The following is a 133,747-nucleotide window of genomic DNA, read 5'->3' on the forward strand; positions in this document are numbered from 1 at the left end:
GTTGTTGTTGTTGATTTCATTTCTATGCTGCTTTGCATTTAAAAGAACAAATCTCAAACCGGTTTACATAAAATATTGAATAAAACAATCCAGAATAAAACAAATTCAAGCTTCAAGGAAAATATTTCAGATCCTTCTCTGACATTCTGCTTTCCTCCGTCACCAACTGCTTTCAGGACTTATTGTAGTGGGAAGGTGGGACTGAAAATTTTTAAACAAATAAGAACAATGGTATCTTCCACTGGTTTGCAAATATTTGAACTTTTCAAGGCAAGGACTCTAGAATCAAGTGTCCAATCTGTGGCAAAATTCATACAATGCTTCAACCTCACAGAATACTGTTACTCACCTTAAGGTGGTCATGCTTGAATAAAGGAACTTCAGAGAAAGATTGTAGGGTGAATTTGGTGAATTACAATTTATCAAGATTTTAATTCTATCATCCCAGTGGCCTAAGGAAATGGTCTTTAATCCTCAAAAGGTGTTAATTAGCTAACCAATGGTAGGGTGTTTGTGTTAATGTTGCTTTGTGAATTGTGAATAATATTTTTTAACAAAATTAAACTTTAACGTAATTATTACCACCTTTATTCTTTGCATTTCTTTCCTCTCTGATGTTACTGCTTACTTTTCTTCTTCATTCTCTTGAGACAGACAGATGCCAGCCAGTCAAACAACCAGAAACACCCACACCCACACCCAACTTAGGATATTATTTCATGCAGCTGGTGGATTCTAATGCACTGAGGTTTATGCCTTTTTTATTGTGGCGTAAGACATTACCTTATGATTCATAAATAGACCCTCTATAATAGCTACAGTTTCTCCTGCAAATAAATTTATAACTAAAATAAAAATCTGCTGTTCTGTAACCTTCATTTATTAGCCAGACACTGAACGAGTTATTCCACCTGCACAGTTTAATGATTCCTCTGGCATAAAAACCCAAATGCAAATTCTGGAGAAAGTAACACGTAAAAACATGGGTCTGTGGAAGAACAATTGAGTTAGTAAGCCAGGTGTTCAACCTAAGTTGAGAGTAGCGCAAGACTGACTTTTGAAAGCGTCTCTATGACTGTGGGGGCTAGAAATAATAATACAGTGGTGCCCCGCAAGACGAATGCCTCGCAAGACAGAAAACCCGTTAGACGAAAGGGTTTTCCGTTTTTGAGCTGCTTCGCAAGACGATTTTCCCTATGGGCTTGCTTTGCAAGAAGAAAACGTCTTGCAAGTGTTCCAATTTTTTTTCGCTCCCCCCCTTTTTCTAAGCCGCTAAGCCGCTAATAGCCTTTTAGCCGCTAATCCACTAAGCCTTCAATAGCCGCTAAGCCTTTAATAGCCGCTAAACCGCTAATAGCGCTAATCCACTAATAGGGTTGCTTCGCAAGACGAAAAAACCGCTAGACGAAGAGACTCGTGGAATGGATTAATTTCGTCTTGCGAGGCACCACTGTAATAATAATAATAATAATAATAATAATAATAATAATAATAATTTTGTTTATTCCCCGCCCATGCAGCTTTTCCTGTCTGCTAGATTCCCGTTTGCAAGGAGTGTGACATGCAAGAGCATTTGAGCACCTGTTTCTGACCTGCAATCCAAGTGATCTCAGGAGGGCTGCGCCGGGTCAGGCTACTGGTCCATCCAACCCAGAAGTATGTACTCTGTCTGGCAATGACTGCCCAGTGTGTATCAGACTGAAAGGTCTTTCCTAGCACCTGCCACCTGAGACTTTTTAACCTGGAGATGCCAAGAATTTGACTAGGGACCTTCTCTGCATGCAAAGCATGCCTGCTTCCACTACGCAACGGTCCTTCCTCTCCCCTCAAGACTTATTGCCCCAAGCAGCCATGACCTTTCGGTATTGCCTGTATTCAGTACTGCACATGGCTCAAGCTGAATTGTCTCTTTTAATTTGTAAGCGTGGGTAAGGATCACGTTCGCTGAAGTTTGAAAAGCAGATGAAGACACACAAGAAGGTAATCAGGAAGGCTGGACATGGCATGTCAGGTTTTATTAGTCGGAAGTGTAGTCAAACCCCAGATCAGATTGCCACCAGCATCTCATATGGCGGGTGTACTCTCCCCCACCTTGGGCAATACTATAGTGCAAGAACTGATCCCTCTGCAAATCTGCCCACACTTTTTGAAAACAAAACAAGGACAAAAAAAATAATCAAATATTAGCTGTAAAAATGAGTTAAAACAGGCCCCTCCCCAACAGATTTAAAAAACCCAAGAGAACATCCCACATACTTAATGCAACAGAACTCATCATAACCAGTTTGTGGAATTCTCACAGGCAAGACACATTTACAGCACTTGGAGCCTTGAGGTAGCATTTTTAAGCAAAATTGAAATTACCTTTGTGACCGGAGAAAAGCATTCATAGCACATGGTTTAAGATTTAGATAGGCTCAGAAAATTTGTGCCACGTGCCTAAGAGATTTGGGACCGTTTTCTGCTTCCTGGGTGATCAAGGCGCAACATAGTCCTACAGCCTGTACAGGGAGAAACCACACAGAGAGAAGGCCTCTTCAAATGAATCATGTGGTTGAGCAACTGGAACACACCGACTTCACCAGCAGTACTCACAACAAAATATAACGGGGGGGCCAGACCCAGAAAAGTTGTATTTTTGGCAAGACTAGTATACAAATACGTGTCAATAACAACTGAAAAGAAAATGGCATTTAAAGGGGGTTACCTTTTCTCCTCTGCAAACCTGCACTTCACATATCAACATTTCATTTCTTACATACATTTAGTGAAATTTGTGCTGTGACATTAACAGAAGTATAACACAGGGACACTGTAAGCTCTTCCTACCAGCCTCAAAAATGACAAGCAGAAAGCTGTGTTGTTGGTGTTGTTGTTTTAAAAAAGGACCATATGAAGAGATATCACTCTCATTAGTCACTTTGCTGCTGAGTTCTCTTATTAAAGCTAGACATCACCAGTGATCATACGCAAACTATTCGCAGATTTCTTTCCCCCCTTGATAAAGAGCAATACCAGAAGCAGAAACAAAATTCTTAAAATACGTTCCAATGTCATAAGGAGTTAATGCAGCTATGGTAAAGCAGTGATCAAAAAATGGGAGCTGAACCACTCTCGGTCAATATTGCTAGACTCCAGGGAGACTGGGGACGGAGGCATGAAGGGGAAATAGTAGATGTCAACATGATTCGTCCAAGTATCTTTCACTCTAAGTATTTCACAATACATCATTTTACAAATAGCCAAATCATTACCACTCAGACATATAAAAAATGGCTCATTTTAAAAGTAATGTTGATGTCTTCAGTGCGAGGAGCAATCCACACGGCTACAAACTGGACTTGCGTTTAAATCCAGCCAAAGAAAGAAGACTGTCCTCCTTGAATGTTCAGCTGGAATTCCCACACAACTTATCACAGGAACACCAGAAAACTGTGGCTCTTGATAGTGAGTCATATGACCAGTCCACCATCCATAAACACACGGAGATAAATCAGTTTTGCACAAAAAGGAACGTCCAATTTTGGGATTGTGCATTTGAGCCCTTCAACTTGCCTGCTTTCAGTAAAGTATAGAAAATAATTTTCAGCAGGTAGTCTATAGATCAGTATAGCTAGTCTGGCCCTCACCCACTCTACTTCCTGTAAAGCCATTTCCCTTCCCTGTCTTTTCTTTCTAATGCAGCAGAATCCTCTACAAAACTCTAACAAACAGAACCCCAGAACTTCAGCTTGGCCAGGTTGAGAAGGTGCCATTTTGAGTAACGTGTTAAGAACTATAAAGCAATGTTATATAGGACAAAGACAAACGCCAGCAGGGTTCCAGTGAATAAGTGCTCAGCATAAGAAGGGAAGGCCTCTACTGGCTGGAACTGTGGGTCTAGAAGGAATTTGGCTCACCTGAAATTTGACAAAATCTTAAGGAAAACTTGAGAATGGCTTGAATGCATACCTGCTCAACTCAGCTTACAAAGGCTCCACAGTGACCTTTTTCAACCAATCCCCTTAATTAGATCCACAACCTAAAAGAAGTTTACACACTGAAAATCCTACAATGAAAAACAATATCTTTGGTGTAAAATCTTAAGATGAATGAAGCATGTTTTTCTTCTGGGCTTTTGTAGCAAACCTGTCTCCTACAAGCAGAGAACGCACAGCTGAAATGGAGGTGTTGGGGGAAGAAACGCAGGATACAATCACCAGAGCTTGGACGTCTTTTCCATTGGCTTTCATTACATTAAAAAAGTCCTTTTGCCTTCAAGCTAGTACAGTATCATTCCCTGATTCAACAACGTATTAAAAATTATGTCTTAAATTGCTAATGTAAAAACATAAAAATGAGACAAATTGGGAAATGGCTACTATGAGCTAATTTGTGGTTTGGATCTGCGGCATTGCCAAGAAGGAGGAATTATGAATGGTGGAATTATTTCAGGTTTAAATGGCTGAGCCACAATGAGTAAAAGGTTTTAATCTATCATTGCAAATCCATAATTAGTGAAAATCTCTCTCCAAAATAGTCATGTTTATAACACACTGAGAAACACTGATAATGAAATAGTCAAAGCAAAATGACTACTTCCTGGTTCCAAAACTTTTTCCTTAAGAATGTTCTTTCTAATGCAATAAAGAGAATTGTTTTAAAATCTAATGGCTGTAGATATAATACTTGGATAACACTTAATCCAAATTTTTGGCCAAGATCAAATATAGTGAGAGCAGGAGGCCCCACAAGAAACAGGGCTTTTCCTTCCTCTCTCCCAAAATCTGCTCCGGAGGGTTGGGGGAATTGCCAGAGCAGATTTTGAGGGGGAGTGCACAAGGGATAAAAAGAGGGAGAAGAGAAAATCCCAAGTTCTAGTGTGCAAGCAGATTTTCATCGCACAGGTGGTGAACATCACTGGATGTTGCTAATTATTTTAAGTAAGCAGTAAGATAGAAAGAAGATACTTTTTTTAAAAAAATGCTGCTGACTTAGGAAGTGTTTTGGAGAAATGTAGTTAACTGAATCTGAGCTCAAAAGATCCCTCCAGCCACAACATCAATTGTTCAGGGAATGAGATTTTTTTCATTTTAGGTTTCTTTTTTTTTTTTTTTTAAAGAAATCATTCTCGTTTGAAGTAAGTTTCCAAAAATGATTTTGCAAACAGACTTGGCAACTGGAAAGTATATACCTAATTTTGTTAAAGAATGCTGTAAAATATTACAGTAGAAGGGAGCCCCTTAAGTACATAAATATAAGTTACAAAAAAAACCAACCCTCCTTTAAAAAAGAGCATTAAAACTGATTCTGCGCAGGGCAGTGCCATGCAAAATTGAAGTGTGTAAAGAATCCCCACAAACAGGAACTTGGGTTACGCACTTCTGTTTCCCATCAGACCACAGATTAAGTCTTAATCAAGAAAACAGGTCAACTTTTGGAGGACAATATTGTTGCAACACTTCTGGCCACTGGATCCCTTGACCTAATATTCAAATTCACTGTAGCCTAAAAATATAAAAAAAAACCTAATTCCATTTTCTGCTAGATACTGCTCAGAATTCAGTATTTTGCTTCATTATTCATCGGCTGGAGTAGGTCCACCCTTGGACCCAGAAGCCTTAGAAGCTGCAGTACCTGCTATTTGCAGCAGATGGCAGGGAAACCTCAGAACTCGCTAGCTCCGAAATCTTCCCATGCCCTTGACATTATCAACTATTTCAAATCCAAGTACAACATCTGTATTAAAAGCAGATTGATACTCTGTCGGGGGGAGGAAACGTCAAAAGGAAGATACTGTAAGGAGGTAGCTGTCCCTGAAAGAAGGAAGAGCCACCTGCTATTCCAAATCACAATTACAAAGTTTTCTCTCGCAATGATTTTTTTTAAAACAAGAACAAATAAGAGAGCTCCACATCTTTCGTATCAGGCACTTGAATTGTTGGAGAGACATGCCATTCTGAATCAAGCAAAGTGAAAGGAGGATTAAGAGACTCAGCAGTAAGCTAGGTCTAATAATGAAATTTCAGCAGCAGCAAAGCAGAGGCCTGGAGCAAACCTTGACCTGTCCAGCTGTGCTGAGACCTATGTAGGTTTCTAAAAAAATGCCCAAGAAGACACCAACAGCCACTGTCCCATAGTGTCCTTCTTTCATTTGTGTGGTGCTGCGCTGTTGCTAATAGGAGACTTTTCTGTGTCTTGAACTGAGAAGGCACTAAGGTACTCTGTGCCTAGTTGCCTGGATGGGTCAGGTCCAAGCTAGAACCAAACAACGCTACCAGCTGCTCTTCGTAATGGGTTATATTCCTCTTCATAATGTCCATGCAGGGCCCAAGTAACCTTTCGAATGCTTGCACATCCATAACTGCACAGAAACACAGGGAGACATGGAAAGAATGCATCAAAATAGACTTCAAGGGAAATCCCCGGCCCCACCTGCACCTCCAAAGAAAACTGGAAGTAGAACAAGTCAACCAGGAAAACAGGGAGATATTGTTCCTTGAGGTTTTTATGGTTGCTCCAAGAGCAGTCACCTGTTTTTAGGGAAGTTTTTAATGTTTGATCGTGTTTTTAATTTCTGTTGGGAGCCGCCCAGAGTAGCTGAGCCCAGTCAGATGGGCGGGGTATAAATAATAAATTTGTTGTTGTTGTTTGTATTGTTATTTTAACAAAGCTGCATTGCTGTTCATCAATGTTAACTTAATTCTTTGCTTTTTATGGTTGTAAACCTGAATTTTATTGTTTTAACTGATTTACTATAAACTGCCCTGGGATTTTAAATTGGTGGCTGGTTTAAAATAATAAATAATATAATATTGGAAAGGAATTACAGAGTGTTCATTCCATCTACGACTGACTTGGTTCACTCACAAGTCAGCATATTTGTCCATAAAACTGAAGTCCATTCACTGCCTCCTATTATGGAAACGAATGTAGTCATTCACCCAAGAGTGACGAATCAGGAAACTTTTAATTTTACTAGGCATCACTGACTGAACTTCCAAGTTACCGTCTTGGATGAAGAAATCAAGGCCTCAAATTCACTTCGGATTCAAATTATGTAAACAGGCCTAAACACAGGTACTTGCCAAGGAAAGAAAACAAGTCCTTGGAAACAAATCATTGCATAGCACATCTCCTTTTGCTAGCAATCTAACCAGCTGGGATCACCAAATGCTATGCAGTGGGTCAACTCAAACATCACAATTGTAACATATTGGACCCTTTAAGAAAGATGCTGACATTTTTTCAAGATTTTCTTCACAGGGAAAAGAGCTAGAAACTCAATGGAACTGATTTTCTCACTGGTGGTGCTGTGGTATTTTATTCTTTGAACCGCCCTGGAATCTCTTGATGAAGGGTGGTATATAAATTTAATAAATAGTAAGTGGGTGCCGCTGTGGGTTAAACCACAGAGTCTAGGGCTTGCCGATCAGAAGGTGGGCAGTTCGAATCCCCGCGATGGAGTGAGCTCCCGTTGCTTGGTTCCTGCTCCTGCCAACATAGCAGTTCGAAAGCATGAAGCGCAAGTAGATAAATAGGTACCACTCCAGCGGGAAGGTAAACGGCACCTCCGTGCGCTGCTCTGGTTCGCCAGAAGCAGCTTAGTCATGCTGCCACATGTCCCGGAAGCTGTACGCTGGCTCCCTTGGCCAATAAAACAAGATGAGTGCCGCAACCCCAGAGTCATCCATGACGGGGCCTAATGATCAGGGGTCTCTTTACCTTTAAATAATAATAATAATAATAATAATAATAATAATAATAATAATAATGAGGTACCTGAACAAAAAGATTATGGATCCAAACAGAAGTGTAGAGGAAATGGAGCTGCTGGTGGTACTTGATCAGGAAGAACACATACAAGGAGAGAGAAAGAGTTCTTACCTAAACATTTGACCTCCCCAACTGCATAGGCAGAGGCTGCTCTGGGTTTGTTGGTAACAAGTGCAAGTTCTCCAAAATACTGTCCTTTTTCACATCGAGCAATCTCCACCTCTTGGTTTGCGTCCTTGCCTGTGACGGTCTGCATTAGAAACATTAACACTTAGAAGTGATTCTTGTTCCCCTTCAAACCCTTCTATGCAGCGACACTACTTGAGTGCCCTGCTGTCAATTCCATGGCTATCAGACTGAAGTAGCACAAGCTACAGAGTCTTTTCTGTGGTGGTGCCCTCACTGTAAAACTCTGCTCTCAAAGAAGGCTGGAAGGCAGCATGGTCTACATCAGTGTTTCCCAACCTTTTTTGGGCAAAGGCACACTTGTTTCATGAAAAAAAATCTCGAGGCACACCACCATGCCAGATGGGGAAAGGTCACTTTTTACCTATGTAAAAAAAAAATAAAAAAATAGTAACAGCATAGAAGGTAATGGTTGCTATAGCTTGTTTAGCTTATACCTAAATCTGACACTGATTGGTCTCCCTTCCAAGGCACTCGAGGTCCCACATGAAAGCGAGCCCCCAGCAAGGCCTCGACGGCCTGCAAGGCGCTTCCCCTTGCGAGTGGGAAATGGACGGGCGGCGGCCCGAGCACGACCTGGCGCCCTCTCAGCTCAGCGAGCACAACCTGAAAGCTCTGGCCGCCTCCCTGCACGCCCTCCCGGACCTGGAGTACGGCGGCAGCAGCGCGCCTCCTTCGACGGGCCCCGACGGCAACCGCAAGCGGCCCCGTCGACGGGCCTCGGCGGCGGACCTCCTGCAGGACAGCTCCGGCTTCGTGCCGGACTACGAGGGCTTCGAGTACCGGGGCGACCCTTACGAGGAGGTGGAGCCGCTGCGGAACCTGCCCGCCTTCGAAGCGTGCTCGCCGGCCTCGTCCGAGTCCAGCATCGACATCTGCTTCCTGAGGCCCGTCCACTTCACCAACGAGCCCGGCAGGACGGAGCGCACGCTGCAGCCGCTGCCCAAGAGCGCGGCGCCGACGCCGCAAGCCAGCGGCACCTACAAGCACGAGGTTTTCCGCAGCAAAGGCAAGCAGCTGAGCCGCTCGCTCAAGGAGTTCCCGCGCAGCCGCGGAGGCGGCTCCGAAGGCATCGCCAGCACCAGGCTGTACAGCACCAGCAGCGGCAGCCGCCTGCCGGCCCCGACGGAGAGGGGCTTCCCGGCCCACGGCGCCGCTCCGCCGCCTCCCGGAGCTCCCAGCGGCACCACTTCCCGCCGCCGAGAGGAGCGGGCGACCAGCCCAGCTTTCTGGAAGTAAGGAGAGCAAAAGGCAAGGGCAAAGGCGCTTCCTAGCCAGGGTCTAAGCGTGCCTATGTGGGGCACGTTACAGCCCCGTGACGTCAGCGCCACGCAGGCAGCCAGGCAGGAAGACGGCGAGAGCCCCGCGCTGGGTGGTGTAGTGGTTAAGAGCGGTAGTCACGTAATCTGGGAAACTGGGTTCGCGTCTCTGCTCCTCCACACGCAGCTGCTGGGTGACCTTGGGCCAGTCACGCTTCTGTGAAGTCTCTCAGCCCCACTCACCTCACAGAGTGTTTGTTGTGGGGGAGGAAGGGAAAGGAGAATGTTAGCCGCTTTGAGACTCCTGAAGGGGAGTGAAAGGCGGGATATCAAATCCAAACTCTTCTTCTTCTTCCTCGCCGCCGCCGCCCCGCCTCTCGCCGCCCGACTCGCCCGCCTCCCTCCCACGGCACACCAGGCAACGTCTCGCGGCACACTAGTGTGCCGCGGAACACCGGTTGGGAAACACTGGTCTACATACATTTAAAGTTGGCACACACAGTATTTATTTCAACAGGACTCTGAGGAATGAGGTCGGTCCAGCTAGGACCCATACAATGACAACCGTTTTCTAAAAAATATTATTAAATTGATATTGAAACTATTGATAGATTTCACTGTTAGCTAGAGGATTCTGTACAGTTATGTTTGGAGGAATTAAAGTACAACAGGTTCTCTAAGGGAAAGTGCCACTGTAAGAGGCAGGTTCTGGGTGTTCTAGCATACTATTTGCACAGTCGTTCTCTCAGCTATCGCCTATCTACTTAAATCAAGGCTGACTTAACAAGAGGCTTTGACCCCTCAAAAGATCTCTGCAGCTGCATAATGTGAACATGGATTTCACTCAAAAGCAATAAGTGCACTGCTGAGAAGGCAAAGCACTAAGGTATTGAAAATTGCATTTTTGTTGACTGCATTCTAATACTGCTCCATTAGGAAACATAATATATTTTGTTGATAGCCAAGGTACATTGTGACTGTCAGCATACGGTATAATTTATATGAAAAACTTTTGGCATGGTGGCCCAAAGCAGATTTAACAGTAGGAGTGGGAGATGGGTTCATGCACACCCTCTCTCCTCCTCTCTGCTGTACAAACACTTCCTCCTTTCTCTTGTCTGTAGATTACAATGCAACAATCTAAGAACACTGAGCTTTTAACAAGAGGTGTGCACAAGCCATAAGCTTTGGTCTGGACCCTGTTTCAGTGCTTCAGAAAACAGCCCAATTTAACTCAAGACCTATTTAGCGTCTGTGTGATTCAGATCTGAATTTCAAACCAGATTCAGGAAAATCATAGCTAATCACTATTTTGAGAAATTAAAAAATGTGATAAACTACTTTTTAAAACAGAATTGGATAAAAGTTGCAGGCATATTAGCTGCGCCTGGCAAGATAAAACATCGGTTAATTTCATTGTACGCAGGTTGTACACTGACAACAAAAGTATTATTAATATGCTAATTTCCACACAAATTGATCCAGGAGTTTTTGTGCTGGGTATACATAAGTTGAACACACACACACACCATTAAAAAAAATACTAAATGAGATTACATTTGCAGGCTTGGTAGCCCCTTCTGAAGGGATAAATACTGCCAAATTTCAGAAGGGTAGCTGTATGTGAACCAGCCCCATGGTTTTCTGTCACTTATAGTATATTATTTCCTTTACAATGCATCTAAATGACCAATTCACATAGGACAATTCCTATGTATTTTTAATACCATTTCAAACATAACTTTCCTTCTTATACTAAAAGTATTTCTGTAAGGTGAAACTAATTAAGAAAGCTATGTGTAGAAAATGTGCATATAAAAATGTATGTCTAGAATATGTTTTGTGACAAGAGACACATGCATGGATTGTTCACACGTAAGTGTGTATGTCTCATTCCTACACAGAGAATATTGCTGCACAAAAATGACATTCTCTGTAGATTAGCCCTGAACTCTCTCCCTGGTACTGTACATTAACCTTTTCCCATTCAAATGCATATTAACTGCTTTATTTTAAACACATTTTCACAAATCCATTTGTGTGCAAGGTAACACGGAAGCAACAGCAATCTCTCAGTACGTTTCCCCCTATAATATTAAGTCTTGAGAATTCACTAGCAAAGGCTTAATTGTTTGTTTGTTTGTTTAAAAAACAACAACAATCTAGTCTGTACTTTCTTTAAAGATACATATATAATGTCAAAGGGATTCCTTTTCACAACAGGATAACTTAGATTTTCTTACCAATGTATGTTTCTAACTATGGCAATTCACAGCTTTAAGGCTTTGCAGTGGTCTTGCTCACAGCCTACATGAACTTTCAGCATTCTAAGAAACTGTTAATACCTTCACACAATTGCTTCCCTGCTCCACCCTCCCACCCCAATAGTAACTTTAGAGTAAAATAAGGAGCAGTTCTTATAGCAAGATTCTTGAAAATGATTGCTTTTTACTGGTCATTTTTCTTGATATTTGAATTTACTAAATTTTAACCAATCAGCACCACAGCGTATTTGGACTCACCTTGCTTTTAATCAAGATCTTTACTTCACCAGATTCCACAATGTAAAAGCTGTCTGCCTTATCACCCTGTGGAGACAAGAAGTTGTTTTCAGATTTGTTTGCGTTTTCTGAAACCCTGTTCAGCCCACTGACTTGGGTGGTGGTGTTGCAACTGCTTTATTTTTTCACTGAATAATTTCGGTTTCATAAGTTCATTAGTAACAACAAGTGGATGCCATGTGCAAATCAAATATTAGACAAGCTTAACGGTTTTGAAGTTGTTAGCTATAATAATAATAATAATTTATTATTTATACCCTGCCCATCTGGCTGGGTTTCCCCAGCCACTCTTTGTTTACTAAATACACATAAACATACTAAATTATCTCTCTCTGGGGCATTTTCTGATATAAATTTCCCTAAGTTGCATGGGGGGGAGGGAATTCCAATTCAAAGTATCACTGGTACAAATACTGGCATCAAACCACAATTGTGCTAAGTTCCGGAGTAAGGTAAAGGTAAAGGGACCCCTGACCATTAGGTCCAGTTGTGGCCGACTCTGGGGTTGCAGCGCGCATCTCGCTTTATTGGCTGAGGGAGCCGGCGTACAACTTCCGGATCATGTGGCCAGCATGACTAAGCCACTTCTGGCGAACCAGAGCAGCGCACGGAAACGCCGTTTAACTTCCCGCCGGAGCGGTACCTATTTATCTACTTGCACTTTGACGTGCTTTCGAACTGCTAGGCTGGCAGGAGCAGGGACTGAGCAACGGGAGCTCACCCTGTCGCGGGGATTCGAACCGCCGACCTTCTGATCGGCAAATCCTAGGCTCTGTGGTTTAATCCACAGCGCCACCCGCGTCCCTAAGTTCCGGATTTATAAAATGCAAACAACAGCATAGAGGGAAAATAAAAGATCCAGGTTGAATGACAAATAAGTACATCAGCAGAACCATGAAGTGCCACAGCAATACCACAGCACTTTGTTCAAGGAAAGAAGAAAGGTGCACATAAATGGCCACATTGCTTAAAACCCGAACACCAGTCACCTTAAAGGCTTATATTCATTTTACTTTCTGTATGCTGGTTTGGGTAACATAAGTAGGTATGATCAGCTAAAACAGGGAAGAACAGTTCATGCTGATAATGAAGTCAAGCTAAACCTGACATTATGAGACGAGTGTGTTGTGGAAGAACGGTGTCCACATACCTGAGCTATAATACGTTCCCCATCTTGAAATGTTTTCTCCCCTATTACATCAACAATTTTCATTCGCTCTGAAGGCTGGAACAGAAAGAGAAAATGAATTCCACCTCCCATAATCCTTCCTCCGGCATAACCTAACCAAATGCTGTAACAAGGTGACCAAAGTGTCCATAAGTGGATATGTTAAACCCTTCCCACAGTATTATTTGCATAGCTTTGTCCAAAACAGCATTGCAGTTTATAGCCAATAGGCTGTTCACCCATTCACTGTTTTTGTCACCCATGCTTGCTCTCGACCCTACTTCTTCCACTGCTTCCCTTAGTTCTGACAGCTCAAAGGAAATCTGCTTCTCCATCCCTCCCCACATCATGAAACTGGACACAGCAATTGATGCCTGTTGTTGCTTCTACTATACCTGGAAGCCAAAGCGAAACAGCAGTGTCAACCACAAAAGCGCTATGTAGAGCTCTTTTGCCTTCATTTTAAATTAGTAACTAGAAAGGCAATAGGGAGAACCACGCATACAGCTCTTGGTGACAGCATTTCGCAAGCTGCCAGTTAGCTCGTCATCATTCTGAAGGTTCCATTAGCATTTCCCCATTAGAAACCCTTTAATATTGGGAAGAGAGCCACACAAAGCCTCCATAGCTCGGCAGAGTTTGTCCTGCATAATTTGTCCTTTCCTCACCTTGGGAGAATTTGCCAGACAAGTAGCAAGGCTGGCTGAAATAGTTAATGTAGAAATACAGCGCGGTTCTAAAGGAGTTGCTGTTACAAGTCCTATCCAAGTCTGGCAGGCTCAGCCACCCACCGAATATTTACAACACTGAAAAGTTAAGTATAGCAGTGCCCCTAAATCAATTTTAATCATTCTTTATGGGTCACCTCCAACAAAATACTTTACCTCCAGTGACTTAAGGATGGGCACTGACTCAATGAATAGTTCATACGTCTTCCTTTTCCTTGCATTGTTTTTCACGATAATTCTTCTGAATGTCACTCGATCCTTTAAGAAGCAGCATTAAAGTGTAGGTTATTTACCCTGACAACTTCTATCTGAATTAGTCAAACAAGGACCTATATCAATTGAAACAAGGAACTCATTCCTGTAAAGTTATAATTACGTTTCAATTCTTTGTAAGAAGGGTCACATTTTTTTGCTAGTCAGGGCTCTGGTACTAGCTTTTGAAATGTCCACACAGTAATGTTAATACTGGAGAGGAAACAGGAAGAGAGAAGAGAGGGGGAAATGGCTCTTTCCTAACCTGGTTTCTCTACATGCACTTTGACTGATGCAGAGAGGATACATTCAAAAACTGCTTGCTGAAAATGAGCAAACATTTATTTAGCTCAGCTCACAAGGACCCATTAACTGCATACCAAATATGGAATTAAAATGTCCACATGAAACTTGCCAACCTTTCTGCAAATCCACATAAGGCAGTTCACAGTTTAAGATGGCAGCTTGTCATTTGATAAAAGCAATACATTAAGGAAAAGGGGTAGAAAAGGAAGAGGAAATTAAATTCAGGCCCAATGTCCACTGCACAGGAGTATGCTGGGAGGAGAAAAGCCAAATGGCAAGTTATCTCAGCCACAATAATGGAGGGAGCATCACCATCTCAGATGCAGCTAGATGGGATGGATGATGGAGACAATTTGGGGTGGGCGGGGTAAATATACATTAAGCATAAAAATCAAACAAATGAGAAACCTGCACCACGTTTATTATCTCTGCCTTAACGCCATACTGTTATTCCTTTAACATTTTTTAACGTTTTATGTACACCACTTAGAAATTCTCAATATTAAGCAATATATAAAACCCAGAAATACATAAACTCCTGAAAAGACCAGCTCAAACTTGCTTTCCTAGTTACTGATAATTACATTAAGAAAATGCACTCAAATATCATGGAACTGCAGCCCTGGAAATAAAACATAAAGGGAAATTATTCTGAAAACAGCCAGTCTCTGAAACAAAAACAACTGCTTGGATAAAGAAAAGAGTGTCTTAATATGTTTGGAAAGGAAGAATTCGTTTGCAGCTGGATATATAGCTATGTTATCTTTCCAGAAACAGTAAACTGTACACTGGGGCAAGAGAAGACAGAATCTGTAATGGCTGTGCAATAACTACAGAAAACAGTAATTCAGTTTCCCATTTTTGTCAGCTCAGGCTTGCAATGCCGCTCATGTTTAATTTCTCTAGTGTATGGCAGTGGTGGGGAGAGCCTGTCATTCAAGAATGCCCCCAGGGCCTAATAAGCAGCTGTGAGACAAAGTAAGGTAATTGAGAAAGCTGCTCCAACATGATGGCAGCATTTCGAGAAAGGAAAGAGGCATGGGAGAGAGAATCTCTGGGAAGCGGAAAGCAATGCAGATAATCAAGGAGAAACCTAGTTTATGTCCAAGAAACAAACATGTCGAGGGCATGGGCAGTGAAGCTGTTTTCATTTCTCTTCAACATTTTGGACACTCGTTTTTAAAATGGATTCACAAGTAACATCATGCATCTGATAAGGTATCTGGAATAAAATGCTACCTTTCGTTTTGCCCTCCTCTAATCCATAAACTCACATAGTATAACATATTTGGTATCAAATACTTAGATCGTCATTTCCAACTAACAGAAGGGAAAGTGGCAGCAAATGACCAAGCCCACAATGGAGGATGCACCTGCTTAGTGGTGTACAGAGTTTGATCAAAGCCATCCCTATCAGATGGACTTAATACTGGTTGCCATGAACCTTGGTAGATACAGCATACATACACATAATCCATGACACTTCAAAGGGTTCTATGACGTCAGAGCAACCAAGGCAAATTATTGCAGGCAACTATGAAGTGATCCCAGATTAGCAAGCTGCAGATTAGTGCTAGAAGGGAAGTTCCTCATTTTGTAAGTGTATCCCCAAAAAAGCAGCAATGCTCTCAGTCAGCTTTGGGAACCGCACTTCAGGAGCTCTTTGCACTCCCCTCTTGGGGAGAAGAGAATCTATGAAGGCATTTTCCAACTCCATATGTAGGTATACCAAAGCCGATGTGCAAGAGAGGCAGTTGTTCACTGGAACCAAATAACTGCTATATTTAATACTAGCAGGGATCTAAATAATTGCATTTCTAGTTTGACATGCCAAGGGAACTCTGGCTTTCGTTTCTTGAACAGCAGTCCCTGGTGCTGCGTGGCAAATAACTTTGGGAAATGAGGCTTTCAAAAGCGGTTTGCAATATGACATGGGTAAGTGTGAGCAGAAAAAACAAAAATAAAAACATTTTCCACTAGGCATGGAACCAAGACTACCAAATACTCCCTTAAGCAATATCAGCCATCTTGTTTTTTACATGCTGCCTTAGGTAATTTTCGTTGGAAAGGCAAATGAGCTCAGTGAGATGAAATTAAATGAATTAGCCAGCAGTCAGTACTGTCAGTTCCCAGTCCACACTGGTGTTTAGAAAACAGTCCACCAAGAACGTAAAAGCTCTTACAAGGAAGTGACTATCTGGTACAGTGAGCCTTTCGTACAGAAAGCGAGTTATCATAAATGAATTCTGTGATGCGACAGCTTAACTGCTAAATGGCAAAGGCTACAATAGATCTAATATACACAATTTTGAAAATAATAGCAAGCCCTGCCAAAACCAGGAATAGCATATAACCATTGGAGGGGGACAACATCTGATAAACATAATTCCTATAATAGTACAACAAACCAAATGTGAATATTTTCCCACCCCGCCCCAAATAAACTTACCAATCCCCAAAGGGATCCTTCTGTTGTGGCAACAATTGTCGCTGCTCTAGGAGTGTTGTACATCAACGCCAGTTCCCCAAAACTGCCATGATTATCGTAGCGGCCAACACAGCGAGTTTGGCCATCTCGTGTTACAAAAATATCATACAATCCCCTAGAATGATGGGAAAACAAACACCATGGGCATTAGACCAAATATAACACTGCTAAAAAAACTCAACTTTGGCAAGAACACAAGGAATAAAATAAGATGATTTCCGAATCTCTCCTCTGTGGTTTGGAGAGAATATACCCTGCCAACATGTATCCTGATCTGCCCTCAAAATAACTTGGCTATTTCCTTTTCACTGTGTTAGGTCTTTATTTGGAATTCCTTTTCTCTTGCAAGTGCTATATATATATTTATAATTTGCAAAATATTGTATATTTTTTATTTACTGCTCTCAGAATAATATTTTGAAGTAGGTCATTATTATTTCTGTTTTACAGATGAGGAAATTTAAGCAAATAAAAAAATTACTTGCTCAGAAGGCACACACTAAGTGAACAGTTGAGATGGGATAGTGATATATGCCTTAGAAGGAATATGTTAACATATCGCAGTGTCTATCAGTGATGTAGAGACTTTATTTTTTCATGAAAAAACCTCTAAGTATGATTCATAAACTGTTTCATAAACTCTAAGTATGAATGCCAACTGCAAATGGCAGTTTCAAAGCTTTTAGTTTTTTGAAATAAAATAGATATGCAAAATTAGATCACAATCTATGCTACTAGAGAAATTTCTGATGCAAACTGAAAACTACCCTAAGCAAATTACCCTGTACTCAAATGACTGCAGTCGTCCATGAGACTTAATTTTGACCCCTAATGGTTAATTTTTCCAGTTACTTAATCATTCAAAATACTACTAATTATGATAAGGTGTTCTCTTTATCTCAAGTGCCAGTCTAGTCAACCTCTATATGTCGCATTTGAAAAAACCTGCACTGGGAGCCAATTATTTATATCCCACTATCACTCCAACTGCCAGGTTTACACACACACACACACACACACACACACACACACACACAGTTACAATGTCTTGAGATATACTGAAGAACATTTTGTAATCTGACAACCTTAAATCTGACCTGTTCCCCAAGGTACCATGCTATCCTAATAAAATACACTAGCACAGAAAGGATTATTATCTATCGCTACAAAAAGAGCAATGTTACTACTGAGCCCCAGAGGATTTTGTGTCTTCAAAGGGTTTGGGGCTTGAATGAGCATGAAGTTGTCAGAGTTTATTTATTAACTAAAACTTTATTTTAGAACAGCAGTGTTCTAAACTTGAGTTGAAGCCATGTTGCAACTTCCAAGACACCTACAACAGTTTTATAGCTGGTCTAGTTCAGTGCGGCTGCTACTGGATAATACAGAGCTTAGCGTGCAACTCTCACAACTCCAAGTTAGGATTGTTGATTTCTATGTATAGAATAGAGGGAAGAAAGCATGCTATCCAACTAAGTTCAACTTGGAGTAGACACACTGAAATTAATATCTGTGCATGACTAATGTTGGATACAACCTTGATACTACAATATTGCCTTATGCTAATTGCTGAAGCTTTAATGCTAAAGACACTGATATTTTGGGAGAGCTCTACTTTAAAAGGCACTCACCCTATTGTATAAGTGACAAGCTAAACAATACCAACTAGTAACATTTTGCACACAATTTTTATTCCATGAGAGTATGACAATGCAACGTTTTCCCTTCATAACAAAGTTAAATTTTCACACATTTTCAGCAAAATGCAAGAAAAGGAAACACGTGAAAGTTGTCATCACTGGAGAACAATACATAAATTGGCTCGACCAATCACTGATTACATTTGTACATCATGCTCAACCATAATTTAGCAAGACATGCAAACCTAGAGGTTACCAGAGCAGAGACAATAGTAGTTAGGCTATCCCTGTCCAGATAGGAGTGCAGCTAGGCCACCATCTGAAGTTGATGGAAGGCGCTCCAAGCCACTGGGGCCACCTGAGCCTCAAGCAACAGCTTATTTAATTAAAACTAACCATAGTTAATTAAGGTTAGCCACAGTTTCAGTTCCAGATGACTGGCAAGCTCTGAATAATCAAACATCGAAGCAAAAGCTTCTGAGCTCCTCCTTCTGGTCATGCAAGGGGAAGAAACCCAAGGCTCACTGTGACTTCTTTCCACTTGTGCATGTTGCACTGAACTATGGCATAGTGTGGCATGCATAGACACTGTGTACTTATGATACAAAAAGCGAATCTCTATGTGGAACAAATTCTAAAACCCAGTGGCATGTGAACTAGCCAAGCAGTATTTGAGATTGATGGGACATACTAAAGTACAAGTTAATATCATTCCAGTTTATTCAATCCAGTTACAGTCATACCTCGGGTTAAAGTTGCTTCAGGTTGAGCATTTTTGGGTTGCGCTCCATGGCGACCCAGAAGTAATGGAATGCGTTACTTCTGGGTTTCGCCGCTCACGCATGCGCAGACGCTCAAAATGACATCACGCATGTGCACAGAAGCGGCGACCCGCGCAGACGCGGGTTGCGGCAAACAGGGCTCCGAAATGGATCCCGTTTGCATCCAGAGGTACCAGTGTACTAGAACTCATTTTTTCAAAACTACCATAATTTTCTGTGTATGACTATGTTTTTTTGCTTTAAAAAAATTAGTCAAAAATTGGAGATCGTTTTATACACTGATGAAGAAAGGACAGGGGTTCAGGCTCTGGCATGGGCGGCCTGGGCTTGCGTTCAGGCTCTGCCCCGATTTCCTAATCTGGGCTTCAAAAAAATAGGGGTCATCTTATACATGGGGGAATCTTATACACAGAAAAATACGGTACATTTTTATCTGCAAAACTCTAAAGAGGTACATCTTCAAAGTTGTTTCAAATATCTTATTCAATCTTTCAAATATCTTATTAAATAGTTGTTCTATCTATGTGAGATTCTTATGTGCTCTTTTTAGATTTCAGATCCTCCCTTTTAACATTTTAAACTTTAAACTTTTAGCTTTTAAACATTTTATTGTATCTTTGATTTGTGCTGTAATACACTTGGAGATTCATTTGAAGAGTTATATATATATTCCTATAGAAATGAATAGATAATGCATATACAAGTCCCTGTTAAAAATCTTGTGCCATCTTAAGACTGTAGCTGAGCTGAGCTCTTAAGAGACTTTATTCCCACAGCCATTTATCCACTGGTTCATCAGTCTTATTATCATCCTCGTTCCACAGGAAACCATAAATGTTCATATTTCACTATTATCTGTAGAAGAATTAAGTAGGTGTTCATCAGTAAAACTGTCAGGATAATAATATTTAAGAGGGAACATTACATGACAGTTTTAGACACTTCAAAAATGATATAAACATATTTCATGACTAACGCACAAGCTTCACAAAAAGACCATTCTTCTTACTTGGAGATAATGTCAACATAGTTAAAGAGATAATGTATAAAATCAACTTAAGAGTTACTATAACTCTGACAAGACAACTGCCCCAAAGCTTCAATGAAGAATCAGGCTATGCACAATTAAAGTTGCTGGTGTTTTACAGTAGAAGCATTATAAATCCTATGAGTATTGTTGATGGTTAGCTAATGTAATGCGCATTTTGTACACCTACACTCAAAGGGATCTTTTGACTGCATCTGCCATTGACAATTAATGAATGAGCCATAAAATGAAGGGGAAAGTATCATCTAGGTATCATGTGTGCTTTCAACCATATCATGTTTGTAGAACCCTCTTCGCCAGTATGCACCCTGCTTAGAAAATTCCATTTCCTAGCAAGGCACTCCTAGGTACTAAATTACATTTCAGAATACCATTTTCTACTCAGATAAAAAACCAAGTCCTAAACCCATGATAAAGCAATGCTTTAGCATCTTACCGTTCAATTACATAAAAGTTGTCTCCATCATCTCCTTGGTCGATTACATGATCCTGAGGTTGAACTTTCATTTCAAACATGGCATCAAGAACCTGTGATAGTTGCTCCTGAAAGGACAATAACGCTTGGGTGAATACATTGGCTTATTTTTATGCCCCAAATCGTCCTGTTTGTGCCTACAGTCCCCAGTTCCATGTGAGGAGAAAGGTCAAGTAGCCATTGTAAATAATGGCTTCTTGGAAAAAATTCAAGCTTACCGTATTTTTCGCCCTATAAGACACACTTTTTCCCCTCCAAAAATGAAGGGGAAATGTGGGTGCGTCTTATGGGGCGAATGCAGGCTTTCGCTGAAGCCTGGAGAGCGAGGGGGGTCGGTACCCCTCTCGCTCTCCAGGCTTCAGGAAGATATCTGCTAGCTGTGGGAGACCCAGCTCTCCCAGGGCTAGCGGAGAGCTTGCCTGCACCCAGAAGCTTGGGGCGCGCTGAGCTCGGCACACCCCAAGCTTCTGGTGTAGCGCAGCGATCTGCTAGCCCTGGGAGAGCCCCGCGGCTCTCCCAAGGCTAGCGGACTGCTTGCGCGCACCCAGAAGCTTGGGGCGCGCTGAGCTCCGCACGCCCCAAGCTTCTGGTGTAGCGCAGCGATCCGCTAGCCCTGGGAGAGCCGCGGGACTCTCCCAGGGCTAGCGGACTGCTTGCCAGCACCCAGAAGCTTGGGGCGCGCTGAGCTCCACACGCCCCAAGCTTCAGGATTAGTGCAACTGTCCGCTAGCCCTGGGAGAGGCGCCCGGCTCTCCCATGCTAGCGGAGACCTTGCCGGCACCCAGAAGCTTGGGGCGTGCTGAGCTCCGCACGCCCCAAGCTTCGGGATTAGCGCAGCGCACCTGGGGGGGGGGAAATAAAAAAATTTTCCCTTTATTTCCCCCCAAAAAAACTAGGTGCGTCTTATGGGCTGGTGCGTCTTATGGGGCGAAAAATACGGTATTTGCACTTTCCAACATGGCAACTATCTCCATGAAGGGAAAATCTATCTCATGAAGCAATCCAACTATTTAACTCTGAAAGCAGACATTTATCTTAAACATTTGCTGTGGGGATCAAGCAAGCAATCAACTCAAGGCACTTGTACTAATGCAGTTCTTATATATAAGTACATGTGGTGATCATTTTGCATGTGACCACCAACACACAGGTCCCTTTGGACCCAGAAGAGGGCAGCACAGGGGCAGATGGGGCAGAACAGGCTTATGCATGCTCAGCTGACTTGTGTGAGGGACTAGAAACAGAGCCTGTTGCTGCCTGTATTTTCACTCAATTTGCAACACACGTGGGGATAAGAAGTGAAGTAATCAAAGCACCTGCACACTAAATACTTAATTATTAAATAAATGGGAGTAAGTCTTAACAGACAAAGCCAGAAAATGCTTTGTTACAAAAACCGGCTTCAAACATTATACAGTGGTACCTCAGGTTACATACGCTTCAGGTTACAGACTCCACTAACCCAGAAATAGTGCTTCAGGTTAAGAACTTTGCTTCAGGATGAGAACAGAAATTGTGCTCTGGTGGTGCGGCAGCAGGAGGCCCCATTAGCTAAAGTGGTGCTTCAGGTTAAGTATCGACCTCCGTAACAAATTAAGTACTTAACCTGAGGTACCACTGTAGTGTAAATAGCACACAGAAAAGAATGAGTGTCTAGATGGTGGGCTTCATTAACACAGAGTACTTTTTATCACAGCTTGTATCTGTATTGATTCTGAAATTGTTTTAACTGGGTTGTATTCCAACTAAATCATTGTACATGCAGGACTATTTTTGTGAGTGCAATGAAACTCCCCCCCCCAAAAAAAAAGAACTGCTTTGGGAGCTCCTGAAGCCAATTTGCAGGTGGCTTGGGGGTTGCACAGGGAGCAGAGAGGGAGGAGAAATTCTAGTGCACTCATGGTAGACATTTAGTTGGCTAGAACCCATTGTTTTTATATATTGTTTTAATTGTTGATGTTTTTACAGTTGAATCACTTTAAGATAGGAAGCAATTCATAAATTGAAATAAATAATTTCTACACATTTTAATCAGCTCTGAGTAGCAAGATAGAAGTGGGATTGAGGACATTACTGAAAGGATTTTTGATTCAGAGAACGGGATTCCCTTAACTGAAAAAAGGCCCCAGAGCAATATAACTTTCATTTAGTAGCTGTTATCTGGAAGTACAATATTGTGCATTACAAAATGAAATGGCACTTGCCAAACAATTACAAAAATAGTTAAGTAAAAAAAAAAATCTCTATGAAAAATCAGGTTAAAATCAATGCAATTACCATATTATTTCTATCAAACATGAAACAGTTGTAAGAAACTATATTTTCAACCCATAATTTTATTTAATTCATGTAAGAAACATAATCATCCATTCGCAACTTGCAAAAGTGTTTAACTGTACAGAATTAAAATACTGTGATGACACTGAGACCAATTTTATATTACATTTTATGTTCTCGAAGTTGTCATCTTAATCATCAAATAGGACACAAATATTTCTTATCATTAACATGCAGAAGCAAATCTGTTTATGTCCTAATGCAACCTTCAACTTTGAATGATGCTTGCTAGGCAGTGAGCCTGCAAATACATCCTTTATTATCTTAGTGTTGACCAGCCTACTTAATAACACATATTTTCCTTTCTTCTATAGCAAGTGCTGTTTAGTGACTAAGAACCACTTTTCAGCCTGAAGGCCGCACAAGCATTTCACTGTTACACATACACCCAAGTCTATACTATCAGTTACTAAACTTTTGTTTGATACTGACACATATGAACTCAGTTCTCAGTTGTAGCTTGTTTGCAGTATTACTGCTTTTTGAATGATTAAAGCTGAAAGTGCTACAGTAAACATTTTGAAAGCACAAGGGGTTATCTCAAAGCTGCCGAAGAACCGCAAAACAAACTCTGGACCACCTTCAGTGCAAAGAGGGGGTGGGATTTGAAAGGTTTCAAACTACAGCAGTTTGGGGAGCTGACATTCAGACAAAAGGTTGTTCCTCCCTGTTCAAATCCTATCAAAGGACGTTCTAGGGCTTTCATCATACCAGGATTCCCGGTGCATGCAGCGTTTCTGAATTATCATTAAAAGGATGCAGATAGTAGCTAAGCAACCTATTAACAAAGCAAAGAAAACCTAGAGAAATAAAGGTTTCAAAAGGTTTTACAGCGCCTCTATAATCATACTTTCTAATAGCTGGCAAACAGATGGGGCAAATCAAGCTGAGTCACAGGATGGAATGAATATCTCAAGGGCTTCCATAGGTTTGCAAAAGAGAATAAACCCCTCTACTTCTGATTCACCACTCCATTCATCACCATCACCACCATCATCCTCTGGCAGATGATCAGAGTCAAGGTCTTCAGGGGAAGCAAAGTGTCTGGGCAGGCACTGTGTTCCCCTATCCTGAAGTGCAGGGGCAGCAGAAACCCTGGGTTGGGAGTGAGGAGCCCTGTGTGAAGGTCACGCTCTAGGCCAGGGGGAGGCAACCTAAGGCCCAGGGGCCGGATGTAGCCCAATCGCCTTCTCAATCCGGCCCGCGGATGGTCTGGGAATCCACGTGTTTTTACATGAGTAGAATGTATGCTTTTATTTAAAATGCATCTCTGGGTTATTTGTGGGGCATAGGAATTCATTCATTCCCCCCCCCCAAAAAAAACCACCTTGACTCAGAGAGGTTTCCAGGGAATAAGGAAATTCCTCTAAGTTCAGCTGAGGACGAGCTTCCCTGTTAAGTGAACTGCATGCTCTCCTTCAACAGGAATAAATTGTGTTGCCCTCCTCTCTTTGCCTTGTGAGTGCTCCTAAACCAAAGCAGAGGTACAGTCACGCCCCTAATAATTGCAGAAGGACCTGATCTGCGCCCCCCCCCCCAAGAGGGAGAAGGAGAGGCTGGCAAACCAGGAAGACCTGCCATAACTGAGCTGAAAGTGGTAAATACTGCTACTGGGTGGCAGCTAGAGCTAAAACTCGAGTAGAAGCAGAGTTAGCTGTAATCATGTCTGGTTCCTTTACAGGCTGCAATTTTGCTGCCGCAATTTGCTCCTCGCAGGAACGTGCGGATTTCTTCTGTGTCTTGATCACCGTTAGCAAAAATTGCAAAGAAACTGGCTAGCCCCCCACTGAGCTAAGGTCTAGTGGTTTGAAAAGCCTTAACTGTACTGAGCAAAAGGCTGGAAGCAGGAAGGAGGTTAACTAAAAGCAGCAAAATGCAATAAAGAGTCTGAAGAGATTGTAGATAAGGAAACTAACAACTGAATTGGCCTTAAAAAATGAGTGGGAAAACAACAGAGCGCTGGATGGAGCGCTGAGAAGAACCAACAATGAGGCTAAACAGAGAAATTCAACAAGAGGTAGAAGAAACAAGGAAAGAGCCAGCCTGAAAGAAGTTTCAGGAAGAAAGAACCGCTTTCTACGACGCAAAATAAAAAACCAAAGGAGGAAGTTGCGGGGAGGAGCTAAGACAGCAACTTCCTGTTTGAATTCTTTATTTTTATAAGCTTGCACTGTTACTTATTGACCACCAGGCAGTTCCTAACCTAAATCTCAATCTAGCCACAGCTTTTGTGGGATTCTCCAGAGTACACATCCATACTCTCAGCTAACTAGTGGAACTGCTCAATTATGTAGGGTTGACATACGTCTGGAATTTCCCGGACATACCTGGAATACTGCAGTCGAAAGCAGTGTCTGGGCGGAAATCAGCTAAATGTCTGGACATATGGTAATCGCTGTCAGCAGTGTCGTTTTTTCCCAATATTCCTCAAAACATCCAATTTCTTAGCGGTTTTGCAAAAAAAGCTCAATAATATGGCACTCCTAAATTATGGAACAGCTTGGGTAGGTGCTACCAGGTTTGTTCCAACCACCAGTACACTTGGTTTGGTTTCTGACTTCCATGATTAAGACTTGCAAAAACACATCAGCCTGAACATTTTCAACAGGTGAAGGAGTGTGCCCCAGGCAGTACTATTTCTTGTTCCTTCTCCCAGCAAAACTACCACTCAGGCATTCTGCTGCTCAGGAAGGGAGAGGAAATCTGACAGCACCATAAATGCAGCCTCTGGTGAGAGCTAACTTGTCTCCCTTCGCTCAGCCTCACTTCTGCAAACACCTGACTATGAATTCCCCTTGCCGGAATTTAATGAATAAAGAGCAGTCACATGTAATTTATGAATTACCTTGAAATTATGGCTACACTTATAAGAAGTTCAGGACAATTAAGGCGACTGAATTAAAAGACAGCTTGTTCCAGTTAGCTTAAAAAGCGGTTTCACAAAGTTGAAGCTAGAATGACAATCATTCTTCTTGGGTGCATCATAGAACAGAGTGGCAAGAAATGGTGAAGAACACTATAGACCAAGACTGAATTGCTGTATAAACAGTAATGCCAGGGCAATATATTATCCAAACATAAATGGCAATTAAGAGCGGATTGAACTCTGTGTTTGCACAAAATGACGGAGAGATAAACAAATGCCGCCTGGATTCTTCATTTTAGAATGGTGAAACAGAAAAAAAAAAAAAGCTGTCATGGCATGCTAACCTTGAAACAGGAAACTATGTTTTCACCTTTTATCACTGCATCATTCCAAAGAATACCTACAGAAGGGTTTGCTACCTTATTGAATTCTAACCTTTCACTGCTCACTGACACTTGCTGATCCTGGACTGCCTCTATAAGTAGCACAGGCCAGACTTTCATAACCTGCCCAAGTATCAGGTTTTATACTGATTGCACTCATAGCTTCCTTGCACTCTCTTCAAGGACTGTCAGGATGTTACGAAAAATCTGAAGTGCCCAAAGTGGGTCCCCATGTAACAGAGCAAAGCAAACGTTGGGTTTTATATATATTTTAGTGTTATGGCATTGATGGAAAATCACTAGTGTTATAGAACAGCCTTTTTTTGTAGCCTGTGGTGCATCACTGAGAGCACAGGGGGAGAATCTCTTCATCTCTCTATCATTCTCAGGCTGAAGAAAGAGGGATATGTCAAAATCCCTCTCCCAGGCAGAGAAAACAGGAAGAGAATACTAGGGAAGAACAGATCATAAATTTTTAAAAAACTTTCAAAGCAGCTCTTTCCTTTTCTTATTTACAGTATGTCACTTAAGACACCAGTACAAATGACAACTTAAATACTACCATAAATATCACTTTCCTGATGCCTTATAAGGTTATTTGTTAGTAGATGCACTGGATGAGCATCAACGCTTTGAGAGAGCTTCAGCTTTGTTCACTGTTTATCCTAGGCATAAATATCCTTCTTTGGTTGCCTGATGTGTGCAGAGTAGCAAATATTTTCTCCAAAAAGCCAACCGAAAAAATGCTTTGTGACAGAATAATGCATCAGTAATTGACTAGCAAAAATTAGCTGGTTTGCATAGTAATTTGGTCATTTGATTGGAGTGCTTTAACCTAAGGATTGATTTGCTTTTTTATTCTTTTCAATTAGTGTCCCATTATCCTATCCATTAAAAACTCTGGGAGTTCCTTAGTTAATTTATATTCAATATTTGTAAATTCCCTTAGATGACAGTGTTCAGAAAGTAGAACGATATAATATTTCTCCCTCTGCCATAAACTAGAACTTCCAGTGGAATCAAATAGCAGTAGGCTCAAGACATAAAACAAAGGACTTCGTAAGACAGTGCATAATTTAAGAAATTCACTTTCACAAAATGTCCCCAAAGACTGAACCAGCTGCTATTAGCCATGGAAGCACTATGCTGTGAGGCACCATGGCACCTACAAGCCCACAGTGGGCAAGAGTAAGATGGACTAAATAGACCTTTGGTCTGCCGTGGCATAAAATTATAGAGTTGTAGAGTTGGAAGGGACCACAAGGGTCATGTTCTCATATACTTGGTCTAAGGCTGAAGTTCTATGTACAATTTACTAGTACAGTGGTGCCTCGCAAGACGAAATTAATTCGTTCCGCAATTCTCTTCGTCTTGCGGTTTTTTCGTCTTGCGATGCACGGTTTCCCATAGGAATGCATTGAAAATCAATTAATGCGTTCCTAGGGAAACCACCTTCAGACCAGGTCCGGGGACAGTCTGTCCCCGGACCTCTTCTGAAGGCTGGGGGGGGGGGACAAGGGCTTTTCTTCCCACCCCCAGCATTTTAAAAAACCCTGGGACAGCGGAGGACTTCTCTGCTGTGCGGGGCTATCTTAAAATGCTGGCGGGCGGCATTTTAAAATCGCTCCGGACAGCGGAGGACTTCTCCGCTGTCCGGGGCGATTTAAAAGCCCCTGGGAAGGCAGGCAGGGGGGACAAAGACTTTCGCCCCCCGCCCGCCTTCAGAAGGTGTTCCCGACCCCGCCCCACTTCGGAACAGCTTTCCGAAGTGGGGCGGCGGGGCCAGGTGTTCCCGACCCCCCTCCCCACTTCGGAAGAGCTTTCCGAAGTGAGGCGGTGGGGCCAGGTGTTCCCGACCCCCCTCCCCACTTCGGAAGAGCTTTCCGAAGTGGGGCGGCGGGGCCAGGTGTTCCCGACCCCCCTCCCCACTTCGGAAGAGCTTTCCGAAGTGGGGCGGCGGGGCCAGGTGTTCCCGACCCCCCTCCCCACTTCGGAAGAGCTTTCCGAAGTGGGGCGGCGGGGCCAGGTGTCCCCGCCCCCCCGCCCCACTTCGGAACAGCTTTCCGAAGTGGGGCGGCGGGGCCAGGTGTTCCCGACCCCCCTCCCCACTTCGGAAGAGCTTTCCGAAGTGGGGCGGTGGGGCCAGGTGTCCCCGCCCCCCCTCCCCACTTCGGAAGAGCTTTCCGAAGTGGGGCGGCGGGGCCAGGTGTCCCCGCCCCCCCTCCCCACTTCGGAAGAGCTTTCCGAAGTGGGGCGGCGGGGCCAGGTGTCCCCGCCCCCCTCCCCACTTCGGAAGAGCTTTCCGAAGTGGGGCGGCGGGGCCAGGTGTCCCCGACCCCCCTCCCCACTTCGGAAGAGCTTTCCGAAGTGGGGCGGCGGGGCCAGGTGTTCCCGCCCCCCCTCCCCACTTCGGAAGAGCTTTCCGAAGTGGGGCGGTGGGGCCAGGTGTCCCCGCCCCCCCTCCCCACTTCGGAAGAGCTTTCCGAAGTGGGGCGGCGGGGCCAGGTGTTCCCGCCCCCCCCCCACTTCGGAACAGCGTTTTAAAATGCTGGGGGTGGGGAGCGAAGCGCTGCCGACCCCCAGCATTTTAAAATCTTCCCAGGACACGGGGAGATTTTAAAATGCTGGGGGTCTTCAGCGCTTCGCTCCCAACCCCCAGCATTTTAAAATCTTCCCAGGACACGGGGAGATTTTAAAATGCTGGGGGTCGGCAGCGAACGCTTCGCTCCCGCCCGCCAGCATTTTAAGATCGCCCGGGGCAGGCGGGGGGAGGCAGGCGGGGGGGGGCAAAGACTTTTGCCCCCCGCCGGCCTTCAGAAGAGGTCCTCTTCTGAAGGCCGGCTGTGGGCGAATGTCTTTGCTCCTGACCGCCAGCATTTCCCTATGGGCTTTCGTCTTGCGATGCAAGCCCATAGGGAAATTCGTCTTGCGAAGCGCCTCCAAAACAGGAAACCCTTTCGTCTTGCGGGTTTTCCGTCTTGCGAGGCATTCGTCTTGCGGGGTACCACTGTACTTAAGTCTACTGGACTCAAGGGGCTTACTTCTGAGTAAACAGGCGCAGGGACTGGGCTGTGGCATTCTATTTTTTTCTTTCTTTCTAACTAATCTATAAGCAGGTGTGGGGGATCTTTCATTTTCCAGATGTTGCTGAACTGTAATGCCCATTATCCCTGACCATTGACCATGCCTGCAAGGACTGATGGGAGTTGTAGTTCAGCAAATATCTAGAGGGCCTAAGTTTCCCACTTCTGCTCTATGTGGAAAAGCACGGACAGTCATATGCTAACTGATTACTTAAAAAAAATACTGCATTTGATGGGTAAGAGAAGAGCAGTTAACATTAGCTGATTTCAGGCTGATTCTCTGCATTGTGAGGTTAAAGCCAGAGGATCGTTTTCGAATGTTTTCTTACAGATTCATGGAGAATACCTCTTAAGACTGCAGCACCAGAGTGGTTACTTCCTGCTAGCAGACCAGCTATTTAAAAATGTCAAAAAGAATAACAGCGTTTTGGTCTTTAACAGCTTTTGAGCAGTTTGCTAAACCTTAGAGTTGAATTTTTAGGGCAGCTGGCAGTACAGTGGTACCTCGGGTTACAAACACTTTGGGTTACAGACTCCGCTAACCCGGAAGTAGTACCTCAGGTTAAGAACCTTGCCCCAGGATGAGAACAGAAATCACGCGGCAGCAGCACAGCGCCCCATTAGCTAAAGTGGTATCTCAAGTTAAGAATAGTTTCAGGTTAAGAACGGACCTCCGGAACAAATTAAGCTCATAACCAGAGGTACCACTGTAGCTTGAACTTACAGCAAAAAAGACCATTGGCAATGCTGCTGATAGATGTGCTGAAATGGCTCCACTGTGCCACGTTTTGTGGAATAAGTAATAAACCAATTTTATAGTACACCTACTTATACCAGATGAAAGTACAAGTTTCTAGCAGCAACAATAGAATGAACGATGCCTGAAAAGTGATTTTTCCTCTTCCCAATCTCACTTGCCAAGGAAGGACTGATACTGACCTTCAGTGAGAGTTCAAGCTGGGCCCAGGGGTAGCAACTCATACCAAAGTAAGTGAGCAGAGGCATTTAGAGTTACTGTAGAAAGGTCCAGCTTTCCAGAACACCAGCTATGCTGGTGTCAAATACTGACAATAGACAAGGCAACAGAATGCACAAGGCCTTAATACAGCAAGGGGGGGAAAGGCAGTGAGGTGGCTGAGGCAGGTACTTCCCCAAGTGGTACCAACGTGAAGCGCTAGGCTATCGCTATTGCCAAGGTCATTCACCTAACGACAAAGGCGCAAGAATTCTTGTGAATATGCTGCTCGTGGATGAAGAACAAGGTGAAGCTCTGAGTCAACAATGATTATGTTGCAAAGAACTAACAAGATAAGACATCAGATAAAAGTAGTAAACACAACAAAAGCAATGCTACCTGATCTAGATTTTTGAAGAGGAGGATATCTTTGCATGCTTCTTGCAATCTGCATCTCTGCTCATCTGTTTTGGGATTTACTACCTGCAAAACATAACAAAGGGAAAGAATTATAGGGGAATAACCCAGCTTAAACTTAGAATATACCATCTTACTTTAAATCATAGAATCATAGAATCATAGAATCATAGAGTTGGAAGAGACCACAAGGGCCATCGAGTCCAACCCCCTGCCAAGCAGGAAACACCATCAGAGCACTCCTGACATATGGTTGTCAAGCCTCTGCTTAAAGACCTCCAAAGTAGGAGACTCCACCACACTCCTTGGCAGCAAATTCCACTGTCGAACAGCTCTTACTGTCAGGAAGTTCTTCCTAATGTTTAGGTGGAATCTTCTTTCTTGTACAGTGAAAATTCAAACATGTGTACAGAAATAGGTACCAAATTTGATCGATAGATGGGTGTGTGGAAATTCCACTTGTGGAACAGGTCTTCCCAAAACAAACATGTGGACCACCACCCCCGCCAAAAAACCCCAAACTCATCCAAGTGTCAAAGGACCTTCTGGAATGAGTAAAATGGGAGAAATTGGCAGGGTTCCCTTGCACAAGTGGAACTGTATTTCTGTTCACACAAAACATCTCTGTTTGGTATTCAATGATTAAATGGATACCATTAAGTGCACCTCAGTAAATTTCGTGCTCTTTCTTTGTTGGAGAGTACTCTGAAAATACCGGTGGTAAGGAGCAAGTTTTCCCATTGCTATCTAGTTTGTTATTCATTTTTAAAAACTTTAAATAACTTGAGAAAACGAATGAAAGAGCATGCTTGTTTACAAGTGTAACTATATTTGCTCTAGAGATGTTTTCCCTATTTGAAAGTATGGACTTATCCCATGAAAGATATGAACATGTGAGAGTATGAACAGTTTGTTAAGTAATATTGAGCATTCTCTAAAAACAACTGCATCTGAAATCCCAAACAAGCCTATCCATACTTTTAAAAATTGTATAAAACAAATGTTTCTGCTTTTTACAGCATGTGGAATAATGCTGGGAGTTTTTAGGGGGGATGATAGGTATCTCCTACTATTAGTCAAATTCTTGAAAAAGTAATGCATCCCATTTCTACAAAGAGGCATTAAGAGACGTGAGGAAATCTGGGTATCAATTTTACTAATTTTTACATGCCACCACAAGTAGTATGATCAAAGTCTCACAGATAAAAGGCCTTCAAGTATAATTGTGAAAACTCTTTGCTGTTCAGTCAGTAACAGCTGCAATGCCCTACAGAACAAAGTGTTGCTGCATCACTTATGACTTCACTTTGTAAACACACAGATCCATGTTATAAGGAAGGCAGATAGCACACGCAGAACTGCTTATTGCAGAACTAACAGTATCTGTCCCATTAATCTGTGCAAAAATCAGATACGATTTGTTCTTTCTCCCTTACCCTTGGTTCTGTGTCTTCCTCTTCTTCATCTGGGTTGAATGCTTCTGCACAGACTTGAAAGAGAAGAAAATATATTTTAAAAATTGTAAAAATTATAAGCATGCATAGAGAACAATGAATTCTGTGTGCGTGCGCACATGCGTGTGCACGCGCACGCGCGCTTGCAATGCTGCATTGCAACCTATTTATTGTGTATGAGGAAGATGTACTGATATCTTCAATTACGTTATTGTTCCCAGTTTTGGCTAACTGTTCAATAGAAAACACGCTATTGCAATTGTCTATGTCAGGCATGTCCAAAGTCCGTTTTGGGGGCCTAATCTGGCCCACTGGTCGATTTAATCCAGCCCCCGTGGCAGTATATGTCCTGGGGTAAGATCCTAAAAAAAGCTCAGCAACTTCAATCCTTGATCAGTTCACTTCATCAAATCAAGCCCTCTTTGAAAAAAGTTTGGGCACCCCTGGTCTAGGTAAAGCAATGGCTTCTTCCTCAATTGCATAACCCCCAACGGCTGGCTTGGTTTAGGCCATTAAATCAGTCACTCAGCAGAAAGCTGGGAGGGGGAAACTGAAAGCTTTTTCTGTTGAGGAGCTGAATAATATTTCTGTGACCTTATCACCTTCCATAGGGTAAATTCAAATTATATATATGCATGGGAATTAACAGGAGGATGAGGAATTAGTTCTTGTATATCTGTCACTGTTATATTTGTATGGTGACTGCAGGGCTATGCCCTTCAAGCTATAAATTATAAAAGTGTCATTTACTGTAGTTGTCTTGTTGCATTGGGACCAAAGCTGTTTGCAAAGAAGCAACTTTGCAATATCCAGCACCTTGGCACATTAGAGGAACATTTGGACTGGCTGACTCTACAGTTTGCAAACCAGAAATGTCTAATATTCTCTCAGTCTATTGTGTTGTGCACATGTTAAAAACGAATTACTTATGCATTAAACTCCTTTTTTGTAAAAAAAAATTATTTATTGATTTTACAATTCAACTTCAACAATTATTTTCCATCCCTTCAAAAAAAAAAGGGGGGGGGGAATGAGAAACACAAAATATCCAACACGAAGTATAAGAACTAAAATAAAAAAAAACAAAACATATTTTCGAGGGTTCTCTTTAACGTCCTGACTTCCCTCCATTTCCTTTACTGGTTCATTGAAGATATATATTTTCTGCATAATTAAACTTAAACCTCTTTTTTCTTATCCTTATTATTTTATTCTAATTACATTCCATCAGTTTTTATTGGATGGGTACACTCTGCATCAATATAACCACCAATACTAACAAAATGATATTATGGATCTGTATTTGCTATCCAGAAAGAATAAGGGTTCCGTATACTGTAAAACTAAATATTTAAACTGAAGCTTGTGAGATTTTATCAACCCAATCTGTATTAAAAGAAGCAAATAAATTTTATAACTAAAGTTAAGTCATATGCAGAAAGATTACTTGAACAGGATACATTAAGTTAATGATACCTCATTTTCTGGTGCAGCATAAAGCTCCTAGGGAAGTGAATAACCAACTCTAAACAAAAATTAGTAATCCATGTATCCCCTAAAGCAGGCATGTCCAAAATCCATTTCGGGGGCCTAATGCCTAAAGCTGGACAGCTTAATCTGGCCTCTGTGGCAGTTTATTGTTTATTTCCTGGGCTAAAATCCTAAAAGAACTCAACAACCTCAAGCCTAAAAAAAAGCTCAACAACTTTGGTCGGCCCCCACGGCCCTTCACTTCATCAAATCTGGCCCTCTTTGAAAAAAGTTGGGACACCACTGCCCTAAAGCCTTCCAAAGACATAGAACAGTCATTTTCAACTTTGAAGGGTCTTTTTATTCTACTATACCATTATACTGAAACAGAAAAGCAACTCAAATTTGTATTCAGAGCAATTAAATGTTGTTCCCAACTATTCTGAATATAAATTTGAGAGTTTAGCATTTTAAAAATTGGTGTGGCTTTCTGCAAACATTGGGCTGTAGTCAACTAAATCCTGTATCATTCTCTACAAACAAAGCCAAGTGCTGTAACTCTCCAACGGTTTGCACTCTTCCATTGTCTCACGAAACAGACAGGTGCCAGCATTAACTTCAATGGGTCTACTCTGAGTAGGACTAGCATTAAATGCCACCTAGGGTTTCATCCAATGCCAGTCCTACTCAGAGTAGATATAGTCAACTTAATGAACCTGACTTTGTGCTCAATGCACCCAACCAGCCCTGTCTGTAGAAGACCTGTGCAAGAACTTCCACTCGCGCAACAGGGCTTTCCCCCCACTCTACTCCCACTGTGAGCCCCCCAAAACTGCAGGGGGGGTCATTTCACCTAGGAATCAAGAATGTTTGCACAGACTGGAAGAAGCTGTTACAGTTTCAAACAAAACAGTTGTCTTTTTCTATTTAGTTTTATCTCTTCTTGCTTATTCTAAAATTTTTATGTAAACAGGTTTGTGGGGTCCACCTGAAAAGCGATATACTGTATTTTCCGCACCATAGGACACACTTTTTCCCTCCTAAAAAGCAAGGGAAAATGTGTGTGCGTCCTATGGAGCGAATGCAGGGGGGAGGCAGGCGGGAAAAGCCCCCAAGAGCCGCACACAAGCTCCATGCGCTCTTGCGGGCTTTTCCACAGGAGGGAGAAGGGACTGACTGGCCGCATCAGTCCCTTCCCCCACCTCCCAGAAAAGCCAGGAGAAGCCACGATCTCTTTAAAGGGGTTGTGTGGCTTCTGCGGGCTTTGGGGAGAGGTGAGGGAATCCCCACACCTACCAGGAAAGCCAGGAAAGCCCTGCGCATTGTCTCCCGGCAAGGAGAGGCTGCACGGGGCTAAAGGGGAAGCCAAAACAGCAAGCGGGATCCATCCCGCTCGCTGCCTTGGCTTGCTCCATAGCTGCGTGCAACCCCTCCGGCAAGGAGAGGCTGCACGGGGCTATGGATTCTTTAGCCCTGCGCAGCGTTTCCTGGCAAGGAGAGAAGAAGAAGAAGAAAAAGAGTTTGGATTTGATATCCCGCCTTTCACTCCCCTTCAGGAGTCTCAAAGCGGCTAACAATCTCCTTTCCCTTCCTCCCCCACAACAAACAATTTGTGAGGTGAGTGGGGCTGAGAGACTTCAAAGAAGTGTGACTGGCCCAAGGTCACCCAGCAGCTGCATGTGGAGGAGCGGAGACACGAACCCATTTCCCCAGATTACGTGACTACCACTCTTAACCACTACACTACACTGGCTCTCTGCACGGGGCTAAAGGGGAAACCAAAACAGCAAGCCGGATCCATCCCTCTTGCTGCCTTGGCTTGCTCCATAGCTGCGCGCAACCCCTCCAGCAAGGAGAGTCTGCACGGGGCTATGGATTATTTAGCCCCACACAGCCTCTCCCGGGAGGGAGAGGCTGCACGGGGCTAAAGGGGAAGCCAAAGCAGCGAGCGGGATCCATCCCGCTCGCTGCCTTGGCTTCTTCCATAGCTGTGCGCAACCCCTCTGGCAAGGAGAGGTTGTGCGCAGCCTGTACGCTGCTCTTTGGGGCTGGGGGGGGCAGGGAAAGATTTTTTTTCTTGATTCCCCCCCCCTAAAAACTGGGTGCGCCCTATGGTCCGGTGCGCCCTATGGTGCGAAAAATACGGTATACCATATTTCACTGCATGAAGGTCGCCACTGCGTAATAGTCACCCCCCCTTTCTTTGGTCCCTAAAATCGGTCCCCAAAGCATTCATCGCATAATAGTCACAAGGTGCAACTCTCATCGTGTGCATTCTCAGTACCCAAAACAAGTACACCTACCCTGAAATACTACTGTAGTAGAATCTCAAATTACAACTAGGAGAAAGGCATCTTTTCTTACCTTACAGTTACAAACAGCTGAGAGAATTGAGATCCTATGTTACCTGTCACATGGCATGGTTGGAATGGTGTTGAGTCCTCCCTTCCTTGCCATCCTGCAATTCATTTTACTGTAAGAGATTCACCTGCTACTTCTTTCTAGCTGGAATCTATGTGTTTGGAGCCAAGCCAATCCCATTAGTTCCTTGTTCAGATCTGAACTTTAATTAAGGCTGCATTAAAAGATGAATCTATACCTTCTACTTTGCTCTGATTGCAAGACTAAAGAGAACAAGTCTGAAGGGGGGAGGATTCGCCTATGTGAGAATCAGTTGTAAGGTTATTTTGAATGAGCTGATATGCGGTGAGTGAAGTTTAACTGCCCCTCCCCCACCCTGCCACTCATCCTGAAACCATTCACAAAATTTTTAAAAGTCCTGGAGGCAGTGAAAGGCTCCATGCAGCCCTAAGCAAGAACAATAAAAGATTTATAAAAAGAAATTATGGCCAGTATTGATAGCAAATATTCTTTAAAGAGAATATATTACAGTATGCTCAAGTCATTCAGTGAAATTGATCAGGAGAAGGTTCTTGCCCAAACAATTTATTCATTCCACACATTATGCGGAATGCACTGCTGCAAGGTGCAGTCGTAATCACTAGCTTAGACAGCTTTTTAAAAAGATATGTCCTCTGTGGATTTGTCTGAATAGATATTTAAACATGACAGCTAAAGGTGCTGTTCAATATTTGAAGGCGGTATACCTCCAATTACCAGTTGCTGAAGACAAATTGGCACAGGATGCTTATCACTATAGCATGCTGCGTGTTTCCCAGGAGCACACAGCTAGCTACTCCAAGAGACAGCGGATGGCCTAGATGGCTCATTGGCTGGATCCAGAAAGGCTGGTATTGTTGGACTGACCTGGAAAGTGCCCTCAACTTTATTTATAATTTGTTCCCTTCTGACCTTTCTATAGCAACACTCAGGTCAGTATACAATTAAAAGAAGCACAACAAAAAATACACTCAATTATCCTTCAAGGACAAGATGTTTCTGGTCTCCCCCCCCCCCCTTCTCTTTTGTAAGTATGGTTGCTTTCAAACCAGAAATTTCTTGCCTTTTTTTGGAGTCTGCTTACATAGTGAAAGTAAAGATGCCTAAGAACAGCAAAAGATTAGGAGTCAGAATTGTTTAAACCTTACTTTGTTCCTCTTCTGTTTATGTTTTGCTGGAGTCTACACCATTAAGAATTTTACAGAGACACTCATTTGTACTCTATTCACTAGCCTGACAGTACAAAACTCTTGGAACATTGCCCAGCTTATTGAAGTGAATAAACCTGAGCAGCGAGAGAAAAGCAAACCTTTTATAAAATCTGAAAGGAACCCCAGAAGCCTGCAAGTCACTGGAGATCAAAGGTTTATGCAGTTTCCTAGCCACATTATGCATAAATGCAGCATTAGCTGAGATACTTATTTGTACTCTCCTACAGAGAAAAAGTACTGTGTAAGTAAAGCATTGTCACTCTGCTAGTTAAGCATTCATTCAGGAATTAACACAACGCATTCTAACATTAACAAACATAAAGCTGAGATGAACAGCACTACAAATATCATGTCTTCTTTTTTCTATTTCCCCCCACAATTAAGCAAAAATCAAACAGATGGAAATGTGCTGTTTTATATATAATGTCAGGCAGGATTTGAGATAAAAGTGCTCTTAGACAAAAAGTCACAGCATATAGTCTTGTAGAAATACATTCCATGTTTTACTTTGCATTTGAGTGAAGGAAAGACACAGAATGCTAGACAGAAGCAGCGTTATCCTCATCTGAAGAGAAACTCATTAAAAAGTGGAACAAGGGTTTAAAATCTCCTTAACAGTAGTAAAACAGTAAATGAAACAAAAGAGTACCCTCCACTCAGAAATAAGTTACTACTGTATTTTGCTTTCTTTATAGTCTTCCTAGATGATACAACAAGGTCTGAACTGAACTACAATGACCATTTCGTGGGGGGGTTGTTTCTATTCCCGGCCCCCTGCATGCATCGGTGGAGCACACATGAGCACACCACACCCCGTTACATTCTTTTAGTGACATGTTTAATGATGCTTTCATGTCACTTCCAGGTTCAGCTCTGTGCACACAATCGCGCATCATGCTGACGCACGTTAATCGGTCCTTGCCAGTACCTTACATTATTGCTCAGGTGACAGCTGTGGTAAATGAGTTCAATAACTGAGGGGAATTAATGATATGAAGGAAGGGACACAGGTGGCGCTGTGGTCTAAACCACAGAGCCTAGGACTTGCCAATCAGAAGGTCGGCGGTTCGAATCCCCGCAACGGGGTGAGCTCCTGTTGTTCGGTCCCAGCTCCTGCCAACCTAGCAGTTCGAAAGCACATCCAAGTGGAAGTAGATAAATAGGTACTGCTCTGGCGGGAAGGTAAATGGCATTTCCGTGCGCTGCTCTGGTTCGCTTAGTCATGCTGGCCACGTGACCTGGAAGCTGTCTGCGGACAAACGTCGGCTCCCTCGGCCAGTAAAGCGAGATGAGCTCCGCAACCCCAGAGTTGTCTGCAACTGGACCTAACGGTCAGGAGTACCTTTACCTTTACTGAGATGGAGATTAATGTTCTTGAGCTTCAGTTGCAAGTTCCTGTAAGTTACTTGTCATTTCTCTAGTTGGTTACATGAAAATAAAGCTTGGAGGCCTATTCCTTCTCTGTTGCTTGTATTGGTGATTCATGCAAGATTGCATTATCAGTATTACAGCTATGGTTATTGTTACCAACCATTGATATCAGCTTTGAAGTCAGTTCACATGATCAAACAAGAAATCTGGGTTCCAGAACATATGCCTACAAACTGCTATGCATTCAAAGTGACATGTTCGACAGCCACATTTTTGTAATTCTACCTCACCAGTACGGCATAATATTAAGGAATTGGTTATTGTACACTGGCCTGCAGAATACACTGGGCAAGTTCACAAATCACAATAAACCACAGTTAAAAACAAAGTATGGTGTAATGTCAACAAGCAGTATGCTACTCAAAAGTGTACTCGTTCTCCATTTGTCCTACTGCTGACATGTCATGGTCAAAAGAAGCCCAAGCATCTGGTGGGCTGTATGATCTAGAACTAGACTTACATGTTATTGAGCATATGGGATTTCTGTTTGGTCAACCGTGGGCATCAGACTTCCAGACAGAGTAATGAGACCCACCAAAATGGTATCTCAACTTAATTCCCTTGGTGTCTAAAATAATCTAGTTAAGTCACTAATGGAAATTAACAGAGGGGATGCTCTTTATGAAGACCATGATTGTGTGACCAGTCTATGAGACATGAGATACTAAGATACTACAGCAGTAGCATGATTAAAGCTGCACAGCCTCAAATTCCAACCCTTTTCACTGCATTTAATCTTTTAATTCCCTTGTGTAGCCTCCAAGACTAAATGTTTTCCCCCAAGCTCTACAATAGTTATTTTCCACCCATAATTGGAAACACACTCCTAAGTATCTTTACAGTCAACATAAATATAATTTTATGAGCAATGAAATGAAGGTTTTAAATCATTCTGGTCAATATTTTAAATTTTCATTATATTTTCATTGGGTTCTTCTTTCAACAGCTTCCCCCACTCCCAGGGAAGTATTTCAAAAACTTCCAAATTAAAAAGCACCACCAGAGTCTGGTGATTCAGAGAACAGAGCATGAGATGCTGATAACAACTGGAATAGAAAGCTGGTGTTAACGTGACCTTGCAAACTGCAGGATCAAACAGGTTGCAGATTGCATATTTCATCAAGCAACGTATTCTGAGTCTACACTTAGAATCTCTCATTATTATTTTTTAAGAATATATATGTTGCTGCAGAAAAAGCAGAGTGTTGAATGCTACATTAAGGAAATAGTAGTATAGCACAAAGTTGCCTGTCTTGCTTGGCTCTCCATGGGAACACAGAGAGAGAAAAGACTCAGTATAGGACAGCACATTCAGCTGAGGCTGAAAGCAAAGTCATTGCTCACCATTGTTTCTAGACAGAATGAAAGCTGGAAAAGGCAAGTCCTGTTCCTCCCACTGACCTTGTAACGCTTGCAGTCAGATAAAGCACCCTGACAGCTACCCATACAGCTTGGATTCATGGGCATAGCCAAGGGGGGGGGGGAGCCAGGCCCCCTAAATCAAGTAAATCAATAAAAATACTTAACTGAGGTTCTGCCCACCCCACTCCCTGCAACATGAAACCTTCCCCCCTGCAACTAATCCTGGCTACGCCCACGCTTGGATATTTACTTTACTACCCATTCTTAAGGTGGTGTACTGTTACTGCAGAATTTAAGTGTTATTTTTAAGGGGGGAAATATGCAATGAAACCCCTACATCTATACTGCAGCCTTAGGCTCTTTCCAGACAACATTATGTCTACTAAATAAAATAAACATGCAGCATCAGGACATCTTTCCTCAATGAAATGCTTCTCTTCCAGATCTGTCATATTTTCCTCAGCACTCAGTTTTATTTTCTCAAAGGGAAACACGTGCAATCTCATCTCTCTCTAATGCACCCACTGCTACTTAAAATATTTGGTTTTATCCAACTAAAACATGTGTGAACAGAGTGACTTCCACAAGTGCTACAGAACTAGCCCCCCACTTTTCTCCCCCTGCACACCTCCCAAATCTGCTCTGGGCATTCCAATTCTCCAAAAATTTGGGTATGGTGCAGGCAGTGCACAGGTGGGAGGAAATTCTGTTCTGTTCATGAAAGTTCTTCCATGCACACAGTGATTTAGCTGGATACAATTCCAAGTAAAATCTATGCAAATAGCATTGACCTTATTGCACAACTTCTGTTACATCACTTGTGGCAATGCGTGATGCCCACAACACTTTGGGGTCTTCAAGTTTTAGGTTAAGAACATTCCCACAAAGCAGAACCTACCCACAAAGCAGAACCTACTGCTGCAGAGATTTCATGAGCCTTGAGGTGTTTTAGTTTTGAAGACTCTGCCCTTTTTAACCTCAGTATAGGAGAACACGTCAGCTCTTTTTCCCCTCTGTATTTAAATATTAGTACACTCTTGTCAAAATTAAATAAAAAATACCATTTTTTTAAAAGCAAGAATGGGGAACCTGTGGCCTGTTACTATACTACAATTCCCAGCAGCCCCAGCAGCATGGTCAATGGTCAGAGTTGAGAACTGTAGTCCAAGAGTATCTAGACAACCACAGGTTCACCACTATCCTTTTAAAGCAGCTACTGATTGTCCCTGGGTGGCACTGTGATCTAAACCACTGGCCTAGGGCTTGCCGATCAGAAGGTCGGCAGGCAGTTTGAATCCCCACAACGGGGTGAGCTCCCGTTGCTCAGTCCCTGCTCCTGCCAACCTAGCAGTTCAAAAGCAAGCAGTGCATGTAGATAAACAGATCTACGGGATCTGGCGGGAAGGTAAACGGCATTTCCATGCGCTACTCTGGTTTGCCAGAAGTGGCTTAGTCATGCTGGCCACATGACCCGGAAGCTGTACGCCAGCTCCCTTGGCCAGTAAAGCAAGATGAGCGCCGCAACCCCAGAGTCGTCCACGACTGGACCTAACGATCAGGGGTCGCTATTTCAACAACACAGATAACCTATTATTTTGTGGAGCCAGGGTATCAGATCTTACATACGTTTAGCATATATTTTTTAGAATAAAAGGCAGCTTTATTTTTACCAGCGAGAAATGCCCTTATTCTAAAATACAATCATACTGGCTCTGCAAGGTCCCCATGTTCAGAGCTACAAATCTCCTAATAGGAATGTTCTATCAGCACCAGTATCCTCAAATCAATTAGAACAGCTGAAGCACAAACATTCATTCATTTATTCATTTATTCATTCATTCATTTCACTTTAAAAAACGCTTGCCTTTGGTACTGCGTGGCATGTTACAGGCAAATCCTTAATCTCGGGCACGTCTAGATATGTCAGAGCCGTGCACCTGATGAAAAAAAAAGCTGATACAAATATAGAACACACAATGGCTGTTGCATTGACTACAAAGAATACATAGTCTTTGGTCATAGAATTTTAGAGTTCGAAAAGACCCAAGCGTTATCGAGTCCAACCCCCTGCAATGCAGGAATCTCAGCTAAAGCATCCATGACAGATGGCCATCCTACCTTAGCATAAAAACCACCAAGAAAGGAGTCTACCACCTCATGAGAGTCTGTTTGCCTGTTAGGTATTTTGACAGTTACCTTTTCTTACGATTGCTATTTTAGCCAAACTCTCAGATTGTCCTTTATATTTTCAGACATGCACTCATGAAGCAGTCACTAAGATTTATCACTAGATTGTTTCCAATGGAAAATTCCACAAAAGCATTGCACTATTTTCTCCCACTTTCCCCTTGGAACAAGTTCCCATATCAAATCCCCAAATTTTGAACATTTTACTTCACATGTATTTAAGCTGCTTTCTGTTTACACCTTTAACACAGAGACGTGACAGAACTAGTTGTTTGAACTTCATGTCCCTCAAAATATAACAAGGAAAGAACAGTGGAAGGTAAACATGTTAGTTGAGCCTATGCCAAGTCACTGCACAGAAGGAGAATTTCTGAAGAGGCTTTTGGATAAGATACCTGCCCTAAAAAAGATCCACTGGAAAATATGAGTCATTCACAACCACTACTTTACAATTCAAGGCAAGGCCCCCACTTTTAGGAATATCCAATGTTTTCACATTGTTTACTTACATAATAGTTTTAAAATATCAGATCTGTGTAACTAAGGCAAATTTAGCAAGGCACTGAGCACCAAATTATGTCACTGTCTCAAAAATAAGCAGTAACGTTTGTCATGCTAAGAGCAGGGGTGGAGAGAAAAAGGATATATGAATTTTACTTTAAGCCTTTTTTGGTACAATGCTTCAGGACTCCCAGCAAGTTCTAACAAATGACTCAGGCTGTATTGCCACAATCAGTATGCAGTTTTTACAAAGGTTGTTAAACGCAAGTACTTGGCAGGAAAATACTCTTGAAAATAGACACACACAGGGAGAGAATTATATTCTACAAATAGGGAATCTTGTTTGAAATACAGTTTCAAATTAAGCTGTTCCTGTTTCATTTAAAAAAAGAATTCACTGAGTGGTTTATTTCAGTTATGAATGGAGCAGAAAGAAAACCATACTCCTTGTTCTGTGATGACCAGCCAAAAGCATACTTTTGTGCACCTATTACCCAACAGATTTCCCCAAGCAGTGGAAAATGAGAGGTTGTTCCAACAGCCTCCGGAGATGCATCTGTCATATAAGTACTGGTGCTTTGCATCCCCCACCTGGTAGAGTGTTTGGGACTGGAGGAAATCAGGATCCAAATGGCTATCATCACGCTAATTCATAGTTATTAACATCACACAAAATTATTATTTCTGTCATGAAAGAATTATGATCACACACGCGAGCTATATTTTAGGAGGCTGCCCTGGAAGGCATATTTCACGTGCTCTATGAACTTGTAGTCTTATAAAGATTATGCATATTTCATTCTATTGAAAGAGCAAAAAGTAATATAGGCATACCTTGGAAGCCAAACAGAATCCGTTCCAGAAGTCTGTTCGATTTCCAAAATGTTCTAAGGGGCAGCTTCCAAAGAACGTTCACAAACTGGAACACTTACTTCCAGGTTTGCAGTGTTTGGGAGCCAAAACATTCAACTGCTAAGGTGTTCATCAACCAAGGTACGACTGTACATACTAGGAACACAAACCAATTTGCAATCAGAACCCACCATTAATGAAATCTGCAATGAATATAGTCACTTGCAAACAAAAAATACAGTTCTGCATTTGCCCTCTGGCCTATAAGTGATGCCACTAAAACATCAGGATATATTGAGACTTCCCCCAGCCACGCTATGGAAGGAGACAGGAAGCCTGGTCACACATAAATCAACTTGATGAATTACTGAATATATTCAGTCCCCATTGAACGTTTGGGTTGGTTTGCTGTGAGCAAGTGATTAATAGAAGATTGTTGGTTAGTGGTTTATGAAACAACGCATTAGCAGTTTAGACACAGCTTGTTCTGTATAGGTAGCTAGAACAAAGTCTATTTTTGTTGCAGCAATGTTCATTGTTAATGGTCCTTGAAATTCAGAATAAAAATTAGACACAAGCTGAAGTTGTGTAATATATGGGTCATAAAACCCTCAGGCAAAAATTATCTATACTGGATTTTAGGGGGGAGAATGAGCTGGTCAGGTTAAGCAGGTCAAGCCATTTTTTTTTAAAGCCTCATCCATCCTCTTCTCCAACAGCCTGTTTACTGATGTGTATATGGTTTATTACCTTATGTGCGTTGTATACCAGAGTGAGCATGCAGCAGTAGCACCTTGTCAGAACTTGTCAAGAAATGTATATTCTGACAATCTGTATTACCATCTTAAAATTCTCCAACCCAAAAATTGAAATATTTGAAAAAATCCCTGACTATAAGCATAACCTCATTCATACTTTATCCTTTTCTGATGTGAGCCATTCTTTTCACAACCTCTGTCAACTATTCATCAATACCCGGTGCCAATAGTGGTGGTTTCTCTAAAGAGATGTCTCCCAAGTTCAATTCTCCATCTCATCAGTCACTTTTAGAGAGCCAGATGTTGCATTTAACTGGAGCTCCCAGAACCCAGGTAATAGGCAGCCAACTCCATTTTGAAACCCTTCACATTGGCTTAAAGCAAACATTTCTTTAAGTCTTAGAACCTAACTGCTATTCCAACATCATCAAGCAATATAGAAACAACTTGCCAATGGAAACTTGTATTTTACTATTTGGTACTGTTCGGCCAGCTTAAAATATTTGTTCTTCACTTCTAGGTTTAAATAAATACAATAAATTTATTTCAGATTTTGTGGGAGGGGGTTGTGGGGGAGAACCCTGCTTTACCCCACAATGATGCAGCACATGATTGCCATGGTTATTTATTTATTCATTTGTTCTTTAATATTTCTAAGTTACTTAATATTTAAAATTTTTCCAAGTAGTGTATGCAAATAAAACCACAAAAACAATATCATAAATGAAAATGCCATACAAAAATCCAGTGGTACATGGTACATGGTCCATTCTTATGCATCAGGGAAAGCCTACACAGGAGTTTAGTTTGAAAACATAATGGCAAAGGGGTTAAAAGGAACGGGAGATGAGACGGGGAAGAAAAGAAACCCAAAGACTTTAAAAGCTATTGTTATTATTTTAAAAGATAATGTTTTTAAGAGCTGACTCAAGTTCCACATTTGAGGATAACAAGTAAGTATGATGTATACACTAGCTGTCGTTTGGCCCCCACCAAGCTCATTGAAATGCTGTGCAAAACATAATTACATGCAGGCAAATATGCAAGTTCCAAGCTGCTCTTTAGTTCATGAACCTATCAATGGGGGCCCTCACAACTGAAAGAGTTACCCACTCCCATTTTGCAGTTACTTTTCCAAGTAGGCATTAGAACAAGATGCAGCTTTAAAACTGTCAGAGGAAGAGTTGTTCCTTTGTGAAGCTTCCCAAGCTGTTAATCTATTACAGCCTGAAAACAAGCGCTTGCTATAGCTCAGCTAAACATCCATTTGTCTTTCAAACTGGAGCAGGTCACAGTGAACCATCTGATCCAGCCCATTTCTGCTAAACTCTACAGAAGTAATTGTGAAAAGGAGAACCACCACCCCCAACTGGGTGCATAGGACAACACGGATCAACTGGGATGATTGGGTAGCAGGAAGAGCTCTCTTTAATTATTATTAACCTCTGTATGGTTCTATACATGATCTACATACTAAAAACTGAAATGCTTTTGTTTGTTCCTCCGTAACTGTCATAAATCTTTGCTTAGGTTACCATGACATTTAGAGCAGCCCTGGCAAGCCAGTGACAGGTACAATAATACACTGCTTTTATTCTTTGAATTCATACCAACTGCTAGTCGAGATATAAATTTGTTTCAGTCTTATGTATGTGAAAACCAAATGACTCATCACATGCCTTTCTGGAATGAAAGGTCATCTTATCGCTGCAACAGGATTGCCTACAGTATAGTGAGTGTATCCACATTTACATAACCTTGGCCTTAACAATGGAAAAGAATGTCAGTATACCAATATGTGAAGCAGAAATTACAGTGGTACCTCGGGTTACATACGCTTCAGGTTACATACGCTTCAGGTTACAGACTCCACTAACCCAGAAATAGTGCTTCAGGTTAAGAACTTTGCTTCAGGTTGAGAACAGAAATCGTGCTCCAGCAGCGCAGCGGCAGCAGGAGGCCCCATTAGCTAAAGTGGTGCTTCAGGTTAAGAACAGTTTCAGGTTAAGAACGGACCTCCAGAACGAATTAAGTACTTAACCCGAGGTACCACTGTATTCTGATTTGTGAACAGCTAAACTTGAATTTGACATGCAAAACAAACCATTCTTACACAATGAAGGATCTTCCTACAGGTATACAGGTCCAAATCTATAGACATACCTCTGGAGCCCTAACTAGGCACATTCTGTCTGCTCCCCCAAATAAACACATGAGGCAACCCAGGGCACACTGCAGCTTCAGGAATCAGCAGTGTCAGGGAGCCTAATTATGAACTCTATTCTCAGACAAAATATCATGAACACTCCAACTTATATAAGGAAAACCCTTGTAAAGCCTTACCACCAACCTCCACACGAGCTTCTGGAACACCTTCAGATGGTGTTGCCAACAGTTGGTGAGAGTGAGGCAATCTTCAGAGCTTTGGCACTGGTCTCTCTCCACCTCTAGGCCACAGAAGTGGTGGGGTGGGCGGGGCACCCATGGAGAACCACCTCTTGCATTTCCACCACCTGAGGTCTGAGCTCCTACTGGTGCCATCCTAACCTGAATTTGCCTGTGCATCGTCTCTGCTTCCCCTCAGATGACCCAATGAAGCAGCTTTATTCCAGTAGGTCCTATATAAGGAGGATAGTATGAAGGGGGGGTGAGGGGGAAGGCTATGTACACGGGTATTCTCCTGTAGCTTAAATCCAGATCCAAGATGACGGGGGGGGGGGCCTTGTTGAAACTCATCTACATTTTGAAACTAACTTTAACAAGCCTCTGAAGTTCCTTGCATAGTTTAAGCCAGTGTTTGTCAACCACTGTTCCGCGGCACACTAGTGTGCCACGATATGTTGCCTGGTGTGCCATGGGAAAAATTGAAAAATTCAAAAGATATTTTTTTTAAAAAAAAAATCAAATTTTTGCCCACTAGGCAGGCGCCGGACTGTGTCCTGGGTATGGGGTGGGGTGGGGTGGGGTTTTTGACCCCACCCTCGGCCAGCAGGGGCGCCGATTGGCGCTCCTCAGGGGGACACCCTCCACTTTTCTGATGTCCGGGCTATGATTGGTCCAGACTCCAGCCTGACCTATCACAGTAGGACATCATCTTCCGACTTCCTTCCCGCCCGAGCACAGTGTGCGCAGCAGCGGAGAGAAGAAGACGTCGCGACTCAAGTCACCAGGAGGACCGGAGAAGTTGTCATTTTATTTCTCTTCAGTCTCCACTGAATGCCTTGACTGGGTTAGGGACCCTTATAGCTCAGCATCAGTTGGTGGAAAGGACATGACTTTACAGGAGCAGGAGGAACTAACTGAACTGAGACAAAATCGTGATTTCAAGCTAAGATTTGCTGATCTACCTTTGGACGGTTTTTGGTTGGATACTGCCAAGGAGTTCCCCCTTCTGGCAAACAAAGCTATTTTGACATTGCTCCCTTTTTCCACTACATATCTGTGTGAGATGAGCTTTTCAAGCATGATTGCTATAAAAACTAAATACAGAGAGAGACAGAGCTTTTGACGAAGAGCTACGTGTGTGTCTTTCTTCGATTCCAGCCAGAATATCGGCTTTGTGTTCAGCCAAACAGGCCCAGGTTGCGCACTGAATAAAGTATTTTATAATTTTTCATATTTCTGTTTACTTACTATTTCATAATAAAGTAATTATAAAATACTTTCTTTGTGTTTATTTGATTCCTATTCAAGAGAATTACTTTATATATAGTCAATATAGGCACAGAGTTAAATTTTTTAACATTTTCTAATGGTGGTGTGCCTTGTGTTTTTTTTTCATGAAACAAGTGTGCCTTTGCCCAAAAAAGGTTGAAAAACACTGGTTTAAGCCAGATTTCAAAGGTAGTAAAACACAATACTATATGAAATTATACAATGCTCCTTGATCATCACATTTTGCCAAAAAATATACTGCTAGAGTTGGCCAATCAAGGAGCACACAACAGTGGCTGGCATAATTATGTTTTCTTCCAGACAAGACTTTCATCAAGCCATCTTTTGCTTAAGCATCCCACTGGCCAGGCCGGAATGCAGATGTTGACAGAGTCCTGAGTGTTCAGCAAAATACAGCCATAATATTCAACATCAAGTGTTGTTCAAAGCTGCCCACTCTACCAATACCAACTTTTTGATCTATGTAGTTAATGCTTCACTTCAAAAGACATTAGCACTTGATGAAGTGTCCTAATGCTATAAAGAAAGACCACATGTGCTCTCTAGAAGTTCAAGTTGAACAATAAGGCCATCATACCTGAGCAAACACAGGGGAAATGTCACGTCTCAGTCCACTTCATTTAAAATGCACAATTAACCTTTTGTTCAAGAAATGCCGGAAGCAAGTTCTCTTCATCATGTAGCTATGTAACTAAGAAATTTTGCAGGGCAATTATTAATGGCTTCAACCCTTCCTTCATGAAGAAAATACCCAAGTACCATTTGACAGTTTTTAGTCTACTAACCCACTAGGCTGATTTTTGTAAGCTTGCTATAATAAAACTATGTTTATTGGATCCTAAGCCTAAAATCTGTTCTCTTACAAGACTGTATGTACTATGCATTCTAACACAGTTGTCTAAGATACTGACAAGTCTATTATTTCTATACAAAAACAGGAGCTATTTTCCCTTTATGCTACTACTACAATTCACTTACAATATCATGGTAAGGATACAAAAGTAGCATATGGAGAACTGTGAAGAGCCTTGCATCCTTTGGTGTGAGGGGCAGAGAATATAACCCTTTTCGATAATTATGGCTGCTTCCTTTATTTCTTTACAAGTCAGTGGAAAGATGAAATACGTAAGTTTGAAACGGTGGGCAGCTGCTGCACAGCATGGGCAGTCTCTGCACTGCCTTGAGACCAGCAGGCCTAAACAAAACACATGCAACCTCTGTGTGCAGGAGAGTAGATGGGGAACTACTCACACTACAAAGCAATGGGCTCAAAACCTGTTGCTTCAGATATATAATGCAGATGAAGAAAGAACTCTTTGTGACCTGTGCCCATTGCAACATATGCAGCAGATCTGGACTATGGAGCAATGTGTAAAGATCCTCAGCTTTTTGTTAAAATTTCAAGAATGGAGGATTATTCAACATTTGTGGCAAAAGCTGCACCCTGGTGGCCTTCAACAAAATATTTGCTGAAAGGTCTAGAAAAACTATTTCTACAAACAGCAATTACCTTAAGAAAACTGAAACTGGTTAAGCATGGATGGGTTGGCTCTTTGCTACGAAGGGCCACTGGCTACAGAGGAAAGTCAATCAAGTCCCAAGGGAAAGGCTAGACCATAGGTAGGCAAACTAAGGCCCGGGGGCAGGATCTGGCCCAATCGCCTTCTCAATCCAGCCCACGGACAGTCTGGGAATCAGTGTGTTCTACATGAGTAGAATGTGTCCTTTTATTTAAAATGCATCTCTGGGTGATTTGTGGGGCATAGGAATTTGTTCATTTTATTTATTTATTTTTCAAAATACAGTCCGGCCTCCCACAAGGTCTGAGGGACAGTGGACCAGCCCCCTGCTGAAAAAGTTTGCCGACCCCTGGGCTAGATCAAGGGGAGCATGTGCTGTTAGGTGCTTTCAGGCAGCTCCCAGCACTACCGTCCCATGCAGTGTTTTTTTGTTAGGAAGACTGGTATATGCACTAAACATGGTTAGCCAGATGAAATTCTGCTATGGACCCACCCACAGACCAAAGGTTCTCCCCTCTCAGTGGTAAATGATTTCAAGATCTACCACAGGACATTTCACACTCTGAGGAAAAAGTAAGCTTACTTGGAAAATCTTTGGAAATTTAAATAGGTTTGCCAAAATGAAAATGATGGAAAAGTTATTCAAGGAAGTAGATGATTTATTAGTTATTACTTATTATAAAGGATGTTTTGTTTTAATTACCGTATTTTTCGCCCCATAAGACGCACTTCTTCCCCTCCAAAAATGAAGGGGAAATGTGCCTGCGTCTTATGGGGCGAATGCAGGCTTTCGCTGAAGCCTGGAGAGCGAGGGGGGTCGGTGCGCACCGACCCCTCTCGCTCTCCAGGCTTCAGGAAGCTCTGCGCAACCCTCGGGAGACCGGCTCTGAGGGTTGCGCAGAGCTGCCTGCGGTCCTGGGACCAGCGCAGCTCTGCCCGGCCAGCGGGAGCCGGGGGCAAAGCTCCGGCCCGCTCCCGGTGGCCGCGCAGAGCTGCCTGCGGTCCTGGGACCAGCGCAGCTCTGCGCTGCCATCCGGAGTGGGGCGCTAAGCTCCGCCCCGCTCCCGGTGGCCGCGCAGAGCTGCCTGCGGTCCTGGGACCAGCGCAGCTCTGCCCGGCCAGCGGGAGCCGGGGGCGAAGCTCCGGCCCGCTCCCGGTGGCCGCGCAGAGCTGCCTGCGGTCCTGGGACCAGCGCAGCTCTGCGCTGCCATCCGGAGCGGGGCGCTAAGTCCCACCCCGCTCCGGATGGCGGCGCAGAGCTGCCTGCCATCCCGGGATCAGCACAGCTCTGCCCATCGCCAGCCCCACAAGCTCGGGGGACAGCGGGGAGGCAGAGCGTGCCTTCCCACTGTTCCCCGACCTGGTTCTTCCAGCCCCGCACCTGGGGGGGGGAATAAAAAATGTTTTCTTTATTTCCCCCCCCAAAAAAAAACTAGGTGCGTCCTATGGGCCAGAGCGTCTTATGGGGCGCAAAATACGGTATGTGAATTTCATACTTTTATCTTGATTTTAGTAATTTCAAATAATGCTTATGGATAGATTTGTGATTTCCAGAGATTATAACAATTTTGTTTCACATTCTAGTAAAGTGGGTTAGATAAAGTAGATAAATGCATTAATATCACTAAACAGGTGAAAAATATAATCATTTTTCATCAATAAGTAAAACATATTGAACTATATAATACACTTAATATGTCAGTACTAAAAGGTAAAGGTACCCCTGCCCGTACGGGCCAGTCTTGACAGACTCTAGGGTTGTGCGCTCATCTCACTCTATAGGCCGGGAGCCAATGCTGTCCGCAGACACTTCCGGGTCACGTGGCCAGTGTAACGAAGCTGCATCTGGCGAGCCAGCGCAGCACACGAAACGCCGTTTACCTTCCCGCTGGTAAGCGGTCCCTATTTATCTACTTGCACCCACTTGCACCCGGGGGTGCTTTCAAACTGCTAGGTTGGCAGGCGCTGGGACCGAACGACGGGAGCGCACCCCGCCGTGGGGATTCGAACCGCCGACCATGCGATCGGCAAGTCCTAGGTGCTGAGGTTTTACCCACAGCGCCACCCGCGTCCCTATGTTAGTACTACATGTACTTAAATATGCTATGTTACTACTAACAGCATTTGGGGCATGTGCAACAGGAGAGCCGCAGAGACCACATCTTCCCCCAGGCCCCACATTCCTCTCTGTGACACTGCCTGCATATGCAAGGAAATTCACTGTTGAGCAAAAACATTTACGGTAAGTTGTCCCTTGGATCAAAGGTTAGAACAAAAATGATCTCAATAGCAATTTTAACAGCTTTAAAGATTATCTTAGACTAAAGACAGCATAGAAGACTGAAGAAATCCACAATGTACTGGTTTCATATGCTTAACATTCACTCTGACTTAGGTCAGTACTGAACGCAAACAATGGCAGGATTCTTCAGTTAGCCTAAAATATAGATTTAGTCTAGGCGGAAATTCTGGCTCAACTTAACTCCCTGCTTTTAGGACACCAGCACACCTTGTTTAATTCAATTTTGTCCCAATTTAGTGTTTCTCAATTAATCTTTGTTCCAGCAATGCATACAATCAGGTTTGAAAACACTCTGTTCCCTTGAACTATTTTTAAAATAGTGTGCATCTGAAAATAGACTTCACCATAAGTAAGTGTGATAGTTTGGGGCAATGAAGTAGTTAACATCAATTTTTAGCAGGAAAATGGGAAAAATAAAAGCTACATAGATATTCACAAGAACTAGTAGTGCAATGTCTCATTTCCACCAGATTTATGCAAATACAGTGTGACCACACTTAGAATACTGTGACATTTCTGCCCCACATCTAAAAAATATATTGTACAGTTGGAAATTGTTCAGAAAATTTCAATGAAAATTATCAGGAGGCTGCAGCTACTCCCGTATGATGAAAAGTCTTGTGTCGACTTTTCAATTTTCCATTTGTGTCCTGTCTTTCTAGATTGTCAGCCTGAGGGCAGGGATTGTATTTTTTGTGACTTTCATGCTGCTCTGAAAGTCTTTTTTGGCTGAAGAGAATTAAAAAAACAATTTACGTAAAAAATCACATGAAAATTAGCTGGTCCAGACATAGCAAGTAGTATTCAACTACTGCATCTCGTCAATGCAAGGATTTTCCTTGCGAAATGGGTATATGTGCACTCTCCCCTAATCTGCTCTAAAGAGCTGGGAGAACCCTTAGGACAGTTTTTGGGACACACAGGGGGGAGAAGAAGGAGAGGAGATGGGGAGCATGTTTCATTGTACAAGAGCAAATCCTTGCACTGATGCAACTAGAGTCTTAGTGCTATGTTGATTCCTCCCACCCTGTCCAAGACAACCCTGCAGATTTTCTCAAATACAATAAGTTACCCTTCATTCTAATACTTCTATTTATTGTTAGCTTAAATAAGGAAATACAAATTGTGGGGGTATGTAGCCACAGGTATTGCTATTGCTGTACAGTATTATTGCATCTTTGCAAACACAGAACTGCAAAGTTTACCTAAAACAGACTGCAAAGATGGAAATCTCTTTTAAAAGAAATCAATTTAAGTACCAAAGAGGAATACATTAAATCAATTTATCTTCCTTGAGTTGTGCCCTATTTTACCTTTACTGTGCGGGGGGGGGGGATTCATGTTTTTAGAAGACACAGATTAAAAGATAACATGATTTTTTACTGAAGGTTTAACAAAAGGCAAGCATCTTTGTAAGAAAGTGAAACGATCCTAATCCTAAACACTATTGACGAAAGGCAGCCAAATTAGGCGTTCAAATCCCAGAAAGCAATTAACTTGACAGCTGAGGTCTTCTTACACAGCAGGGAGACACGCACAAAAAACTGAGGGAAGTTTCTGAAAATTTCTAAGCATTGCAAGAAGAAGAAAAGGCACTGTGCCTTCGTGACTGCTGGCAGCCTACCCAGCCTAAAAGATTGTCTGATAATTATGCTATATACAAGACATGCAAATACAGCAAGGATGGAGAGCGTTTACCTTATGAAAGCATACAACATAAAAAGAGTTCACATTCTGGTGCCAAACTCATTGTAATGCTACACTAGTTCCGTTTAAACCACTGTCGTGTTGAATAGATATATAAAAACAATATTTGATTCCCTCCCCCTCTTTCTTTTTTCCTTTCTCCTTCTGTGATGGAACTCCTATTTGGGGACTTCCCCGGCTTTTTTCTGGCCCATGTAGGACCAGTCTGGACAGTTAGTCTTGGTGAAGACTTGACATTTTCATCCCCCAAAAAGTTTTTGATTTGAGTTTCCATTGAAATGAGGCTGTATTTTAATGTTTTAACGTTGTATTTTAATCTTGTTTTTAAGTTGTATTTTAATCAATTGTTTTTATATCGAGTGTTAGCCGCCCTGAGCCCGGTCTTGGCTGGGGAGGGTGGGGTATAAATAAAATTATTATTATTATTATTATTATTATTATTATTATTATTATTATTATTCTGCAACTTGTCTTGATGGTGTCACAAAATGAACTTTCAAGGCTGAAAAGAGAGGCCAACTCAACCAGGATAGTACCAGTATTGGTCATGTGATGACCCTGACTTAGCTTTGACATAGCTACTTGACACTTTAATAAAATGTTCCAGTTCCATTTGGGAAATGAAAACTTGCAAAGCAAGCAACCAGTTCAATCTGAAGTATGTGTATGCTTAATATCCTGTATCTGAAACCTGTTCTGCCCCCTCCCCCACACTTGATGCCATTTTGCAGACTGTCTACTGAAACGTCATACTTTTCTCAGCTTAAATGTTAATAAGGCCTCATCTACACATGCAGCAGAGTAAGTTGACCCAGAATAGTACCAATTCAGATGGCAGATGGGAGAATGACAGTGTTGAATGCTTTCCCATGTAGAACAGTCCCTGCAAATAAAAACCTAGCATATTTGGAAGAGGGATGCTAGCCTAACCATTACCTTCTATGCTGTTACTATTTTTGTTTTTTGTTTTTATTGTTTTTACATAAGTAAAAAGTGACCTTTCCCCATCTGGCATGATACAAGCCCATTCTTACAACTCAGAATTTTTTCAACTCTTTCAGCTACATATGTAGAATATGCCTTCATTTGTTACTAGGCAGAAATGTAATTACCCATTTCTGATGCATGCTACAGTTCCCTGTTGTTTGCTGGCACTTACTGACCTAGAGGCATAATTGATCCTGTTATAAAATGTAGGAGAAGTGTTGTTTTAAAGAGAAAGAGCATTAGCTTTCTCCTACTGCTCAACTGGAATGCAGTACTTAGCTGGAGTTACTTCAGGCTAAAAGCCCGATTCTGAACCCAGATTTTATTAAAATATCTGCCAATGTTGTTTACATACTTTTCTAAAAAGGGCTTCATGCCCTTTAGAAAAAGGAACCCAGAATTTGCCTGGGGAAAACAGAATGCCCTTTTCAAGCACTTGTTCCCAGCAGCTTGTAATTGTTTATAGCAGTCTTCTGGTGTCTGGTAGCAGGCACCAGGTTGGGGAAAGATAGTTTAGGGGTATGTCCAAGCAGGCTTGATAGCAAAAACTGTTTCTCACAAACTTAACAGTGTATACAGCCATTAAGTGACAGTGGCCTTATTAGGCAAATCACTGCCAGCCCTTACAATTACAATATGGGGACAAAATATTGAACTTTGGCAGCTTCAGTCAAATTGTTCTCTCTGAATTATCCTGGCACCATGCCTCAATAAGAGCTTGCCATGTGTGAAGAATAATGCTGACTGTGATTTCTGCATGTTAATATTGAACTACCTTACAGGGTCATTCTAAAGTGTACATGAAGTGCTTTGAACTCTCAAAAGTCTTATGCAAATACTAAGTGTTACTAATACTACAAAGGTGTATGGTGTGTTAAAGGAAGGGCAGTACCTCTGGTGGGGGACACATTGTGCTCCTTCTGGGGTTGTTTGCCCATCTTTGGTCCCCACCCTGCACTCCACTCTCACCTGTGGCTCCTAAAAGCTGCCAGCATAAGATAGCAGCCACACCTCATGAAATGGCTTTGATGGCTGGCTAAACCAGGTGAGGGTAGCCAATGGGTCTCAAACCCTCAGTGAGTTAGGGACTTCCCTTGGATGCGAAGACAGACTCTGGCAGATTGAGTGGATAAGACTAATAGTGGGCCGAACGGTCAAGAAGGCAGTTACTGCACATGCTGTAGAGGGAAATGAGGGACAGGCAGGGCTCGTCAACCTGGGAAGATAGCTCTTCTGGGAGAAGGAAAACTTACCGTATTTTTCGCCCTATAGGACACACCGTCCCATAAGGCGCACCTAGTTTTTTTTGGGGGGGGGGAAATAAAGGGGAAAAAATTATTTCCCCCCCAGGCGCGGGGCTGAGGCGGGGGAAGCTTGAGCTTCCCCCGACCCCAGCCCCCAAACAGGCAGCTCTCAGCAAGCCGTGGGAGCGCTCCCGCTGCTTGCGGAGAGGTCCGCGAAGCCTGGACGCGCTGAGCTCAGCGCGCGCAGGCTTCAGCATGCAGGCAACTCTCCGCAAGCAGCAGGAGCCCAGTGCTGGGCTCCCGCTGCTTGCGGAGAGGTGTGCGAAGCCTGGAGAGCGTGAGGGGTCGGTGCGCACCGACCCCTCTCGCTCTCCAGGCTTCAGCGAAAGCCTGCATTCGCCCCATAGGACGCACACACATTTCCCCTTCATTTTTGGAGGGGAAAAAGTGCGTCCTATAGGGCGAAAAATATGGTAAGCCTCCACTGCCTTGTGGCTATACTCATTCGCAAGAAAGTTTGGGCAAGTAAACTCTGAGGAAAAATCCATACCCACTGCCATGCAGGACATCTTTAGTGGGGGGAAAGGCTAAGGAGCGAACCCTTAAAAATTCTGAAGTGGAGTCCCTAGGGTGGGTGGGTGGGATCTTATACACCACCTTCTGGCAACTCCTGCAGCCCAGCTGGTGCCAAATGTATTGCTCTGCTTTCCTCTGGAACACAGTAGTGAGGCCAAGAGGGGGCGGATCTTGTTGTCTGGGCAGCCCAGGACCTCCATACACACTGCCCAGGCTTGTGCCCCAGAGAGGTCACTTTAGTGCTGCTAATGCAGCAATAGCAACATGGGAAACAACAGTTAAGAGTTACTGGTCTCTGTAGCCATAACAGGTGCTGTGATTCTCCAGCGCTTTAACAATGTAACATACAAAATCATAAAGAAATATGGCAAACTAATCCAACTACAACTAATATAAGGTGAAATCACGATATACATAAAAAGTTAAACAAAATCAGAAGATACTGTAAAATCTTAAATAATGCTTTGAGATTGACTGAAGTAATAAATATAATCAAACTTTAACTTTGGAATATTTATATATCTATAGCATCACCTAGTGGTATCACCTAGTGGGTGAGCCTAGTTCACCAAAGAAGAGAGGGTTAGCAAAGTTATGCCAACCATACAATACAAAGGGTTGGTGACAGAAGATTACATTGTTCAGCTATACTCATAAAATCTATAAAGTCAACTCATTCTGCAGTGAATTTGTCTTTTTTAATTTGTCTGTGTGCAGGTCTCAATTTATTTGTCAATTTTCCAAATACTTTTTCAAAATTGTTTACGGCAGTCAAATATGAACATTTACTTACTTTCTCTCTTGTGAGAAACATAATGAGGCCAATAACTACAGTCCACTGCCTCTGGAAATGTGAGTAAAATTGAGGTTTCCTGCACCTTCAAAAGAATCTGTGGCATAGATGGTATCTGAAGAACTGTATGTTGAATGTTCCTACATCAGAACTCCTTGCTTGGGGGAGGGGAAGTATGTCTGGGAACAGGCTCAGAGTCAACCATTCTGTTTAACTTATGTGTTCAAATCTTTCTATTGAAATAATATTCATCAACTGCATTTCTGAAGATTCCTAGATTTTAAATGTTCAATATAACTGAGTATTCTAAGCAAATTTATGTTTTGCTAGGCCACTGTGAATCTAACAGTTAAAAACATTCCAAACACTCACATACACTATCACAGATAAGAGATTAAAATAGTTTAGAGGACAGGTTTTGCCCCATAAAACTTGGTGTAAAAGTTTTATCACTTATAGTAATACAAACAACAGCTGTAGTAAAAGAAATTCAAGGCTGCAGAGTGTGGTTTATTTTGGAACATGAACATAGTAATCCCATGAAACAAGACCATCCACTCACTGCAGCTTAGATCCTAAGGCTTGTGAAAAGCCAATCCAGGATGCTTATACAAATAAGGGTCTCCATTCTGCATGCTAAATGTTAACTACATGCTATTAACTGCACTAAATCCCTGTACAGACACACATACACCATATTGGGAACAGCAGAGCTGCCTTACTGCATGTTCCCTACTGACTGTGTCTTCCATGCTTTAGGACGGAAGGTCTGAAACAGGGAGCTTGCTCTACACAAGTACTCTCCCGATATAGTTTAGAACCCTGATTGCACACATCACTGCATACAGCCCCCCTCCCTGTAAAGGCATGGCCACTTTGGGGGTGGAGAGAGAGCCAGCAAAGACATGAAGGCAGAAGGACACTATAACAGCAAGCATCACCTGTTCTTTGCGTCACATGATGGTGAACATTAGTGCAGGCAGCAATGTTGGACTCCAGATAATATTTAACTCCCCCAAACCCAAAGATAAGCAATAGGCATTGAAAATCCACCAGCTAGGGGAGACAAGCACATTTCTACAGCGAAGGAAGTCCATATAGTACCTACTCTCTTGGGAGTTGGACATCCCTGCTATACACCATGAAGTAGTCTGGATAGGGCTTCCAAACACTTTTCTAGAGCACATATAAGGCATTCAGAGTAAATGACCAATAACCAACTGTATTGGTGTTATATGAGTGTTGCTCCATGACATAATTTTAGACTGCCTTTTGAACAGTTCAGATCTATTGGATTGGGCCTTTTTTGTTTTTACATTTCATTTATGTATGTAAAGTGCTTCAGTAGCATTCTGCCCTGAAAGACCGCACAAAATTTTTTTTAGATAATTAGGTAGATACAAGCCTATTTTGCTGGTATTCCATCATGGTTTCAACAGCCCTCACTGAGCTATACTGAAGGAAGATAGGCAGCAAGCAATTTCTCAGCTGCATTGTAAGATGCTGGTTTCCATGTGTGCTAGTCCATACAGACATTCAACTCAGCCCTCTCAAGGCCACTCCGCTGTTTCATAACATTAAATATCCCCCTCCAAGAGCTCAGTGACATATTGCAAAAAATATGCTACTTTTAATTCTATTTTGAATTGATTTTTTAATTAAAAAAAACAAAGTATAAAAGCCAACTAACAGACTCCCTGATCAAAACCTTCAAGTCGCAAGCACTCCAGAGTTCATCTGCCCTGCTATCTGCACTCACAGAACATTTAACATTTTTACAAGGAGCTCATATTCTAGTTGGTCCTTTTCCTTATTCTCCCTCCATGCCACATGATAGCAATTCCTATTAAAACTGTAAACTGAGCATCCAGAACAGAGAGTTTGAGTTTTTATAGAAACATGGTACATGCATATGCTGCCCTTAAGATGGCAACTTTTTTTCCTAATTTTTAAAATAATTAAAGCTGCCTATTAAAGAGGGAAGAGGGTACAGCTTAGTGATGGAGAACATGTTGTGTATTCTAAAAGGTGCTGTTTAATTCTTTCAGTTAAAAAAAAACTGTCTTGGACAGCACTCTCATAAATTTTGCTTGGTTTGAATGAGAAACATTCAGTATAAAAACCCTTAATTACTTCGATAAATAATGTAAAATACAATATTGGTAGGGTATAAAAATAGAGAGCAACAATACAGCACTACACATATGGTTGTTGCAGTAAGATTGTAAGACATTAAGACCAAGCTATTAAAAATATTACCTTTTTAGGATCATTGCTCTCAAAACATGCCCACAGAATTTGCCAACACAATATAAACATATATGCATACTGAGCTGTTTTTTTAAAATAATTATTTGACAATTGTTTTGAGTTGCGTTAAAATAAGGAAAATCTTACCTGATACTCTTCTGTTGAATCTGTTGATAACAGGAGCTGCAAAAAGAGAGAGAAAAAGTCCAATAAGCTAGGAAAAACTTGGTTGCTGAAACTACTAAGAACACAATACCATACTCCAGTGGTTTTCAACCAGTGTGCAGTGACACCCTAGGGTACCTTAAATCAGGCTTCCTCAAATTCGGCCTTCCAGATGTTTTGAGACTACACTTCCCATCACCCCTGACCACTGGTCCAGCTAGCTAGGGATCATGGGAGTTGTAGGCCAAAAACATCTGGAAAGCAGAGTTTGAGGAAGCCTGCCTTAAATAGTGGCCGGGGTGCCGTGATCAACATTGGCCTCTGTCCCTCTTCTTTACCCTCCCTCCTCTGATGCCCTCTTGTGTCTCCGCCTCCCAAAGGCTTGCACTGCTATTTATTGCAGCACCCCTGGCTATAAGCTCCACTGGCAAATGGTGCCTGGGAGGTACCTCTCTTTGGGGCTGGGGTGGGGGGAATGGCAGCTCAGAGACCAGGGATGGTAGCAGCAGCTGCCCGGAGGACTCCCAAGGAGAGGAGGCTGAGGGAACACCCCACAAGGGAGGGTGTTTGAAAAAGGGTGAGAGGCTGCCAGCTCTGCAGGAAAGGGGTGACATAGCGGGGCTCCTGAATGAGCCCCACAGGGGTGCTGCAGAAAGAATGTACCAGTAGTTGGTTAAGGAAGACCTGGACTCAAAAAGGTTGAAAACCTCTGCCAAGCTCTGAAAATGCCATGCTCTGAGAACAGGAAAAGGGAAGGGTGCATAAACCTTTCCCTGTTCACCACTTTTCTGCTCAAAACTGAACATCACATATGACTGCTTTTTCTCATGCAGGAGTCAAAGCTTCCGTTTCCCTCACAAATACATGAGCAGCTCAGAGAAAAGAAATGCCGTGGTGCAGCAGCACAACCGGACGCCTTCATCTGCACCAAAACATGTCTCTCCTGTATCAGTATCTACAAGCATAGCCGGCACTGTAATTCTCCAACAGTTTGACTTCACTTGCAATGGCACATTCCTCTATTGTATCCTGAGACAGACAGATGCCAACAACTAACATGCTTAGATCCCCAAAAGTGAAAAAAAAGTGCCTAAGGGACTCTCGAGTATAATCATTATTTAATGCATAGCCCCTTGATCATTTTTTTTGTGTCAAGATTTCCGTATGCGTAATGGAACTTAAATGCTTTGCAAAGTGCTAGAACTTATTTTTTGTTAAAAGGTAATCAGATGCGCACACCCGACTCTGCAAGAGAAATATGAGAACCTGTTAGTAACTAGGGGTGAAGGCATATTTATCACTTCTGTTAATTAACACACTAATGGGATGTTCTTTGTAAATTTTGGTGTCCATGTTCTAAACATCCCAATCAACATCCCATACAAGCACATATTAATGGTATTTATAGAAATTCTAATTATAGATTTCAGTTGTTAAAAATGGGTTCTCAGTGAAGTAACTTATCTGGTATTAATGTTATTCTTCAAATTAGGCATCCAAGCAAGCATTTGATCCTTCCTCAGCATTCTCAGAACTTAATGCCTTGTTTCCATAGCTTTGGAATTTACATCATATATCAGTGGCAAACAAACCTGTATTTTCAAGAAGACGTGTGCAACAGCTCGCACTTCTTAGTGAAACTGCACTAAAGCTACTACCATCAAGCACAACCTTAAATACTCACAAACCCTCCAACCAATATATAGTGGGTGCGTGGATCCACAATTTAGAGTGATCCAAAGCTTATAATGGGGCACACTTCCCCAGTTCTTTATTCATTTCTACATATATTGAGTATTCACATGGGGGTGCCATGCTTGAAAGCATCTTGGTCTCAGTGTTGGACTGCATGCAGCACTATGATATGTGGTAGACACAACTCCTGGAAGTTTGGGGATTATCTTGGGTGGCTCAAAGCTTATTGTGGGGTCCACACCCTATTTTGTCCCAACTGGGCATTGTGTTATTTGTTACACTGCCCCTTAGTCTCTGCATTTAGAATGGTCAGGCTTTGTTGTCCGTTATTATTGCATTTATAGGTTGTTCTTATGTAGACTCCTGCTTAAACTCGTTTCCCTCAGAAAAGGAAGTCTCTCCTCTGGGCTTGTTGCCTGACATTCTGAATTGCAGCCTGGAAGGCCTGACATTTATTTATTTATTTTTGCCTCACTTCAACCATACACTCTCTTTACCTTAGATTCAACCTTCCTTTAATCCTCCTCCTACAGCTACGTATTTGATCTTTTGCATTTGCTAGCTGTTTGCTATTCAAGCTGCATTAGCAATAAAGTTGAAGATAAGATCAATGTACTTGAAATGGTGAACTGGATCCAAGTTTAGCTGCCTGGATAGATATATACAGTACAGTATAATGTGTGTTGTAGGAAAGAACATACCGTTGTTCATTAGGTGTTACTGGCATGAATGTGTTATGCTTGTGAAGTGTCTTGTGCTCCAATGAAGCACTTAACTAAAAACAACATTTCAGTAACTTTTACAAGACACAGTTCTGGAAGTGTGAGTGACAACACAAAGCACCCTCGGTCTTGTACTTCTTTCCTGCTGGTGCTGTCCTAAGCAAGTCACTTCTCCTTGCTGCATGGCAGAGTTAAGATTTATATAAACCATAACAACACACAAAAATAATTTAAGTGCTGCAGATCTATAACCAATTTCCTTGCCCAAAATCACATTCAGCATTATTATTCACATATGGTAAGATGTTTTTGTCCTTGCTTTTACTCCAGCACAGAGGACAATTCAGAGAGGCAAACTACAATCTGACTGAAGCTGCCAAAGCAAATGTTAGCGATACTGTTCTAAATCTTGCATGTTTAACAGAACAAAACCACCACAGAAGATGGTAAAGAGAAGAAATGCATGGATCTCATCTCAAGAAGAAAAAGTATAACTATCAATGGATCAAGAAATAACTGCCAGCTCTCTGGGGTGACAGCGGGTCTGCAATAGCTCAGAAGCAGCCACCACTCTCTTCCCAAGTGGTAGTAAATGAATGTAATAACCTTTTCCACCAGACATATTTAGAGGTATGACTGACTTGCAGAAGCAGTCCCACGTCAAAGAACTGGAGTGCAAAACTGCCATTATGACTGACAGCTCAGAACAACAAACAAGTTAATGAACAGCTATAACCACACTAAGGCCGTTCAGAGAAAATTTTACTCAGCAGAGTGAGCTACGCCTGCTTTCAAAAAAGGGGGGAGGGCAAGCAACTTACAGTATTCCTTAAGAAATTATATTCTATTTTTAAAACTATTATAAGAATAGGAATCAGAAACAAATGGAATATGAATGCACTGATGTATATTTGAGGCTTCACATTCTTAATTCCTCGTGCAAATACTTCTAATCTATGCAACCAGGATTTTTCCAAATGACATAGGGTAGTTCAATCCACAGAGCACAAAACTTGACAGCACCTCTGTCAAATCAAGTGCCCTCAGTCTTGTGGTTGATGGTAAATGGAGCCAAGTGAAATGGCAATGCTACAAATTTTAAAATGTAATACGGTGGAACCTCAGGTTATGGACAGGATCCGTTCCAGAGACCCGTCCATAACACGGAACTGACGCAAGCTGAAGTGCTGCGTCTGCGCACGTGCACAGCGCGATTTAGCACTTCTGCGCATGCGCGAGTGGCGAATCCCAGAAGTAACCCATTCCGGTACTTCCGGGTTGCTTCAGGACGCAACACGAAAACACATAACCTGAAGTGGACGCACCATGAGGTATGACTGTATAATCCCAGTGGAGCAGAGAGAAGATTAATCTAGTCCAGCATCATGCTTCCCATAGTGACCAGCTAAATGCCTCCAAAATACCAACAAGCAGGGCAAGAAAGGCAGGAACAGATGTATACCACCTCAACATGGAGGCTACCCAGAGATTTTCATGCTTGCACAGGGATATAAACATGGTTTCCCACTACAGCAGGCATAGGCAAACTCGGCCCTCTAGATGTTTTGGGACTACAGCTCCCATCATCCCTGACCACTGGTCCTGTTAGCTAGGGATGATGGGAGTTGTAGTCCCAAAACATCTGGAGAGCCAAGTTTGCCTATGCCTGCACTACGGCATACCTGTTTTCATGATGTCTGTGAGCCAACCAGAATTTAGAGGGTAAGTACACATTTGGCTATTGAGACGCGGGTGGCGCTGTGGTAAAACCTCAGTGTCTATGGCTTGCCAATCACATGGTCGGCGGTTCGAATCTCCACGGCGGGGTGAGCTCCCTTCTTTCGGTCCCAGCTCCTGCCCACCTAGCAGTTCGAAAGCACCCTTAAGTGCAAGTAGATACCGTATTTTTCGCCCTATAGGATGCACCGTCCCATAAGGCACACCTAGTTTTTTGGGGGGAAATAAAGGGGGGGAAATTCATTTTCCCCGCAGGCGCGGGGCTGGGGCGGGGGAAGCCCGAGCTTCCCCCGACCCCAGCCTCCAGAACAGGCAACTCTCCGCAAGCCGCGGGAGCCCGGCGCCAGCTGCTCAGCGTGCGACTGCTCAGCGCGCCGGGGCTTCAGGGTGCAGGCAGCTCTGCGCAAGCTCCCAAGGCTTGTGGATAGCTTCCTGAAGCCTGGAGAGGGAGAGGGGTCAGTGCACACCGACCCCTCTCGCTCTCCAGGCTTCAGCGAAAGCCTGCATTCGCCCCATAGGACGCACACACATTTCCCCTTCATTTTTGGAGGGGAAAAGGTGCGTCTTATAGGGAGAAAAATACGGTAAATAGGTACCGCTTTACAGCGGGAAGGTAAACGGCGTTTCTGTGTGCTGCGCTGGTGCTGGCTCACCAGAGCAGCTTCGTCACGCTGGCCACGTGACCCGTAAGTGTCTCCGGACAGCGCTGGCCCCCGGCCTCTTAAGTGAGATGGGCGCACAACCCTAGAGTCGGACACGACTGGCCCGTACGGGCAGGGGTACCTTTACCTTTACCTTTACACATTTGGCTGCCTCTAATATGCCAGCAAATTAAAGTTCGATCAAACCTCGAATAAAATAATTGAACTGGAGTAACCAAAGTGATGAGGGAAGGGATAAGCATAGGGCTCTTTCCCACAGCACCAGATCATTGTTTGACATTGCAATAAGTCAAGAATTCAGGTTCAATTGTACTAAACAAATCATTAAATAAACTAGAAGTCTCTCAATAAATACAATGGCTATTCCTATCATTCAAGCCACCTTTTATTTAATATTTAATAAAATAAGGAAAATTTAATAATTTCCCTAATTTTCATTTTAGACATGTAAATTCAAGCGATATTTCTAAAAGCGGCAACCATTCTATACATGCTGATGTTTGTTTCCTTCAAAAATGTTGCTCAAGAACAATACCAAAGGAGGAACTGTGTGAGGAGAATACTAATTTATGGTTGCATGAAGTACATGAATAACACATTTGCAAATCAGCTGGTACTGTCAAATAAGAAAGACAAAACATCTCCACTTTACCATACTGTCAAATTTCCTTAAGTGCTCTTTTACATGAAAACATGCTAAACTGTGAAGCAAAAAAAAAATTAAACTGCAAATTTATTTCAATACCTACTTTTTATGATATCTAACAGTGCCAACTTTAAAGCAGTCATATTCATTTAACTTTTCTATTACTGTCTTGGGTCGTTGTGTGTGTTTTTTTCTTTGCTTTTGGTTCACAAGTAAAACTGGAAAGGAAATTTCTTAAGAATTAGACATTAGTCTGAAAATCCTATCAGTGATTAAGGAATAAAATGCCACTCTAAACTGGACAGGGGAGAATTATTTAGCAGGGAATAAAAACACTTCAGTGGCTGTCACCACTTGATTTCACCATCTTCTGATGTCTTATATACTTCGCTTTAGCTAATTCAGGCAAGAAAGGCATGACATGCCGAACAGGCTTTGTCAGTAATCCTCTCACTTGAGAAATGCCCTCTCAAAGCTCAGTGCCACAGTACTGTTTCATATATGAAGCTTCATATATGCTATTCTGTAGCTGTGGAGAATGGTCAAGGACTGCAGGCAGAATCAGGAATTTGAATATATTTTCAACAAACTGTGCTGCAATTTCTTTCTGACTTCATTCATTTCTTGAACAAGGCTATGTTGCCCATAGTTGTTTTTGTTATTAGCTCTAGTGCTTTATTATGAAGTCATTACATATCCCAAAGTGGGTCACATTTCTCTTAGTGTGGAAATCAATCAACACTCTGCAAAATTGACAGTTTGTTTGCTTCACCATCTCATTGTATCCCCTCTTTCCTACAGCTATGCAAACACACTAACCAGAACTACACCATGGTTTGACTTACATTAAAAACTAACAAACCACAAACGAACTAATGTTTCTTCTTGGTTTACCATTCATGGTTTATTTGGGGGAGACAAACCATGAGCCAAATTTGTTTTGATAATTGAGGGAACTGCCATACTAAATGATGCATCAATAAGTGATAAGAAAGTGAGAGTGAACTATGACTGTCAAGTGATTTCCACATTCCAACAGGATGATAAACGTCCAACAGCACACACTGAAGAGGGTGAGAAAACCTGACAGAGAAGTTAAGCAGCTCCCAGATACCAAATGAACAGTCCAGCCAGTTCACACATTTCCTTTCAGAACACACAGCTCTGCCAAGAAGAGCAATGAAATCTTGCTGAAGAGCTCTTCCAATCAAGAGCAATGTATACACAATCCACGTTCAGTTTTAAGAACAGCCCACAATATAGACAGAAAAAGACCGTTCAAATTAGCAGCCTGCAGTTCAGGTGAAGACCTTTGTTGCAGTAATGACAAATGTTTCAATACCAAGCTAAGATTGCACACAGTACTCAGGGTGAAAGTATCAAGACAACCAAATTCAAGCAGTGTTATTCAGTTCAATGTCATATCCTGTCTTGTGCATCCTTCAGAGATCTCTCCTTAACATTCTCCTCAGAATCTACAAGAAATACCGGTACATACATTTATTTGTACACTGCACTGCTACAAAGTTGCTGAATTTCTGCAGTTTGGAGATCATGCTTAGATCATTTTTGCCTGACCTTACTGTTTCGTTATCAATGTTTTAAATATATTTGGAGTTTCTTAAAAAGCAGGAAGGAGCTCCCCTGGGCCTTTTATTTGCATGTTCCCTTCCCTTTCCTCCTCCCACATGACCAGAATGATAATTGGCATGGTTTAGTTTCACTTTTCATGAAGCCCCACTAGTTGTTACATAAAACAAACTCTGGTTAGTTTCTATATAAGCAAAAGTCAACCACAGGTTACGAAGCTGGTTTGTTAAATTAATCCCAGTATGTTTCGGAGTACAATTCCAAGTGTTGGTGCTGACCTTTAAACCCCTAAACGGCCTCGGCCCAGTATACCTGAAGGACCGTCTCCACCCCCATCGTTCTGCCCGGACGCTGAGGTCCATCGCCAAGGGCCTTCTGACGGTTCCCTCACTGTGAGAAGCAAAGTTACAGGGAACCAGGCAGAGGGCCTTCTCAATACTGGCTCCCGCCCTGTGGAATGCCCTCCCATCAGATGTCAAAGGAATAAACAATTATCTGACGTTCAGAAGACATCTGAAGGCAGCCCTGTATGGGGAAGTTTTTGTTGTTTTTTAAATGACTGATGTTTTAATGTATTTTTAATTTCCTGTTGGAAGCCGCCCACAGTGGCTGGGGAAACCCAGCCAGATGGGCAGGGTATAAGTAATAAATTGTTGTTGTTGTTGTCAGAGTTCATTTTAAACCACATCTATGGTTAGACAAGCCACATTTTGTGTCAAAATCTTTCCTCTGGCCACAAAGGAAGAGAAGGGAATGCATGCAAGCTTCTTTTCTGCATTTGCACATAGCACTAAATCATGGTTTAGAGTTACATGCAAACTGTAGTTTCTTGTAGTTTGCTTCAAGCCATTTTTCAAATGTAAAACAGTATGCAGCTTCCAGCATGCTTTGTATGCTTGCCACTCCTGCACACGTTAAGAAAATTGCTTTCACTGAACTGTCGAAGATTCTGGAAATGTCACTCTGTCAACTTTCTAATTACCAACTATTACAAATAGCAAAGACATTCTCCTGCACACTTTAAATCTTTCATAAGCTATGTTTATTTAGTGAGTTTAGCATCCATTTTACAAGTGCCCTACTCACTTTTACAGCATGTCATGAAACAAAATGTACATACATAAAGGAAAATTATTGTAGACAATTATATGTAAGGTTTACATTTCTTATTTACACAACAGGGCAAAAATCCAGTTCAATGCTGAACGTAACATTTTCCTAACCCACCACCAACACTGTGTTAACACTGCTGAGCATGCTATGCTTATGGCAGGGTTGTAACATTTAACTCATTAACTCAATTAAAAAACACTTTTAATCAGCTAAGGCATCCCCAATTAGCTGGGCAGCATACTTTTTTAAAGTGCTAGCACCATCTGAAAAGGCATTCTTCCTTCTCTCAACAGAGGGAAATCTCTCCTGATCATGCCTCCTAAGACACACACATGTACACCCCTATAATATATGCTTTGTTTCAATCACACATGATCAGCTGAAACTCTCATGATTAATAAATTACAATTCTTTCAGATTAATTGTGGTCCTATCCTAAGGTTAAAGGAATCCACAGTTTGAATGTTGTGTGCATCAGTATTCAGAAGAAGTCTGCAATGTAACTTTGGAATGATGCCATAGCCATCACCACACAGCAGTGTGAGTGTGAATACTAGACACTAGCTGTTGGCATTTGCTCAAGTGGCTTTATAATAAATGTCCAGCTGAAAAATTGATGATCTATTTAAATAATATAATGTGAGGATCCAGAGGGCAGGCAGAAAATTAAACTTTTAATATCCTGGAGCAGTTCTGATCCCATCTGCTTCTAACATGCTGTTTGCCAGTGCTCAGTGGTTACAAGTAGTCAATTTTGTATTGTATTTCCAAAGCAAGCAGGATGATACAATGACTCAGTACATAGCCTCCATATTTACGTGGACAATTAATACCTATTGTAATTTTTATATGAACACCCTGTGATTCCAATGAAAGACAGTATATTAATATTTCACATAAACAAATAAAAATAAATATTTAAGGAAACAGGTTCAGCTATCAGAAGAGTAGAGCTGCACTATAGCAAAACCCAACTATATTTTAAAAATCTTAATACAGAGCTACATACTGCAAACACAATGACCATTTATGTATTTATGAAAGTATCCATATACTGCCCTATCATGCAAAGCGACTAATGTTGGTGGGCATGAAAATGACATCTGCACTGTCAGAACACACAAGGAAAATTAAAGCTAGTTTCAACAGCTTTTGTACTGTGGAGGATATTGACTATTTAGGTGACTATAATACTTTGCTTCTTAATTCAATTCTTTCCATTGTTTTCCTTACAACAATGGTTAAACAAGTTCCAGGCAGTTTTTCTGCAGCACAAAGCAGGAGTTTGATTGCGATGTGAATGAGGAACTTGCCCCACTCACATAAGTGATAGCCATGAGAGAGGCCCCTCGAAGATTCTGAACTTTGCTCTGCATAGGTGCAGAACCTATAAATGACACCAAACAGAGGCCATGAAGAACATTAAGCCTACTGGGTGACCTTTGGTGAGAGAGTGGGAGGAAGGGTGAGATAAAAGTGAAATGAGTAAATAAATATCCAAGCAGCAATAAAAAGACTCTTTCCAATTAATCCCTATGCCTCAACACAGACCAGCTGTTTTAAATCTCAGCTAAAGCATCCATGACAGATGACCATCCAACCTCTGCTTGAAAACCTCCAAGGAAAGAGTCCACCACCTCTCATGGGAGCCTGTTCCACTGCCAAACTGCTTTTACTGTCAGAAAGTTTTTACGAATGTTTAGTCAGAATCTCCTTTCTTGTAACTTGAGGTTCAAGTCCTACCCTCCAGAGTAGGAGAAAACAAGCTTGCTCCCTCTTGCTTGTCTACTACAAGTTAGAAATCGCATGTTGCTGGCGCCATGTGGTGGAAAATGCTCCCAGCAGAGGTTCTAGATTCAGACTTTCTGAAATCTCTTGAAGATCTCTTTATGCTGACAGGCCTTTGCAGCTGTTGAGTGGTCAGTCGGTTTAGCGATTCTCGGTATTGTTTCTTTGGGTGTTTCACGTTTTATTGTGAAACACTACATAGACATTTTATGATATGATGTAGAAATATTTTTATAAATAACTGCCAGGAAACATCTAACTACACCCACACATTACCTGCTATCATTCTAAGTTGGTGCCAGCCTATTCATCCACTAACTAAGGCCTACCGGTCGATCGTGGGATGTCCGTGGTCAATCTTGCGACCCTCAGCTAAATACTCCCCCCACCCCACCCCCAAAAAGGTCAATATCTCTGGCTCCCTAAAAAAAGCTCAACAACTATGGTGGTCAATCCAATGGGTAGATCACTGAAGTTTTTACATAGCGGTAGTAGATGACAGTCTCTTGGAAGTTGGACAGCCTGAACTAAGTCATCAATATAATACAGAAGGAAAATTACAATGTGTGAAATAAGCCATCCTATTTTACATTCAAAGATCCAGGTAGCTTTTGATCACATAAATTGCAATGGGGAACACTGATGATGGCAAATGGCCATGGCTCAATAAAGACAACCTGTTGCAGAGGTCAGTATGGTTAAGCAGCTGCCAAAAGCTTGAGAGCTTGAAAGGGCCCATCATCAGGGGTTCTCATCTGGTATCCCCAGTGCCAATGAGTCTCTGACCATGGATCAGATCCAGGTAGCAGCTCATCTCCCTCCTATTCAGAAGAGTCGCTGCCTGCAAGTAAAACACATCTAGAGTACACAGGTGTTTGATGGCTACAAATGTTGGTACCGGCAAACCGGATTAAAAACAAAGGATTTTTGACCAGCAGTGTGGAGATTTCCCACAAGCCAGTGTTTTGATCAAGAGCAAAAATTTTACTTTAATGAAGAAAACAATGTTATTAATTTCTGCATTTAATTTAAAATTTAGTTAGACTTTCAAAGTCATAAACAGAGGAGACTGGGAGAAACAGACTGCTTGCTAACAAGGGCCTGATAGTTTCCCTAAGCAACAATCATGTTCAAGTGGAATGGATGGGGGGGGGGAGAAAAGAGAACAGACTCTGCTTGCTATCAAACAGAAGCTGACTACACTTCCTTTTCCAAAACTGAATACGATAGTGTAATTGATATGTGATCAAATAACCAATCAGAAAATTCTGGTAAGCGTTGCTTTGCTAGCTGATATGATTCACTCAGCTCGGTGCAGTAGCAAAATGACCAAGGAAAAAGCAGTCACAAATGTCTCTCCAGCAGGCTGCAAACTCACATAAGTCATGCTAAGCCATGGTTTGGCCTAATGTGGTATGAAAATGGTACAAATTCCAAAATAAGGAGTAAAAGGAAAGGAAAAGGTTTCCATTTGCAAAGAACTCACATATGAGGGAAAGTGTGTTTGGGGCTTGTGACTATGGGAGAACTTGGTAGAAATGCTCTGAGTCTGAAACAGTGAAGAGAGGGGAAATGTTTTTTTGTCTGAACACGACATTACTGACCTGCAATAAATCTGATAGGTATTAGAACAAAATACTTCTTTTATTTTCACTTGAAATTCATAATTTACAGGGAATTCCACTGCAACTAGATGTAACAGCAACTTCTTTAGATGGCCTTACCAAGATGATTAGACAAATTTATTAAGAAATGATCAATCAATGGATAATAACCACAAAAGGGTGTGTATATATATACTCTTTCTTCAGAAAACTATAGCCCAACGACCAGATGCTGAGGATAAATCACATGGGATCAATTATATACAGCACAAATGCATATTAGACAGTTTATAAATAATACATTATGATGGTCATTGCTAGAGACAGAATGCTGGCCTAGATGGATCTTTAGTCTGACCCTGAACACATTTCCTCAGGGTCTCTTGGGAAGAAAACAAAAGAAACCACCTCATGTATAACTAGCATACCATGTGGCCTGTTGAAGTGGGATAGACAGAAAAAGACAACAAGCTCAAAAGACTAGGGAACAGTTTAAACAAGTTTTAAAATCTCTTTAGCTTGTCTACACCACACAATAGTACAAGATAAATCTCAAGCAACAACTGCTGTCATACGAAGCACTTATTCATGGCACAAATGCTAGAACAGCTTTCTATTGAGATGTATGTGGTCACCACCAATCTCATTCCCAGCAACCTCTGGGATGCACAAAGGGCTTAGGGGTTGGATGGGGTTTTCTCCCTTTTGTGTGGGATATGGAGAAAGTAAGAAACAGTGGCAGTTTCTACTGGACTGGACTTCTGGTTCTTACTTGTTCAAAATCTGTTCTGGAGAAGAGAATTTGTGGGCTGCTGGGTTTCCCGCTTTCCAGTTTCATAGCAATGGTGGAGATGCAGTCTCATGCCTGATTCTGAATGCTCCATTTTATTTTTGAAAAATAAAATTTCTTGCCATTTTGACTTTGTAGAGAATGAAACACAAATAAGCAGTGTACTACCCAAGTGCACAGTATGTAGGAAACCTACTACCTTCTAATATTCTGAACAAAAAGGAAATGTGGACTTGGTAGTATTTTAAAAATTACATACTCCATTACAATTACAATGGTACCTCGGGTTACATATGCTTCAGGTTACAGACTCCGCTAACCCAGAAATAGTACCTCAGGTTAAGAACTTTGCTTCAGGATGAGAACAGAAATCGCACGGCAGTGGCGCAGCAGCAGCAGGAGTCCCCATTAGCTAAAGTGGTGCTTCAGGTTAAGAATAGTTTCAGGTTAAGAACGGACCTCCGGAACAAATTAAGTACATAACCTGAGGTACCACTGTATCTAGGTTTTCAATGCAATGGGTTTATGATTTTAACTCTTCAGTCCCCCCCACCTCAAATCCTAACTCCGCTATCACCACACAAAAGGCCTGCCAAGCTGTCTGCCCACACAAATTTAACTGACAGGATAGTTTTAATAACTGGCCTAAACTACTTACTGAGAAGGAATTGCTACTTGCCCTACTCACATGACAAACCCTGACTGACAAATTGTAGGGAAGGTTGTGTTGGGGCGCTTAGAGCTCTTGGAGACGCAAGTTAAAGGGAAGGGCAAAATCCTGAAGTGGTTTCTCTGCCCCATAACAGAAGATCCTGTCATGCCCCTGCAAAGTGATTTGAGAAGAATGAAAAACCAAAGCTGATTTCTTCTTGAGTTTCTCTGAACAAGGTTGGGGGTGGGGGCAGCTGCAACCTAATTACATGCAGCACCAGGCTGTCTGTACACAGCTACATGCAAGGTTCGCTGCACTTTCAGCTGTGGAACACATGACTGGTGATGCATTGGGGGGGAGTCAGGGAGTAAGCTTGGGGTGGAGGGATCCAGGTTCAAAACATTTAAAGAAGCATTGGGCTAAATGCAAAGTTGGTATAACAGAAACTTACAAGTATAATCCATAGGGCTAAAAACATCAGTAAAAAAATGCAAGCAGGGAAAACCAAAGCCCGTCAATTCTGGCATTAAGACAGAAGAATAAGCAAGGCCAAGGAGGATTTTGAGGAATAGCTATTTTAAAACCTTTAGAAACTGGACGATTGCCAGCTGCTTCAGTAATAGGGAGCAGCATGCATAATAAGTATCACATATATTGTTGGTGCAACAAGCACACATTCAAAGCCACTTTGCTATAAAAGAACCCAGAATATTGGTGTAACAATATTTGTCTTTTATTTTTCAAAATCAAAAGTTAACAAAATCTTCGCCTAGTATTCCAAAATAAAAGGTGACAGTAAATGTGGTACAGATCAGGGGGATCTAAATTGATTACTTATATTCAATCATACCTGTAGTTGGAAAGCAAGATGCTTTTAATCAAAGTTTCAAAATTTTGCTCATGAGTCACCAAGTTCTCCCAGCAACAACCCAGCTTTAACAGAACATTTTGTCCCAGATCTCCTATAGGTTCTATGAAACTTTGGGTGCTTTGAAACAAGAAGTAAAAAACCAAACAGAACTTGATTCTGAAGGGAAGAAAAGAAACACTGATCTCCCAACTTTCCATCACAAAATCACAGTACACTTACTTTTCTAAACACTGCACTTTAGGAGTCAAAATACCAGATCACACATATGTGTATGGATTTAAGATGTTATTCCTCTTCCCTCTCCTTTTCAACTCTGGTTAACAGTGTCTTTATTCTTGTGTAGACAGACTTTTATAAAACTGGTTGGTATTCAAGAACTGACTAGTCATGTATATTTAACCAGCAAGCCAAAAAAAATCCCTCTTCAGCTAACAACAGCTATTATTTCTTGGTAATTAAGCAGCTTTGTATTCTAGGAAGATAGCACCTATCTTGCATAAACTACAGAGGTCAGCTCTTCTAATGAGATGAGAGATTAGGACAGAACACTGCCATGCAAAAACAGCTGGGTATCTCGTGTACAAGAAATAAAACAAAACAAAAATCCCACAATTTTGCATACTTCCCCAGATCAGTATTATAGAAAATATTTAAGAACCAAGAGAAGGATATCTAAATAGTCAAAGAAAAAGACAAGTGGTGCCCTTACCACAGGCCGCTTGGCATAATGCAAAGATATATTGCCTTCAAAAAGAACATTACAAAGAGCCTTGTGATGCCCTAAAGACCAACAAATTTATTTTGACATAAGCTTTCTTAGGTCAGAAGCAACTTTGTCACACTTCTGGCAAAGTACACTGTAATCCTCCACAATCTGTATACCCTCACTGCATCAGGCTATCAGAAATATGCTGTAGTTAACAAACACACATAATTGTGTAGAAAAAATACATACAAATGCCAATGTATGTAAATAACATTCTAGGCATATCTGTGAAACATTCACAAAAGCAGAAGTTGTAGGTGTTAGAGTAAATGTTGATGAAAATGACCTGTTGTCTTCAAACTAAAAATACAGATATAAATAATTATTATTCAGAAGAAAAGAATACTATCTTTCATGTATGATCTGAGACCGTACTTATCCAATTATTTTTTTAAGTCTCATTTTTGTTTATAGTCACACAAAAACCTAACTTGGACATTCATATTTTCATTATACAATTTATTTTCTAAATAAATACCTATAACAGTTTCATATGCCGCAGGGAACACTGATAAAATTGAGAGAGTAGTTCCATGCAAACATAGAAGCAAATGCCCATTTTGTGCATGACTCTGTTAGTTTAGAACCACAGGAGAAAGTCTCAGCAAGCCTTTGCTTTGTGCACTTCTCCCACCTGGCTTTTTAAAAACATTATTTGAACTTTAAGCCAGCCTTTGCCAACCTTAAGACCCCATATGCTGTTGGAGGAAAATACCATTACCACCAGCCAGTATGGTAGCCAAACTACATCTGGGAATACAAGGTTAGGGAAGGTTGGTAAACTAATCAGTTTTTCAGTGGTTCAGATACATATAAACTCTGGTTAAAAGCAAAAGTGGTCTCTTTCTTTTGAGCGAGTGAGGAGAGGAGAGGAGAGAGCCAACCTTGGGTTTTCCAAAGCTCATTCCATAGCATTAAGTCTGGAGTGGCCAAATTCTGTATCAGGAACACCATGTTCTGCAGTTCCCAGTATCCTCCCCAAAATTTTTGATCGGCCTAACAAACCCTGCTCTCTGCAGCTGTTTGGCCTGCAGGTAAATGAACGGAAAGGGGAGCACAAAGGAGAAAGTAGTACTTAATCTGTCACACTAAAGGTTTTTCACAGGGCACTGAATTAATGGGAAGTGCCAATAAAAGAATGAGAGCAAGTCATAAGAAAAGAAAGTATGAATAAAACTGAAGCTTTAGGCCAGGCATGTCCAAAGTCCGTTTCAGGGGCCTAATCTGGCCCACCGGTCGGTTTAATCCGGCTTCTGTGAATCTTGGGGTAAAATCCAAAAAAAAAAGCTCAACAACTTCAATCCTAAAAAAAAGGTCAACTTCATTCAAATCTGGCCCTCTTTGAAAAAAGTTTGGGCACCCCTGCCAAAATGGGAAGAAGAACTTGAATTCACTGTTAAGATGCAAATACCAGTGTCTTATCTGCAATGCATCACTCACAACAAAGGAAACCATTTGAAACACTGCTAGGAAACAATCACAAAGAATATTTAATCAGAATACCAGAATTAAGGAAAAATAAATTAAACTACATTAAAGCAGTCAAACAAACTACTTTCAGCAGTCACTAAAGAAGATGACTCAAAGACTAAAGCCTGTGTTGCTATTACATGGAACATCACTCATGCTAAACTAATTCTGATTGAAAAATTGTCAACAAAATACTGCAGAAATGTTGTGATTTTAGATTCAAACACAGCAAATTCCAATACAACACCACGCTACAGAGACGAATCTTCCAAATCAGTGCTAATCTTGCTGACATGATGCATAATTATCTGAAGAATTCTCTAGCAACCAGGAAACAAGCCACAGTAGTGAAGCAAATAATGCTCATGAAAAGCACTGACAATGGCAATGTACTACAGGATAAACTTCAGAGTATTGCAACACATGGAAGACCTGTAACAGTAGAAAGAAAGGAAAGTTCCTATTGCTATAGTTGGCATCCATATGTCTGAAGAGAGACAATGGAAGAGTGCGCCATCAAGGGTAAAGTCAAACAGTTGGGAGTTACAGTGCCTGCTGTGGCTCTAGAGACAATATAGGCTTGGGAGAGCATATCTTTGCTTGAGACTCTGTTCTGCCCAAAATCTTCCTGATGCAGTGCACATGGTGTTGTGGCATCGCTCCTGGTGGGTGTAAGTTGCCCATGACTCACTTACATAAAGCAGTATGCTCAACATGCAAGTCTGACAAACCCTCGTCTTGGTATTGGTTGCTAGCATCACATTCTCCCAGACCCTTTTGGAGAGGTGAGCCATTGCCATAGCTGCCTTACCAATACATTTCCCTAGCTCAGCATCAGTGGAAAGGTTGCTGGCTATGGTAGAGCACAGACGAAATTGTCTACCACCTCCGGCGTGTGGTCACCAAAGCTGATAACATGGAGTGCTGGCAAAGTCATGACCCAAGATGTCTTAATGTACTCCTGAAAAGTGGTCCAGTTTCCAGATTTTCCCCATGTTGGTTGCATCGTCCACCGTGAAGATCTCATTTGTGGATATATAAAGTAGGAAAACAGTGCTGGAAAATGTCAGTTTTATCCATATGACTGGGAGCACTCATCCCCAGTTCACTTAAGAGGTGGCTCCAGAAGACAAACCTAGTTATGTTTCTTTCTACTGTGTTGGGACATACAGATCAGTCAGAAATGCCTTAAATAAATTTGTTGAACTGCTGAAGCCTAGCAATACCTTTATTTTTTTAAAGGAAAAGTCATTATCAGCTAGAGGGTAAAGAATAGACACAGGATCTGACGTTAACTCAGTATTTGCAGAATCTCCATTTGGCATTCCATGGTAAAGACAGAATTATTTCTGTCCTTGCACTGACACACTTCATGCTTAAAGCTTTGGGCTCAGAGCCATAGCATCAAAAGGCTTCAAACACTTTCCTTTTTTCCCTGAAGTGGAAGTGAAAAATCACAAAATTTAGGAAATTGAGATCCTGATTTGCCTTTCCTGTAAATCTATTTATGAATGATATAATCAGTGGTGGCTGTCAGATTCACAAAACCATGGCTATAGAAACATGAATGGAACTGCTGGAACATCAGGAGGACCAGGCTCTATGATGCATAAATCAGTGTCAACAATCATGTTCTGGGAGCAAGTGCCAAAAATTAAGTATCATCTAATTAAGAATGCTAAACCGTGGTTTACCATTATGTGCAAATGCAGCCATGGCTGGCCTTAGGCATCTTTCAGTCTCCATGATCCTCACCTATAAAATACAAAATTTTAATTGACTGCCTTTGAGCCTTTGTTGAGCTCTGCTAGTCATGTTGCGTAGTGTGATTTGATGCTAGAATCCCCTTATTTGAGGTAATTCTAGATTAATGTTTTCAAATAACCTATCATCACAAAAGGATCTAGTGATTTTGTATAATTTAATTTTGGGGAAGGTTCATCATATGTGGTAGAAGTAGAAAATAATAATATTTTGAGTGTTACCCCCAGCATTGAGAGCTATTATTCTAAGCAGTCAGTCCGGAGTCAAATATCAATTACACATTATTTTATAATTATTGTCCCTTAGGTTTTGACAGATTCCTCAGGCTTCACCTTTTATAAATATGCAATACATTTAAATGATTATTTAATTTCTGTTACACTTTGCCATTGTCAGTGAATTATCTTGAAATGTTGCTATGTTTTATTATGTGCAGTTTTCTGATGTGATGAGCCACTTTCAGCACTGTTTACCATGTTAATGGAACATTCAAATAAAAATGACAATCTGATATATGAGGAAATCATTTCCCGCCACCCACAAGCTTTTAAAAAAACACTATCACAACTGTCATCAACATTTAATAGTAGACTATAAATTTTGACAAATTCTTTAAATTAATCTGAAAAAGGAAATACTTAGGAAGGATGATGATGTTGGGTAACTTAGAGGTGTGGGCAGGTTTTTCAGTTCTGAGTTGAATAGACACTATGCACTGTATGAATTGAATTATGGTTCTCCTTGAACCATAGGTAGATCACACAAGGCTGAAGTCTGCCCATCCCTAATGTATGATGAAATACTTGCCAGGGACAGAGGGACAATGTTTTCTACTTTTGAAGACACATGCAGGGACTCATGTCATCTCTTCTATAGGTCATTCTCATAAATTCTGTGTGGGAAAGGTGGGATAGTTTTCTACTTGCACTGTTGAAAGGGGAGAAAATTCTGCATGCGCTCAGAGAAAATTTTACTACTTAGCGTATAATGGAGATAATTATTGGCTATGAAGCCTGGTCACAACTTGGCAACTTAAAAGCATGACTTAAACAGCAGAAGCATGACTGAAAAATATTTCAGCAGTGCACATGCTTAAATAAGTCTATAAAAGTATATGCCTGTGCTAATTTGCGCAGAAGTGAGCCACACTGGGCTCAACAGAGCTTACTCCCAGGTGAATGCATACAAAATGGTATCCTTCAAACTGTTTGCCTTTTCTCCCTATATCGAGTTTGGGCCCATGGATAGATTCTGAAATTTAGATTTGTGTGATATCAAACCAAAGCGACATCATTTGACACTGCCAATCACCAGAGGCTGCGCTCAACAACTTTGGCTGGGTGCTCCCCTCTAAAAAAAGGTCAACAAATTCCGGCACCTCTTTTTCTAGAAAAAAAATGAATACACCACTCAATTGTAAATACAATTGTATACAAAGCAAATAAGCCTTTAAAGAGAAAAAGAGTGTATAGCAAGTTATCACCAAATGAATATTTAGGGGGAAGGGAAATAATGCATACTGAGTAACATACTGTGCTTGGTTCTCCAGTTGTACAGCTAGGGAGAGGAAGGTGCTCCAGAAGGTCATAACCACAGCCCAAAGGATTATTGGTCATCCTCTCCCATCTTTGGAAGAACTGTACGGTTCCCGTTGTCTTAGGAAAGCAAATAACATCCTGCAGGATTCATCTGACCCGGGACACTGTCTGTTTGCACTACTGCCTTCTGGCAGAAGATATAGAAACATCAAGTCAAAGACAAATAGACTGAAAAACAGTTTCTATCCAAGAGCTGTGGCCCTTTTGAATGCTGTAACTCGTTAGTGTGACCTGGGAGTTTGATGGGTGTGGTGTGGGTGTGGCTGGAATGTGGTTTGTTTGGTTGTTGTTGTTGTCTTGCTTTTGTTGTTTTAAGGGATGGCATCCAATTTCGTTGCACTTTGTGCAATGTTGCACTTGTGTAATGACAATAAAGAATCTATCTATCTAACTGGCAAGCCCTAGAGCGGAATGCCCACACAGATAAACTCTGACATGTAAATGGGACATTCTATGGCATCATAATGGCATTAGGTGATTGACATCTGTCAAAGTTCAAAGAAAGTTGCTGTAACAGCTGACATTGACAGATATAGTAATCACCTTTGGTGCTAAAAGTGTATCTTTAATCAGTTAATTAGCAATGAGAACACACTTTCAAAGAAGCTCCCTGTAACCACTGGGTTATAGAAAAGATAGGTGCCAAATGGCTTCTGGGACCTGGGTTGTGGGCACCAAAACAGAATGTCTAGTCACCACTGGGGTGTGTGTCGGCAACACTTTTTATTTATTATTTTGAAACGCATGAACTAATACGCAATTTACGTAAGTGACACATTGTTAATATCACATTTTTAGCAGCAACTGTTAATACATGTTTAATTGGGTGTCGCAATAAAAAATTGTACCATACTTCAGTTTTCAAAACACCCTACTCTTTATTGTTAAGCTCCTTAAAATATTGTCTATCCTTAATATACACTTTGAGGCTTCAAAGCCCATACATTTAAGTAACCCTCAAGTGTCAGCCAGGCACAAAAATGGCACCCAGAATTTTTGAAGTGCTCACAAATGGAGAATCTTTAGATGCAAAATGTGCCTGGCGCCCTGCTGATTTTGAACCCTGATCGGGGAAACGTAACCTTGGGCCCATTGGCCTGTCTTGGCCCTGCCATGATTCCCCATTTGGCCTGCAAGGCCTTTTTGGGAAAGGCACTTCCCTCAAGACAACTAACGCCATACAGGTAAGGACAGGGCTTGTCAAAAGCCTATTTTCTGTAGCTCCCAAAGCACTTGACAACCAGCTGGTTGTCATGAGCCTTTGAAGCACTGCACAAAGCAGGAACTCAGAGTGCATGAGAGAGTTCTCAGTGAAGGAAGGGAAAGCAAGGCTGCTTGGGTTCAGGTGCACCAGGAAACTCCCTGAAAACCTATTTCACACTGCATATTTAGTTATAAGACTAACCTATTCCACATTTCCACATATGTAATGACTTTAAGGTGGGTAACGAAGTCATATGGCCGCAAAAAAAGATTTAAAAGATTAAGAAATACCTGTATGGGGGACTAGGAGGTCAAAATTGATTATTTCGTCTGTCCGGATATCGTGGTATCTTTGTTACCTATTCTCTCGTACTTCAGGATTTTGTTGTGTATTGTAGTTGCTCACTCTATTTTAAACTATTTCTGATTTTATAGACTTTCCACAGCCTCTGGTTAGTACAATAAACTTATGAACTAAAAAAAGGGGTAAAATAAGATGTTTCACACACAAAATAAAATTGTAGTGACAATTCATTTTGGGCTGAGCCAGACTTATCTTCAATTGGAGGATAAAATATGTTGTGTTAACATGACTATCTCCTTTCAGCTAAAAGGCCCCCACTAATTAAACCACTGATGAAAAAACAGTAATCACTATATTATATACTGAAGAACAACACAGAAACTAGCCTTAGAAAAGGTGGTGTGTGGAATCAATCAAACCCCATCATTGGAAAATACAGTATTCATGAGAAAATGAAAAAACCAAAGGAGCCAAATACATCTCCCACAGCCTAGGTACCACCACCAAAACAAGCCCCACCCTGTCCCACTAAATCACCAAGACAGTAGTGAAACAAAGAACACGCCCTCATCTAAATAGAACAGGCTACAGTAAGTCTCTCGGAGAAAACCAAAGTACAAACTATTAAGCGTTCTAAAAGGGAGCAAACTGGGTTCTGAAACAAACCAGGAGACTGAATGAATAATAGTAATATATTCTGAGTAACCAGCCTCAGGTAAAACCTTGATGGCAATATTGTAAACCATTTGTGATTTCCAAGGTGTCTTCAAAGTTGGTCCCACATAGTCTCAAATATATTAGCTCACAGTTTGGTCACAACTGCTCTGAATATGGAGAAAACTGATTGCAGTTACAACATTAACTGCTATATAAACCAAAGACCACCACAGTGACCCCAATACAAAGAAGGAAAACAGATTAGAAGAAAATTATTTATAATAAATCTATACTTACTACATAAACAAATCTAACTGCTTATTTTATTACAGTTGCATTTCACCCTTCCCTGAAGGAGCTCTGACCACTACACATATGGATTATCCATTTTATCCACACAGCTCTTGAGATTGTGACTGACAAGGTCACCAAATAAGCTTCGTGGCTCAGCCAGGATTTGAAATGGAATCTTTCTGGTCCAAAACTGTAGCCATTAAACTCTCAGTTGGCTCAAATAAGAACTTGGGAGACAAAACACATTAGCTTGGAACCTCTGCTATTAAAGTAACAGGGGGAGTTTTAGTCAAAAACCCTACATGCCCTTGCACCACATTGTACATCATTTCCAAAGGTCCACCAATCCCCTGGAACAGATTTTCAAGGGACAGCAAAGGGAAGGGGGAAGCTAGAAATCCCTTTCCCGTTAATGTTAAGTCTGGTCCATTCATAGAAGGAAAGTTAGGAACTAAGTTACTGAGTATTAACTCAAAATTCACAATTTAGTGTTAAGGAGTATTAGATACAAGGACAAAAGAGCTTGGGCTGACTAGAAACATCTAACTATGATGAAAGACAGGTAAATTATATATAAAATTTAAATAATCTTATGCAATGTTCAAAATTAGCTGGGCGCCAGTCACATTTTGCAACTGGCAACCAGCCTTTTATGACTGGATGGAGATATCTGGGCGCCAACTTTTTGTGCTTAGCATCTCCACCTGCTTGGTTGCAGTCAGTTGGTCGGGCACTGTGTGCTGCCCTGCAAAACACCTGTTTTGCCCAGCAGCAAAAGATGCATCTTAAAAAAAAAAATGCTGCCAGGTGAATCACCTGGTCTGGTACCATGGCGGGGGGGGGGCACCTGGACATGGCTCCTCTCTTTCCTATCCCAGTTTCTAACACAATGCTAGAGGTGAAAGTGCAACCTGGCAAGGCAAATGGATCACTTGAGAACTCCTTACCTCCACACTTGCACTGCATCTTCTGGGGGAAAGGGAATGAAATTTATTTGAAGAGATATTTAGCTCAGAGAGTTAAAGGAATTAATTTAAGAGATACTTAACTTAAACTCACTTGCATTTTTTAAATTTCAACAGCATATGTCACACTAAGAAATAAATCCTACATCATGTCAAGTCTTCACCATGAAAACTGGTTATGCTTTACTACTGGTTTCTGTAACACCTAATCAATTGATCTAAAACTCAACAGAAAACAATTTTCCCACAACCCCAGCATTCCATTCAACCCTATTTTCTCTTACAGCTACCTCATGCATATTCCCTCGTTCATCCCCACAATGCAATACAACCCTTCTTTGCTCACAACACTCCCTTGCTTCTTAATCCAGAAACTGAATCTATATTTAAACTCACCATTTCATGATCCCTACCCTAAACTTCAGAATGCCAATTCCCTGCAGGATTTCCCTTTTCTGCCTTTTATCATACAGTATTCTGAAATTAAGAACAGAGCAACTCACATACAAAGAAGGTAAAGTATCTGTCATGGGAATAAAGCACTCCAAGGCTGCACTCATACCAGCATTCATAATTATTGCAGGAAATCGTGTGTGTATGTGGTAGGTAAAGTATATGAGAAATGATCAAATTGGGTATTCACTTACATAGGAAAGCCACCTTCAACCATACAACTGGTGGAATTAATGGTTGAGTTTAAGGATTAACTGCTTAGATCCAGGTTTAATATTCAAGTAGTTATTATTTAGGAGACACTTAGTATTTAAGAGTAATCACACAGTCTTAACAAATTTAGTCCTAGAAAGCCATATTTTGTTACCTTTTAAGGTGGCACAAGGCTCTTTGCTGTATTTGCTGCAACAAATGAACCCAAATATCCTCTTGGGATTTTCTATTTTTTTAAAAAAAAACCACCTGATTTTAAAATCTGTAATCACCAACTGCTTTTGATCCGGCTAGACATCATTGTAAAGCTAGACATCATTGTAAAGCCGCTTTGTGGAATCCACATCATTGTAAATGATAGCATGACAGTCCTGACCCAGACTCGTACATAATCTTAACAAACACAAGCCTTCCACAGTCCAAACTCTCACTCCCAGCAAAAGTGTATCACAATTCAGGAAGTTACAGTACCTTCTATGAATGTTTCAAAAAAAAAAAAAAAGGAGACTAGGGAGGGAAAAAACCTTCCTTACTTTTCCCCTCCTCTCAAGCATGGCAAATATATCTCCAACATATCCAGAGTGTGTCCAGTCTAAATGCTATTGTGGGAATCTCCAAAACGTTACCTACATCTACACAAAGAGAAAGCCTGTTACCTCACTCCAAAAGTTGAGGTCATCTCCAGGGGGTTCTGCCTTCTCATAACATCACGAAAGAACCTACTACTTGCACAAAAAGCTCTGCTCCAAGAATGATGGATTCACTTCATGCTCTTCTCGTCCTTCCAGAAACATAGCTGAAAGGCTAGGATCATACTACCACACACACAAAAATGGGTGCTGTAAATCCTCTCCACTCCACCACACATTCCAGAATGGAGAGGAGACTCCTTCAAGCCACTCCCTCCACCCTCCTGAGATTTCCTTGAAAGCTTTCTTCCTTTCCAGCCACCTAAATCCCTCCCTCCCCCTGCTCACAAGAAGGCTCTCATTCATTTAAGACTGACTCAAGTGAAGCAAATTACTCCCACCCATGCAAAATGCTTTTATAAAAATATTTATATACCACAAACTTAAATAGAAGGCATGGCATAGTATCATCAGAACTCTACAAGCTTTGCTTTCGCATGCCTTATCTCTTTGCCAGGGGGCTAAGATTCAACTGCAGACATTCTAAAGCAACTGGCTTGTCTTCTGAACAATTAACTTCAGTTCCAGTTGTGTGCAATTACCCTGGTACTAGGGCAGACAATGCAATGGCTGGGGACAAGATTAAGCTGCTATTGCAACCGCACTGTCAACAAACCCATAATAATTAATAACCCACTTTGGCAGGCGGAAAAGAATAGACAAAAAGGCTCTCTATCTTATACACTGCACCTTCTTTCACTACACACGCAAGGTCACACCTACTCCATGTACGAGAGAGCCACGCACACCCTTGTGCACGCTGTTATCTGCAGATCCTTTCTGGCATGTTTATCTGTCGGGCACGTTTTTATGTCTCGCCTTTCTCCCGTCGTGGAACTCAAGAAACCTGCGGTGAGGATCCCCCACCCACCCGCTTGGCGCAGAAACAAGCCGTGTAAAGCAGCGAGGGAGAGAGAGGATTAAGCCCATCTTTCGCTGATCAGACTAACAAGGGCTGTAATGCGAGCTGAAAAGCGCAACCAGTCCCGCGTTAAGCGATCCTTTTGCAGAAGCCGCAGGCGCGTGGAAGGGCAGCTATAATAATAATAATAATAATTAATAATAATAATAATAATACATTTATTATTTGTTCCCCAGCCACTCTGGGCGGCTTCCACAAAGACCAACAATACACTAAGATATCACACATTAAAAACTTCCCTGAACAGGGCTGCCCCTATTGTTTCCTACAGTTCCTGGGGTCTGGGGGCAGTAATAATAATAATAATCTTTAGAGCCTTTAAAACACAACCCCCCAACCCACCCCCCACTTGCAGGCCAGGCAGAGGACGGGGTGGAGGGCCACCCCACCCCCACCACCAGGCCGCCCCCCTGACCCCGACCCGCCCCTCACTCACGCTCGAAGTCGGAGTCCGAATCTTCGTCCCTGCGCTCTTCCTCGCCGTTGGACTCTGTCTGCATGGGCTCGGCGCCGAAGTTGACCCCTTTTCCCCTGGCCCCCACGCCAGCCTGAAGCTCCCTCTGCTGCTGGTCGCGGGTTTCCCTCAGGCGGCCGAAGTACTCGGCGGCGAAGGCCAGCAGGTCCGGCGGCCGGTGCCGCAGCACCTCCACCGTGTAGCCCTGCAGCAGCTCCGTCAGACCCGGCGGGATCTCGATGCTCATCTTGTAGCCGAGGCGCGCGGGAGACTCAACGGACGGGCCCGGGAGAGACAGAGAGAGACACGTCAGAGAGAGAGCGGGAGTCCCTGCTCGCCGCCGCCGCCGCTACAACTACTGTGGCGGTTGGTCGTGGTCGCCGCCGCCGCCGCCCACCTCTATCTATCTCTCCCCCTCAGCTTTCTACGCGGGCCTGGAGCCGGAGGTAGGGGGTGGCCGCCGCCGCTTTCTCCGCCTCCACGTCCTGCCTCCTCCTCCTCCTCGAGCCCTCCGTCAGCCCTGAGGGAACCGCCGCGCTCGCGCCGCTGCCGCCGCCGCTCTCTGACACGCGAGAGAGAGAAAGGAACGGAGCGGCGGGGTAGTCGGGGGAAGGAGGGGCCGGAACGGAAGCGCGAGGCGAGCTGCGCATGCCCAGCAGGAAGCGGCGGAGAGCGCCACAGAGAAAGAGAGAGAAGCAAGGGAGGGCGGGGAGTGGGCGGGAACACGCTTCATGCGTCACAATAACGGACAAGAGGCGCTCGAGGGATAGATTAGGTGGATAGATAGAAAGCTGTCCCCCCACACCTCCGCCCGAGGTGGGCGGGGTGGGAGAAAAACGAATGGGGCGCGTGCATAGAAGGGGGCGGGGACTAAGGTTCGTCCTCGCGCTCTCCCCTCTCCATGTTTGGCATGAGTGCTTGGAGGGGGGGGGGCGAAATGGGCGCGAATTCGCCATTCCCTCACATTGACTTTTTTTCTTTTTTTGACTGAGAGAAATATAATGCTGAAAGTTTCTCTCCCATCTGGGTTTCGTGAGGAAAACATGCCTCTGAATGCCGGCTGCTGGCGCCCACGCAGGTGTGGAGCAGTGGCATGGCAAGGTCAGGTGCTACCCAGTGGGGAAAATTTCTTGTTTTCCCCCCACACAACATTGAAATTATTAAAAGAAGGAAAAATAGAATATAAGTATTCAAGTGTTATTTTCTGGTTTATTTACTTAACATTGGGAGCATAAGCACTTAAAACCTTCCCCTCCACCACCTCACTTTGTTCTCTGCAAATTTTGAAATAACATCGTCAAAATCAATTCCTTTCACTACTTTGTTTTCAGTTGACAAGATGGCTAAGCCAGAGAGCCGAGCTTGACTCATAGCAGCCACATTTCGTTGCGTTTGTTGACTGAACGAAAAAGTTTCGATACGTATTATGCTGACTTTTTTTTTAATAAAATTTTTTATTGGTTTTACAACAATTTTTAAACAAAACAAACAAATAAAAAGACAAACAAACATGTATAATTTCATAACCTTTTTTCCATAACCTTCGTTTCTCGGACTCCCCCATACCTCCGCTTTCTGCATCCCAATTTACCAAATTATTTCAGCAACTTCTAAGCAATTTTATCAAATATGTGTCCTCTTGATCTTTTCTTTCGTATTATGCTGACTTGAGGTTAATTAATTGTCAGACAAAGTTATTAAACTTGTTTTAAATAATATTATTTAATAATAATAAATTGTTACTATTTTTTAATGTGAGCCCAATTTTTTTTTAAAAAAACAAAACATATTTTTGCCATTTTGTCACACACACCCTCAGTGCTGACACCCAGGGCATCCCGCACCCACCGTACCCCCCTTCCTATGCCACTGGTGTGGAGAAGGCTGTTAGGCTCATGTCCTTCAACACAGATTATTGCACTGCTAAAAACACAGTGTTTAAAACAGAAGCATAGTGCATCCTGAAAATAGGCATCTCAAGTATCAAAAGCCAGGGCAAAGAGGAGCATCTTCAGCATTCTGTGTAATGAAGGCATCAGGCCACCTCTGTATCCCACAGCTTAGGGGGCCCTCCATGGGGAAGGCCCTCTTCCAGGCCACTATCCCCTCTGCCTCTGAGGGCAGAGGAACTACCAAGGGGAATCCCCTCTGCCAATCTCCGCACCCAAGGGGGTCTGTGGGGAAAGAGACAGCCTTCCAGATATTTGGGCCAGATACCTGGTTGGCAGCTCATATAGATGGGCCTTTGGCCTGATCCAACTGCAGAGTTAGAATCGTAGAGTTGGAAGGGACCGCAAGGGCCATCTAGTCCAACCCCCTGCAATGTAGGAATCCCTGCTAAGGCTTCCATGACGAGTGGCCAACCTCCAAGGAAAGAGAGTCCACCGCCTCCTGAGGGAGATGGTTCCTCTGCTGAACAGCTCTTACTATCAGGAAGTTTTTCCTGATGTTTAGTTGGAATCTCTTTTATTGTAACTTGAAGCCATTGGTTTGAGTCCTACCCTCCAGAGCAGGAGAAAACAAGATGTGGCCCAATCGCCTTCTCAATCTGGCCCACAGACAGTCTGGGAATCAGCGTGTTTTTACATGAGTAGAATGTGTCCTTTCATTTAAAATGCATCTCTGGGTTGTGGGGCCTGCCTGGTGTTTTTACATGAGTAGAATGTGTGCTTTCATTTAAAATGCATCTCTGGGTTATTTGTGGGGCATAGGAATTTGTTCATATTTTTTTTTTCAAAATATAGTCCGGTCCACCACATGGGCTGAGGGACGGTGGACCGGCCCACGACTGAAAAAGGTTGCTGACCTTTCCTCTTTTCCAGACTTAACATATCAGCTCCTTCAACCATTCCTCATAAGGCTTGTTTTCCAAGCTTGTCTCTACTTTCATGAGCATGCCCTCTTCAAAATTACCAAGACAACAGTTCAACAACTGTAAGACTGTTGTTGTTGCTTTAATTACCTGTTGCTACAGTTGCGTGAAACTTCCAGTGTTTTCTGGGGCAGGGCAAAGGAATGTATTTCCACCTCAGTTGTTGTCCTAAGGTAGCCTCCTTTTGGGAATCTGTGTTCAGTGAAATTAATTCAGCACAGGACTTATTACTAATGCCCTCATTGGCACTGCTAAGTATCTGGGACAACCAGAACAATGATAGAAAGAGCAGAACGTCAGTCATATTTTGGGGGCAGGGGGAGGGAGTAATGTCTGCAAGGCTATAAATCCCTAGACATTGGTGGGCATCCCTACGGAGGTCACTGTAATCCTAACATGAGAAGGTGTGGTTCCTGACTGTCTTGGAGAAGTGTAACTATTTAGGGGACATAAAAAAACAAAAACACCAATTACTGTATACAGTTTGGTTTGACTTTTTTGAATATACAGTATCCAGGATCGGCAAGTATGCACTTATTTGAAACCAGTGTCAGCCACCTCCTCTTTTCAGAGTTCAAATGCACTGGATGGACACAATGAGTCATTATTTATCAGACATTTCTATAAAGCAACAGACAGATAATAATTCTATTTTTTAATTTTAAATAAAAACAATTTAACGAGGTTTTCTTCCATATCCTTGAAAGCGGAAATTAACTTTCTAATTAAAACTAAAGTTATAATTGTGGACATTTTAAAAAATTGTCTTGTAATGTCATATTGGTGTGTGTAGATAAATGCTAAAGTCAGTTTGTATTGTCCTAAGACGAGAAGATGGACATTTTTATCACTGCTTAGTAACGAACAACTCATTATTGCACATGGAATAATACTTGGAGAATTTAGAATTATTATTTTAACCTTCACCCCACTTTTCCTCCAAAATGCTGTGGACAGCCTATATAGGTCCTCCCTCCTATTTTTCCCCACAGAAAACCCATCATCCTTGACATGCTAGCTGAGGCCGAAAAGAGTTGGAAGCCAACAACCCCTGGAGAAACACAGCTTTCCTTATCCCTGCATTAAAGCAACATTTCATAGCCTTGTAAATAGAATTATGAAGCATATTAGACCACTTATGTTTTACAAGGTCAGTTATTCATACACCTATTTCATTCATTTGTGATACAGTTGAGTGATACAATTGTATCCCAGTTAGCAGAATCTCAGTTTGGTTGCCTGGAGACAACTCTGGCTACCGCATCATAAGTACCCTAAAACCTGAGATTCAATAGGTAGGACTTGGTGTCACAGTAACAGGACTTGTGATGACACATAGTGCCAACTATATTTTTTTTCTCCTTTTATACTCGACATTGCTTACGAAACCTAGTAGCATATTGTGTATTATTATAGTGATGTTTCCCCCCTAATTAGATAACTTTAAAATGCAGTATGTAACATATGTAGATTTCTTTCCCTAGGAGTTAATGTTTTCTATACAGGCAAGCAGAGAGGCAGGTATTTAAGTATTTACATCTCATGGGTAAATGGGAGTGAATGTGCATTTGCACAATCTGTGGCTTGTGTCCTTAAGTCTTTTTTTTTAGTGCAAGATCTTATTCCTGTGCACAGCATTAGAAATCAATATCTAATATTTCTAAATATGAATACAAAAGTCTAGCAAGCAAACAAGCACTTGGCACCGGCCTTCCTATAAAACGTTAAATCACCAGGTGACGTACAGGCTGTGGGTTTGGTGACGTCACTCTGTGTTGCCAGTGTAAATGTTTATGTGCTGTTACTCTGGTTTCAACAATAGAAAGAGGAAGAAATCAATATTTATTTGAATTGCAGGTTCTACTCACTATTATGGCTTGGGCTGAGCTTGTCAGATACAGTATGTTTTTTATTCCTTGCTTAATGAAGTTTTCAACTGCTTCTCCACTCCCATTTCCCAGTCATTTCCCTAAAATAAATACTTAACTCTTTTATGAATATTGATTGAGAACAATAAGTTCCCTCATTAATAATATTTGTTGAGATTGTATGTTTCTGCTGCAAGAGGGGCTGACTAAACGTTTTCTTGGTTTTATTGAAAATGAAAAGGGAATGGCTATGTGTATTCATGTAAGCTTTAACATGGGGGTTTTCCAAGGGACTATATTAAAGCCAAGAAGTGCTCTCTGAACTCTTTGATGAGTTGATAATTAACTATTGTTTCCTGCTGGCTAACACATGAGTATTGAATTGCTAATCATCATTTTGAAGGGAGTTGCTTTTGGTTCTTTTGCTCCCAGGCTCCATTGAATAAGGATGTAAATGAAGCTCTCCAAGAAAACAGCTCCAGGCAAAATGGATGCTGTAGGAGAGAGACCTTTGCTTATAGATCTGTTTGGGTTATTTCATATTTTGTAAGGTGCTGAGCCCATGCCTTGGACTGGCATATGTCTTGTGGAGCTGTTTAGATGACTCATTTGATGTTTTCACTCTGTTATGAAGAAAGTTCTGCAAGTAAAGTTTTGAATAATATCTAATGGGTCTGGACAATGCTTCATTCCAAACAGACTCAGTTTTCATACATCCAGTCACTTCAAACTGCACACTATTAATATCTGCAATAGCACCACTATCTCTTGGCATTATGTTCACTAGCAGTGTTACTTTCAGAGGTCTGTGTGCAGTACATTTTCTGTTGGTGTACTTTGGAGGCTTAAAATTGACTTCTACTGGCAGCATACACCTCCTCAAAACCCATTGGCTTAGTTGTTGTTATGTCATGGAATGTTTACAAACACTGTAGCAATTGAGAGAAAGGGATCAATATAATACCACCAGACAGTGAAACTGCAGTCTGGGTATGTCATGAATCACTGAAGGAAACTATTTATATGGGACCAAGCTCATATGGTTTATTTTTATACTGTACTGTTGGTGAAGAGGTCAACAAGCAAGGGAGCTTGGAGAGCCAATAGAAATGTGAGTCATGGGGCCAAGAGGCCAGAAAGCCACATGAAATATTTACATCTTGATTGGATATAATCAGCCATATATTTGGCTACTGTACATCGTTGATTAAAAGAAGCATAAACACAAGATAAAAATAAACTTTTAGAAAATATAGTAAGTACCTTGGAGGATGTAATTTATAAAGCAGAGGGAATTGCTTTGCCTTTGTACCATTCTTAATGTTTTACTATTCCATTGAAAATGGAAGATGTGGGGAGACAATTTAAGAAACTGAAGAAAAGGCAGGTTCTTGACATGTCCCCTCACCTCACTGTAGCCATGTTTTTCTGCTGTGCAGGTAAGCTCATATCAAATACAGAACTTCATGGCTGAAGGTGTCAATGTGTGATACAGAGCCAGCCCACTCATGTTGTGGGGTGAAGCCAGCAGTGAAGAAGCCACCTTAGGCAGCAGAAACACCTCTGGCCACCCACCCCACCGCTTCTGCCACCAGCGGAGCAGCAACCCAGGTAAGGGAGACAGTGGTCGCAGAGCAGGACAGTGTTCTACTGGTCTCTGGAACACCACCTTCTAACCAACTTTCAGCAAGAGGGAGGTGTCCCATCACTCCACTTGGCCACTGGTCTTCCCCTGTCCCTACCTTACACAGAGACCATTGGCCCATCTAGCTCAATGTTGTGTGCACTGACTGGCAGAAGCTCTCCAGGGGATGTGGGGGACTGCTCTTATATATGTCCATGGCTGACTATAGGAAGGGCATATGGGATTCTACCCAAATGGTTGCAGGGAGAAAAGGAACAGCCAGGCCAGACCCAACCAAACCACTTTAAGCTTCAGTGAGTTCCTCTGCCCTGTTTCTCAAGAGAGAGAGAATCAGCTGACATAAGGATTGGAAAGCACTTGTGTTTATCCAGCCATGTTGCAGTAGTGTTGGGGATGAGGTTGATTATCCGTGGGTCTGAGGCAAAGATTTCCCAGCTCTTCCATAATGAGATCCCCTAAGTCCCCCTAAGACCCTGTGCCCCCTAAATGTCTGGCAGATAAGCACAGAGCTTGCACATAGTATACATGTTTGTCCTCAGTTTGAAGGTAAGGAGGTTTAAATAAAAGAGAGCGAGAGGTTGCACATTTTGGGAGGAGTGTTTTGTAAGCATTGCTACAACTGTCTGAAGCCTGTGCTGTCACCTTACTAATCCCCTGATGATGATAAAACACTCTCTGAGAAGTCTGATGAACACACACACAAAACAAAGCATCAGAGCCAAAGAAAACAATTTAGAAAGGTGAGGGAGGTCAGGGTACAAGCTCTGTTCTCTTGACATCGTCTTTGAATTCATATATTAAGTTTGTGACCAGGGGTGTTGCTAAGGCAGCTGACATGCTGCCTTGCATATACTTTTGGACTCCAACTCCTATCATCCCCGAGCGCTGGCCATGCTGGCTGGGGCTGATGGGAATTGCTTGGTTGGGGATGGCTAAAAGCAGCAGCAGAGAAGTTCTACAATGATGAACAAACTTAGGTTCTCCCTCTGGGACCAGAGAGAGGAGAGTTTACTGAAGAAAGGACTGAACCCCATTGCTTGCTTGCTTGCAATGTATTACTTGTAACATTTATCTTATTGTAACTATTATTTAAAGTTGTTCTGCAGTAAAGATTTGAAGCACATTCTTGTGGTGGAGAGAATTCATTCCCACACAAGGTCTTGATCAGGGATTCTGCTGGACAACTCTTAACAGTCCCCAATCTAGGTCTTTTGCTCTGGGCCCTAATCCTTCTGCCCCTTCCCTCTTTTTAATCAAAGAATAAATACATTTTCCTTACCGGGCATCTGGCTGTCAACCACAATGCTGATGACCAAACTACCGTCCATCTTAATTTGCGGGGGTGGGTGAGAGAGTGATAATGGTGAAACTTTTTCAGGGAAGCATAGGTCAATATAGGTCCTGCACCCTAAGTCCACAGCAATGCTCCTGTTTCTAACTAGTTTGCTGCTGACATTTTAATCCTAAACATCTTAATACTGCTTGTTCCGTGTAACAGCATCATCAGGAGCTTATCTGTAATATTTGATATCTTGTGGAAATTCAACAAAAATACTCCTTGCAAAATAATAATAATAATAATAATAATAATAATAATAATAATAATACTGCTTGCTCAGAAGCCTTCGGGGAAGTACCCTGGAGTTTTCAACCTGAGCTTGCTGGAAGCATTTCAGCCTGCAGCCTCAGGAAAAAAGCAGAGGTTTTCATTCTAAAGAGAGCAAATTGCTTTCTCCATCCAAGTCTCTTATACAGCAGCCAGACACTTGGCCAACTCTAATGTCTGGCACCAGCCCCGTCTTGGTCCAGTTTTGCATGTTTGTTGATTATTTCTATTTGTATTTTGTATATAAATCTGGTTATTTATACAGGGAAATAGACATGTTGCCAGTAAATATGAGCAAGGCTCTGAAGAATTGTGCAGTGTGCTCTTTCTGTGTATATGTCCATACATGGAGAACAATGAGGTACGCTAAAGCAAAAGGCTAGAGCATAAACATCACTTTTTCTGTTTTGTCCTTGAAGGTCATTTAAACACAAAGCCAAGCCCACATTTTATTCCTCTCCTTTGGTCCCCTTGTTAACAAGCATTACTGCAAGGGTGCTAGTGATGTGCTGAAATCTGTCCTCCAGTTTCTCGTAAGTTTCCCCCCTGGGGAATAAAATACTATTTTTTTCCCTGCCACATTCTCAGAGCACTTTAGAATGTCTTCAGAATTGTACTGAGTGCAGAAGTTTGAGCTTAGCTTAGCCTTCTGTAATGGTCGTGGGTAATTTTTTTCTTTGCAGTTAAAAAATATTAATAAAAATCCTTGTGGCCTCCTTGGCTGCCCATGCTTCCTGGTTTGAAAAAGTTCCACTTGAGGAACAACTATCTTATGATATATTCACCCAGGTATTAATTGAAGCACAAGCCCCCCGGAAGGCTCTAGAGTGTAGACCACTGGTGAGATGATTTGCAAAATGCAAGGAAGGACGCTTGCGAACACCTTTCAGACTCCCCAGAAGTAAGGCAGGCATGAGATGAGATTTTGATCAAAGTTTTCTCTCCACTTTAGTAATTTTTGGATGTGATTTGTTTATCGATAGACACGCACACAGAGAGAAAGAGAGATGTGGGAAGAGGGGAGGGGAGGAGAATAACTTTTTAAAAAATGTTTTTATTACATATTTTCTTGGGTTATAAAAGTACATACAGCGTCTCTATTTTCAGATTGTAAAGTCCATTCAACAGATCAGTTATATTGGATGTGAGTCACTAATGTAGACAATAGACAATATAAGGTTGGGGAAAAAGAGAGGTGGGGATAGAGAAAGGGAGATAGAAAACTTTCATTCTTTTACATAGTGTAGTAGTGTCAGATTTTTGAGTCAGTGTAGGTTCTATTTCTATTCATTTATTAGTTTTCCTTGGTGGTGAGAGAGGTTGGGGACCCCAGAGCATGGCTGGTTGACTTCAGTTGGCTGCAATGAGTTTTGTTTGCCTGTGTGAGGCAGAGGGGTTCTTATGTCAAGTTAGCGATACCCTCCAACTTTTCTCCGATGAAATAGGCATGTCCCATTCCATAATGATAATTTTACTATTTATATCCCACACATCTTATTGGATTGCCCCAGCACTCTGGGCAGCTTCCAACATATATAAAAACAGAATAAAACATTAACATAAAAAAAAAATCTTCCCTATATAGGATTGCCTTCAGACGGCTCGGGTTGGATAACTCCATATCCTCCAGCATTTCTCCAATGCGAATAGGAACATCCCAATGAAAAGCGGGACATTCTGGGATCAAATCAGAAACCAGGACAGCTTCTCTAAATCAGGGATGTCCCTGGAAAAAAGGGACAATTGGAGGGTCTAAATTAGCCATATCAATTCAAATGCTGTTGGTGGGTTCTTGTTGTTGTTGGGCTGTGATATAATGAAGGGAAACAAGGGTGAAGGTGTCCTCTTTTGTTTGTCCCCATGATAGTTTCAGTTTGGTGCCCAGCAGCAGTCAAAGCAGCTTAACCCCAGGCAAATCTCCCATCCTGACAATTTATGGGACTCAACTTCCTTAGCTTCAGCAACAGAAATGGGTGTACTGTTATGCCACATGCACAAAAATTACACCTTTGTTTGCCAGAATAACTGTCACTTGATTTCATACTCAAGTCACTTATGCAACCAAGCACCCTCACCTATGTATTCTATTGGGGGGGATACGTTTTTTTAAATACTGATTTTATAACAGTAGCAAAAAGCCATTATGAGGTAATGAATCCCTGTGTCCCTGTGTATGGATTCCTGGAAATGTAATTCTGAAATCTCTAGTCAGGCCTTGGTTTTAGCTCCAGGACAGGCTGCCTCTGCTATTTAAGTGCAAGCAGGTGGTGATCTGAAGAGCAATAAGCATTGTCAAAATCAAGATCAGGTAACTGATCTGACAGGCAAGGAGCCAAGCGCCAGAAGCAACAGAGGTGGTCATAGATGAGCTGCAGATCAGGCAGACACAGAGCAAAGGGCCAGGAGCAATGTAGTCATACAGGTTAAGCTCCAAGACAGCAAGAGCAGGCTGAAGAGGCTGGGTGAAAACCTTTCTACTCAAGACAAATTGGTCAAGCTGGTAAGCTGGCTTGGCTGCAAGGGCTTTATAGGGCCTGTTGTGTCTCAAATGGGTTAGAAAGCTGATTATCTGACTGCAGCCTTGAGGGCACTGTTCCCCTCAAGACCTTGTCTGAAAGTCCAGAATCGTGGGAGTGGAAGAGGTGAAGTGCTGGAGACAATCTGCTGGAGGCCTTGATTCAATCCCCTTAGCATGTGGTTAGAATGTTGACCTTGAACCTTTGAGAACAGGCTTATTATCTCAGCTGAGTGACAAAGCACTACGATGCTATGCAGTCAGTTCTACACAAGGTCAAAGACGGAGGCATACTTCCCTCAGGGCTATGTGGAGTCTATTAAGAGGACTCTCTCTCTCTCTCTCTCTCTCTCTCTCTCTCACACACACACACACACACACACACACACACACACACACACAGAGAGAGAGAGAGAGGGGGGGGAGAGAGAGAGTATATAAATGTTCCTGTTGTATCAGCTGAGGAAAGAGCAGAGACAACAGTCTAATTGGAAGGGATCCACTAGTGGGAGGACCCAGATAGAAAGAGTTGTTGTACAGTCAAACGCTAAATGAACCAACCACCGTAGCCCAGGCAAATGTGAGAATGGGGAACAAGAATGGAGATGCACATGCAAGAGTGGAAAAAGTCAAGTATCCTGTCTTGCTCTCCCAACCATAAGGGATGGCTGGCAAACATGTTGTACCATCTTCTGAGTGCTCCTCCTCCATGATCTGTCTATGACTAGCCTCCATTTCCACCCATGTTGTTATGTACTGAAGTTCTCACCCTGGGCCAGCAGGAGGATACTGTAGATAGTTTTTACTCAGGTCCACATATGCAAATAAGGGATTGAAAGTGACGTTCAGTGATTGGATAGTTACAGAAAGTTGTTACAGTTGCGTTGTACTGGAGCTCTATATAAGCAGGCTGGCTGAACCCTTCAGTTCAGTTCTGTTCTGGCCTGTGAATAAACAAGAGCTGTTTGAAGAATCACTGTGTCGTTTGATAGGTTTACCGACAACTTAACACGTGCGCTCTATTATTTTGTTGGTTGATTTATGTTATGCAAGGTCTGGTTTCATTCAGACTTTATTTCTCCCGTGTTGCCCGTAATCACTTTGCTATTTACTCCTTTCTGCTTGCACTTCATCAGTTTGCAAGAGCAGCCTTGAACTCCCTCTTCCATTTCTAATCTGTAGCACATCAACCGGCAATGACAGTAATCTTGGACAAAGTTAGCCTGCTAGAATCCCCTTGAGTCAACTGGAATTTCACTTGCCTAACTATGTGAAGGGTTATAAACAGACACCCCAACACAGCAAAGGAATTCTGCCCACAGAAGCAGACTTTCACACACGCATGTATGTCAGTATGAATATATGGATAGGAATTAACTGTGATTCCTGCATTGCAAGATGTTGGACTACATGGCTCTTTAGTTCCCTTCCAACTCTGCTGTTTTATGATACTATGCATACTGAGTCAGACCATATAGTCCAGTACTGTCTATTCTAATTGGTAGTAGCTCTCCAGGGTTTCAGACAGGATGCATTCCCAGGCCTATTTGGAAATACCAGGGATTGAACCTGGGACCTTCTGCTTGCAAGACAAATGCTCTACCACTGAGCTGAGGTCCTTCCCCACCATCTGATCAACATTCAAAATTGCAGTTCTGTATGCCTCACTAAATTATTGCTTATATCCTTTAATGCGTTGGGAGGTTTTCAGCTGGAGATTATGCATTGCAAAATTCCAAAAAGTACAAATTTCAAAGGATAGCTGAATTTTGGTTCAGGAAGAGTGCATTAGGTAGGTATATTTAACATTATTTCCAGGTCCATATTTCCCGTCTACTCTGCCTTTTGGTTCCCATGCTTTAATCATGAAGCGGGAGACACTGACTCATTTCTATGAAGGAAACATTAATAACCTCGCAATAGCCAATGGAAAATTGGCACACATGAAGCAGACTCAGTGTAAAGTGCTTTCTGGGTGTTGTGTGGAGATTGTGCCAGATCAGGAAGAAGAAGAAGAGGAGGAGGAGGAGTGTGGACTTGATATCCTGCCTTTCACTCCCCTTAAGGCAGGCATAGCCAAAGTCCGTTTTGGGGCCCAATCCAGTCCTCCTGTCAGTTTAATCTGGCCCCTGTGGCAGTCTATCTCCTGGGGTAAAATCCTAAAAAAAGCTCAACAAGTTCAATCCTAAAAAAAAGTCAACAACTTTGGTCGGCCCTCATGCATGTTCACATCATCAAATCCAGCCCTCTTTGAAAAATGTTTGGGCACCCCTGCTAAGGAGTCTCAAAGCGGCTCACAATCTCCTTTCCCTTCCTCCCCCACAACAAACACTCTGTGAGGTGAGTGAGGCTGAGAGACTTCAGAGAAGTGTGACTGGCCCAAGGTCACCCAGCAGCTGCAGGTAGAAGAGCAGAGACGCAAACCCGCTTCACCAGATTACGAGTCCACCATTCTTAACCACTACACCACGCTGGCATGTGAGGAGTTGCTGAATTGTCAGTAGTTCTGTCCCCCTATTTTCTTTGAGCCATAGCCCCCTGGGAAGCTCAGCAGGAAATCCCACAGAGGGTACCAGGGGAAGACAGATGAGGGCGGAAGCATCTGCCAGCAGCAATTCTCTCTTTTCTGAGACACAAAACAAGTCCTCCCTTCTTTAGCTGCTCACAGCCTATGCATGCAGCATGTGAAAGAGGCAGCCTAGCACATGAGTGGACAGTTCCCCTGTGCAAAGTCCACCCCAATTAAGGAAGATTGATTTAGGATCAGAAAAGAGGAGTTGCATCCAGTTTAAACAGGTAATAAGCAAAAATAAAACAGCATAAAGGCTTAAATGCCTTTTTATTTGTTGTTGTTTGTAACGTTTTTATTCATCTTTAACTGTTTAACACAGTTGCATTGATATATATCTTTGTTTACATTGGAGCATATGACATTCAGCAATTACATAAAAATAAAAATAAAACAATAAACATAAAATCTTAAATCCTAACTAGCCGAGAAGAGTTACAAGCAGCATCTAGATCCCCATAATACTCACACACATGATGTCAGACAGGGTTCCCAAAGGGGTTCAGTTAGATGATCCTCAGGGTCCCTTCCAACTCTACAATTCTATGATTCATGTGGGTGGTATTTTAAAATACAATTTAAAAAAATCATACATGTGGCACAGTGCATTACCATTGGTACAACAGGCAGAAAAATCCTTAGGTGGTTCTCCAAGACGCTCAAAAAATTTCAACTGGTCCATTGGTAGGGGTGGAGTTTGGGAACCAGTGATGTAAGGGAAAGCTTCAGGTATTCAGGAAAGTTGAGAATCTGAATGTGGGAATATTCCAAAAACTGGAAGAAGTTATAGGGCCAGTTGCAGGGAAAATTGATGGGACAGAGGATAGACCTACCATTGTATATTGAATGGGAGGCAGCTTACCCATAATCATGTGGCTTCTTAAAGGTTTGACTCCTCCTCTGGTTTGGAAGGTAAGGTCAAACAGGAACAAGCTGGAATTGTTGTTGAGCCTGAAGGGGAGGGAACCTCCCACTACTTTTGACTCTGCCTTCAGTGAGAGAGTGAGGTTAATTCCGGTTACGGTATGTCACTCCTGTGGTTGCAACGGTAATTTTTAAATGCAGGCAAAAGTGGCTTCTTTTATCCTCAATCATCAGCTGGATTTTCAACTAGGCTTAATATTTCTTAAAATTCTTCAGCTAGTCCCCCCTCTATTCCTTATGTTGTTTTTCAGAATTTTCCCCGCCAGTTAAGTGATTTAAGTACCTGCTTTTCTTCTCCATGCTTCAGCTACATTTCTTAACGTTTTTTTTCCTATACTTTAAAACAAACGCCGATAAAATGGATGTTTGTTTGCTTAAAGCAACTTCAGCCACTGAATTTCATGTACCTCTCCTTTGATTTTGGAGGGGCACATGTCCAATTCCAAGCATCAATTCCAGTATACCTGTTAGTACTTACTTTAATTACGCTTGTGGCACAGCTTGCTGTTCAATTTAATGATAATTTAGGAAGCACTTTTCTATCATTATAGCCGTCCCCACCCTACCCTGAGAATATTAGCAAGTGTTCCCTGGAGCTTTGCTTCCAATAGCCACCACCTGCTGCGTTTTTAGCATACATAATAAATCAGGAGTATCTGTAGGTAAATGAATGGCTCAGAGGTTTTATAATGGAGCATGGAGCTTCTACTCCTTTGAATGCAGCTCAGGTCCCTAGCTAACAAACATCATTTCCATCCATCTATTATTCAAAGAAATGTGTTTAGAATCTAATTAAGTTACCTAATGAAGGAGGTAAAATATCAGTAACTACTGCTGATTGGCCACAATAGTCTGGAAACAGAAGCACAGGCTCAGAGCATCTCCAAAGCCATGAAAAGCCGGGAGAAAAGAACAGGGAGATGAATGAACTCATTTATATCCTTCCTTGTGTTCTGAACAGGCTTGCCATTATTAAGATGCAGAATACTGAATTAGACAGACAGTAGAAGTGATACTCAGGGACCGCCCTAGGGTTGGAAGCATCAGTCCAAAGAAAATGATGTTCACAGAGAGCACAGTAGGACCAGTTTGTCAACTGGATAAGCTGGTATTGGGGTTTGCAAGTACCACGCAAAGAGTGGTGTTCTTGTTGTCTTCAACAGCCATAGGTGATGCATTGGCCTTTTCAAGGTTCACAGGATAAGGTTTCTTGTGGCTGTTAAGTAAGTGTAGAGCATGTCCCTAAACATTTCAGGTAGAGTGTAGGGTGAAAGAGGAGAGCGCAAAATATGGTTTGAAGCTCAACATCAAAAAAACAAAGATCATGGCCACAGGTCCCATCACCTCCTGGCAAATAGAAGGGGAAGAAATGGAGGCAGTGAGAGATTTTACTTTCTTGGGCTCCATGATCACTGCAGATGGTGACAGCAGCCACGAAATTAAAAGACGCCTGCTTCTTGGGAGAAAAGCAATGATAAACCTAGATAGCATCATAAAAAGCAGAGACATCACCTTGCCGAGAAAGGTCCATATAGTTAAAGCTATGGTTTTCCCAGTAGTGATGTATGGAAGTGAGAGCTGGACCATAAAGAAGGCTGATCGCCAAAGAATTGATGCTTTTGAATTATGGTGCTGGAGGAGACTCTTGAGAGTCCCATGGACTGCAAGAAGATCAAACCTATCCATTCTGAAGGAAATCAGGCCTGAGTGCTCACTGGAAGGACAGATCCTGAAGCTGAGGCTCCAATAATTTGGCCACCTCATGAGAAGAGAAGACTCCCTGGAAAAGACCCTGATGTTGGGAAAGATGGAGGGCACAAGGAGAAGGGGACGACAGAGGACAAGATGGTTGGATAGTGTTCTCGAAGCTACCAGCATGAGTTTGACTAAACTGCGGGAGGCAGTGGAAGACAGGAGTGCCTGGCATGCTCTGGTCCATGGGGTCATGAAGAGTCGGACACGACTAAACAACTAAACAACAACAACAACAGAGTGTAGGTACAGCCTGGAAAATCAACTCTCATCAACCCTTGCTAGCATAGCCAATGGTCAGAAATGATGGGTTGTAGTCCAACGGGAGGCTCAGGATAGTGCCTCCTTGCACTAGAGCAGTGTTTTTCAACCACTGTTCCGTGGCACACTAGTGTGCCGCGAGATGTTGCCTGGTGTGCCGTGGGAAAAATTGAAAAATGTGAAAGATATTTTTTTTAAAAAAGTCACATTTTCGCCCACTAGGCGGGCGCTGGACTGTGTCCACCCTATTTTCCATCCATCCTGGGTGGGGATCAGATCGGATGGGATCGGATGAGAGCGGACAGGCGGTCCGCTCTCATCCGATTCCCCATAGAGAGCAGCGGGGCTCTGACATCTCCCTCTCCGCACACAGTGGTGGTGTGCCTCGTGATTTTTTTCATGAAACAAGTGTGCCTTTGCCCAAAAAAGGTTGAAAAACACTGCACTAGACCATACCAAGGTTTGTCCTCCCTGTTCTTGCATGTTCTTTCCTGAGAGCTAGGCTTCCAGAGAACAGGGTGAGTAACTGGAGCTATAAAGTGAAACAGTGTAAAGAAAAGTGGAAAACATGGGGCATTGATGCTGTTGTGTGGTGTGTCTGCTTCGCCACATTCCCCAGATGTGAGCTAAGCACATGAGTTCAGCCTCTCCAGCTACTGGCTGCCCAGTGTTTACTGCTTTTTAAGCGTTAACAAATAAACCAAAATCGTGACATATGAATGTCCCCCTCGGAACAGAAAGCTTTTGTTACCTTGATGATGTCTGGGTGGCGCCTCTTCTTAGATTTAATAAGGAACTCCAGTCTCCCGGCTTATTGGCCAAGTACGTTCTGCTGCCACAGAAACAAATACAAATAAATCCCTGTTTCTTCTTCTCTTCTTAATGGTGTTGTGCGCAACCTTTAGTGCTGCAGTTTCAGTTTGTCTCTCTGTTGACATCTAGTGCCCTGTGCTGAAAGAGCTTCATTGAGGCATGTCACCCAAAGGCATTCCATTGCATTTGGCTTGCTTGTAATATTTACTTTTGCAAATCTTACTCAACAACTTTCCTTCTATAGGCATTTGTCAGCAACAGCATAACAAAGGGTTATCTGTATAACTCTTTTTGTATAGTTTGCTGAAAATTATAGATAATCCGCTAACACAGGAGTAATGTAATAGGAGTACAGTGGTACCTCTGGTTAAGTACTTAATTCGTTCCGGAGGTCCGTTCTTAACCTGAAACTGTTCTTAACCTGAAGCACCACTTTAGCTAATGGGGCCTCCCGCTGCTGCCGCGCCACCGACACGCAATTTCTGTTCTCATCCTGAAGCAATGTTCTTAACCTGAGGTACTATTTCTGGGTTAGCGGAGTCTGTAACCTGAAGCGTATGTAACGTGAAGCGTATGTAACGCAAGGTACCAGTGTAATAGAAATGTCAGGTGAATTGGTACTCTGGACTTCTAGATTCAGAAGAGGAGAAGGCTTCGTTTTAGCAGGAGTTTCAATGCAAACCCCTTGGCTTGATCATGAACTGATTTCATTCACCGAATTAAATCAGGCTGAGCAGGATCAAACTCCCTGCTCGTCAGCAGATGAGTCCCTGTGAGGAACTGCTGCTTACAGTCAACACAAAAATTATTCCCGCCTTGCCCATTAGTTGACGTCACCTGCCCATTGGAGCATTATCAGCTGATTGGCAGGTGGGCCTGGTGTTGGGAGAAGTGGCCTAATGGGCCAAATTGGAACCTCTGATTGTCAAGTTTGGCCTGTGGGCAGGAGGTTTCTTACCCATGCACTAATGCAGGGATGTCCAACCAGTAGACTGCGATCCTGGTAGATCACAGGATCTTTATCGTGTACAAAAAGGTACGGGGGGGGGGGGAGCTAAAAAAACTCTGGGTAATCCTCTCCCAAAAAAGCTCAACAACTCTGGGCAATCCAAACCCCGCCCCCATGCATAACCTCCTCCCTCCAATGACAATGGGTAGATCACTGCCAGTTTTCTTATACGTACTGGGAGTAGATCACAGTCTCTTGGGAGTTGGACATGCCTCATGCCTGTTAATGGATTGCATAATGGCTGAACCTAACACATGTCCCAATCTACTTTGTGCATTAGGGGGGTTGTTTTTCTTTCTGCCACACAGAATATATACCGGTCTAACTACAGTGTCCTCTGACGTAGGCAAGGTTGTTTGGAGAAGAATTTTGCAACACCTTCAATCTGTCCTGCCCCAGTCTTTCCTTTAGCAAGCTTTTCCTGATTTATTTAAGATTAAAGCTAAACTAGATACACTAGGGATGGACATATTTCTCTCTCATTTTGCTAAGCTTAAGTTCAGTTTTCCACATCTTCACATCAGTTCAAATTTGTACGTGTTTGCAGGCGCCTTTCTCCTAATACAGGCATTTCCCTACACATTTTTTTCCTTCATATATGCCTTTCTGCAAGGAAACTCCCAAATACAGCATATAGTTTAAATGTTGGCTGTTGACAGTGAGAGGGCCCTGTACTGTAGTCCCAACCCAACCCAGCAATTCCTGCATCTGCATTCTTTTGTTAAAGAAGAAGAAAAGAGGTTAGGAGTTCTGGTCACAGGATTCCCCTCTCAGATGAGAGATAAATCATTTTACCTACCTAATGCCCTCTTCCTGAACCAAAATGCAGCTATACTTTGAAATCTGTACTTTTTATAATTTTGCAATGCAACAACAACAAAAAATATGCATGCACAAAAGTGTATATTACGAGAAAGTGCACACACAAAAATGTATATTGGTGGCAACAATGAAAAAATCCATTGATTCTGTTGCCTTAGCTGCAAATTGTTCCTGTTATGATTAACTGAAGGCTGATTAGCTATTACTGCCAGATTCCTAAGCAGAAACAAATGCCACAATATCTATTTTATGAGGTGGGGGAAGAGTGCTGAGACAAGAGCTCCAGCTACTACAATAGAGACTTCCGCCCTACAAAACTTTGGGGCCAATAATATGCTTCCCCCAAAATATAATGGGATAGGAACTAATATTTGTTCTGAAAATAGGCACATCAAAAGAGGGCTGCTCCATTTCTTACATGGGACCACATCTAAGCAGTAAAAAAAAGCACTGACTCACTTCTGGTCTCCTTGAAATACAGTTTTGTTTCAGGTATGTTGCTTTGCAAGTCTGCTTCCATCAATATCACAGGGTGTGGGGCCACCACTGAAAAGGCTCTTTCCTTGTTACCTGGAAACCTGATTGATCTTAATGGCATGGGAGAGAACATACTACATGAGGCACACCATAGTTCATTTCTTATTTTGATTTATGGGGTGCTTTGCCATATGAATATGCGCAAAGTGGATCACAACAGAACTTTGTTAGTATTTATAACACAATGCTTCACACTAGATTTTTGAATTAAAATTGTAGCTGATCCGCAGATGTTTAGTGGAGATAGGTGAATAACAAGAAAGCTGAAATCCAAACAGCCAATTGGATCGTTCTGAACTCTGGGTCACTTGTCATTAAAGTCCTATGAACACAAGTCCTCACCACATTTTCCAGACTGGCGCTACCTCTTGTTTTTCTCCAGCCCACATTCCAATATAGAACCGAAAGATCCCAGCAGATACTTATTCAATTGACTGAAGCAGCAAACAGTCAAGTACATCGTGTTGCCATGCAACTTGTGTCGGCTTCCCTGTGGATGGGTTTGGTTTTTTTGGTTGTTGTTACCTTGGTGACAACCAGCTGAATAGTCGCGGCACACAAAATTGTCTCTTTCCTCCCTAAGAGTGAACATGGGCTAATTCTGTTCTTCAGGGGGGTTCTAGAAGCGAGCAAAGGTGGATGGGATTTCCAGCACAAGATGATAGCAGGTACTTTGCTTCCCAAGTCAAGGATGTCTGTAAGCAACTTCACTCTCCCCTCCCGACTTTGAAATTGCATGTGGAAGCAGCATTTGGTGGAAAGAAAACTCTGCAAATCTTTTGAGCTACCGGAATCTTTCTCAAGGTCTGGAACAAACAACTGCACTGGAGAGCAAATTTCCCAGAGGCTATGGATGATGTAATACACGTCTGAGTGGAAAGAGCAGGCCTTTGCAAACCATTCCATCTGTATCACTGACCTACTTGGGCTCAGCCGAGTTCTCAGCGACCTGGGAGGAAATAAACTAGATGTAATGAATGCGCAATCACACCTGACTGGAGGGAACCAGATGGTGGGAGGTGCATTTAATTATTCACATCCATGCTACAGAAATGTGGGCTAAGTGACTGCCCCGGTCTTTCCTTGTTTTATCATCTAGGGCTGCTCTAACAGCGTCTTTCCTTTGCGGCAGCTGTCTGCCGCACAGCACAATGCTCACTAATGGTGCTGGGACTTCAGCCATCAGGGCCACAATCTTATTATGGACTTTTGTGAGCCTGCTATGTGGGCATCCTAATGCTTACTGGCAGATGATGCATCATAAATGGCGCTTGGGGTCTTGGGCATCCTCTGGCTCTGCACATCACATCGCTGAGCCGGCAAGACTGCAGACAGTACCTTGTTTTAACTCTGCCTGGCAGTCTGAAGGAACAAAATGTTTAAAGCGTAGAAATAGGACCTTGTTCTCAGAAGGCATTTGCTCCTCCCACATGCAAAAATAGGATCGGGCAGAAACCAGCCAGGTAAAGCTTCCCTTCATCTTTGTTTCTCCGTTGCATCTCACAACTTCTCCACCAGAGGCAAGGTTTTTTAAAAGGAAAGTAATCTCTGTGTGATTTGTACTTTCATTTTGTACTCTCCTCATTGAAAATCGCTCTCATCCATCTCCAATTTTAGTATGAATGTATGACTATAGGATGGTGCTGGAGGAAACTCTTGAGGGTCCCATGGACTGCAAGAAGATCAAACCTCTCCATTCTGAAGGAAATCAGCCCTGAGTGCTCCCTGAAAGGACAGATCGTGAAGCTGAGGCTCCAATACTCTGGCCACCTCATGAGAAGAGAAGACTCCCTGGAAAAGACCCTGATGTTGGGAAAGATGGAGGGCACAAGGAGAAGGGGACAACCCTAACCCTAACCCAACTTGAAAACGAGCACAGAGCTGGAAAAAAACAACTATAATTATCAATGGAAATGAAAAGCTTCACTATAAACATTTCAGTTTTTTAGGAGGGAGGAGGGAGAGACTTAATAAAGAATATGAATGGAGTAGAGAGAATCCTTCCCACCACCATCACTTGCAATCCTAGAGACTCAGGGTAACTCAATGCGGTTGACTGGCAGCAGATTCAGGAGAAACATGTTCTGTGCCTTCATGTTCTGCTTGGGAGCTTGCAGGAAACTGTGACTGAGTGCTGTCAATAGCAAGGCTGGTGTCAACCCCTAGCATCCTTGGGCAGGTGTGCCAGGGCCATGGCTCGCCATCAAGGCCCACAACCAATGCCTGCTCTAATCCCACGTTAAAAAGAAAATCCTCCTGGTGCTCCAAGCAGCCATTTTAATCCCTTCAATGCTATATTCCAGAGCAACAGCACTATGGAAAATTCAAATGGCAGCTCAGCTCTTGATGTCCGCAGTTGTTTCCTGCTGCTGCAAGGTTACCGGTAAGTGCATTAAGGCCTGCCAGGGAGCATTTTGAACAGGGCTTCCTCAAACCTGAAGCTTGCTTTAGTTGGAGCTTTGGTTTGATGCAGCAGGGCACAAAATCATAGAATGGTAGAGTTGGAAGGAACCCAAGGGTTATCTAGTATTTTGATGTATTACACTATTTTAATATTTTTTTGGAAGCCGCCCAGAGTGGCTGGGAAAGCCCAGCCAGATGGGCGGGGTATAAATATTATATTATATTATATTATTATTATTATTATTACCCCCTTGCAAGGCAGGAATCTCAGCTAAACCATCCACAACAGATGGCTATGTATTGTTTTAATTAGTAAGCCCGGTTCAAGGACTAGCAACCCTGAAGAGGGGTTGTGTTTTGCAAATGTTCTGAGAAAACTAGCCCATTAAAGCCCCCACCCCCAAAAAAGTACTGTTCCGGGGACAATGAATTACTAATATTTAACCAAATGACCTAAGCACCGAATGATGCAATATACTGCAAAGGAAAGCAATCCTTTGTCTTAGATAGGAAGGAAATGACCAGCTTAATGTGTTAATGATGGGCACCATGAAGTAATTTATTTATGTTTTACAAGAGATGAAACCACCATCATGAAACTATGCACATGATCTTAATTTTTTTAAGGGAGCAGTTACTTTTTCAAAAGCTCATAGGCAGCTTGTGCAGGCTTAATTATCTTACTTTGGTAGAGGAGTATATTCCAGAGAGAGGATTTCTCTTTGGAATGCCTCAAATATACAAGACACAGTGAGAAATGAGCAGAACGACTGACAGCCAGACAGCCAATTTTTAGTTAAAGCAGGATCTCAACTGTCCTGAGGGAGACCTTCAGTCCCAGCAGAGTTAAAGTTCAATTTGTGTGTTTAACAACAGATTCTCAGAGACAGCAACAAATACAAAACTATACACCAAGAGAACACGAGCAGTCTTTTGGGGTTCCTTGGAGAAGCTAGTACAGGATTTGCATTCCAAAAGAATCTCAGCCATTACAACAAGACTCTGGCTCTCATGATGGCACAGGCTATTTTTAAAATAGCCTGGCTGATGTCTATGAAAAGGAAGACAAGTCTCTGCCGATGGTGTAGTAACTCCAAAACGGAAAGTAAACAAGAACACCAAGACCAAATTCTGGCTGAGACTCAGCAAATGTATAGTCCTGAACAGGATAATCTTATCCCACTGAAACGCTTTGCAGATCAATAGTCCTGCTTTTACTGCCTGAGCATGGGGTGTGCTTCAGCTAAAACACACCAGGCATGCAATAAAGTCCTCTTGAGGTAAAACGGCAGTGGAAACAGTCACTCTGAAGTTGTCCCATTTCAGGCTCTTTCAACTTCCAGTTTTAAAACCTCACTTGACTTTGAAACCACCACAATACAAGCACAGGTACCACATGTACCAGAATTCATCATTTGGCACCTCAGATATAACCATGAGGTTGCAACTTGTGAAGCTGGTATCACCAGTTACCAGAAAGCACCTATTGAAAGAGTATTTTAGGGGGAAAGGGGGCTTGAGACACCTGTGTTTCTGTGCTGACCGCACTTTCAAGCCAACTGCGACAGCATCTCTGAAGAAACCTGGAGATTACTCCCTTATACCTGTAATTTATCAGTTTGAGTTTATTAGACATTAATACAAGATTCTGAAGCTCTGTTAATTTTATATTTGTTGCGTCCAGTTCTTGAGCTTTCAGTGTGTGAACTAGTTCAAACCAGCATGCCGCGCCACTGAGTGTGGGTCATACACCTCAAGGTAACAAACAAGAGACTTAAAACCAGTACCTGCCATGACTGAGTAATGTACAAGCCCCACTGAAGTTCCTGGGACTGCTGAAGTAACATCTGTGTTCATGTGCAAGTCTCATTCATTTCCATGCTGCTTACACAGGAACTTTAGTGGCAGACTGTGTAGTGTCTGTAAACCAAAGCTAAACAATCTTCTTACGCGATTGCATGCACTTAAGTGTGAAGTTTATCCTGAGAATTGAATGCACAGTGGCTAGATCTCCAATCCCACCCTCCACCTGGTACTATCGCCACCATCCATGCAGTTCTTTACTAAGATTAAAAAATGGGAAATTAAAATATTCCTTCTTTATTTCCAAAGGAGGCAAATTAGAAGAAATTTGACACCTATTAATAGCAGTAAGGTTTTCTACGAGCAGCTTTACCCCTATGGTAACTTTGGGTTCAGAAGGCAGGTTTGCATCTCAAACTCCCAACGGGGATGAGAATTGGCTCGAGATTCCGAATGGCAACAACAGCCTCCTCCAGAGGGAGCGAGTAAGGCAAAAACCGGTTATTAAAAAAATAAGTCATTTATACAGCTTATTTTGCTTCATCGTTCCATTTTGCTCTTCTAATGCGATTGCCTCCTTCCTCTTGTCCTCAGGTTCCCTTAGGACCACGTCCTTCCGGTCTTCACAGACTTGGGGCGAGCCAGTTAAGGAACTTCATGGCGACTTCAAAACCAAGGAAACAGGCCTGGAGGAAAACATACAGAAAAGAATGAAATGATCCAAATGGAAACGGGGCTAAAAAAATCTACCATCTGTCGATGAGCCCACTGTTCACTTACTGCGTTGGCTGGGAAAGCCCTGATCATCACAGCGGTAAATCCCTTGTACAGTGACGCCACTCCTTCCTCTCGAATCAGCTCCCGCAAAACGTCTCTGAAGCCATTGGGATACTTTCCCGGAGGAGCTGTTGAGAAAGGTAAAAGCATGCAGGTTATGGTTTAAGTCATCTCATGAGCCCCAGTCACTGAGAAGCCCTGGCCTGCTAAGGCAGCCTTGTGCTCCCCCTTCCTCTCTGTTTGCCCAGCAATCACTCTCCCTCCTTTCTGCATACCCTCAAATGATAACTACCGCTATGGGAGCACATTTTCTGCAGTTATAAGTACTGCATGGAGTTGAGGGTTAGGGAACCTGGCTCCTCCAGCACGGCCAGGAATGGCGGAAGCTGTAGCCCAGCCACAACTCAACATCTACAGGTCCCCATCTCTAGTTAGAGACCGTGATGCGAGCGACAATGTCCCTGCCTTGTGGGGTGGGGAGAAAGGGAGCTGTTCCTTGAAATCAGCCTTGAAATTAACCACTTGCCAAGAGTTGGTGGAAGAAGATTGGAGAAAATTTAAAAATTATTTGCAGAAATATTGTAAAGTTTTTGAATGTTGATGACATTGAAATGAATTGCAGGGGCTCTAGCAACAAGGTAAAATGTAAGATTGGATTAATAAATAGATAAACAAATAGGACATGAATTTGCTGAACTAAATATTAAAAGGGATACAAGAACGGGAGACGTGAGGGAGTCAGGAAAACAAGTTAACTAAAGATGAAATTAAGAAAGAGGGAATTTTTGTTTTTTTCTATATGTGTTTTTCTTTTTTTCTCTCCTTTTTCGTGTTTAAAGTGTGTATTTTTGTATTTTGTAACTTTGTATTTTTTCTGTCTTTGTATTTTTTTTGAACTTTTTTATTGTTAAAACTTAATAAAATATTGATTTAAAAAAATTAACCACTTGCCACTCACTCAAGGGCGAGTAACTTGCCAGATCCACTGTACAAGCCACACTGTGGCGAAGAGGCTCAGGCAGGCAAAACTTTCAGAACTTGAATGGCTTGTTGAGAAGGCAAGGCATGGCTGTGGTGAAGATGCTGAACCAGCTTTATAAAGGAGTCCAGGAACGTTCTGGCCCACTTCCCACCTGTCCCAGTGACTAACCCAATCTAATGAGAAATCATTAGAGGCATACCAATGGCATGAAAATACCAACTTCCTTTCTCAAACATGGATGGGGAAACTTGCATGATGCAACACTACAACCCCCAGAAACCACACTGGCTGGGGCTGATGGGAGCTGTAGTCCCCAAAGTGCCACAGGTTCCCCTCTCTTTGGATCCCTGCTCTTTGTTTGCCGGCAATTATATTCACCACAGCTGACCAGGCAAGCAGCTATTTGCCTCACCAGAAAGCCAGCACAAAAGTTTCCGCTGGAAAAAACTTAACAGAAAGCTTCAAGGAGGCTGCAAAATGGGACCATACCCCATTTTGGTTCCAATTCCCATAGTGAATAGAGTTGCAGCTGCAAAGCCAACAATTAGGAGGGGAGAAGAGTGAGAATTTGTGCCGCACCAGCAACCCAATGGCCACAATGGGAAAGGGCAGTCACTGCACAGCGAAGAAAGATGCAAATGTCTCATCAAGCTCTGGATTAAACCAGAGACTGTGGCACGGGCTGTTGCTCAGGAATGATGCTCAGAGGAACTCACTGAAGAAGACAATGTGTAAATGAAACCTGAAAGAGCTAATCCTTCAATGTGCATTCTCTTCCTAAGAATATTGTAGAACTACAGTGGAACTCAGGGTGGGGAGAGCCATGGATAATGTTGGCCGCACCTCCATGTTTTCTCTAATTACTCTAAGGTGAAATTAGCAATGAGTCACTCAAGATGCACGCAATTTTACTGAGCGCTCATTGTTCCAATTTGGTTTCCCTGCTTCATTCTCAGGCAGCCACCTCCCAAAAACAATTCTGACAGGGGGAAGGACTGGAGCTCTTTGAACCATGCATTTCAAAAGGTAATGGAAGACAAAAACAGCAATCTCCCAAGAGCCCACCTTTAGGTTAGAGACCAAGCTGACTCACCTGTCTGGAAACGAGACTTCAACACATCTGGAGGGATCGCAACAGCCCAGTTAAAAATCCCTGCCATGCCACCTGCAAACAGAATCCTGGGTACACTGAGGTCACGGACACTGCAGAAAAGATTAAAAAGAGGAAGGGAGAAAGAGAAAGAGAGAGAGAAAGATTCTTCAGTGTCCTCCATCACCAATTCCTTCTGTTGTGAATGATCACAAGGTGCTTATTCTGCATAAATTTAAGCTTTATCTGCATTGGCACAGACCATGCTTTTTTTTTTTTTTGCATTTTATCATTATTTAACACTATTGTTCACAGGGTGGTGGTTGTTCTCTGTTTCTGCATTCCAAGGGCAACATTTCACATATCTGTAACCCATGAAAGTAGACTTCAGGGGGCCACAAGACTTACTTTTCTTTTCCGTTCCTATTTATGAAGATCACAACTTCTTGGGACCAGAAACTCAACAGACACCAAGGCAGAGAGGATAGGCGGCAGGGAGGTTGGCATAGTGCAAGGGCACCAGTAGGGCCCATTCAGACTTTTCCGTTGGCGCACCTGCACCGCACCAGGCTCCCCACTACCTCACCCACTTTAGTATCACAGTTCTGCTCCACCCAGCAAGCTGCTTTTGTTGTTGAGCTCCTGCAGTGCACTGAAAAAAGGGAAACTTTCCTGCTACAACTCAGGTCAGAGAAAGACGTTCTGTCATAATTATTATGTGGATTCCTGCACTCTGCCCCTGTGTCATACTACAAGACACATACAACGACAAAGCCACTTAGGCTTACTTTACAGTAAAGTTTACTGTAACAGAACATGTTAAGGGTTTTGATCACTTCAAATCCTTTATAGAAATGTAATCTTCTAGTAGTAGTAGTGCATTTTTTTTTAAAAAAAATGGTTTTCCTTGTAAACAAATGCAACAAAACTAAAGAACACATAACCAAGTATTTGAGCATTTCCCTGGAAACACTTGCCACTGGTGTTTTTGATAATTAAGCACACAAGATTATCCTTACTCAGCAGCAGGAAGAATTTCTTAGATGTACTGGTGGGAAACGTAGGGTTATACTCACCTCTGCCCTTCAGGTGTCAAAATATGTTTAAGCCACTCATAGGTCATGAAGTACATCCCACTGGCTGGAACATCTGGTAAAACAAACGCAAATTCAGACTTAGAGAAACCAGAGGCGCAACCGGGGCCTGACTTGCAAGGAACATTCTCAAAGGAAGGAAATGGCGCAGAACGTTCCGCCAGGCCCCAAAGCAGAACAAAGTGGGCTTGACTCTTTGATTGAGACAGGGGCAGAGCTGGGGAGAAGGGGCGGGGGGGGGGGAGAGAGGATGGAAAGACAATATCATCTGTGATTATAAATCAGATTATAAACCAGACAGAGGGCCTTCTCGGTAGTGGCGCCCACCCTGCGGAACGCCCTCCTATTAGATGTCAAGGAAATAGACATCTGAAAACTGGAAGTTTTTAATATTTAATGCTGCATTGTTTTTAACACTTGATTGGAAGCTGCCCAGAATGGCTGGGGAAACTCAGGCAGATGGGTGGGTATAAATAATAAAATTATTATTATTATTATTATTATTATTATTATTATTATTATTATTATTATTTACAAAAGGAGCCATTTGGTGCCAACCACCCCCTCCCCCTTTAAAAATCTAGCTACTTTTATTATTATTTTAACAAAACGTTAAGGAAAAAAAATAACATTTACTACATTCCACAAACGGGGCTTTAGCGGCACTTGACCAGCAATTACCTCTCATGAGGGTGAGCACCGTTCCTTTGTAAACACCTCGAATGCCAGCCTCACGATAAAGCTGTTTGGCACAGTCCATAGGGCCTCCATATTTAATTTCACCAGAGGCTGCCTGGATCTAAAGGAATCAAAGAATGATTTTCTCATCAGCTATAACTACACGGTTGTACAAACGCCCCTAAGTCTAGAAGTCCTCAAAGGCAGCTCTGCAAATTTGATTCCTTCCTCAGAAGAGTCGACTGTGAGATATGAGCCGCAGGATGTCAAGTGATGATTGCGCACCAAAGTGGCGGAAATTGAAATCCACTTGAAATACGGTAAATATTTATTGCATATATTTATTCCACAATTGCATAAAAATACACAAACGAGAAGGATAAGACAAAGTCAGAATGAAAATCAACTTCAAAATTTATTGTGGTCGCTCTTAATTTTAGCTTGCTCAAATTAATGAGTCGTTTCCGCAAGCCTGGTGTGAACATTCCATTCAAAAATTCACACTCAAGTTGAAATTGAACAAACTATCAGCTGCTCTGCCTGTATCCTTCTTCCCCTTCCAGCTCTTTAACATCTAATTTCCTTACCTAATCCAAAAAGAGCCTGCAAAAACTTCCAGAAAGTGTATCATTCATAAGAGTAATCAAATGCAACATTTAGTGACTTCGCCTTGCGGGGTAGTCAAGCTGTAAACGGATGTATACTTGGAAATAAATCGGTAGGCTGTTTATATGGGGAATGAGAAATGAACCTGCACATTCAATATGTTCAGATAACCACAGGGTGGATAGCGGGCGTGTTACTATGGGGAGCTTTCAATAAGGTCTGGAGGTCCAAGGATCTTGGGAAGCCAAGAGCAGATATGCCTGGTGTGAGCTACCCCCATTTCCCTCCCTGATCCAGGGAAACTGATCTTGGGGAAAGGGGAAGAGACTATTCCGGTCTACTAGATAGGGCCCATCAGAAGTGAGAAGCCCTCTGGAGAGAGTTACTTGACAGCCAGGAAAGTGCCAGGGTGCACCGCAGGCCCTTGACTGTTGCCTCTCCAAGAAGAGAGTAAGAGATGTAAGAGAACTTCACCGCAAGGAACTCCAGCAGGGGGGAAGGGGGCTGTAATAAAGTTGAAAAAGTGCTGTCACTGACACAGAGGCAGGTTGCGTGTTTAAGAAAGGCCACAGGCCAAAGCTGAAGCCTGAGGACCAAGGAGAGAATTACGTATCAGTGTCAAATAGGACAGCAGTAGGCATAGAACCCTGGCAAATATTGTAACAGGCCTGTCAACCCTACTGGGAGAACACTGTCCTAACCAGTTCAGCGTAAACATACTAGGAACCTCCTGCAAGCTACTGCAGGATCCACAAGCCTCTGGCCAGATGACTGGACCTCTGTTCTGCCCATTGCCATCCTCCTGCTCCTGCAGTCGTCACTGCACCCCCCTTGTAGCACTCATATGAGCAGTATCATTAAGAAAACATTGCTGGTGGGAATGTGATGTGCCAACGGTTAGTAGTTAGAGGTGGGGCATATCTCTCGTTCATATCTATACACACTTCCGCACATATGTCTTTTTACACACACACACACACACACACACACACGGATATGCTTAGACAAGTGGACTGGGGGACATCCAAAACATTTAGAAAACTTTATATTTACATGGTGTCCTGCTAACCTCAGACTGCAGGCTAGAGGAGGACACCCAGTGATAAGAAGGAAATATAAGGATGCAAAGCTTTTGCTAGGGCGCAATGACCAGACAAGCTTCCTGAAAAGGTTGGGTGGCTTCCTGAAGCCCTTCTTACCTGTAAAAGGCACTTGATTCTCTCTCCCGGAGCCATGATTACGGTGGTGAACACCCCAGAAAGCATGCCTGCAGCAAAAAGCTGGGGATATCTGCATAGGGATGAAAGGACATTAATCACGGGATTTGCATTTTCCTAAACACAAAGTCAGGGAGAGATGTAGTGATGACTCCCAACGTGGATGGTTTTTTAAAGTGAATTAGACCAGTTCATGGGGGTAAAGGCTAATAAATTCATTTATCAGGCTACTAGTCATGATGACCATATCTAACCTCCAAGATCAGCATCAGTATGCCTCCGAATATCAGATGCTGGGGGTCAGAAGTGGGAGAGGGCTATTGTGCTCATCTCCTGCCTGTGTGCGTCCCAGAGACATCTTCTTGGCCACTGGTCAGCCACCTGTAGGGTTCTTGAGTCCTTACTAGGCCTTGCCATGCCACCATATTAAATCAACAACTGCTCAGCAGCGCGGCATTTTAGACTCTGTTCTTTCAAAGCCCCTTCCATTTCCAGAACAAAAGAACTAAAAATGCCAGCCAACTATTAAAAAATACCTGTGCATATTATCAGGGCTGTTCCCTGTCAACGTTAAAAATTCCAATTATGTGCCAAGAAAACCAACGTTCTGAGCAAAATGTAATCATGCAATTAAATGATAATTTCGTCGTCTTTATTTCCCCCCCAATTTACATCTCACCAGGTGCTTCAGAAAGAACCTCAGCAGCTAACAACAATTTTAAAAAATAACAAAAGCCAATTAAAAATATAAAGGCAGCATGAGCAGTCATTACAGAACCATAGTAGCAGCAGATTCAGATAGATATTTACAAATTTGGAACAATATTTGCATATTCCCCCACTTTCCCGCAGGGGTGGGGGTGCCTCAGGCCTCATGCAGGCCTCAGTCCAGCCCTTGGGACTCTATCACGGTCACATCTTCTCTCTCAAGATCACATACAGTGGTACCTCAGGTTAAGAACTTAATTCGTTCTGGAGGTCCGTTCTTAACCTGAAACTGTTCTTAAGCTGAAGCGCCGCTTTAGCTAATGGGGCCTCCCACTGCTGCTGCACCGCTGTGTGATTTCTGTTCTCATCATGAAGCAAAGTTCTTAACCTGAGGTACTATTTCTGGGTTAGCGGAGTCCGTAACCTGAAGCAGGGTATAAATAAATATGGGTGGGGTATAAATAAATAAATTATTATTATTATTATTAGGGTGGGGTTCAGTCCTGCAGGGAATGTGCTAGTGAAGGAGACCTCTTTCCCCCACCCCTGTGAGTCCACTATGAAGAAGAAGAGTTTGGATTTGATATCCCGCTTTATCACTAGCCTAAGGATTCTCAAAGTGGCTCACAATCTCCTTTCCCTTCCTCCCCCACAACAGACACACTTTTAGGTGAGTGGGGCTGAGAGACTTCAGAGAAGTGTGACCAGCCCAAGGTCACCCAACAGCTGCATGTGGAGGAGTGGGGACGCGAACCCGGTTCACCAGATTACGAGACCACCGCTCTTAACCACTACACCACACTGGCTCCCCAGAAGGCAAGAACCTCCTGCCTACCTATCACCTGATATCATCACGACACCAGAGGATTAATAGGTGGGCGGCTGCACCCAGCTGCTAAAGCTGGCCCATGGGAAGCAGGGGGAGATAAAAGATCTGGCCCGCCAGGCCCAAAAGCTTCCCCACCCCTGGATTGGACAAACTCATGGAGGAGAAAATTTACCAGTGGCTACAAGCCATGATGTTACCTCCAGGGTCAAATGATCCTGTGTCAGAAGACCAGAAGTCGGGGAACGACTATAGGGGAGGGCAACTGCCCTCACATCCTGCTTGTGGGTTTCCCATGGTCATCTGACAGACCACTGTGGGAAACGGGTGCTAGACCAGGTGGGCCTTTAGCAGGGCTGTTCTTACGTAAGTCTGCAAAGAGCTGAGGTATGAGACAAATTCTGGGAATCTAGCATGATCCGGATGCACTTAGCTATTTGGAGAACTGAGGGCGTACCAGAAAGATGTGTACGTCGTGGGAAGGTCGGGTTATGTACATCACCAAGTGTAGGCTCAGTGAAACAGTCGTCTCGGCATATAAATGGGGTTTATGTGCTCAGGCCCACTATTACGAGGAGGTGTTACGAGCCTGCCATTATGTAACACACACCACACTAATCTCAAATATAATCCTTCCTAAATAGATGCAAGTTTTGCCTGGGAAGGAAACTATGCAGCAACAGCCCACACAGTGTCTGTTTTCAGCCGGTGCAATCAATCCCACGCTTCCAGGAGCCTTAAAGCTTGCCAGATTTATTCATTTTGCAAAAAAAAAAAACCCTATGTATATTTATAACGGGGAGGGAAAAAATAACGCGGTTCTTGGCTGCATTGCCGGAATGTGCAATTTTATACGTCACAGTAGCCTGGAATGCCTCGACAGCCTGTTGCTAGATTATCGGAAGTCACTCACGTCAGAACGTCATCGGGTGTTCTCTGTTGGAGTTTTTTCCCCAAGCCAAATCCAAAGAAACACACAGCAAACATGGGGGTCACACCAACAATCGGAGCCGCCATTCCTTTATACAAACCACGGACTCCCTGCAAGACACAGCAAGGCAGTGGATTACTTTAGCTTTTCTGCAGCACTTCATAGGGGATGCTATTTCACCATCGGATATCAGCGGCAGACCCTATTCAAGACAGCACAAGTAGCTGCTGGGTTATTGTGAGGAAGAAGGGACACCGAATTTATCTGCAGCCATACTTTCTTAAGAAATGCGTCAGAGGCTCTGTCCACACATCATGGTAAGACATAAACCATGGTTCATCATGCACGAGCCGATTGCATCCGCTTTGTCCTGGGCTGAACAAACCGCACTATATCTGAGCCAGGGGTGGTGGTTCCTTTCACTCAAACAAATCACAATGGTGACCTAAGAACAAGGTTTGGCAGAAACAACTTCTCCCATTCCCAGTCTTAATCAGAACTTGGCATTCCCATCTTAACAAGGATTTGAAACAGATTAAGAGGGAATCTAGTTGACATTAACCACGGCTAGAGGTGGTACAGATGTAACATTCAACCACTGTTAAAGAGGACGGGGAAAAGAAGGGGAAATTTGCTGCAGAAATTGGAAGAGGGAAGAGGAGGAAGTAGAGCAGGGAGCTATAGATTTCAGAACTATAATTAATAACAATCCAGTAATGGAAGGGTTACGATATTCTTCCCTATTTTCTTCAAGGTAAAGGAATGGCAAAAGGATCCTGGGATATCATCCAGAAAGCCCCTAAAAGCACTGGTATAAATTACACATAAATAACCACACATGGCTACAGAAAAACCATTACGTGTACACAGATTGTACATGTGTTGAATGTAGCAGCCATATTCACACATCAAATAAACCATAGTTTATCATGATGTGCACCTGCTGCAATGAGCTTTAGATTTCTGCACTCCTTCTTCCACCTTCTGTGTTGCTGGAAAGAAGCATTCAGGAGCATTTAATTTCACTTTTAGTAAGCCATTACTTCCTATTCCAGCCGAACCTGGGATTGTAGATGGACACGACTGTTTCAAAACAAGCCAAATCCATAGGTTATGAAGCTGGTTGGTTTAATCAAACCAGAGTTAGCATAATCCATGATCCCCGGTTTGGACAAAAAGGGGAAGTTGTGTTTTACCAAAAGCAAAATCCTTGTTCCAGTCACAGAAGACAAGGGGAGCAGGGAGGAGCCTAAGGGTCGCTATGGGTTGGGCACAACACAATAAACCTTATCATGAGGTGCAAACCAGGCCACTGTGCAAACAGCCCCCAAATGTCAGGTATCACATCTTCACAATTATATGTGCTTAGGAGTTGGACAATTACCTTTTACCTTTACAGTATAGCTAACTAGTTCTCCTGTCAAAAATAATTTCCCGCTGAGTCACTTGAGCATGAGTCATTTGGTCTGATAACCCAAGAAGCTCTCCATCTTCAGCAAGACATCATTCTGACACAATTTGAATTGGAGAAGCAAGTGATGTTTCTGATAGGCGTGACAACTGAACTGACACAATACCTCGGCGACGAGAGTCTTTCTGAAGCAGTCAAAGGTCCCAGAGTAGAGTGCAGGCTGTCCAGGCAAAGGTTTCGGTTGAGTCTGTAGCCTGACCTGCAAAAGAAGTTGAAGGGGGGAGGGAATGCCATGAATGCAAACATTCTCTCTTATTACTGGGCCCTTTTTATTAGGAAATTGGTTTCTAATAGAGACGGCTAGCCACCCACCCAAAGCTCTGGTTCCCTCAGGCACCTTTCTCCTAACCCATCATATGCCCCTTGTGTTTTCTGTCTTCAAATCCACCCCTTACCTGATGAAATAAGAGTGCTGTGTAATGGGATTGAGGGGTGGGCAGGCCTAATAAATTGGGACTGACAGGCATTCGGCTAATTATACGGCTGAATATGAGCTGCAGAGAGAACGTACAAAATAAGCCAAAGAGACAGCCTTCCTCTGTCAAGGTTGGGCCTAAGGGCAGGATCTCCCGAAACTCAGACCTGGGAGATTAAGGATTCATGTAGATTTATTTCTGGATGAGGCGGCTAACATGTTCTGCATTACTGAGATCTAAGGTGGTGAACTGGGATGAGATGATCTCTCTCAGCTGTGCTCACTTGGGCAGTATTGAACTAATACCAAAACAGGCTCAATGGTCAGTGAGAACCTAGTCCTCTCTAGGACTCCCATCTGTCTCACTCAGCTTCCTGTCAAGATGAGTGCCAGCTTTGAATGCCTGATGTTGGGTAATCAGGGCAGATTAGGATTTCCACTGATGTACCAACAATCACTACAGGTTCAGAGTCCCCCAGCCTGACGTGATGCGGGTTAGTAATGAGGACCCTAGGAAGGCTAATCATCATCATCATTATCATCAGTGCTTTTTTCTGGGGGTACACATACGCCTAAACATTTTGTGAATCTAAGTTTGGCTTCACTGAGGGGCCGTATTTCAATATGAGGAGGAAAATGAGAGTACCGCTAAACATTTTTTTAAAGAACAATTAAAATTGCCCAGAACGTTATTGGGCTCCGACTACCAACCCTGGATGAGATCTTCACGTCTCGCATCTTGAAGAAGTCACATAATATTCTGAGAGATCCCACCCACCCTGCTCACAACTTATTTGAACTATTGCCTTCGGGCAGAAGATATAGGACAATGAAAACACGAACCACACGCCTTCTGAATAGTTTCTATCCAAGAGCTCTGATTGCACTAAATAATGATCTCAGGGCCAGTTGCAAGGTCTAGTAAGTAGGGAGTGGAAGGAATGAGATAGGTTTTAGGTTATGTTATGCCTTTAATAGGTTATGCTATATTCTGGATTATGTTATGTTTTATAGATTATGTCTAAATAGGATGAGAGTTTGGAGATACGTGTAAATGTATATGTGTACCCGGTCTTTGGGTGGGTGTTTGATTTTCGTTGTTGTGTATACTGTGTATATACAGACAATGACAATAAATCTATCTATCTATCTATCTATCTATCTATCTATCTATCTAAAGAAAAAAAGCACTGATAATAATAATTTTATTATTTATACCCTGGCCATCTGGCTGAGTTTCTCAGGTTGACATCCTTGTCCAGGCTGCCTTAACTTGGCTTTTGGAATCACCACAATGCTTTCTGTTCTTTGCAACCATTGTAAGAAATTAGCTCATTAAAATGCCCGATTACAGTGAAACCTTGGGCGAAGGCATGTCCGCAACCCGCAACGTTCGCATCTTGAAATGCCGCGTCTGCACAGGCGCGATTTGGCACTTCTGCGCATGCGGCGAAACCCAGAAGTAACCCGTTCCAGTACTTCCGGGTTTCCCGTGGTCTGCAACCCAAAAACATATAACCTGAAGCGGCCGTAACATGAGGTATGACTGTACTTTTGAGAATATTTGGCCCATCTGTTGAAATGAAACCCCCCAGAGAAAAACTGCTTGAGAAAACAAGAGCTGAGGTTTTACACTTTCACTAGTCATTGGGCTTCCTGAGACTCATCTACGTCAGGCAAATTCCAGAGCTACTACTGATCACTACTCTCAGCAAAAGGACTTGCAGCTCAATGCTTTGATTGCAAAAGGCCCCACGTTTAATCCTCGGCATCTCTGGGTAGGGCTGGAGAAAAACCCGTGCCAGAAAAGCAATTAATTAAGAAGCCTGCAAATGCACTGATAAAACAGCATATTAAGATTTTGCAAACCCAATTATCAATGCTAATAAACCAGGAAGTTGAGTGGAAAATAAAATTGATAAAACAGAAAAACTTTGAATTTGCTAACAAACCAAGGAAATTAATGTTGTGGCAATTAAAGAAGAAGCAAGGTCTAATTTACTTAAAAGACCACTGTAAACAGTTAAAGTCTTTGGTAGGGATGTAAGGACACTTGTAATGTGGAATTGTTTTAATGATAATTATGGTTATATAATAGCTAGATAAGGGTAAAATATGCAGTAACCTTAATCTTAAAGAAGGAACCTATGGAAGGAGGGAAGGTGGTCAAAGGGTTTGAAAGACCTCGGTATTTTAATGTTTAAAATCATTATGTTTTATATGTACAAAATTTCTTTTTAAAAACTTAATTTTTTTTAAAAAAAAGAGAAAGACTCGTGTCAGAAACCTGATCAGCTGCTACCAATGGTCTGATTCAGTATAATGAAGCTTCCTTTGTATTAAAACTATTGATTTTGCCTGGGCTAGGGCAGTGTATCAGTTCAGTGTGTGGAAGTTCTGGGGTACAAGAACTCCTCCACTGGTCACATTCGTCTCAATTCTGTGTGTGACCAAGCCAGCATACAAAGGGCAAGTCCTCCACCCTCCTTTTGATATCCACCCTGTTTAAAACAGTATGCTAGAATCTCCTGGTCTAATGATTAGCAGGAGGACGCATACAAAGGCAAAGTCCATTGTCCTTGGTTTCACAAGGATCAAGAACTTCCAACTCATCCGATTAAGACATAAGATACATTGGAAACGGGACTATAAAAAACAGGATTAAAGAGGCTTCATCCAGCTTGCAAACCGGCGAGGAGGAGAGACCGAACATTATAAACTGGTAGATGGGAAGGCACCGTGACACTGCAAGCAGAAATATTTTGCTGTTAGCACAAATCTGGACTAAAAAAAAGCTGGAAAAACCCATTTGCACACACTTGCTTTGTGCACACAGGTCATGGGGAAGGACGCCGGGAAGCTATGGAGAGCACAGCCTGAAAATCCTACTTATTACCCACTCATACATTTATCTCCTCTAGAGACCTCAAGGCTGTATGTGCAGCTCTTCCCTGCCCTATCCATGGTATTTTCACAACAATTAGGCAAGGTTGTATGGCTGAATGGGGATTTGAACCTGGGTATCTCCTGCCAACGTAGTATTTTCTGCCAACCTAGCAGTTTGAAAGCACGTCAAAAGTGCAAGTAGATAAATAGGTACCACTCCGGCGGGAAGGTAAATGGTGTTTCCATGCGCTGCTCTGGTTCGCCAGAAGCGGCTTAGTCATGCTGGCCACATGACCCGGAAGCTGTACGCCTGCAACCCCAGAGTCGGTCACAACTGGACCTAATGGTCAGGGGTTCCTTTACCTTATCTCCAGGTTTAATCCTGCACAAACCATTATAATACAGTGGTACCTCGGGTTACAGACGCTTCAGGTTACAGATGCTTCAGGTTACAAACTCCGCTAACCAGGAACTGGTTGCTCCAGGTTAAAAACATTACCCCAGGATAAGAACGGAAGTTGTGCACCAGTGGCAGCAGGAGACCCCATTAGCAAAAGGACACCTCAGCTTAAGAACGGACCTCTGGAACGAATTAAGTTATTAACCCGAGGTACCACTGTACTCTTCAGCTGCCCTCTCCCAGTTTCTGTGATCTCACCAAGCATTACCCATATACTTTCAAAACCTATTTTCACACCTGTAAGGGTTAGAACTTTAGTTAAGAAAAGAAAAGCGAACTAAAATTCTGAGAAGCTGCTGCATTCAGTAGCCTGTACCAAATTCTCCTCTAGTGTAGAAATCCCAAGGTCTTGCAAAATGACTGGCAACAAATATCTTTATCAAGATTGGCCTCCCTAATGCTTATCCTCCCAAGGCAGATCACAGTATAACCCATGACCACATTTCAGAGAACAGGTATATCTTGTTCTACCTCCATGGTTTGTAAAATAACTAGGAGGACCAAGCTGAAAGATTCCGTGGCCCAAAGCAATTTCACCATATGCCCCATGCACCCAGGCTACGTGGTTAAGAGACCTCTAGTGCAATGCTATGTTGAGCCATGCAAAACAATTGGTAGGATATTTTTTACTAATTTTTATTGATCTGACATTGGCTCCCAGTACGTTTCCGAGCACGATTCAAAGTGTTGGTGCTGACCTTTAAAGCCCTAAACAGCCTCGGTCCAGTATACCTGAAGGAGCGTCTTCACCCCCATCGTTCAGCCCAGACACTGAGATCCAGCGCCGAGGGCCTTCTGGCGGTTCCCTCACTGCGAGAAGTGAAGCTACAGGGAACCAGACAGAGGGCCTTCTCGGTAGTGGCGCCCGCCCTGTGGAACGCCCTCCCATCAGATGTCAAAGAGATAAATAATTACCTGATATTCAGAAGACATCTTAAGGCAGCCCTGTTCAGGGAAGTTTTTAATATGTAACGCTGTACTGTTTTTAACACTGATTGGGAGCCACCCAGAGTGGCTGGGGAAACTCAGCCAGATGGGCGGGGTATAAATTATTATTATTATTATTATTATTATATTATTATTATTATAGTTATGTACACACTAACACATAAGCATGTGAACAGAAACAGAACCACACACGAAGCAGATTCTCTCTCTCTCTCTCTCTCTCTGTGTGTGTGTGTGTGTGTGTGTGTGTGTGTTAATAGATAGCAAAGTTTTCAAGATCAGTCTGTATAACCCAACCACTTGTTGCTGTTGCCAGTTCACAGTTGCAGTGTTCAGCAGTATTATTATCTATTGAATCTGTATACCGCTCTTTATCCAAATATTACAACATAAAAAGACAAAATGAGAACACAAAACAAACCCATGTTGTATCTGCTGGGAAGTAAGGGCCCATGATAGTGATGTATGGAAGTGAGAGCTGGACCATAAAGAAGGCTGATCGCCGAAGAATTGATGCTTTTGAATTATGGTGCTGGAGGAGACTCTTGAGAGTCCCATGGACTGCAAGAAGATCAAACCTCTCCATTCTGAAGGAAATCAGCCCTGAGTGCTCACTGGAAGGACAGATCGTGAAGCTGAGGCTCCAATACTTTGGCCACCTCATGAGAAGAGAGGACTCCCTGGAAAAGACCCTGATGTTGGGAAAGATGGAGGGCACAAGGAGAAGGGGACGACAGAGAATGAGATGGTTGGATGGTGTTCTTGAAGCTACTAGCATGAGTTTGATCAAACTGCGGGAGGCAGTGGAGGACAGAAGTGCCTGGCGTGCTCTGGTCCATGGGGTCACGAAGAGTCGGACACGACTAAACGACTCAACAACAACAACAACAACAAGGGCCCATGAATTCATTGGAACTTACTCCCAGGTCATGGGGGGACGGGGACTGCAGCCTAAATTAGGGAGGAAGAAAATTAACTATGAATATGGACCAGAGATCTTGCCACTGGTATTTTACTGGTTGCCATTTTTATCGCTTTTTATGACTCAGGCTTCCACAAGGTTGCCACCCGCCCTATCACAAATAACCAGCTTGCAAAATTACAACTGGCATGTAGACAGAGCCCTACCAATTAAGCTTGCACTCCTAGCAGAGGCCAAGACGCATCTTCCCTCCCCCTTGCAAAGGGCACAAACATTTCCACTGCAGTTCCCAACACCAGCAACGCTCCATTACTCTTCTAACACTTTAGGAACTTTAGGAAACGTCAGCAGCAGCAGCAGCTCATACTGTCCATGTTGCTTTTATAACTTTTTATTTAGGTACTTTTGCATTTTAGTTACTAAACGCACGAGTTTTGTAAGCCGCTTAGAGGACTTGATTGGTGGTACAAAAAGTTGTCATACATTTAAAAAATAAATACTGCATTGCGAGGAGGCGAACCCGAAAGCCACCACATTGCAACTTCCAACATTCCCCTAAGAACTCCCTGTGGTGCAGGGCGCGCTGAGCGAAATAGCTCAGTTCGAAACTTCTCCGCGGTGCATGCTGGGAGTTGCTTCCAAGTCTTCCCCCCTTCTGCTTCGCGCGATGCATGACGGGGGCTGGAGTTCTTTTGAGCCCGCGCCATTCGAAATGCCATTCATCCTTGGGGTGGGGGTGCAATACCGGGGGTGGTAATCCATGGACCAGTCTATCCGAGCCTTTCTCAAACTTGCATCCCTAGACGTTGTTTTTTATGGACTACAACTCCCATCATTCCCAGCCAGGACGGCTAGCGGCAAGGGATGATGGGAGTTGTAGTTCAAAGACAGCAGGATTACACCCTCCCTCGCGAGCCTCCACCCGCGCGGTGCGCCCTGGGGCTTGTAGTCCCCAGGTCCCTCTCCTTCGCCCCGCTCCTCACCTTGATGGTGTCCAGTGGGTGTCCCACGAAGACCAAGCAGACGCCCCCGAAGCCGCCTGCGAAGAAGTTCTTCAGGGGGCTGATGGGCGCCTGGGAGGGCCCCTTCTTCTCCGCCATGGCTGCTCCGGAGGCGAGGTCGCCTGTCCTGCCCCGTCCTGCCCTGCCTCTTGCTTAACTACTCCGAGCGACCTTTACCCTCCTTTTCCCTCCCGCAGCCCGTCCGGACTCAAGAGCACAGAGAGAAGCCTCCGGCGCGCCTAGAGAGGCCGCAACTGTTCCGGCTTCCGTCGCCGACAGCAGCAGCAGCAGTTGAACGTAGAGATAGCAAATGTAGAGTAGGGGCACTCCCAGCCCCGCCCCCCAAACATACTGGCGTCCTGTATTTGTAGAACTGCCATAAAGTTCAGTAGGATTACTACTACAGTGGTACCTCGGGTTACAGAAGCTTCAGGTTACATACACTTCAGGTTACAGACTCCGCTAACCCAGAAATAGTACCTCAGGTTAAGAACTTTGCTTCAGGATGAGAAGAGAAACCGTGCAGTGGCGGCGCGGCGGCAGCAGGAGGCCACATTAGCTAAAGTGGTGCTTCAGGTTAAGAACAGTCTCTGGTTAAGTATGGACCTCCGGAACAAATTAATTACTTAACCTGAGGTACCAATGTATACGGGATGCGGGTGGCGCTGTGAGTTAAACCACAGAGCCTAGGACTTGCCAATCAGAAGGTCAGTGGTTCAAATCCCCTCAATGGGGCGAGCTCCCGTTGCTCGGTCCCTGCTCCTGCCAACCTAGCGGTTCAAAAGCACATCAAAGTGCAAGTAGATAAATAGGTACAGCTCCGGCGGGAAGGTAAACGGCGTTTCCGTGCCCTGCTCTGGTACGCCAGAAGCGGCTTAGTCATGCTGGTCACATGACCCGGAAGCTGTACGCCAGCTCCCTCGGCCGATAAAGCAAGATGAGCGCCACAACCCCAGACTTGGTCACGACTGGACCTAATGGTCAGGGGTCCCTTTGCCTTTATCATGTATAGAAGTGGCTGTGGCGAAATTCTCACGAATCACTCTGCCTCCGTCCTTAGTCTTCTCCCACTCCCTGCACAACCACACACCACAATATGAAAATAATAACAGACAACTTTGCAGGGAGGCTTGACATAACCCTTTCACTCCCAGCTCCAGCCCCACTTCCCACAGTTTAAAATGTGGAGACAGTAACATCTGACAACATTACAGAGTTGTAAAACATATCAGTCTTGTCACTCCTCCAATTTTGGGGAAAGGCCGTTGTGGTTCGGGACTTATCCACACTTAAATTTCCTCCGCATTTTCCCTAGGACAGTGCACGTTTTAAAACTCCATATCCAAGTGCTTTTCTTCTTCATTTTTCGATGGAGCTTTTCAAACCCGTTACTTGCTGCTGAACAGAGCAAATGACAATCCACAGAAATCCCAAATTGCCGTTTGTTGTGCTTCAGCTTTAAACAGCAGGCGTTTGTAGAAAAAGCTCTGGGGCAGGGCTCAGCAACCTTTTTTAGCCATGGGCCGGTCCATTGTCCCTCAGACCATGTGGTGGGCCAGACTATATTTTGAAGAAAAGGGGGGGGGGGAGAACGAATTCCTATGCCCTACAAATAACCCAGAGATGCATTTTTAAATAAAAGCACACATTCTACTCATGTAAAAACACCAGGCAGGCCCCACAAATAACCCAGAGATGCATTTTAAATAAAAGGACACACTCTACTCATGTAAAAACATTCTGATTCCTGGACAGTCTGTGGGCTGGATTGAGAAGGTGATTGGGCCGCATCTGGCCCACGGGCCTTAGGTTGCCCACCCCTGCTCTGGGGAAGAAGAAGAAGAAGGAGGAGGAGGAGAAGGCGGCAATAGGACATGAAGCAGACCGGTTCCTGGAAAGTGTGGGGCAAAAGGTAAATGTGGATCAGCGCTCAGTTGCAGAGGAAATGCTTTTGCATGCAGGAAGGTACCAGGTCTGATTGAAGAGGAGGCCGTTCCTTCTCTTCTTTGCTCCTGCCAGGCCTTGTTCACTTGGACAGGGCAATGAACAGGCAGCAGTGGCAAGTGGGCATGGCAAGTTGAAGAGGCTCAAGAGGTCATCCTTAAGGCTTTGGCAAGTGCCCAACAATGCTTTGTAATCTCGTGAAAACTGGGAACTCTTTTCCTTATACTCCCAATATTTGTTTTACAGTGGTACCTTGGGTTACAGACACTTCAGGTTACAGACTCTGCTAACCCAGAAATAGTACCTCAGGTTAAGAACTTTACTTAAGGATGAGAACAGAAATCGCACGGCAGCGGCGGGAGGCCCCATTAGCTAAAGTGGTACCTCAGGTTAAGAACAGTTTCAGGTTAAGGTTAAGTTCTTAACCCGAGCTACCACTGTATTTTATTTGGAAAGCATATACCCTCCCCAACCCTTCCAGGGCATCTGAGTTACTCAGAACAGCTTACAATAACTAAAAACAAAGCAATCCCATAAAATAAACGAAACAGCCTAAAAAGGGAGGCATGCTCAGCACATGAAAAGACTCCAGAAATGAAGCTCTGCAAGGCAAATGTTTGCTGGAACGGAAAACTTTTAAACAGTTGGCAGAAAACAGGAATTTTTCAGGCTGCACAGCAAGGTTCTGGTTTGTAAAGTTGACTGCATATTTTATCTCCTCCAGGGAGTCTTTTCCTTCCTCATTTCCATGGCTGCCAGCTGTCCCTGCATCACAAAATATTCCTATAATATTTTATGCAACTTTAATTTGCACGGCTTAACAGAACACATGCATATCATTTGCCTGTTGCATTTATTGTGTTGGTATCTGCCGTTCCACAAAGGAGTCTAGGACGACAAAAAATCTGTTCCTTCAAAAATGGGGTAGATTAGAGATACTAGACAGCATCTTAAAAAGCAGAGACATCACCTTGCTGACAAAGGTCTGTATAGTTAAAGCTATGGTTTTCCAAGTAGTGATGTATGGAAGTGAAATATACTCAGAGTCGAGAGTGGATTTCATGCTCTTTATTCAGCTCATAGTGGTGAGGAGGAATGGAATTTTCCCCAAAGTGTCTGCTTTATATACATTATTTACACAATGGGCTGCACGTGATTAGCTAATTCTGGAATTCTCCTGTAGGCCAATCAAGTTGTGGATTCACTTCCATCTGGAGCTGGATTGGGTAGCTCCTGCAGACCAATCATACTGCTGCATTGTTCTAGGACCAATCAGACTGCTGCATTTTGGATCCTATTCAACTCAGTACATAACAGGAAGTGAGAGCTGGACCATAAAGAAGGCTGGTCGCCAAAGAATGGATGCTTTTGAATTCTGGTGCTGGAGGAGACTCTTGAGAGTCCCATGGACTGCAAGAAGATCAAACCTATCCATTCTGAAGGAAATCAGCCCTGAGTGCTCACTGGAAGGAGAGATCCTGAAGCTGAGGCTCCAATACTTTAGCTTCCTCATGAGAAGAGAAGACTCCCTGGAAAAGACCCTGATGTTGGGAAAGATGGGGGGCACAAGGAGAAGGGGACGACAGAGGACAAGATGGTTGGACAGTGTTCTTGAAGGTACCAGCATGAGTTTGACCAAACTGCGGGAGGCAGTGGAAGACAGGAGTGCCTGGCGTGCTCTGGTCCATGGGGTCACGAAGAGTCGGACACGACTAAACGACTAAACAACAACAGAGATACTAGCTAGGCTAGCATTCCCTCCAGGTGCCCTCCAGATGTTCTAGACTCCAATTCCCATCAGCCCCTGCTACATGGCTAGCAGTCAGGGATGATGGGAGTTGTAGTCCAACAACAGCTGGAAAGCACCGTGCTGTGAAAGGCTGACAAAAGGCAATTAGATCAATGTAAATGCAAAAATAAGAGGACACTGACTCCATTTCTGTTGGATTATCATGCATCTAATATTCATTTCAGTTTTATGTCCTGACAATGCTCTGCTTTAACTTCTGATGTAAATTGCCAGTTGTGCGGAAATACAGTCCATAAATGTTGTAGCTAAAATGATTGAAAATAAGTATCGTATAGTTTCCTCTGGGATCATAGCTATAGCCATGCTAGGAGGATGTGGCAAGTCTATGAACTATGTATTTTTGGCTAGAAGAGGTACATAGGAAAGATATGTGGGTACTTATGCTGAAGGGCCTCTTACTGGCAGATAAGGAACATTGTAGTTGGCACCTGTAGGGGAATAAATTACAGAGTGGGAGCCAAGGCCAGCCTGAAACTTTTTGCTGGATGTTAGCAGAGCAGTGAATGTCCTGGTTCAATGCATCTCCCCCTAAAAGGATCAGGAGCTGATGGTAGGAGAGGCTTCTCTGCCCCTAGAGAACCACTGCTACTCTGGGAGTAAAGCCCTGGGAGGCCTTTCTCTACATTGCGCCATCAGGAATCATATGCATAGAATGGGCCTTTTCTGTGGTGGCCCCCTGGCTTTGGAATTCCCTGCCCTAGTCTGCAATGTTGTCATTTTGATGGCAGACCAAAACATGGTGTGTGTGTTTACTTTATATAGTTTTACGGATAATGAATATGTTATAATAATAATAATAATAATAATAATAATAATAATAATAATAATAATATATTTATACTCCGCCCATCTGGGCGGCTTCCAAAAGAATATCAAAATACTATAATACAACAAACATTAAAAGCTTCCCGAAACATGTTGCTGGTGTTCTGTGGAGATATGTATGATCTGCTGTAGTTTTTATGTTTTTTAATTGGGATTTTTTTATTACTGCCCTATTTCAATGACAGTGTTGTTCCCATGTCTGTGATCTTCAGATTAAGGGTGGGATATAAATAATAATAAACAGACAGACAGACACCACTGCCTAGATCAGCCTTAACCAACTTGGGGCCGTCCAAATGTTTTGGACGGCAATTCCCTGCAGCTCCAGCTGACTGGGTTGATGGGCATTGTAGTCCAAAATATGTGGAGGCCTAGACAGGCGGATAGTGGGACCTGGTTGGCAGAAAGCAGCGCTCGATGGTCTCTGTTTTAGCTTTTTCAAAGGTGCGAGTGCTTCATTTCAGCATGGCCCCAGAACTTACAAAACATGCTCAGCTATGGAACGTCTGCACAGAGAAATGCACTTAATTTCTAAGATTGTTCTCATGGACATTTATCACTTTATAACAGGGGAAATGCCAGGCCTCAAGCTGAAAGCCACAAACTTAGACCTGGAGGTTCTATGCCTCAATAAATCACACAGAGATGTGTTGTTCAACAGTAAGGGAAAAGCACTTTGTACGTGCTTGGAAATTTATTGTATTTTTCGCTCTATAAGACGCACCAGACCATAAGATGCACCTAGTTTTTGGAGGAGGAAAACAAGAAAAAAAATATTCTGAATCCCAGAAGCCAGAACAGCAAGAGGGATCACTGCACAATGAAAGCAGCGGTCCCTCTTGCTGTTCTGGCTTCTGGGATAGCTGCGCAGCCTGCATTTACTCCATAAAACACACATACATTTCCCCTTACTTTTTAGGAGGGAAAAAGTGAGTCTTATAGAGCAAAAAATACGGTATTTATTTTATCCCCCCCCCCCCCGTTGAAAAATGCAGGAAGAGACACAATACTCTTTAAGCCTTGCTTCCAAAAACAAGATTAGCAGCTGTAGGGCTCTCCACTAGCTGTTCTAAAATTTATCTCGTCCCAGTCACATTGGAAGCTGGTAGCAGCAGGAGGAATCTACGTGTGGGCAAGGCCCCTTCTGCTTTCTCCACTTTGGGTGGATTTCCAGGAAATGCTCTTCCAAGCAGCTGATGCTGTTGCAACTCACAGCCTACAAGTCAGGAAGAAAAAGCTCCTTTCCAAGCACCAAGCTGAGCCTCTTACTAATGGTGGCTTTTCCCACCTGTTTAGTAAACTGCTGCAACCAAAAGGCAACCAAGAAATATTTTCAAAACACCACACTTTGAACAGATTGATTAGACACAAAAGAGGATAGAAACTCTGGAATCTTTTATAGTTTGTTTCTTAAAAGCTTGTCTTTTTTTTAAAAAAAAGTTAAATATATTTCAAAAAAATCTTCTATAGTTGAGGGTTGGTTGTTTTTTGTTTGCTTTTCTGCTGAGATTCCTTCTTCCTGCACCCAAAGGTGCAAGAGTCCCGTTAGCCTTTCAGGGCCGGTCCTACCATTAGGAAGGTGGCAATAATGGCAGCCTCCCCGGCAGTTTTTCCACAACTAATTCACCACCTCCCTAGTTCTAGTCAACTTTACCCCAAAATCGTCATTTTCCTAACCGCAAAGTCTTTTTCTCTTTTTAAGGTTTGTTGCACTAGAGCAATGAGGTAAATCGGTAAATAGCTACAAGATGGTTGAGGAATTCAGTTTCACGAGTCAAAAGTGTGGGAATGGTGCATCCAAAATACAGTGGTACCTCGGGTTACATACGCTTCAGGTTACAGACCCCGCTAACCCAGAAATATTACCTCGGGTTAAGAACTTTGCTTCAGGATAGGAACAGAAATCGTGCAGTGGTGGTGCAGTGGCAGCAGGAGGCCCCATTAGCTAAAGTGGTTAAGAACAGTTTCAGCTTAAGAATGGACCTTCGGAATGAATTAAGTTCTTAACCCGAGGGACCACTGTACTATGCAAACAGTTAATGCTGTAGCATAGAATCATGTCATATACTGAGGCAGTTCCCCCCGCCCCTTATTTGAGTTTTCAACTGTGAGCAAGTTTTAACCATGAGAGCAGCGAGTGTGAGGTATTATGCTGCCGCCTGCCTCAGAGCCAGTCTGTAAATATTAGTCGGATACAAATTCATGTAAATATGTTTCAGTAAATAAGTATTACATACCTCTCTTGTACATTCAATCTGACAAGAGCAAGTATGGCCCATAAAAGTAATATGTTATCATTAAACTTTACAAGCAAGTGTTGTGTGGTTTTTCTAGGAGGAAAAGAACTATTAAAACGGGCAACTTCTGCACAACTCTTTAAAGTACAGTGGTACCTCGGGTTAAGAACTTAATTCGTTCTGGAGGTCCGTTCTTAATCTGAAACTGTTCTTAACCTGAAGCACCACTTTAGCTAATGGGGCCTCCCGCTGCCACTGCACGATTTCCGTTCTCATCCTGAGGCAAAGTTCTTAACCCGAGGTGCTATTTCTAGGTTAGCGGAGTCTGTAACCTGAAGTGTCTGTAACCTGAAGCGTCTGTAACCTGAGGTAAAAGGTAAAGGTACCCCTGCCCGAACGGGCCAGTCTTGACAGACTCTGGGGTTGTGCGCCCATCTCACATCTATAGGCCGGGGGCCAGCGCTGTCCAGAGACACTTCCGGGTCACGTGGCCAGCGTGACAAGCTGCATCTGGCGAGCCAGCGCAGCACACGGAACGCCGTTTACCTTCCCGCTAGTAAGCGGTCCCTTTTTATCTACTTGCACCCGGGGGTGCTTTCGGACTGCTAGGTTGGCAGGCGCTGGGACCGAGCAGCGGGAGCGCACCCCGCCGCGGGGATTCGAACCGCCGACCTTTCGATCGGCAAGCCCTAGGCGCTGAGGCTTTAACCCACAGCGCCACCCGCGTCCCTGTATGGAACCTGAGGTACCACTGTATAATTACCACACACACACACAAACTCCCAACACTGTTGGGAGAGAGTAGCTGTTGCGCTCAGGTCCAGCTAACAGACTTCCCTTGGGCATCTATGCGGTTGAGCACTGTGAGAACAGGATATTAACTAGACACCAGCCTAAGCCAGCAGGGCTCTTTTTATGTAAAGCTGTATTTAAAAAAATGAATACACTCCACCATGTGGCGGAAGCAGAAAGTGCAGAGAAAATGTGGTATCTGAACCCGGCATACCGCCCTCATTTGCATGTCGGATAGAATCACACTTTATGGGGAGGAAATCAACGTAGCACTATGGAGATCCTTCCATTGCCGCTTATTTAATGGAGTGATTGCCTCTCTCCTTCGTCTGTATGCTTTTCTGGGGGGTGGGATGTCTCCAGACTCCCCCACCGAGGTGGTTGTGGGGCAGAGCAGAAGGAAGTGGAAGCCCCATGGCGCTAGCAAAGGTCCTTGCACAGGCTTCCACTAGTGCAGGCATAGGCAAACTCGGCCCTCCAAATGTTTTGGGACTACGACTCCCATCATCCCTTGCTAACAGGACCAATGGTCAGGGATGATGGGAATTGTAGTCCCAAAAAACATCTGGAGG

General features: G+C 42.8%; 2 protein-coding genes and 1 long non-coding RNA gene across 11 annotated transcripts; 1 reads left to right on the forward strand and 2 right to left on the reverse strand.

Moving 5' to 3' along the window:
- Positions 1-2,000: 2,000 nt before the first annotated feature.
- PRKAR2A (protein kinase cAMP-dependent type II regulatory subunit alpha) lies at positions 2,001-85,854 on the reverse strand. Its single transcript, XM_082210373.1, has 11 exons — positions 85,139-85,854; positions 59,517-59,552; positions 32,126-32,178; positions 30,672-30,755; positions 20,610-20,716; positions 16,665-16,818; positions 13,814-13,915; positions 12,912-12,986; positions 11,723-11,788; positions 7,867-8,005; positions 2,001-6,343 (listed from the first exon to the last, which is right to left on the reverse strand). The coding sequence occupies exons 1-11, from the start codon at positions 85,401-85,403 to the stop codon at positions 6,210-6,212; spliced, it is 1,215 nt and encodes a 404-aa protein (XP_082066499.1). The 5' UTR covers positions 85,404-85,854; the 3' UTR covers positions 2,001-6,209.
- Positions 85,855-87,988: 2,134 nt separating this feature from the next.
- On the forward strand, positions 87,989-94,074 carry LOC309525364. 9 transcript variants are annotated; one of them, XR_014216176.1, is made up of 5 exons: positions 87,989-88,090; positions 89,021-89,549; positions 90,969-91,007; positions 91,336-91,507; positions 93,937-94,073. It is a non-coding gene; the product is annotated as an uncharacterized lncRNA (long non-coding RNA). The 9 variants fall into 9 exon arrangements; XR_014216175.1 differs by lacking the exon at positions 90,969-91,007 and having other exon boundaries at positions 89,021-89,764; positions 93,937-94,074; XR_014216177.1 differs by lacking the exon at positions 90,969-91,007.
- Positions 94,075-107,346: 13,272 nt separating this feature from the next.
- On the reverse strand, positions 107,347-125,775 carry SLC25A20 (solute carrier family 25 member 20). Its single transcript, XM_082210587.1, has 9 exons — positions 125,550-125,775; positions 119,042-119,134; positions 117,447-117,574; positions 114,982-115,072; positions 113,180-113,297; positions 112,481-112,553; positions 111,408-111,517; positions 109,336-109,460; positions 107,347-109,241 (listed from the first exon to the last, which is right to left on the reverse strand). Exons 1-9 carry the CDS (start codon positions 125,664-125,666, stop codon positions 109,179-109,181), a joined length of 918 nt encoding a protein of 305 aa, XP_082066713.1. The 5' UTR covers positions 125,667-125,775; the 3' UTR covers positions 107,347-109,178.
- Between the last annotated feature and the right edge of the window lie 7,972 nt (positions 125,776-133,747).

The sequence above is a fragment of the Podarcis vaucheri genome (assembly GCF_965113315.1).
Source record: "Podarcis vaucheri genome assembly, chromosome: 2".
NCBI lineage: Eukaryota > Metazoa > Chordata > Lepidosauria > Squamata > Lacertidae > Podarcis > Podarcis vaucheri.

What these genes read in the sequence shown, in the direction of transcription:
- PRKAR2A (XM_082210373.1), bottom strand. Translation starts at nt 85,403, where the DNA reads ATGAGCATCGAGATCCCGCCGGGTCTGACGGAGCTGCTGCAGGGCTAC. An exon ending in TCTTCAAAAATCTAGATCAG is followed by an intron (nt 20,717 to 30,671) that starts GTAGCATTGCTT and finishes TTGTCCTTTCAG; the next exon opens with GAGCAACTATCACAGGTTCT. An exon ending in AAGGATCCCTTTGGGGATTG is followed by an intron (nt 13,916 to 16,664) that starts GTAAGTTTATTT and finishes TGCTTCTTAAAG; the next exon opens with GATCGAGTGACATTCAGAAG.
- SLC25A20 (XM_082210587.1), bottom strand. Translation starts at nt 125,666, where the DNA reads ATGGCGGAGAAGAAGGGGCCCTCCCAGGCGCCCATCAGCCCCCTGAAG. An exon ending in GGTGCTCACCCTCATGAGAG is followed by an intron (nt 112,554 to 113,179) that starts GTAATTGCTGGT and finishes TTGTTTTACCAG; the next exon opens with ATGTTCCAGCCAGTGGGATG. An exon ending in GAAGTCTCGTTTCCAGACAG is followed by an intron (nt 109,461 to 111,407) that starts GTGAGTCAGCTT and finishes CTTTCTCAACAG; the next exon opens with CTCCTCCGGGAAAGTATCCC.